Raw genomic sequence first — 117,455 nt, forward strand, 5'->3', positions numbered from 1 at the left:
AGACATAATCCCAAACGGTGTTCCAGTGCCCTGTTCTCCAGCATGCCTCTGCCTTCGTGACATTTTCAGATTCAACACCAGCTGTGACTGGCCTCACATTCAGAATGTATCCTTGGCTTAAAGGTACCCTGTGGAGTTTTCTTATAAACTATAAAAGTCATGTTTAAATTCAGTGTTTTTCACCACCTTTGCAAAGATGTTCTTTAACATTTAAAGGACTGCAATATTTACATTTTTTCTACCTTGCAGTCTTTATCCTTGCCTTTGTTGGCGCATTATACATTTCTTGGCCTATTAGCGGCATCAACTGTCAGTCTAAGGAATGAGAATAAGAACATATAATCACTGACAAAAATGTATGTGCTTGCACGAAAAGAAAGCAGGCACCCACTGGTAAAAATATTTCTCCATAGCGCTACTAGTGGTCAAAAACTCTACAGGGCACCTTTAACTTTGTCCTGTAATTAGCTAGGAAATGCACCACACACCTTTCTGTCTTCTTGAAGGTTTTTGACGAGTGCTTTTAACACTCAAACAGGGCGAAACCTGTTCAAATCTGTGTGCGCCTTCCTGAATGTTCAACCCACTTAGTGAGCACACTGGAACATCCCCTCGTTATACAAGCCACACAAATGCATCTGAATGCCGAAGCTCAAGAAGACCAAACATTTCCTTCCCGTTTGTGCCTTTTTTCCTCCGACCTGCCTGCTCCTCCTCCTCATCGAAGCCCTGACATGGAAACACTCAAGACCATTGTGTCAAAGTCACGCACAACCCCTTTACCGTCTATCTACCTGAAACCTTTCTCAAAATTACAGCTTTGGTTGTTTCTAAATTATTCATAAGATTACGTGAGCCCTGTTACGTGTTTGTGCTTTTTTGGGCACGCCATTGCTTTCAGTTACAGTTACATCAGCTACCTTTAGCGTCATATGGTTTGGTGACTGTGCATGACACAAGTTTATCAAACAACCGTGAAGAACTTACTCTTTTCACATACCATACATAATTGTGACGTTTTTGTCAGTGTTATCCCTCACTTGTTCCTTCGTCTCTTCAAATACATGTTGTCTGTATAGTACTATATATATATTTATATTACTGCTTTCCTATATAAGTAGCATGAAGATGAGAATGCTGTCAAAACAACAAAAACACATTTCTCTTCACTTTCATGAATCATCAATGAATCATCAATCTGATGCAGTCATGTTTGGTGTAATGAATGTCCTGTAGATATGAACGCCTTTCACATCATTGTCTATTTATTTACACATAGTCTTGGATGCTGCTGCTATATGTGCTGTATATTGCCAGGATGTTAATGTATTAATATGAGCGCATGGACACCAAAACTGTTTGGCAATCATCCTTCTGCCCATTTACTAATATGCATCCTAATGATAAAGGGTTATGCTTTATTAACGCCCATAAACGTGTAGAGGAACAAGAGACCTCTTTTTCAAGTGTATTCAGGTTTTTTTTAAAAACAAAGCAAAAACCGAATGAAAAAGTCATAGTAAAATAATTCTCTACATTAAGTATCAAGCTTCAAACACTCATGTAGATTATTCCAAGAGGATGAAACATCAGATTTGGTAGCTATGTACACACAATGAAAGCAATCAAAGGAAAAGATCCTATTACAGGAAAGAGGAAACTGTAACAGCATCTACCTTATGATTTGTTCCTGTTTCCTGGTATTGCTCTTATTTGATTTGTAGATGGTGTAGGTGTATACTCTTCCTGTGTCATGGATGTCATTTTATTTTAAAACCCCCTTTTTTTTATTTCTTTTTGCGTTCCACCTTTGGCCGTCTTGTCATATCTCTCCTGAACCCTCTTCTTCCTGGCCCCCGTTGTTGTGCCACCCGTTCTGTTTGATGCATGCATCTCTAATGGATGCACCAAGTGATCTTGACTGTGTCACAGGAGACGAGAAGACAGATGAAATGGATGAAGACGAGAAGCTGCAAGCACACTCACAGGAGGACAACCAGAACCAGAACCACACCTCTGACGTTCCTATAGCCAATGGCCACTACTTGGCATTGGTTCCAGGCAACAGGAGGCCAATTGATCCTGTTCTTGCTGCACATTTTGCCAAGTTTGCACCCCCTCCACCTTTGATAGAGAACAGCACTGAGAGTCGTACCGGTGGAGAACAGTTGAGGAGGCTGGAACAACACCAGGAAAAGCTGAGAGAGATGCAGCACCGTCAGGAACAGGAGAGGCAGAAGAGGCAGTGGCTGGAGGAGGAGCGGCTCAGGCTGGAGCAGCAGAAGCAGCTGGAGAAGCAGCGGAGGGAGCTCCTTCAACTGCAACTGCAGCAGCAGCAGCATGAGCACCGGCAGCGCAGGCAGGTTCTACAGTGGCAGCTTGAGTTGGAGCAGCAGTACCGGATGCAGCAGAAACAGATCCAACAACAACAGCAGCAGTTGAGGAGGAGCCCCACCGGAGTCATGCTCTCTCCATCCACAGGCCTCTGCACCATCTACGAAGCCATGGAAACCAGTGACGAGGAGGAAGAGGCCAGAGGAGAGCAGAACAGGAACACACAGGTTCTAGGGAGGAGGGTGCCATCCTCCCCGACTCTGACACAGGATTTCCAGAGGCAGCTACGTCCAGTTCCTCCTCAGGACCTGGAGTGGAACAAGAAGGTGGACATGGTGCAGCAGCTCATCAACCAGACCCTGATGTTGTCTGGAGATGGAGGGTGCCCTCCTCTCCTCCTCCTCCCTGTGGGGACAGGGGGAACCTTAAGCCCCTTGGAGAGCAGCATGTGGCCCAACATGCTGCCCCAGTTCAGCCCTCCTGCCGCTACAGTCACCTCCGTCAGCAGCTACTCCCCGGACAGCAGGGGAAGCTCCCCTCCTGGAGACTGGACTGTGGTGGAGGTGGAGACCCAGCACTGAACACAACTAATCAATAGGTCCACCAGTCAGGTCGATCAACCAGTAAACAAATAGAGAGTTTGATTAAAAGGAATAGTTCGACATTTTGAGAAACATACTTATTGGCTTTCTGGTGGACAATTAAATGAGAAGATTGATATCAGGTGCATAATGCTAGATTGGGTCAGCTGGAGGGACAAACTCGTGAGAGCGGTTAAGGTCAAAGTTAAGGTTTCATATTTGTCAGCTGGTTAGCTTGGCTTATAGCAAAAAGGCTTACATCTACAGTGCAAATAAGATGCACAACTAATTCAACAGTAGCCTTGCTGTCTAGAACAACATCTAAACATTACACTGTCTAATAGCTTCTAACATGCATGTTTTTTCTCTGATATGCCTTCTTTGATAACATATTTTACAAAAGTAATTTAGGCATGCTACTGATTTATGACCGTGCATCTTCAAAGCTGGGCTTTATGGCACATCCATGAACATAGCATGTGTTTCAGCCAGCACAGGCAGCAGCAGACCATGTTGTTTTCTGAAACTTCACATTTATGCCTATTTGTTCTCTTAGGTATGACTCATGTACAATAATTTGCCTCAAAATATGATAATTGTAACCTTTCAGTGCGATACGTCAACATTTCCCATCCGGCAATGCTGTAATGACTGAAAATGAAGAGAAAGCTCTGTAAAAGGTCTCTAATTAATACTTTATATTCCCTTCATCTGTTAAATCGGTACAGAATCCATTTGCTGTTTTACTGAGGTTCATGTGGTCAACTATCTCATGGCTGTCAGGCAAATGACAGATACCACAGAAAGTTCCTGCTTCCAAACAAATGAGATATAACCGGTTAGTTTGTGAGCTTTAGAGACGCTGATAGGCAGATTTTTAACCTTTGGGCAGACCCAGGACCAGCTTGTTGCAGTCTTTACACTAAGCTAAGCTAAGCTAACCATTTGCTGGCAGTCGTTTCATATTTAGCAGACAAACACAAGAATGATATCAATCTTATCATCTTATTCTCAGAAAACAAAGAGTGATTTCCAAAATGTTGAACTATTCCTTTAATCATAGATATGCAACATACTATATTTACTACATTTAGTGGCAGATTTGTGTTTATATTTAAGAAGTTACACTATTATAAAACATATCACACAATGAAGCCATATCTGAAGCCATACGGGGATTTTCAAGGACTTAGATCATCATATGACCACACAAACTCAACTTGTAATTGATTTCAGGTCAACTTCCTAATTTATTCTTTGAACAAATACTCTGTAGATGCACTGTGTCATTATTATTATCCAGACATGCATATCTGTAGCCTCACATTAGAGCATGTTTCCTTACCAGAAGCACTTAATACTGTAGCGCTCTCACTCTGAAAATGCACTGTGACTGCTTTAGAAACACTGTTGTCATGTGTTGTGTGTGGGGTGGGGTGGGGTTGGATGGGGTGTTGGTTGGGGGTGGGGGTGGGGACGGGGAGGGGGAGGGGGCAGCACTCCTCTGTATAGTCTCTTTTGTATGTGTCACAACCGAGACCAAATATTGGTCACCTCTCAATCGAGGGACTGAGCTATGACAAATTGCACTTGATTTCAAAGTATTTATAGAGGTAAGTGGTTATACTGTTAATAGTTTTATATGTTTGTGAATCCAAAATCCCAAAATAGTGGAGTGTTCAACAACAAAAAGAAGAAGAAGAAAAGAAACAACCTATTGTGTGTGTCAAACAGGATTATTTGTGTGGAAAAAGCTTTCACCACATCCACTGCTCTCTGGTCAGTAAATGTTACTGTGACTTCACTGGACAACCGGGATTTCATGGACTTAATAGAGCTGTCAGTCATGGAGGAAGAATAGGGGAGGGGGGGGGCATGAGAGAGAAGAAGGCCCTCCTTGTTCTGCTGCGAGAGGAGGGAGGGAAGGGCTGGGAGGGTGCCTGACTGGTGAGGGTGAGGGTGCCGGTGGTGGTCGAGGTTGGGGGGCGAGATGGCGGGGGTGGCGGGGTGGGGTGCGAGGGACAGGGGTGTAGTTGTTGTCTTCCCTCCGGCATTCCAAAGTTGTAACCTCATTTCCTGGGTCGCCTAGTATTCAGGGAGTCTCCGAGGTTACCGATGATGTCATGGTGGGAGAGAGAAGAGGATGTCTGAGATGAGACAATGCACCACTCTGGGGGTGATGGAGGGATGGGAACATGGAGGAGGTGGGGGACGGGTACTCAAGTACCAACATTCAGTCCATGCTTTATACTTAATATGTGTTCATTTTAATATAATCCAGTTATGAGTTTTATACACATTGTCCATATATATTTTTGCTCTGTTCTTTAGCTTTGTGATCTGTGCAATATATTAGAAACATATTTGCTACTTATGACAAATCAGGTAATCATAACTTATCAACATATCCTATAAACTGTGATTTTAAAGGTGTAGAGAAAAAGCACCTGTGTGTCTCTCTTTGTGTCTGTACAAGGTAGGTGAGGTCAGTCTGGGACCACAGACTCTAAAAATATACAACACTGCCACCTGTTGGCTGCATGAAGGAGACACTAACCCAGTATTCAGTGAACATGTTACAATAAATCTTAAGATCTGTTTTATATCCAGATCTATCATCTAATATACATCACTTTTATCTATCGTTACTATGACTATATTACTACTATGCTACTATTGGTAAGATGCACAATTTTATATGATTCTGAAGAGTGACATGAATTTATGACATTTGAAAGCAGCATGTACAGAATATAGTTTTCTAAATCCTTTAATGAACTATTTATACTGCAGCCAAACTATGCATGTTCTATTAAATGATGTTTGTGTATGTGTGTGTGTGTAAACTGCTGCTATATATTGGTACATATCATATTTAAGAGTTTTTATTAAAAGTTCTAATCTGCTATAAGAGCAAGCACAGCTAATATTAATAATGCATGCAGTTATGAGAGTAGACCTCTATGTGCTCCCGTATTGCTTTGATAATAGAGTCTACAGTGCCTCAGGTTCCTTTTTATTGATATTTTTTGTGCAACTTTGCGGTTCATTTTCATATTATACATTTCACATCAAATATATATATATGTTTACATTCTTAATATTTTAATATTTGTTTGGTGAATGTTTGTCATCATCTTCTTTTGTGTTGCAGAGACTTTCTGTGGTGATGTTGTGCCATTGGCTGATTTTCAGTAAAAAAAAAAATTGTGATAAAATCGCTGCTCTCAATATTAAATAAAGTTGCTTGAAGGCTGGAGTTCATATGTGTGCAGCAGTGTTTAATCATCACTTTACATGTAAAAATATGACAAGAGGAAATGAAAGGCAGCAGCCCAGAAACACTGAGCAGTCTTTTTGTTAGCATGTAAACAATATTTATGAAGAATTGTACAATGATAATAATTGTAATAATAGTTATCCTACTGCCAGAACTATTGCATACATACAGACAATAATACTGCAATAATAAAAATAATAATAAAGTAAGAAAACACCAGGTAGCAACAATAACCATCTGCATGCATTTTCTTTCACAGGACTTCCACTAAAGAAAGGAGAAAAACACTTTAACACTAATATAACATCTATGCTCTGTCTGTATTAACCAGTAGAGGAAAGTAACTAAGTACATTTACTCAAATGTGGATGTAAGTAAAATCTTAACATACTATTTCACATTTTATGCTACTTTACTTCCACTCCATTACTTTTCAGAAGGAAATATACCACAGTTAAATGCTGCTTGTGAATAAATACAACAGTAACAATCTATTTAATTATAAATGAAGCATCATGGTTAACTTATTATAAAAAAAATGTCAATGTTTGTTGTGCTGAGGAGGTGATAGGTGTAGTATTTAGCTCATGGGGTCAGAGGTCAGTAAAGCCATGATAACATTTGTCTCAGCTGAATTCAGTTTGATGCTTTATTGTCTGATAAGTTCATCATTAGTTATAGTTTAGTTAATCATACAACAGTAAAGCTTTAATCCTCACATACTGTTCATATTCAGATGTATCCATATTATCTCTTCATAATTAGTCTCTGAATGCCTCATTGGTTACAGGTACATGTGTGATTAAAAGATATTTTTATTTTCAGTTTTTATGCTTTTTTGTTTATGGATAATCAAACATTTACAATCACACCTATGTTACATACAACAGGGGAACATGAGAAATTCAATGAATTATGTTAAATGTAAAGAATGCAACAGTAATTTATGGATGTTTTGATTAAATATTCAATTAAATATGGATCAAACACTTGTCAAAAATTATATTATATATATATAAAGTTGAAATATTTCCATTTTTGTATATTCTAGGTCACATTAGGAGAATATGTCACATTAAAGGCTAAAAGAAGTATTTAGGGTGTTTTTACTGCTCTCAAATGTCAAAATGGGTCAGATTTGACCGTGAACAGTATGTAAGGGTTAAAGGGGTAAAAGATGCTGCTTGTCCAAATGTACAGGAGAGATAAACTCCCACATGTGATATATACAAATTCAGGAGCCCTGAAGCACCTTTACCAGGGGGTTCATTTGCATGTCAAATTTCTGTAGTGGCAGGTCATTCATTTATCTGTTGTAGTAATGTGCAGTGCAGGCTGGTTACACTGTACAAAAGAACAAAGATACAGTAAATGTTATGATGGCAGTAGTGAAAGGGAGGGATTCTCTGCCATATATTTCCTGATTGAGAAAGTGTTCACCCTGCTGAAGTGCCCTTAAATGCAACACCTCACTCTATAATAACTTTAATCTTTGCAAGCCTCACAGTGATGAAATTCAAAGGAGAATCCAAGTTCATCAGGTCATCTTTAGTATCTTCATATTGACATAAATTGTATCCCTTAGAAAGACTTTGATCTCACATCCTAAGATTCAAGATCCTAAATTCTTAAAAAACCTTCATGAATAAACAGTTCAGTATGAGTAGCCTCTGTATGAGTCGGCTGTACACCGGTAAAAGTGAAGCTAACACATCTGCTAGCTTTGTAAGCTTTCCCAACAGGCCAATAATACACTGTAATGCCCTATCATGATCAACAGGTCTCAGGTGGAAGCAGGAGGGCGCTCAGCTGCTGCAGAGGTCTGCGTCAAGCTGCCTGCAGACACACACATCCACAGCACAGGAACAAGCAGGCTGCTTCCAATATAATAGCACATAAATCCCTCCTGCCATGTAGAAGAAGAGGATCTATCAGTGTGCAAATGATGGACAGATTCCTTTAACGGTGTTCAAAGAAGTACTGTTTGAAAAATGTTGATTACTAGAGTGACAATATAATCTGCGCTAATCTGCACATTTCATTTAAGAGCATGCCTGCACTTCAGATACAAGATATAACTGATTAAAGCCGACTTTAATAAGACATGCTTTAAGATTGCATGTAGTAAAGTTTACCCAGTGATCCCACTCACCATTAAAGCCATCAAAGCTTTTTTCAATGTGTAATTGCTTTTTTAAAAATTATATTAATATCTCCAGTGGGACTGCTGCTATATGTGGACCCTGCAGACTGGAGGGTCGGCCCCCACACTGTGTTTTTATATAATCCTGTCCCTATGGTCCACTGACACATTAATACGCTCTGTCAAAATACATTTATATGATTTCTTTTGTAGGTAAAACTGTTAAATGTTGTAGATTGTATATTAAAATGGACTTTCATTTACCACATGCTTTTGTCATTGTTAGCCATAACTAATGTTGTAAAGTTGTAATGTTAATTACTTACACAGCAAATCATAGATATCGGCTACTTTGCAAGCTTGAATGTTTTCATCACTTATGCATCCTCTCAGTTGATGTATCCAAAAGGGTTGCTGGAGGCTTTCTGGAGTTTTTTTGGTGCCAAAACTGTAGTTAATGCCTCCTTAAACAATAGTGAGTAACTTGTTCAATAGCTATCCTAAAGACCTTTATGTGCCAGTAAGCTGCTACTGGTATATAAGCCCATGCTTCACTTATGGCACAATCATTTTACATGTAAAACTCACTTTGTATTCTATATATAGATAGATAGATAGATAGATAGATAGATAGATAGATAGATAGATAGATAGATAGATAGTCAAGAAGGTAGATATAAGGAACATATACAGTTAAAAGCTTAATTATATACAATAACTAAATAGATTAACTCAATATAAAACAAACATGCACTGACACATAGTACAGTGACATGCCAGTATTATTTTGAAGTGTAGCCGGAAGTGGTGTTTTGTATTCTTGACCAGTCTTCACATTTGTTCCCGCCTCTCCAGCAGCATCACTCACCGGCTCTGAGCTGCCCGCAGAGCCGATCAGGAGCGCAGCTCTGCGGGGAGGATGGCTTCAGTTTCCTCTGAGAAGCGGAGTAAAGAGTACCGGTGGATCCTCTCAGTGTTTCTTCACTGAGGAAGACTGATGAAGAAACCCTCTGACACTACAGCACACACTGCACTGCGTGATGCAGATCAGAGTCCAACAGGAGGTGATGGTCTCCCCTCCTCTCTGCTCACCTGGTCCTCTGTCGCGTCTCCAAACGTCATTTTCTTCATCTTCTCTTCGTGCGTGTTGCGTCTACATCAAACCGCGCCTTCATCTGGACTATTAGGAGCTTTTCATTAGATTTTTTTCAGGACATCAAACGCTGGGTTGATCTTCTTTTTTTTAACAATTTAACCAACTTCAGCTATCATGTCTACAATGATCTGAGGGCTGCAAAGTGAGACAGACATTCACACAAGTCACCTGGCGTCGCCATCTGATTGACAGCAAATGATGGCCAATAACAACGAGCTACAGGTGAGTTTCTCAACTTTAGTTTTTTTTTATCACCTGTTGTCTTAATGCTGATGTGTTAATGTGCATATTAGACCTAAAAACACATAAACACGTACATGTAAACAAGGACAACATCTGGATTTTTTTTTAAAGAAGAAGAACTGGTTTATATCTGTATGAGTGGAGGAGGTCTGTAATAGTAATCCTCTCTCCTGGTGAGTGATAGTGTTTTTTAAGGTGGCACTCCAGACATTTATTACTTGTTCCAACAACACTATTTGTTTTTGAAAGACTTGTTAAAATAGAAACAGCAGAGGTCAAAGTAATCTTAACTTTTCATTCCTTTATGGCTCAAACTCCTAAAATGATAAATGATAAAGACAGTTCTTATAATGCTACTCAATGACTTCTGTCATTTGACACTTCATGCTCACAATTGCACCCCTGCATCATTACTTTAACAGCTGAATAAAATCAATCATTTCAATCATAATTTCATCTTTGATGCTAATGTCAACGTAGACTGACAGTTGAGGAAAATCCCATGTGACATGAATGTAGCAAAAGCTGAAGCAACCCTCGTGACATCATTACAACATTTTCTCAGAAGCTCATTACAAAGTCACAGAATCCATTATACAAGTGTTTTCAGAGTAAGTACTCACCATCACAGCTGCAACTAACAACTTTATTCATCAGTGACTAAATCCTGACACTGCAGGAACTTCAGAGAACAGTTGGCACTTTATTAAGAGTTTGCTGTGCAGTGAGTTTTAATAGACATGGCTGAAGGCCCAGGCCATTTCCTATAGACCCAAACTAAATGTTAAAATACATTAAATAAGGTATAACTAACAATAAATATATCAATTGGATATAAGTCAATAAAACTGTCTAGCAGCCTGCAGTTTCTTTTTTAAATTTAATATCAATTAGAAAGTATGAAATAGAATAATAGTAGAATAATGTGAAATGAAGCAGACTGCTCTTCTAAATGTCCGTGCCCCGGTTGTGACCTCGAGTCAGTGACGAATAAAAACCCGCCAACACAAGATCAGCGATATTTTTAGGACAGAAGAGCACATTTTCATTATTTGCGTGACCTTTACAACATTTTCGCTTCACAGGCACAAAAGTGGATCAAACTCAATTTAATAGATAACATGTTCGATAAACTCAATTCACTTTGGTTTACCTTCCATTACAGCTGTGCCGCACATTAGATTTCCTCAATTAAATGAAGTGATTTCCCCATTTGTGACACCCTGCCGCCGAGGGACAGTTCAGTCGTGTGGTGTCAGAGTCCAAAGGTGTAATTTAGACGGGTTGGGTTGCAGATACCTTTAGTGTCAGTCCAGCCCAGGACACAGTGGAGGGAAACGTTAAAAAATTAAAGACAGGAGTGCGGTTCACCTCAGCTCAGCAGGCAGGCTGCACATCACTGTTTGCTTAGTAATCCCTCTCAGCAGGTTCAACTGTGCACATGTGCTTGATGTTACATGTTTATTCTGAAGATATTTAAATACTTAATCTTGGATCCACACAGATAAAATATATTCACTGTGTTGTGAGTGATTGATGTGTGACAGCATGTAATTATAATACAACCGCAGACCATTATCTATCTGCACATGCTGACACACTGTGGGAAGCTGTGTGGCTTCAGTTTCCTGCAGCCAGTAAGTAAAAAAAAGTGAAAAAAAGTGACAATCACGGATCCAACGTACTGCATCTTTTCGCAATCTGCCTGACGCTCTGTCACTGCTGAATCATTTGTTGTGAGTGAAAACTGGCTTCTTGCCTGACTTTGCTGTTCCCTGAACTGCCCTCAGTTGTTTCTTGGAAGGCTGCATTCCATGAGGGTCAACAGAAACAGTTAATATGGGCCATAGTGCACCGTCGAGTCCTGCATTGCACCAACCGGTCTGTCACAGATACCCAAGCTGTGTCCCAAATCTATAAACACTGATTCTCAAGAGGGTTTAATAACACAATGAAGTGCAAAACAGTTGGTATGCAAACTAAAAGCTGTTGACTTTTAAAGTGTGCTGTTGATGGACACTTCTCTAACATAACGCTACTCATAAAAGAAATGTACTCACAGCTGGACAAAAATGAAAGTAATAGTGGAAAGCTCAACATTTGCTGTCCTTATGTTAGGTTTAACTGGTGATAGCATATTAAAGTCACAGTTTGATTGGCTGACTATACAGTACTGTGTGGTATTGGATGGAAACACAGAGATCCATGAAGTGGTTTAGTTAAGAGCCAGCCAAAGATTGACTATGACTGATGATGATATGAGGACACATCACTCTGTAACACCACCGTGAACCTGAGAGAGTGGACTTTGTGTTTTTGTAGTTCAACACAGTGGCAGTTCTTCTCTAGAGAAACAATGTAGCTGATCATCTCACATCAATCTAAAATCTTTCAGGTAAACTTAGATTCATATCATGTCCACGTTTGAACCTGATCAGTAGTTCTGAATCACGCCCCCTTTAGTATTTGGAGTAAGTAGTTTGTGGAACACAGTGGGCCACAGCTGTTAAATTAATGTGTCAGATACATTTAATGAACATTTCAAATATGGAGCTGCTTATCTCATTATCAGGTTATAGGTACAGGTTATAATTAAGCTGCCACCATGTGAGCATTTCTCACCAGAGGAGTCGACCGATTATTATATTGCAGGTGTAATGCATGGAGCAGATGGCTAAATAAATGTGCTCACTGGTCGTCCTTATTGATTACTAAACAGTTTTTTTACTTGTCATGTTTCAAAATCTCTGTTCTTGCATCTTTTCTACAGTAAATTGAACCCTAAAACAAGTGATATGTAATTTTAAACACCCAATAATTACCCAATATAGTCAATTCCTATACTTTTCAATCTCAATACATATATTTTACCCACCCTGCTGTGCTGCTATGAAGAAGATGCACATTTAAACATGTTTGTGGCCTCGCGGCTGAATCCCTCACACCTCGACAACAGCCTGAGCTGCAGCTGAGCAGTTTGTGCCTGCTCTCATCTATTCAGCCTCCTTTCTCTGAAGATGAAAAGGATTCAGTCGTCGTTACTCCAGGCTGGCGAGCGATGGCTGATTGAGATCAAGGGGGCACACTGGTAATGATGATGGGCTGAACCTGTCAGGGTGGACTGAGGCACAGTGCTGTGGGTGATTGAGCTCGCTTGATCGCTCGCTTCCCTCTATTTCTCCTGAATGCCTCATCAAGGCTGCACCGTTGCCCGGCACTCATCCTATTTGAGGTCACGACTGCTCGGCTCAAAGAGGAAAACAGCTGAAATGACGGTGTTGTCTCTGTCTTCCCCCTACTAAAAACACATCCTTCATATATGTACAGAATGATGTCATCAGCGTAAAGAATATTGTAACTACTCACGGTTTTCTGCCATCTCCATCTTTTTCGTTGCTCCTGCATTCATCGATTTGCAGCTTTTTTATTTTTTGGCCCTCCTTCTCCTTCAGATGTGCTTTAAGGAATATAAATCACACCCCCTGCTGAGGATGCAAGCTCTGCACCCAGCCGATAACATAACATACACTTTAAGGAAGCTATACACTCTGCAGCCACCTTCTCATGAATTGTTTATTTCTTTTGGTCTCCTGCAGTTATTATCTGTAAGAGTTCTGCAAGTCAGAGGAGCTGCTGCTTCTTCCCTCAGCGGTGAGGAGCAAAGGCAAGGCATCTTTTTTAAGATCCTGACCTGATTACCTTTTTATTGATTATCGAAGAAAATGTGAGGAACTTGGTCCATTTTTTTAATGGCATCTGAAGATTTCATAGCACACTCACACTGTAGCGCTCCATTGATGGTCTCACACATGTTATAAGACACAGTCATGTCTTGCATCACGCTGGCGATAATGTGTCTCCAGCTGCCACTGCTATGATTAATAGGATTAGGAGGCTGTGGACCTTGCTGTGTCTCTGACCTCCTAGGAGGGTAGCAGTCACTCACACAGGATCACACTTACAAACACACATACACATAAACACCCCCCACCCCCTGACCCCCTCAACATCCAGTCACTCCAGGATTCATCCAGGATTACACCATGTCTGCAGAAATCTGTCTCTCCCTCAGACGCACCAGCAGACAAGCAAATAACTGCTGCATTACAGTTTCAGTGCACTGATCTTAACAGCATTCGTCAATGAAACCAACGGGTGCTTCTGGCCACATACTCACTCATTAGGGTGCAGCCAAGCAGTCGCCAATTAGGGAGGAATGTAGATTTAACAAAATCCAAAATATTCAAAGTATCCCTTCAAGCTATTATACAGGTTTTCATGTCGGTCTAATGGCTGCTCGTCTTGACCCATCTACAAACCCCATTCCATTCAGCTGACCAGTCTGAACACCAGCTGTTGTTGCTGCATGGCACTCACCCATTAGGCTTTCAGGGGATTAGTTATCATACCAAGCCAAGAGAAGAAAGAAAATAAAGAGTATATGGGGGGACTGGTGAAGGATAGACTAACTGCTGGTTGTATTATACTGGTTGCTTGTGTTTAAGTTGGTTTTGTGAGTGTATTATATGGCTTGTGGTATTGTAAGATGGAAGAATATGTTGCCAAGAAGGTCAAGTTCAAGAAATGGCATTACACCAAGGGAAACAACAATGTCAATTCCAAATGGAAATGACAGTTCTCTCAGTGTGACTGGGCGGTAGAAAGGTCACAAAGGAAGGGAGGCATTTACGAGCCATGTGTTGGTCTGAAAGGCAAGCATTGATTGGTTATTAAAGTAGTTTTGTAATGTCAGTGGATACTGAGGCTCAGCAGTGCTTATGAAACAGCTCAGACTGTGATGTTTGGTCCAATCATTTGGTGATATTTTGGGGCAAGAGCATCTGTGCTTTCAAACATTTGATATAAAACTTTAAAATGTATATTAAACACAAGATCATTTAAAACACTGTGGAGAAAATAATCTCAGGGTGAATGTAGTAGCTGTTTTGGAGTCTTCCTTCATCCGCAAATGAAGTTCAATCTTCCATTTTCCTCCTGGGAACTTTTAAGGACTCCATCATCCATGAACTTCCAACCTCAGATATTAAAATGTATTAGTGTACTTATGATGGCCAATGGAAGCAATTAATTATCATGTAGAATGGTTAAGTTGTGGTGGTGTTTAGCTCAGTGGGTAGAGCACCCGCCCCATGTGTTGAGGCTACAGTTCTCACTGGAGGCCCTGGTTCAAATCCCATGCCAAGCAGTCCTATCCTGCATGTCATGCCTCCCATTTCCTCTCTCTCTCTTTACTATCTACATTAAAGGCAAAAAAATATACTTAAAAAAAAAGAATGGTTAAGTCATACAATTATGGGAATTATATTCATTTATTGTAATGTAGCCTAAACTTGGTCCCTCCTCCCCCACTCAACCAGAAGTGCTATGTCGCCACGTTTTTAGAGTCCTGAGCTCACACTGTACATGATGTTATTGGCTGGGAGCTACACACCCACTGCCTGTCTGACACCCAGAAACGTCCCAAGCACAGCAAAAAAAAATACAGGCAGAAGGCAGCATCTCTGTAGATACATACACCTAGTAAGTGATGACTGAGAGGAATTATTTTGTATGAGTATGTGCATTGTTTTTTAGGAAAATACTACTCATTCTGCCTTTAGGGAGAATACTACAATACAGCAATATTACAATGAAGCACCTAAGGAGGTACAAAATCCAGAGTCGGCTATTAAAGTAAACAACTCAATAAATTAATGAATGAAGACAAGCAATAAAAAAAGCCTCATACAATATACAATATGTTGATATCGAGCTGTAAATGGAATAATACTTCAATATTTCTTATACTGTAACATCAATGTGAAAGGTTTGATCTTGAAAGTTGCAATTTTGTTACAGCATAAAGGTCCAGTTTTTAAAAAGGCGACATTTTGCAGACTTTGCAGCTTTTTCATTCTCCAATAAAACCCTTTATTGAATGAAATGATGTAGAATAGTGCAGCTCGGGGAGCTATTGTGACTGTTCAGCACTACAATGTTCCCAGCTGGCCAAAGTGTCAGCAGTTCGTTCACCTGCAGTTGTCATGTGATTAGTCACTACGTCACTATTGGCTTACAGAACCACAATCTGCGATGATTCATTTCACTGTGCTGTTTTTCTGCTGTGTCCAGACCTTAACTCAAGGAGGAAGCTCCTCAGAGATGGGGACACTTGGCAACTTAATGAGGTACAAAGTAGAAACCAGTGAGGCTGTTTGAGTAGAAATTGAAGTAGAGACCAGGAGAGGAACCTGGGCTGTGTGACCTGATTGTGGTTACACCTGAGGCATTTGAGACGAGTTATCCCGTCACCGTGCTGAGGTCATGTAACAGCCTCTGTGTTGTGCTGCAGGAGTGGTGTTGGGTTTAAAGGGAGCACAGACCTGAGGCTTCATGGGAGCAAAAGCGCGCTCAACCGAGATGCCACCTCAACAGTGGCCTGTCTGTTCTGTCAGCCCAGAGGCCGTAAAAATGAGACAGACGGGAAAGAAAAAAGACAGGTATTACCTGTTTGAGAGGTACGGAGGTGGTTGTAGACTGGTAGCTCAAAAACAAGCCTACCCTTCAAAATGTAACCCAAAACTGCAGCAATTGTTGTTATTTAAGTTTCTGAGGCTGAATTGCTGGAACAGTGGGATACTGAGGCACAAATAGCAACTAGGTGCCATTGTGAGTTTGGCTTTTTATACCCACCACCAACAATGCTCGGGAGAAAATGAGATTTGTAACTGGAGGAGTATAAATAACCTTTTATGAATAGGATGCAGCGTCTACAGAGGGAAAGTCCAGAGACGAGACAGAAAAGAGAACCTTCTATAGAAATGTGTGGCTGGTAGGTTTTGTCTTGAAACACTTGGCCGGTTGACTTCACAGCCCATAATCTTTGAAGCTGTTGCCTTGTGATTTGTCATGGGCAGTGTAGCAGTTTTATGCACACTGTCTTGATCCTTTTCTTCCTGTTGTTGGTGACTCACAAAACTAGAATACATAGAAGAGCCACTTTCACATGGCTCTGATGTTGGGCTCCTGTACTGTAGCTTCTTATTTTAATCTTTCTAAACTCCTTTCTCATCAATGGGTTAGTTTGTTTCTTTATGGCAATAAATCCCATGAAAAATCAACAATGAAATGGTTCTGGACCAACAGACTGACATTTTCATCAATAAAGTAATGGCTAAAAACTATTTCAAACACATCAGTGTGTTGCATTGTTACACTGGGTGACATTGGTTCCTTCATTACCATGCACACACACTATAGTCTATTTAGTTTAGTCTTGTACTAGCCATCCATAGATGTAAATAAACCTCAAGAAACACACAGATGACTCATTCTTGAGGAACCTTTGCTAAAAATGAAACTCTATATTCATGATCTGTTTGTAGAGATTGTCTTAAAAAGGAGTGACTGAGCTCAGGGCCGAGCGGGAAAGTTGGTAAGTATTGTGAGACAAGTGGTGGTGGTTTTAGTGTCTTTATGGTATTTGTTAACAAGAAATGTCCTTTGCACGCTCTCTTCCACCCAGCCTTGGCAGCAGCCCTTTGTATTAAATTAGTTATGGTCCAGTTCTTTCTCTTTATTAGTTTTCTGTTTGTTTGATGAGTCCAGTAGTCTTGCTTGTGCAGCTTCATTTCTGTTAGGTTTAGTTGTTATGTGAATTTTAGGTTAAAGGGAAGAGCCCAGATCCCACGGCCCTTTGTGGGCTGGCCTGGGTGTATTTCCTTCTTTTTGTTCAGTTTGGCCGACCCATCGGGTTTCAGTTGGAAATTGTTGGTTTATTTTGTTAATGTGTTTGCGATCCTGACTTTCGTTATTGTGTTTGGCCTTCCTTTTCACAAGCTGTTTCAGAGAGTCGTAACATAATTTGGGACACACCTAAATGCACACACTTTAATGAGTAACTTAATTTTAAAAAACTACACGTATATGCAGATGAGGCACAGCTGTCTGTAGACTACTGTAACCTTAAATCTCATTGTCTTTATTAAAGGGTTCTAGCTTTCATTAGCCATTATGCTACAATTTAAATAACATATCTGTAAACATTTTGCCGCTTATGTGTTTTTCCTCCTCTTCTTTGGTGTTTATGAGTTACATGCCACCGTAATCAACGGCATCGGTAAAGAGGGATAATCATCTGCATTATAGAATGGACCTCTTATCCCCCTCAGCCCTTCTGCCATAATCATTTTTAATCTGCTTTTCATGTCCATTACCATCGTGCCTGCTCAACCATTCCATTACATAGCGGGGCTCTTTCCGCTCCCTCTGTCCCCTGCTGACCGCTGTAGGTGACTTGGGAGCATATTGCATGTAGAATAAAGTAAAGCGTGAGATGTAAAGCATGTCAGATGATCTGTTATCTGCCAGATTAGAATATATTAATTATTTCCTCCGTTTTTCTTCCTATTTTACTCAGATGCATGCCTGATGTTTAAAATATTCATAATCTTGCACTCCCTCTTCTTAGAGGATGCCTGGCTTATTTCAGCAGTGGCAGTGCCGGTGGGACTAGAGCATCTATGATGTGTGACTGAGTACCGCAGTTAAGAAAGACCCACAATCATTAGACATTCAGTAAAGCTTTGCAGTGTTTGTGAGCTGTCTCTGCAAAACACACAATATAAAAAAGAGGAGTAAGAGACAGATAGCCACAGCAGGGGGGTTGGGGGGGGGGGGGGGGGGGGGGGGGGCTCTAATAACTACAGATTTAGACTCATGTGTTTGGGTTTCTGGTAAAATCTCTCATGGACATCCGTGCATCATTTACGCAACATCTGAGTTTGGATTGGTGCCAGGGAGTCAGGGAGTCAGGGAGATGGTAGTGGATCAAATCCTGTGGCAGTTGTAACTCATTCATGTTTTAGGGCTGTAAGATGCTGAGTTATGGAACATCCATGTAGAAACACAACACAGGAAAATCTGTATTTAGTGCATTTTGAAACACCTCTTTTTTGGCTTTTCTAACCCCAATGCTGGAACATTGCTCATCTCCACCAGTGAATCAGATGACTCAATCAGTCAAATTAAGCCAACCAATCAATCAAGTTTATTAGTCACATAATCATAAAAAGTACAATCACATTGAGAGTGTGTGTGTGTGTGTGTGTGTGTGTGTGTGTATTTGCCTATAGAGCTGCATGGCTCTCGGTCATCTCATGCCATCTCAACCCCCACCAGCTTTATGTTACTATAAGGAGGAAGTGTAGGATATTCTGTTAACATGGAGTCTGAAGTGGCTGCAAAAAACAACAAATATGTAATGAATTGCCATCTTGATCAGAGGCTGTATCCCACTGGCTTTGGTGACCCCATGACTTTTCCTCCAGCACCATGACATGTGTTGTTTTTAGTTAAAAGTCTCAGTGCTTATTGGATGGATTGCTGTGAAATTTGGGACAGAAATCCATTTCCCTCCCTGGATAAATTGTAATAACTTTGTTGATCCTCTGACTTTTTTGTTCTCTTCTGACTAAAAACCTGCAACTAATGCACTTCTCATCATCCTCTACTGCTCTTTGTGTTCAGTGCTTGTTAGTAAATGTCATCATGTTAATATGCTAAATTAAAATGGCGAACACGGTTATTATCACTGACTCGCTTCATTGAGTGCTCGAGAAGATTCCAAAAACATTTAGTTTCTGCTCTATAAAATAGTATTTTTTGGATTGTTTCAGTTTCCTTCATCTGCCACATATTTCTCAAGCTTCTGTTACATGCATGACAGAAGCAGATTAAGTATGTGGACTGTAGAGCTTTTCTCATTGGGGGTTTATTGCTCAGGAGCCTGAACAGAGCGACTGTTTGTTGCAGCCGAGTTCACAATGGACAAAGCCGGGAACACAAACACATAAGTGTTTACCGAAGTCTCTTGAGAAGATCAACCCTTTCACAAAGATGCCATTCATGCTGATCTGCTCCTCCCCAGCTGTGGAGCGGACACTGCTGGAACTCACACAAACACACACACACACACACACACACAGGCTCAGACACAGACTCAGACAGATGTGCACTCAAACACACAAGATGCACTTTCTCACCTAACCATCAGCACAGTCTTTCTCCTGTTTACCCAGACTGTGAGAATCATCTCCCCTTATGCACGTGATGTCTTCATCAAGCCGTAGTAGTACAGCAGATATATACAGTACATACAACCGTGTTGCTGTGTAAAATGGCAAAAGGAGATTTGGCAGCAGAATTTCCCCTGGAATATGAGGGATTTTGGGGATTAACAGGCAACACATACAGTCCAAGGTACACTCAGTAAGCTGGTAACACATTCACACAGGGCCAGAGTTGGAATAATACAAGACTAGATATCAGCCAGGAGTGTTGCTATGGTATGTTTGATTCGTGCTTTCCTGATCTTAAAGGTGGACTGCAGCCTATTAATATTGCAGGTGCTTAAAGTTGGGGATGACTTGTGAGTCGCAGATCTAAAAAAGGAAACTGATGTAACTGTGAAACTTGATGCAGTAGGGGGCGAGGATATCCTGATTTCTACTATCCTGACTTACAATAATGCAACACAATAGCTTTTTTTTTTGCCTGGTAGAATCCCACATCTTTCAACCTCCACACAAAATAAACCTTAATGACATCATCAGAGTTATTGTCTCAAAGCTCATTCAGAGCCACAGGAGACATTAAACTACTGTCACAGTTTTAGTCTTCATTACAAGTAAAATCAGTGAAGTGCCTCTTTAAAGCAGTACTTAGACATACACTTATTCACTTTCTTGCCAAGAGTTAGGTGATAAAACCAAAACCACTCTTATATTTGTCTGCAAAATATAAGTAGCCTGGAAACAAGTAATAAAACCCACCTAACCAACACCGTTAACGCTCACTAATGAACAAGTTATATCTTGTTTGTTACTGTGTCTGGCCAAGGAAATTGTCTTAGCTTGTCTTTAGCTCCCATTAAAACCACAACCTAACACATTTACACCTCCAAATAAAAGAAATTAGATTAAAAGTGTTAATTTGTGAGTTATTATCATGGGATCCGGTCAAAAATTCAACATACTTCCATTCTGCTGCTCTCCAGTCAAATTGCCCCACTTACCCACATAGAAGTCTACTCTGTAGTAATAAGTGTCCTGAAGTTAACTCTGCAGACTTCCCTCTGATCTGCTGTGTTGACATAATGAGGAGCAACATTTCCTCCTGTTAGTACTCTCAACATGCAGCTGACATCGCCTTACAGTGCTGTTTTATTCATTACAGGCCAGTTACAGTACATTAGCCCTGCGTGTGTGTGTGTGTGTGTGTGAGTGTGTGTATGCACGTTCTGCATGTGTGTTTGTGTGTCTTCGTGCCTTTTCCTGTGTCAGAGTGTATTTATTCACGCTTTTAATTTGATATCCATCTCTATATTTTATCTGCAGCACGCAGAGCATACAAACAGGAGTGTGCGTGTGTTTGTGTTTAGAGAGATTAATTGGAATTCGCTGTACACCCCTCCACCCCCCCACCCCCCCCACCCCCCAACCTCCAGACACCCCATGCAGCCACCCACCCACCCCCCTCTCTTAACCCAAATCCCATCCACCGCCAGCTGAAAGAGGCTGTGTGCAGACATCAGGATGTGAGGAGAATTTAAACTCGTGTTTCCTCTCCCGTGTTCCGTCTGCCTCACTCTCTCTTTTTACATGAGGCAGCTTCAGTGTGTGACATGCCTGCCACACACACACACACACACACACACACACAGACATTGTATTAAAATGATGAATGGTACTATTAAGCAAAATCTGACCTCTTAACTGCGCACTCTCTCTTCTCCTGTCTCCCTCTCTGCTTTTGCTCATCTTTTCAAATCTTAACCAGCTGACCAGCAGTCAGCTCCGGCCACTCAGAAGTCATGTTTTCTTTTTTCGCCTGCCCCTTCCTTATAAAACCACAGCTGCCCCCTGCTCACCTACAGTACGTTTGTCACTTCCTTGAACGACCGCAGTTCCCACGTCACATTCATCTCTGAGACACTTCCTGCAGCTTCGAGGCCACGCATGCAGAAAAGACCCACATCCACACGCCACTAAAGCTCATACAATGACCTTGCATTACGCTGTATAATCCACATCTCCTCTAATAAACATATTTTCATCACCAGTCACTTCCTGGAAATCCCAATCCCTATTTTCCCCCCTTACAAAAACATCTCTCCATGCAATATGAGGCTTAGGGTACATTTAATAAATGATTTTTTTTTTTTTTTTGGGGCAACACTTATAACAATTAGGTTGAAAGTCTCCTCCATCATTAAACATGCATATTGAGGCTATTTGCAAGTAAGTGAACGAATGAATGAGTAATACAGAGTCAGGGCTGACAAATGGAGCATTTCACTCGCTGCCTCTACCCCAAAAAAAATGGACTTAATCTCTGTTTATAGACACAGCCGAGCCAAGATGAGCTGACAGGCCATTAAAATTTAATCAAAAGGATGGCTTTCTGTTATCCACCGACAGAGGTCTGCTAACCAAACTGTGTGACGGAGGCGACGCATGATGGATCGGCAATATGATGAAGAAAAAAAGAGGAAAGAGGGGAGCAGCATGTGAAAAGGTTTATGGTGTAGATAAAGGAACAAACAGAAAGGGGAAGAATGGTTGCAGAGAGAAAAGCAATAAAAACAATATGACAGACAGAAAAAAAATGGTTTTATTTTGTTTGAGGTTCTTTTTTTTCATTCTCCAGCAGCTTGCACACTACCTACAAACAAAATATAAGTTGATTGTGATCTGACGACCTGGAACAGAAAGCAATCCTGTGAAAGATGGTATGGCTGCATGGATTCACACAAACATACTGTGACAGATATGAGAAAAGGTTTTGGGGCTATGGCTGAATGTTCCTTAGAGTACAGGCCAACACTTCAGATTGTTCATGCACTTTGTAATCACTTGTTTCTCTGGTGTATGTGAGGTATGTGGCTCAGGAGGTAATTGGAAGATTGGCAGGTTCGATTCCTGGCTCCTACTGTCCACATGTTGATGTGTCCTTGGGCAAGACGCTTAACGGTGTATGAATGAGATTGACTGGTTAACCTCCTCCTGATGTGCAGGTTGACACCCTGCCGTCAGTGTATGAATGTGTGTGAATGGGTGAATGAGATGTAATGTAAAGCACTTTGAGTGGTCGTAAAGACTAGAAAGGTGCTATGTAAGTACAGTCCATTTAGTCCATTTACCAGCTGCAGCTGACTCGTCCTGAAGTAATTACAGTCCTTTTAAAAGCTCAAATAAATCTTTTAATTGCACGATATACAGCTTCATTTAATTAATTAATGAGCAACATTAAAAAATATATAAATGTTTTAAAAGCAGCATCAGGTTTATTAATATGTACATTTAGTATTGTTGGTTTTATGTCATTTGAAATGATATTTGCAACATTTTTTAGCAGAAGTAAAGAGTGAATGCTCCTGAAAATGTCAATTGGTGTAACCACAATTAAATGATAAATATTAAATATTTTATTTACCTACAGTGTATTTGAGTGTACAAATAATTACTTCATTTAATATAAAAAGTTATAATGTAAGATCATGTCAAACTAGTTGATCTGGTGTTTTATTGAGAATTTAGCGTTTTTAAGCAAGTTGAATTATTTTTGGAACAAAGTTTTTATGGTTACACCACTTAGACATTTTTACCATAATCCTCTAATATATTCTCTCTAAATGGATTAAAAGCATAAATGTTATGCTGAGTCCATAAAAAAGAATGTGTGCAAGTTATTCATACGTTTATTTTCACATTTTAACCCCTTTAAATTTAACTAAACCACATAGACACAATAAAAACCTCATTGACCCATATACAAAACAGCAGTTACAAGCAATTTCAAATAACATATATGCATGTACTGAGTTTCATATAAACTGTACACTATGTAGCAAAAGAAAAAAGGCTCAAGCTGTTCTTTAAGTATCATGACCCTTCATATAAAGGGCAGAAGATACTTGTTTGGCACTGGAAAACTTTAAAAGGAATGTTGTGGAAGCATGTTGTCAGTATGAGCAAAATAGGTGAGATGTAACAAAAATCCTTTAAGCTGAAAAAAATAAAACATAAACATAAAACCTAAAGAAACTGCCATCTACGTACTATCTACATCAGCTCAATTATACAGAATGTATACTACAGAGGAGCTTTATCCCTCCTGCATCAGCTTGACAGAGCCGAATGACTCACTGCTTAGGACACCCAGTGATGTACACCTGTTGTCGCTAATTAAGCAGACGAGATGCCTTAAAACGCTTTCAAAAAAAGGGACACATCACAGCAGGACCGAAGCCTTTCAACGAATAATGAGATTGTAAAATGCAACGTGCTCAGCTGAAACCTGTATGCTGTTATTTGTGTAACACGGCTGATAAATGAACACATTACTAAACAAAGCAGCTGATATGTAGTCTAAACATGACGAGATCTCAGCTGAGCACGTACAGATCTTTGTTTACAATATAAATGATTCACATAAATAAATAAATAAATATCTTTCCAATCTGCTTCCAGCCTGCTTTCTTCCATATTTTCAAATATTCCATCATAACCCATAACTGAGTGACACATATTTTCCAAAGTATTTCCCAGGGTTCCCACCTCCCATCCTCAACTTTGGTGCACTTTTTGTTCAAACACACACAAAAAAAAAAAAAAAAAACATCTGTCCATACCTTGGTGACTGTAACTTTAAGAGCTGTTTGTGATCTTAGTTCCTGATACTGTGGTCAATACCGTTTTAGCAGCTGTATCTTTTTCACAGCAAGTGTGATCAGGACAGTTTGGTGCTAAAGCCATGGCAGCAGCTCGTGCTTTGATTTGAAGTTGTCAGTTTCATCACGGTGGAGTCATTAATGACACCTCAGCCATATTTCTAAAGGTGAGGAGACAGTATGGATGCATGGGGGCTGCTATCCGTGCAGCCACCAGTCCCCATCACACAGGAAGCACTGAGAGTCAGAAATGCTCGGTAAGGACATTTTTTTAACTATCTAATCGCCAAATATGGGACACGGAATCTTTTGATCAAAAATATGTTTAGCAAGAGCGATGGCCTGTGTTTTTTTGCATAACTTGCCATTTCACTTCCTATTCCCCTATGTATGTCAGTGTGGGAGAAGAAGAAGAACTAGATGTGCTTTGGTGCCTCTTCGAATGCCACGCTGCATGTTTCCCTCGCCCCCTCTCTGTCTATAATTGTGCATCCCGTTTTTTGCGTAAGTGTGTGTGTGGATGCGACACATAGACATAGGGAGTCAGAAAGAGGCCCATCTGCCACCCAGTGAGGGCTCAGAAGGTCAGTGACCCCACACTGCTGAGTGTCTGAGTCTGATAATCCCATGACCCTAAGTGTCTCTCATCCAGGGTCATGGGACTGTCCGGAAGAGGGCAGAAGTCAGCGATGAAGACGAGGGTCCGCCCGCCGGTTGGGCCCTCTCCTCAGTCATCTCAATTAGATGACGAGTCAGCGCTTTGTCCCGATTTAAATGTGAATTTAGAAGTGTGTGCGAGCTTCCAGGAACTCAAGTAAAGGGAAGTTACGTCTCTTCCTCTCTGTGTGCAATCCATCTCCATATGGCGTGATGTTATATGAACACAAGTCAATGCATGACTACTTCATGTTTGGGTTTTTTTGATGTGGTGTTCATGGTTGAGTGACTTCTAAAAATAAAAAAACACTCATTCATTTAAATGTCAAATCTAATTTAGTAGTATTTTTTGCCCTTTGACCCCATTGTCCAGTGCAGTTAATTTAACACACTGTGCATTTCTACATACACACCTGCATGTAACTAAGAGGCATGCACGTGTATGCAGAAAGGTCTGACTCTATGCACTTCCTACATGCACACAAAGATATTAACCGTCTGATAGTCCATTTAGTATGACCACAATCTATCACAACAGCCTGTCTCTCAGCTTTGGAGACTCAGTAGCAGGAAGCAGAGTCGCTGTGAGCGCTCTCACTTACAAAACCAACCAAATGTGTGTGTGTGTGTGTGTGTGCCTGTGTGTGTGTGTGTGTGTGTGTGTGCCTGTGTGTGTGTGTGTGTGTGGTCTGTACAAAGTGCATGACGCCTCAGTTTCTATCTGGCAAAGAGCAGAACAGGAAGCAGCGAGGTGGGGCTCGGTCTGCGCTGTACTCTCTTCCTTTCTGCCTCGTTCACTCGCTCCGGATTTAGGCTGGCTTTTGATTCCTGGCGGGAAGGACATCCTGGATTTTGAGGAGGCAGGAATAGCACTCGGTGTTGCCTGAGTGGCGCTGCTGTCAGTGCTGAGTGAGTGAGTGAGTGAGTGAGTGAGTGTGTGTGTGTGTGTGTGTGTTGGGGTGATAGTGTAAGGCAGGGGGCAGAAGGGGAGGGTGGGGGCCTGGAGCAAAGCCAGAGGCCAAACATGGCCAGCGAGGACCCACTGGAGGACTGGCCAGGGGATCAACCTCCTGATTCGCCGGTGCACACCGAGCAAAATGACACGGAGTCTTCGGTAGGCTACTCCTGCCAAGTGCAGGCCTCAACATGGCCGCCTTCTCATCGCTTTCCTTCCAACTCAATATCATGTCCCTTCTCTTTTCTGTCAGCTTCCTCGTTCACTTCCTGTAAAAACATCTATCTGACAGTGAATCACTTTGAGTTTTCATTCCTTTCTGCTGTTGTGATTTCGCCCCGCTGTGTGAGCAGTCTTACACCTCGCTCCAGAGGTTCTTTGTTGTAAAACACCAGGGATTAAGATGTATTGTGTTGAACAGGAGTGCGTCACAGCACAAACTCTCCCTTCCTGTGGTTCGTGGTGTGTTACTGCCTTTTCTTTCTCTTCTGCTGTGGTTCTGACCCTTGCTACTGCTTGAACTGACAACTTCTCCTCATCAAGGAGGATGTACATGTATATGAGTGTTTTTGCTTATGTCCATGTCAGTGATGTTGGTGACTGTTCACATCTTTCAAAAGTGAAGATGTTGTTTTTCTTATAGACCAAACTGACATACAACACACAACTGCAGTATTATTTGTCCTCATTAAGTTGTTGCACTACTAGTTTGTGAAACTCTTTCAATTAGATTGCTTCAGAGTTGTGCAATGACCCAAACATTGCATTAACCTAGCAGTTAATATCCTGCAAGAACTTAGCCATGTGGTTTGGCTGGCTGCTCAGACTGTGGCTGACTGTTGTACAGTATTGTGTTGCACATGGATTATGGTTTTAATGATGCAGGGCTGCAGCTCCAGCCTGCATGTAGCTGGATGGACACAGAGACCTAAGAAGTTGTAATCAGATCTGCTAAGCTGGACGACTGGCTGCATGATGCAGTGAAAGGCACTGAGCAACTCGTCATTATACTCTGGCACAGGGGAGGGGATAGTCCTCAGTGGCTAAGTGTTTATAAGTGTGTGTGTATGTTTTGGTGAGATTGGTTTATTGGTTTATTTGCACATTTGTAAAATGAAAGTCAGAGAAAAATAGCAAAATAAAAATAAAACACATGTGCAGGAGGTAGAAACCCACTATGGGCTTATCTTAAAACATCAACTATAAGATATACAACACAATAACAATGCAAAGTAAAATATCAAAATAAACAAAAATATCATTAACCTCATTAATATACCATACAGACATTGCAAAATTTAATTAAGCAAAACAGCAAAAATTATAAGTTAAACAAAAAACAAAAAAAAAACTTGCGAATGTACAAACATACAAAATCTGGATTATGTTAGAATCTTTTGTCATCAGAGCATTTTAGAGTTTTATTTTGTATCTGGGTAAAGACAGAGAACCAGTTAGTAAGTGCACATTTCTATTCCATAATTGGGCTCCACGGTATTATTGTACTCGAGATATATGCAACATTGGTACGTACAGGTTATTGATTTGTCTAGTTGAATAATAGTTTACCTGAGAATTACAAATAAAGAATGTTTTGAAACTTTCTGGTAAATCTGTACTCCTGTGTTTCAACTTCAAAATAAAAGTAGAAGAATATTAATATCAAAAATAGAATTACACTTTTCTGCAGCAATAGTTTTCTTTTGAAGATATGTGGGGAAAGTGCCGGCCCATACAATATTACAGTAAGTGAATAATGTAATATAATGTTAGGATACGAGAAGAAAAAAAACACAAATAATCCCTAGAGATTTTGTAACCTTTCAAAGTAAGTTTCTAATCAAATAAAATCCCTAGAATAGATTTAATGTCATATCTTTAAATGAATGCATCTCCAAACTTGCATTTATAGAAGTTTGTGAAAAGTATTTGAGATTGTGTAACATGGACATGAACAACCATTAAATGCAATATACGTTATATCATTTTGGTAAAACTCAGTTTATTCAGATTGTTGACTTACCTTCAGTATTTTTAGGCCTTAAGTGTGTTGATGTTGTTGGGATTGAAAAGTCACTCATATAATCTTGTATGGAGTTTATGTTTTGAAAATGTTATCTGAATATTTGGGATACATTTTTTGGAGTTTTTGTCATTGTTTAACCCTTTCACGCATGGTGGTCACTATAGTAGACAGCTATTCAAAAGCAGTTTTATTATATATGCATAGATTTTGACGGCATAGTTGCACTTCAGCCACCACAGTGGACACTAGTGCCTCATCCCATCATCTGCAGTAACTTTTTTGGTTGTAAATTAGTTGATTTATGTTATTATAATGTGATTTAATGTAATTTGATGAAAAAAAAAGAAGTTCGGGTTGTTTGTTTCATGCCCAAAGACACATTTACAGAAAGGAATAAAATACACATTTAATACACATTAAAATTGGATTTTATTAACTAAACTTGAATTGCCCTCAATTTTTGAAAGGTTAAGAAACTGTAACAAGACTGTGGTTACTGTGCACAAAAAGAGGATGATATGGTTTTGGTCATATTTGTGGAAACTATGTCTAAGCCTCAAGCTTCCCTTTGCAAACGGTTGACTGACATTTCAGGGCCAGCATTTATAGAAGATGGGCTGTCAGTTTCCGTGGTGAGCTCATCATAGCCCTGTATAGGCTATGAACACTCATACAAGTCATGTCTCCTTACTTTTCAGCCAGCCCACATAGGCTTGGTCATGTATCGTTCTGTAGTTTTACAGCATTTAACATCTGGCAGGAACCATTGTGCTGTCAAGTTTGTCAAGCAAGCTAGCCGGCTGAAATTCGCACTGATTCCTACTATAGAGGTTTGTTTTCAGTCATGTTACAACACCCGCTGAGTCAGCAGCAGCTCCCGCACACTCTGTACTGTGCATGGCCCACATTATATAAAGCTGGCATTGGGTGTCTCTGTCTCATGATGACTGTCTAAAACTGGCAGCAACAGGAAATCCTGTAAACTCAGTAATATGTCATTGTAATGTAACTCAAACAAAATGCAGACTAACATAAATCTGCAGCACTGAAATCAAAGATGGGGTTAATGTCCAAGTTCAATTTTATTACTATTTCTTGTCATTACTGAGGACACAAATATAAGGAACACTACAGAAAAATTAATAAATGTACACTTTACACTCTACACTGTAGTTGCACCATGCATTTTTACATATTCCATGATCAGTACTTTATTTGTACTTTCACTCCACTTTCTATTAGGTCAGTTATTTTCTGAGTTGTATTTGTTAGTTACTTTAAACTGTAGATGATCTTCTTACAGCAGAAATCACAACTCTTGAAGAAGCAGAGACATAAAATCTAGATGAAGTTAGTTTAAGAGAGAGAGAGAGAGAGAGAGAGAGAGAGAGAGAGCTGTTTTGGTATAAATGCATGTCCTTTGCATGTCTATGCTCCATTTTTTTATGCATATACACAGTTTGTGTGTATGTTCCAGGCATCCAGAAGCGGACGAGACCCTGATTGATTTTGGTCTGTATTAATGCTGTTCTAATCTGCTGTAATCTAGTTAGTGTTGATCGGTAGGAGAGCTGATGCGAGCACTCAGCTGTTCGCACACTTAAGAGGTGCCTCTGCTTTGATGCTGGTCTCAGTCTCAGCATGGCAGGTTTCACAATGTGAGGGTTCACTCAGAGTTGCTGTTTTTTTCCCCTTTCCTCCCACAACTGTGCATGGTGACTATTACCAGCTTTGTCTGTTGTAACCTCAGCTCAACAGGTCTCAGCTAGAGAAGTCAACTGAATCTGTGTCTCTTTCAACTAAAATGGAATAATTTTCATATACAATATGCTCAGTGTGTGAACTTTTCCCTTTTTAATGTATATTACATTCTGCATAAGCCAACATATCTCCTCCAACTCTCTCATATTCTGCCAACACCTCATTCTCATACATCCTTTTGTGCCTTCTCTTTAATAATCTCTCCCTCCTCCTTTTCTCCTCCCTCAGACTGATCCAGGTGGGCTGTCGGTGCTCCAGCAGCTCGGTCTGGACCAGAATTCCGACTTCTCAGACACCAGTGTGCAGCAGCGTCTGGATGAGCATCGTGAGAGGATCCGCAGGGAGATCCGCAAGGAGCTAAAGATCAAGGAGGGTGCGGAGAATCTGCGCAGGGCCACCACTGACAAGAGGAATGCACAGCAGGTGGAGTCACAGATTCGTAGCTCCAAGCGTAAGCTGGAGTCCCTCCACTCTCAGCTGCAGGAGCTGGATGCACACATAGTGGTCAAAGGCCATGATGACAACAAAGGTACAGTGTCTGCCATAGAGATGTGATTAATGAGCAGTTTTACACTTTTGTCATTAAACACATGTTTCCAGTATTAGGTTTTCTATTTATAGTTCACATTATAAACATATTAGCCTGTTTAATGCCATCACATGCAATACATTAGTGGTGATGACTGTTATCCAAAGTGGTGTGTGTAAATAAAATATAAATAACAGGTTTTTAGTTGGTTGTCTACCTTGTGGGCAGACATTGGTTTCACTTCATTGGAAAATATGCAGGCTGAATTCCGCTTCAGATAAGTCATCCGTTCCAGTGAACCTATAGACACAGTAATTTATTTATGACTTGCTTTTATGAGCAGGGACTGTCCTGAAACTCTTAGCAGGTGTGTTCATTCTTATGAGCAAATTTTGAACTCCTTCAAGAGTAACAGTGCCACACTAACAGCTGTGTGAGACTGTACTAACACACACTGGTGTTTCAAGATGAAACAGCATTCTAACATGCGCATAATGATGATGCTATCATACTGATATGTAGCAGATATAATGTTTACCATGTTCACCATCTCAGTTAGCTAGCATTCTAAAATGTGTCTGTTAGCCCGAAACACAAAGTAGAGCTGAGGCTGGTGGGAATGTCATTAGTTTTGCAGGTATTTGGACATAAACCAATGTATTGGACTAGCTCATTTTGACCTGATGATGATGATGCTAGATGAAAAGTCAGGGGATCACCAAAGTTGTTATAATTCATACTCCGGTGGACATGAAAATCTGCACCAAAATTTTATGTAAATCCATCTTGTCGTTGAGACATGTCATGCCAAACCACAAATACCAAATTAATTTGATTACAACGTTTTGTTCCAATTCAGGATTAGTTTATGTTGAGATGTTTCACAGGATAACTTCTTATTTATTTCAAAGAGACAACAAAATGACTGGTGGTGCTAGAGGAAAATCAAAGGGGTCACCAAAGTCAGTAGGATACATCCTCTTGGGACCAGAATGTAATGTCTGAACTAAATTTCTTGGCAATCCATCCAGTAGTTATTGAGATATTTCAGTTTCACTACCAAAGTAGTGGACCAACCACCAAACAGGTGGCTAGCTTGGCTAAAAAAATGATGTTCACTGTGGTGGGTTACATATCTCAACCAAGTGGCATAAAGTGGAACCATTATCTTCCTCAAAGGCAGGAAATCATTCTACAAACCTATTGTATGCTTTGGCAGTTGACAAGAATAGAACAGAAAATATGTAAAATCTCTGGTCTGATAACTTCATGCTGCCAGATGACAACGATGACGATGATTGAAACATTATTTTGTTATGATTAGATCATTGTACTTAGTAACCTGACCATCCTATCACTTCTCTTGCCTAGATGACCCCACGTCTCCAGGGTCGCTCAATCGGCCATCTGCCAGTGAGCACCGCATTGCAGCTTTGGAGCGACAACTAAACATTGAACTGAAGGTCAAACAGGGGGCAGAGAACATGATTCCCATCTACGCCAATGGATCCGCCAAGGTATTTAACTGGCACAACTGTTATCCAAAACTCTTATTAACTGCATTTACTGTGCATGGAAGATTGTGTAATACTAAATGTATTTAACTTTGTTTTGTTGAAAAGAGAGGCAATATTCTAAACAGGTTTTCCTCAGTCTGTGTTCCTTTAAACTCTCTTCCTGATCTCGTCTTGTTTTTATGTCCCTCCACAGGACAAGAAGCTTCTCCAGACGGCTCAGCAGATGCTGCAGGACAGCAAGACCAAGATTGACATCATCCGCATGCAGATCCGAAAGGCCATGCAGGCCACAGAGCAGTCTGAGGACAACCAATGTACTGTTCATCATGCTTTTATATTTATATCTTCACTCATCTTTCAATTCCTCTTTCATCCCACCTATTGCTCTTTCAACTTATATGCACTGCATATTTTATGATGTGGAGGGTAATGGATCAATTCTTGCTTCAGAACTTCACAGTGTACAGTCTTCCAGTCAAAAACACACACACACACACACACTCACACACATTGTCCATTACAGCCCTCTCACTCTCTCAGGTTAGAGTCTTATTGATGTTCCTGCATCCCCTTGATGTTGCCCAACAACTAAAAGCCATGCCTCATTTAGCAGAGGTTAGAGAAGAGGCAGGCCAGTTCCAGGGAGCCAGGAAGGGAGTGAGACTGAAAGGACTGACTCAGAGATGACGACAGAGCGAAGTGGACGGAAGGAAGGAGTCAGAGATTAAAGACAGAATAAGTCAGGGAGAAAAAACAAAGCTCAGAGCGTCAGAAAGAATAACAGTGATCCTGAAAAGGACAGAAAACTGACTAATCAAGGCACATACTGTACATGCCTCTAATAGAAGTCTGTTTTCTCTCTGTTCACTTTGATTTTCTTCCACATACTCCTTGAACCATGTGCTTTGAAGCCTATAATCACATTTTGTATTTTTAGAAATAGATTATATGACTAAGTATGTTTAGAGGGCTAGTAGTAGTCATGAAGCCACAGAGAGTTATCACCTGACTCTGCAGTTCCAATCAATTCCACTAAGCATTTTGGTGTTTTTTAGTGCGTTGTTTTGTTTTTACTGTTTTACAGTTTTGGTTGACTCTCACTGCTCTCATCCATGTCATTTGGACCTGTTTGAGTTGCTTTAAGTTAACTATGGTACAATATGTTATAAATGCTATCCTTTATTGACAATATTGTACATGGTCCCTTACAAATGAACAAAAAAGAGAGTGAATATTGAACTTGGATTCAGGTGGCTATAAAACATGACTCCAAATAGATGCTGATGTTGCTCCGTAACTGCCAGATGTGTAAATAGGCATCTTATAATGTGTTAATATGTCAGTATTGTGTTCACAGCTTGTTTCTGCTGCCCCCAAGTGGCCGAAAATCAGTTATTGCAGGTTTAAGAGTAAATATTTGAACTAGGTATTCCCTTGTACAGGACACACAGACAAAGTCATGCAAAAAATAAAAACAGATGAACTTGTAGTTGTTGACTGAACCTGACACTGTGTTCTAGGTAAGCCGGACATGTGTGGAGTGGAGCTACGTGTGGAGGAGCTGTGGCATCACTACCGTGTGGAGCACGCCATGGCTGAGGGAGCCAAGAACATGTTACGACTGCTGGGTGCAGGAAAGGTCCAGGACAAAAAGGCCATGGCTGAGGTGAGAGATTGGAGGAGAGATGACTTAGATTAAAACATTGTTAGTACAATCACCTGTCCCAGCATGGTATCAGCTGTGCTCTGATAAAAGCTTGTAAAATGTTATGCATGGATTGAAGTACATAAATGACATACTTTCTTTCATAAATTTTTAAATGTTGTTATATTATTTACATTCATTCTTCTAGTGAGTCCATAAGCTGCTGGTTGTAGTTTCACATTTATCTTGCAGACTAGGACTGTAGGAGTGGTAAATCTCCTCTTCTAACTCGCAAAAATGTAGACCTAGTCCTTTAAGTAAGCAATTCAGAATATGTTTGTAAAAAAAACAGATTCTTTTCATTTTTTCCTCCATTGTTCCCACTTTAAAGTTTATATGTGTGGTGATGTGTATATATTCACATACCACACTCATATTTTCATTGTCGTTATTAGTATTGGTGCTGCAACAGCATACCACCAAGACAAATATATTTTATATAGAAGAATAAATAAAAGGCTTCCAGGAGAAATACTATCTATAATGATCTTCTGTCTCCACTCAGCAGTTTGGGGATGAGACTTTTCTGTGAACTCTGACAGTCCTGTGAAATGTTGCACTCTGTGATCGGCAGGCACAGTGTGGTCTGGGCGAAGCAACCCAGCGTCTGGACCTGCTCAAGTGTTCTCTGGAGCAGAGGCTGGTGGAGCTCCCCGAGGATCATCCCAAGGCCTGCCTCATCAAGGAGGAGCTGGTGCTGGCATCCTCCTCAGCTTTCAGCTCCCGCCACAGCACCCCCTATGTCCATAACCAGTACAGCACTCTGAGCAAACCATCGCCACTCACAGGTAGAAACAGATTAGATATTTGGTTTTAATTCCTAGTATCTTTTCAAAGGAGGTGATTTTTGAGCACTGATCCTTAAGTCAATTTTAATTAATTTTTCTCTCTCCAGGTACTCTTGAGGTGCGTCTTCTAGGCTGTGTGGGGTTGCTGGAGGTCGTCCCAGGGCGGAACAGAGCAAACCCGATGGTTCTTCCCTCTTACTCTTCAGGAGATGGACGTCCCTCCTTCAAACTGAGCGGCCTCTACAGCCGCAGCACCAGCAGCATGAGCCTCAAGATCCCCGGCAAGAATGATGAGCTCTCCTGTAAGCGCTTCCTTTATTATTTTGAACAAAAATCTTACTTACCCAACATGAGCTGAAGTGTCAATGATAAAGAAACACATCCCTGCTATATACTGGAAAAAGCAGTGCCTTTACATTTGTGCGTATTACAGCGGAAGTGAGCGCAGTGCTGAAGCTGGAGAACACGGTGGTGGGTCAGACAGTTTGGAGAACGGTTGGAGAGCAGGCCTGGGACCAAAGCTTCACTGTGGAGCTGGAGAGAGTAAGACACAGCACACTCAGAATGTTATGTTGATGAAACAGAGATTTATAGGTGGTACATGCCAAGTGTTGCAAATGAGCTGCTGATTGTGCACCAGAGTACCTGCAAAGGCGTAAAAATACGAGAAATGGCAGTGGTTGTGACCTCAATGTTTCTTGGCAATACCTGTGGTTACTGTTGGTACCAGCAAGTACAGCTCCCACAGTCCTAGGGGCAGCAAACATTCTGAGACGCTACTTTGTCAGAAAAGGAGGAGCAACTAGTGTCTGTTTGCAGAGCAGCATAAGAGACTCATGTTGTTTTAATTAAGAAATCAGTCAAAAATTGGCCTTTTATATTGTAGATGTCTCCTTTTTGTTCCTTTACTCACTCACTGATCAACTGTCAAAAAATTTAGAAAATAACTTGTGTCTTGTTTTATAGGTTTTTTGTTTTTTTTTTACTCAAACAGTCACTATCAGCGCTGACCAGTAACAAATGCACTGTTTCCTGTGACTCACAATAAAATCCAGCCAGTGTTTGCTTTGCATTAGCAGTAACTGAAAACAGGGCCGATGCTGCTGTGTGAAAGTCAACAGTAAGGCTGATATCCATTAAATAAAATACACACAGTAACACAGATGTAGGCAATTTGAATCACACACAGAAGTGGTGGCCTATACCCCTCTATAGCTACAGTATATACAGAGAAAATGACAGGATGTAATTAGAATGACTATTGCTAAAAAAAAAACTACAGGACAAATTGTATAAAAATAGAGATTGATTTTATGAAGATTGTAACTCATCACTCTGTACTGCTTGAGTTGCAAATTCTATTGACTAAAGGTGTAAGGTAAAATCTGACAATGATACACCCTTGACATACAATATAACAAGAAGAGTTTCTAGCTTAGAGTCTGTTTCTGGAACTCCTGAGACTAAATTGCAAACTAGAAAAATGGTGACCAGATGACCAGAAATCACATCTTCATATTTACATCCTTGTGTGTTGTTTTGTTTTTAGTCCAGGGAGATGGAGATCGCGGTGTACTGGAGAGATTACCGCTCCGTGTGCGCTCTGAAGTACCTGAAGCTGGAAGAGTTCCTGGACAACCAAAAACACAGAGTCCAGCTGGAACTGGAGCCACAGGGGCTGCTGCTGGCCGAGGTACAGGACACACACGCACACACACACGTCATGTAATACAAGCTGCATTTATCATTCGTATAAAAATGGCAAGTGAGATTTTTATTGTATTAGTGGTGGTGCTGTTTGATAAAGCCCCTCTAATTTAACCTCCATAGTCTGCTGCATGTAAAATCTAATAAGTATCAGCCTACACAGCTCCTTAGAGTCTGTATTTACCTGCAGACTACAAAGAGCCAGTAGTTCTTTGTTTGAATCTTAGACATACACTGACTGTAGTTGCAGTTTTTTGTTCTAACACACTCCTTTTGTTTCAGGTGATGTTCTTCAACCCAATAATAGAGAGAGGCCGAAGACTCCAGAGACAGAAGAAAGTCTTCTCTAAACAGCATGGTATGTTCATGTGTACACTCACAGCCACTGAACAGAAATATATAGTGTACCTTTACTTTTAAGTAATAAAAACTTCACAGTGTAAAATATGACTTCAATAAAAGCCAGTTGTCCTCAGAGCCCTGAGTGTCAGACAGTCTTCCTGTTGTTCTCATTCAGTTGAGTTGTGTTGGTGGATTTGAGGAAAAAAAAAAAACTTAAAAACTGATCACTTGGCTTTTACATCAGTGCTCTGCTACGCCATCTACTTGTTGGAAATAGATGGCAAGAAACACTCGAGTCAATCAGTCGAAGGAAATTCATTAACATGTGGCTGTAATGATAGAGCAGGTTCTTTGCCACCTCCTGTCCTCATGTCACCGTGTCCTTTAATGGGGCGCTGCAACCCAATTTACTCCTGAAATGCTAAATGAATGTTCTGTAAAAAAACAAACAAAAAAAACACTGGTATTATATAGATCAGTCTGTTCCTACCTTGTGACGCACAGGCAAAAATTTTCTTTTTTTTTCTCCCTCTAATCTTGATTCAAAAGTTCATTTGAAGCCTGTGAGCCTCAACATTTTTTTTTGCAGAGTGGTTTTACCCATTCTGCTCACTCGTCGCCTGTTTGGAGAGATGAATCACTTTTGTTTTTAAAGGATAAAGATAATTCCGGATATTACATTAGCAGCAGCCATTTATTTATTTATTACCTTTATTTGTTTTTTTCCCTTCAGTACAGACAGAAAAGAGACTTAGCAGCAGTTCACAGTGCATTACTGTTTTTCTCTTTCATCCATCCTGTTGTATTCTACCGTGCTCGTTTCAGGTAAAGCCTTCCTGCGCGCTCGTCAGATGAACGTGGACATCGCCACCTGGGTCCGGCTGCTGAGGAACGCCATCCCCAGTGGAAGCAACACACCTGCTTACACACCCAATTTCTCGAGCAACACGCTCACACACACACACAGCTCTGGGTATGTGACCAGTGTGCCTGCAGCAAAATTACTTTGGTTGGTCCTGAAAAGTCTATGTAATGTAATGTTTCTTATATTATCCATTTAATTTCCAAATAATACATCATAGTAACATATTTGTACTAATGATGTGTGCAATTTGGCTTAAAACTTTCCTTTTTCTATCTGTAGAGACATTTTAGTTTCAGGTTCACATTTATTCATTTTTCTCATTGAATAAATGGAGCCAGAAGAGAATGGATGACCCACTTACAACAAAGTGACTTTATTCGTGCCTCTGTATCTGATTTGTCTTTCTTTGTTCTGTGTGTCTATGTGTGTGTGTGTGTATGTGTGTGTATGTGTGTGTGCATTGCAGAGAAATCTCAGTGGAGAAGTTGAGTCTGGACAGCGACGCTCCCGCCAAACCTGAGATCAGGAGAGACGTGGTGGATGCTCCGGCTCCGGTGAGTAAGGCAGGGCCAAGAGGAAGACAACCAGACAGGGGAAGGTGGGGGGACGATGGGCATCTTTCACTATCATGTTACTATTTTGCTCACTTCTACCTGCAGCCTTTGGCTCGAAAACAGTACACCAGTCATAGGCCACAGTGCTGTGTGTGCTGCAGTGAAATCTAATATGGGCATAGCAGGGGCCGGAGAAAGGAGAGGGTGAATAATTAGAGAAATGGAGAGCTGAAAACTCTGGGAGACAGCTTTAATGAGACTAAATTAGATGGAGGGGAGCTTTAATTTGGTCATGACCAAATCCGTGTTAGTTTCCCAGTGTGAACGCAAGCTGCAGAGGGTGATAATGTGTGAGGCAGGGGAGCACTGAGAAAACTATGAAGTGACAAAGTACTGTAGAGTCAGAGGAGATGGAAGAAGAAATATGTATTTATTTATATACTTTTTATTCTTTTATTTATTTAATATTAGTTCTTACTCTCTCAATGAATTACTCTAACATTGTAGACTTTCTGCACCTTGCTTTGGTAATACTGTGCTATCTTATTGTCATACCAATAAAGCAAATCTGAATTTTAAAGAGCAGAGCGGCAGACAGACACAGAATTAGACGAGCACAGAGAGAGTTAGAGGGGGAGAGGCCTGTAACAGATGGTGTGTTCAACAGGGTTGAAGTATTATGGGATTAATTACTCTGATGTTTTTTGGAGAACTAATTAGCAGTGAGGAAGGAGTGGAGAGGACAGGAAGAGGGTAGGGCTGAGGCTTTCAGCCAGCAGGGGATCTGGCAACCGGGTGATGACTGTCAGTCTGTTTGTCCGCCTTGACTGAAGGTCGTTACAGATGTTAGAAATCGTTTTGTCCTCATTTCTCCCTGTTTTTCCTGCTTCTCCCTACTGATATGTTACATGGCATCATTTTACTTATGTTCACACCCCCTCCTCCTCTTCTTTTTCTTCTTCTTCTTCTTCTTCTTCATCTTCTTCTTCTCCTCCTGCTTCGTCTCTCTGTGGTGTTTCACAGGAACAGACGCCGGTCATTGAACCCCCGTCCACGCCGGATGTCACTGTTCACCCACAGCCAACCAGAACGCAGTCACAAAATTCTATACGCAGGTGCAGGAACAGATTCTCTCTTTCTCTCTTTCTCTCTTTCACACATACACACACACACACACACACACACACATACAAGACCTACCTGACCATATCTTTTTGCAATATGGCCAACACAGCTTGACACCAAAAACACGCCCCCACACACAATATGGCGCTGTGTTGTAACCTCTTTTTTTTTAACACCCGGCAGTAAAGCCAAGTCATCATTAATGTGGATTACAACATATGTCGCCCTTGAATGAGAAATAGGAAGAGTCACACACTGAACAGTATTAGTCCTTTTTCATGGATGCATGCATACTATATGGATGCTATAAGTTGGGTGTGTGTTTTACCAGTGCTGTTAAGCATGTCAGGCTCAAGTATGAAGATGAGATGGCATAATATTGTGTTGCGTGCTCTGTCTGTAATCTGCCTATAATCTCTTTGTCAGACCCAGCAGCGGCCCTCTGTGTCTGCAGGACTTCAAGCTGATAGCAGTGCTCGGCAGGGGGCACTTTGGGAAGGTAGGCATACTTTGTCTATATTCATAAGATGAACGAAAACCCCTATGTTCTAATATTTTATATCTTCCTCTTTTCATAACTGACCTCTTTATTATTTCCTATTTGATGCACCAATCAATGAATGTATATTAACACTAGTACAAATGACAAAGTGTGATGTGTTGCTTGTAGTGATAAACTCACAGAGAATCATCACCTGAATACACTTCCCCTCATCCCTGTGGAGCGTTTTAGTGTCTTTTAGCTCTTTGTTTTCTGTTTGGTTTTATCACCCACACATTTTCTGTTACCAGGCAGAACACATGGTCTCTAGTTTTTTTCAGGGAAAAGACTCCCATATACTCCCTAGACAGCACAGAGTGGCAAACAGACAAAGTTAGTGACTTCCTGGTGAACATAGTGGAGAATTTAGCAGCTAAAGAGAATGTTATTTCCCTTAGGAGTTGGTGGAGACCAAAACAGAGCTCAAGGAGAGTAAATATTGGACATTCACTACATAACATTCACTTGGTGGCCAGAAATACAAGTGAAATATTAATGTCTGTGTCTGCTGGATGTTCGCTGCCCTCAAGTGGCCATAAAAACAGTTAACGCAGGGTTCAACTTTATTTCCTGTCAATTATTTAATGACATTACGCAGTGCCATATTGCTGAACACTGCTGAACGCTGCTGCCTCTATAATATAATAACTGCTGACTGATTCAGTGGAAATGAACCGTGATTAAAATTCACATTCGGCCCAAATAATCTGTGTGTATGAGTTATATGTGTATATAACCCATTTATTGGACACCAGACCAGACAGAAATGAGCCACACTGTTTTACTGGGTCACATGTTCCTTTATTGCCAGGAACACATGCACAGTACTTAATTTCTACTCAATCCCACATCATTGTACTGCTGTAAATACATACTAGTGCATGAAATGTCTATTAATCCGCCCCAAATGGTCCCCAACAAATTCTCAATCTACTTCAGTTTGAGTTTGCTAAAAGCTACAGTGCCCAGCTGTTTTAGTGAAATACTAAGCCTTTAATGAAATAATGTGAGCTATTTTTGCATCTCAGAGCTGTGTTTAAGTCTAGGACCTAATGGGTTTTAGTAGGAACAAATGGGGTTGTGGCTGAGTGTCACGGACAAGCTGGGGAAGTGGAAAACTATTGAGAGATGGAAAACACATGTTGGTTTTGGTCTTCTCATGAGATTTGTTCATCATTAAAAGAGAGACTTTTGTCTGCCTTATTGATAATTATTAATGAAGGTTTTGTTGTACTCTTTAGGTATTGCTATCTGAGTACAAAAAGACTGGCAGCCTGTATGCCATCAAAGCCCTGAAGAAGGGAGACATAGTCGCACGGGATGAAGTGGAAAGGTAACTTTAATTCATGACACAGCACTCAGTGACCTTAACCAAAGTTTCTACTGCACAACAGAGGCTCGTTCACCTCATAATTACACCTCGCATTGTAATTACTGTCTCATACACACCCTGGCTATGTCTGTCTGTCTGTCTGTCTGTCTCCAGTCTGATGTGTGAGAAGCGGATCTTTGAGACCGTCAACGACTCCCACCACCCTTTCCTGGTCAACCTGTTTGCATGTTTCCAGACGCCAGAACATGTGTGTTTTGTCATGGAGTACACGGCAGGAGGAGACCTCATGATGCACATACATGCCGACGTCTTTTCTGAGCCACGCGCTGTGTGAGTTCTGCTGTGTGTGTGCATTAAAAAGAAATAACATGACGTTGGTCCATGCTGTGCGCGTCTGTCCACAATTTTTCACGTGCATTCATGTATGAAGCATGAATATGTAGCGCTGTGTGTGTTCAAATCTCTGTCTCTCTGTCGTTTGTACCACAGGTTCTACTCAGCTTGTGTGGTTTTGGGTCTGCAGTTCCTTCATGACCATAAGATTGTGTATCGGTGAGTCTTCGTCTTTCCCTCCATTAACAGCACATACAAGAGGATACATAGTTGAATGCCTTTCCTTTTGTTTCTCAGGGATCTGAAATTGGACAACCTGCTGCTTGATACTGATGGTTTTGTGAAGATAGCAGACTTTGGGCTCTGTAAAGAAGGTGAGTGTCATATTGGTACTCTTCAACTCCAAATGAAAAAAAGCTTCATACATTAAGGAAAATTTACTTTGTTTCTCCTCACTCCCACAGTCAATAATTCAAAAAGTCTTTATGCCTCAAATCAAGTTTTTCTCTATTTTCTTCTTCTACTTAGGGATGGGTTTTGGGGACCGGACCAGTACGTTCTGCGGGACCCCTGAGTTTCTGGCCCCAGAGGTGCTGACGGACACATCATACACCAGAGCAGTCGACTGGTGGGGGCTTGGAGTGCTCGTCTATGAGATGTTGGTTGGAGAGGTGAGAATAAACACTTTTTTGAATTACAATATCTAACAAAGATGCTAAGATACATGTTAATCTGCATCTTGAGACATGAGTTTTATTACTGCAAGATAATCACTACAATGTTTGGCAGCCTCTGCATGCTCGTATTTTAGACACTCCCCAGGCTAATTTAAGGCACTGAAGGAAGTTGCTTTCTGGCTTTAGACAGGAACTATTGACCTTTAGTAAGAGACTTAAGAACATGGAGCCCAATGTTTTTAGAGTGAAAAGTTGAGTCAAGGGCTGATGGGAAAAAAATCCACTCAACATGTTTATGTTTTTCTGAAAAGAGAAAAATAAAACCAGGAAATGGAAAATTAAAGGGCGGATGGGCAGCATTATCTTTAGAAGTGGAAACAATTAGCTTTATGGGAAATATTACAGAAATTCCAATAATTACAGAAACACTGGCACCAATAACACAGAATAATAGTCATCTTCCAGTAATTCTATCAGGATCTCTCAGTTAATTGCATTAATCGGCTATAATCAATATTTTAGCATTAACAGTGGGTCACATGACTATTTGTATGTACCAGTGGACAGTGATGAGTACTAGAAGGTTTTGAGGTAGTCGAACCAAACATTGTGAAAAACAAATGCAACATACACTTACCTACATACACTTATATACACTTTTGCCCAAAATGGATTACAATAATTGCAAGCAAACTCAATAGATTCCACGACATCTAGCACAGTCTGAAAAGGTTGATTATCTGCCGGTATCGGATGATGGTAATTCATATTTTAAAGAGTTGTATTACATGAGGTCTAACATGTAATACAATGAAAAATAATGTGCATCTGTTTCTTTCAGTCTCCATTCCCAGGTGATGATGAGGAGGAGGTTTTCGACAGCATTGTGAACGATGAAGTACGCTACCCTCGATTCCTCTCCACCGAGGCTATTGGCATCATGCGACGGGTGAGACTGACGCTCAGGATAATTCTCCTGTGGCACTTCCTGACTAACTCAGATGCTCAAAAACTTGGGAATATGCAAATGTCAGTGCTATAAATGACTGCACAATTTGAGTCATTTATCACATTTTGACTTTTCGCTGTTTTCTGGTTGGTCCCTAGTTGTTGAGAAGGAATCCTGAAAGACGTCTTGGTTCTGGAGAAAAGGATGCTGAAGAGGTCAAAAAACAACCTTTCTTCAGAGTGAGTTTCTTTTCTTATTATTCCTATCAAACAAAGAGGCTGTTTGTCATGTTGCTGATAGGAGAATTTCATTCTGCTTCTAAACTGAATGTAAATGTTGTTTAGAATACGGACTGGGAGGCCCTCCTCCAGAGGAAGAGCCCTCCGCCATTCGTCCCGTGCATCGGAGGAAAAGAAGATGTCAGCAACTTTGACGTGGAGTTCACAGCCGAGCGTCCTGCCCTCACTCCACCCCGTGAGCGCCGCACCCTCTCCCGCAGGGAACAGGACTACTTCAAGGATTTTGACTACGTCTCCGACCTCTGCTAGGGTCTGGGGTCAGGGGTCAAAGGATTATTAGCTGCCCACTGCCAGCCACAAACTCTGAACGGAGGCCGGGAAGTTAAAACTTACTTCGGGATCTCTGCGTGTCTGCAATGGGATGAAGGCCTGGCTGGGCATGTGTGATCAAGGATCAGTAGAATCTGATCGTGTGTCGCACACATACACAGTGTCATGGATCTGCTGACCTTTAGACTATCTGGAGTGGCTTTTAGAAGAGGGGAAAGTGGTGATGATAATGGAAGATAATCCAGATTATGTTACAAATGTAAAATGAGATGATGGATCCTCCTGTGTGTTCTGCCTGGTAACAGAGTGAAGCATATTAAGACTCAGCAATTGCACTGAGATGCTCAGAGAGCCTAAAAATCGCAGAGTCAAAGGGTGAAAACTGATTATTCTGACAGTCTCTTTTGTTCCTATTCTTGCTCCAGTCTCTTGTTCCTTTTATCTCTGCTGTTTGTTGCTGCTAAATGTGTGTTTCGCTGTGTACAGTGTCCCTGCCTCAGTCATGAATGTATCCACGTCAGCTACAATCATGCATCGCCTCTACTTTAACACTTGGGGGAGCCAGAGGTAAGAGAAAAATCTGCTCATGTTTGTATAGAGCTGCTGCCTGTTGATCGTTTCACAGGCAAAGCACGAATGGGGGGTTAACAGGGAGGGAGGGAGGGAGGGAGTCAGGTGCTGTCTGTGCTCGATGTTGCACATCACACCTCTTCATCTATGAATAAAGCTGCCTTGCCTGGACTTCATCGTCTTCTCTTTCCCCTGTCTTTAGGTACCACTCAGATTTTTAACTACAATCATTTTTCAAAGACATTTTCAGATTTTCTTCCCTTTTTTTTTTTTTTTTTTTTTTGTGATTTATAGTTTTATTTCCCATCTGTGTTTCCTTCTCTGTCATTTGCTGGTGAAATGTGTTGGAACTGTGACTAAGTAAAGATGTGAACCCAACACAGAAGCGTCAATCATTCATTGTCATTAGTTTTTCTATTGATGTGATCAGTTGTTTCTGAGGAAAAACAAAAGTCAAGTCATTTTTTATTTGTAGGGCCCAATATCACAAATCAAAAATGTGACTCAGGGGGGCTTTACAATCTATTAAGTAATATAATTTCCTATATCCAATACAAATAAGGAAAAACTCCCTAAAACTTTAACAGGGAACAAATGGAAGAAACCTCAGGAAGAGCAACAGAGAAGGGATCCTACTCCCTGGACGGACAGACATGCAATTGATGTGTGTACAGAATAGGCCAAGAAAGTGTAAGAAATACAGCGTGGGCAGACAGGATGACAGAATTATAGATGAATTGGTAACATGATAAAAGTCATCATCCAACTTGCTGTAACTCCAAATCCTTTGTACAGTTTCTCATTGTATTTATTAGACATGCTAGCGTCATCATCAAGTCAAAATTTAGCCAATACTTTGATTTATGCTGATATTTGTGTTTAGCACAAAGCACTGCTGTGTAAGTCTCAAGAGTCACAAGATCTTGTTCTTATTAATCTGGCAACACAACTAGCATATGGATTCATGAGCCAGTTTTCTCCATTTTAAAATGTTTTTCGATTTGTTTCAGACAATTGGATAATAGTATGGTCTAGTATAGTATAGTATTGTATTGTATTGTACAGTATCGTATAGTATCCTACAGTATAGTATCATATTGTACAGTTTAGTATAGTATCATATAGTATTGTACAGTATAGTAGGGTATAGTATAGTATCATATCGTATAGTATAGTATAGTATATATAGTATAGTATAGTATCATACAGTATCGTATTGTATCGTATCATATAGTATTGTACAGTATAGTAGAGTATAATATAGTGTCATATCATATTGTATAGCATAGTATAGTATTGTACAGTATCGTATAGTATCATATCGTATTGTATTGTATCATATTGCATCATATATTAGATTTATATGCAAGTACTATATGTGTATACTGAGTTCCCAACTTTATATTACAGAGTGATAAGATTTTTCTCTGATCTTGTGCTCTTGCAGCCATTAGCAGCTTGTTGAGGCAATGTCTAGGTCGGAGCTCAGCACAAAATGTCAGGGACTCATTGAAATAAATGATAGATAAGCAATGAGGAAGATGATTGTGTCAGGGGAAAAAAGAACAGCATCATATCACAGAGCAGCTCAGAGAAATATAATGATTGAATTAATGATTTTTCTCCCAACATGAGGCTAATGTAATGTGTTATTAGATATCTTATTGATGTCCAGGGAGGAAGATGTGAAGAAATATATAGGTTTGCATTAAATGTTGTGGTGACAGGTGTTTGCAGCAGATGTACTGTGGGCCTGAAAGTTCAAAACCTGGGAACGAAATGTTCTTTAGATGCTATTTGAGTACAAAGTTTTGACTAAAGACATAAATGTTTCTAAAGTTTCCTCATTAATCGAGAGAGAAGCAGACAGCTGTTCATGTAATGTTGTCTAAGGGTCAGACTGTGAACACAAGTCTGCTTTGATTCTCAGAACACAAAAATGCTCAGATGGATTGCACGGACAAAATGTTTCAATGCAATACGAGTCCTGCTAGTTTTGCAGCAGTTTTGTCAAATATTTTTCATTTCAGACTGACAGCAGGTAGATAATTAGATGGTACTTGTGATGACCATGAAGCTGGAACACAGCTGTTGCCCTGAAATGGTCATCATTAAAAACATTCCTGGAATTATTGGTGGGAATGAGATTGGATACGGAACAAAGGCATAGAGCCCAACACACACACACCCACACATACAGGGGTGACATTACTGAAAATCCTCCCAAAGCACAGACAGAACTTAAGTGAACATATAAGGAGTCCGCCCATGCACCCATGTACAGCCACCAAAACTAAACTTTATATATATATTTGTGAGCAACAAACAAATATTAAAAGAGCACTCCATTGATTTAGTAGTTTAGTTTTAGAATTTAGGAGAGACAGGTCATCACAAATTAAGCAAAAAAGGTCACTATATTGTTATCTTTACTGTTTAGAATGGGTAAAGCTCTGATCCTACACATCCCACAATGCAACTTGATAGTATGCAACCCTCCCTGCTTGGTAAATGCTGTTGTTTTTCAAAGTCAACACTTGACACTTTTAACCCCATTACCTCAGAAATGAGGTATAATTTCATTTTAATGAGGCCTATTGAGTATAATTTCCCAAAATATGTGTAAAACATGTGGTGGTAAGTTGGAATAAAGTTGGTTAAAAAAGGTCTGACACAGAATTGGGTGATAATTTATACCTTATGCTTCATGAACAGTCAAATCACACCAGCTCAATGTTGACCAGGGAGGACAAAAGTTGCACAGTTGACAGGAAGACAACAGGAGGGTTAAAAATGGAGTTGTCTCCGTGTTCAAATCCAGACATCATCATCATCAGGATTGCTTAGTCAACTTTTAGAAAGTTTCAGGGGAAAAAAAGAGCATGATTTTAAAAACTGCCACCCCATCCAGACAAATGTGTCTTAAATAGATTTTCGTACATGGTTGATAGAAAAAAACAAGCACTGTGTTCTCTGAAGGTATTTCTCATAGTGCTGTTTTGTTTTGGAAAATACCTTGTTGACCAGAAAGGAGAATGTCTGCTACATTTTGAACAATAATGGAAAGAGTGCAACATCTAAACTCAAAGGCAGGGATATGGAAAATATGACCCCTGTCATGAAAGCCTCAGACAGTGAGAGAAGACATAATAAGTGCATGTGTTTGTGTGTGTGCTGCCCGTTTTCTCACCTCCTTGCATCTCCCAAACATTTCACCTGCCAGTCAAACTCCTGAGGTCCACCCTCCTCCTCCTCTTCCCTCCTTCTCTCCCTCCAACCCTCCTTCCCGTTGCCTTCTACGATTGGAGACGTTTTCGGAGCCTTTTATTCTTCTCCTCGCCATCTCTCTCTCCACTCTGTCACACCATCCCGCAGTCCCTCCCATTGCCCCTTTAATTGTGTCTTTACAACAACTTCTCCCCTCCAGGCCCACGCGGTTGTAAAAATGAATTTCCCATGAGAAATATTTCTCACAAGTCGCACCTCAGCTGGATAAAAGATGCGACACGCAGCTGAGAGTTGAGTCTTTTTTGCCTACTTCAAGATGTGGAGGGTGTGTGTGACTGCCTGGTTGTGTGTTTAGGAAATGAGGGGGGCGTGTGTTGAGTTGTGAATCCAGCCCTTCCAGTGAAGCCTGAAGCAACAGCTGGATCAGCAGACCGCCTGTCCCTCCGTGTAGCGCCGCAGGTGAGTTCAACTTACTCTTAGTCGTGTTGAGTTCAGCAATGAAGGGAACGAGTTTAAAGTAACCTGAAATCAACTTTAGACATGGTAAATAGAACAAAAACTGGCTGCTCAATCCTTCAGGGAATAATAGAGATATCTTATATTAACATGATCTAAGCATGATAAACTTTTTAGATTTTCTTATAGTTGGAAAATTACCTATTGTTATCTCATGCAGCATCAAAATAGATTTCAGATTGTTTAAGTAGGTGTAATCTACTCGTGTTGTTCTGAATATTTAACAGGATTTTCCTTTGTCTTAAATGAAACCAGCTCTCAGATTTAATATAGGCCTAATGCTATGTGATTTATTGCTTATTACTCATATGAGCTTTCCACGCTTCTCAGAAGGCGCCCAACACAATGGGTACTTTTTCTTTTTTCTCTTCTTTCTGACACACTTAAGGCTGATTCTAATGGAAATAGAAACTACATGCAAAACAATTGCTAATCTGAATTAGTCAAAACAATGATTGACATACTAACTGAACTTTCACACATATTATCAGATTTTTTAAACTCCAATTTTGACTCAATAATTAACTTTGACTGTGTGTCATGATGTACTATCTCATTTTTATTTGGTTAAAATTTTCACATTTGCTTTTATCATGACTATCTTAACATGTGATTTTTCTTTTCCTGAGAGAAATGGGCAGACATTTTATGATCCCTTATAATTTCTAACCACTCTAGTTAATGTGTAGAACTTTTATACATTTAACTTTTATCTGACCATCGATCCAAAAACCAAAATATATTCAGTTTGCATTTGTGATAAATGATTATTCTATAATCCTCACATTTGAGAGGCTGGAACCAGTAAAGGCAAGAGAAAAGTCTGCATACTGCAGCTCCCAATGCATACCACAAGTGACATTTCGAGCAATGCTCTTGTTCATACAGAGGCTGGAACCAGACAATATTTTCAGTTTTTGCTTGAAAAATAACTTAAAACAATACTTTGTCACATGTTTATTTTTTGTCGATTGACTAAATAATATACTAATCACTGCAGCTCTATTGATGAGGTGAATGACTAGATAATTGACTAGAACATTTACTGATCTTGTTTTATGCTGAAAAGCTCCCACAGACATACAGCATCAACTCAGTTGTATCGGTATGTCTATAACATTGACTGAATATGATTAGACTGATTTTGAAAACACTGAAGACTTGCTAAAGTATGATGTATGATACGTGATGTGGTCATGTTTCTGTTCGCTAGGATGTTGCAAGAGGAGCCAACACAATAAGTCACTGTAGTGTTGAACCTTTCATGATGCCTTCACTGTCAGGGATTGGATGGACTGTTTTCTGTCTCCTAATGCTCTGGAGGACATTGGCAGGTAACAACGTCAGGATTCAGCTGGACTTGCACACTTTTTTCCCCTTTTTTTAAATGATGACTTTGTTGTTGAAGAATCAAATGTTACATGCTTCTTGTTCTTGCAGCCATGAGTGAAAGGTCTTAAACTGAACTGTCAGAATGAAAGTGAAAATTGTTAGTCTACATAGTTTTGTGGGAGAAATCTGATTTCTTCTGGGAAGTTTTCCAGTTGCCTCAGGCAGAGATTGAAGTATTGACCTCTCTCATAACTCATTCTATTGTTTCTTTGACATCAAGGAACGCTGATTTCTTCATACCTCCCTGTGCCAATATTTTAGGTTTAATTTGTTTCACACTTTATAATCATGTATCCACTCTTACTTCCCAGCTCAAAGTGGAGAGTTGCAATGCTCTGTGGCACCAGTGGGGGCGCTACACCCTGTTCAGGGTTTGCTGGAGAGGTTTGAGGTTGGTTTGGGCTGCGCTGCAAGAGAAAGTGGCAACAAGGAGACTCATGTCATTGCTGTGGGAAGAGTTACTAACAGCCCCGATAACAAGGTGACGTTTCAAAAAGTTTCAAGTTTCAAACATGATTGATACAGAAAGGAAAACCACAGAACGATGAGTGTCTCAAAGTTCACAGTTCATGATCATCTAAATATTAAATGTTCTAAGCGTTTGTTTTAAACTTTCAAACTCAAACGATGTAAAAGTATGGAGCCTTGAAACTGACAAATGTAGTAAAAAGTTCAGACAAATTAAAAAATACAATTTAATACTAAATACTGAATAAATAATTCAAATGGAGAGTAAAAAGAATAATAAAGTGTTATGCTTTTACTCTCACCTTCAATCAGTTGGTATAAAAAGCAACATGTATTTATCTTTCAGCTTAGCTTATTATTATTCAACTCATTAGTTTTCATATTTTCGGGGGCTCTTCACACACATTTAATCACGTAATGAGATGTATGTCCATGTATGTCCTGAGTTTGTTTGTGGAGCAATGTTGTTTGAGCAATGTGCGGACTGTGTGGTTAGCTAGCTTAAGTCTATTCAAACAGCTTAAAAAAAGAAAACTAGACCAGGGGGTTATAAAGAAATTTAGAAGAGCTTGTAAACGATAAAAAGAAAGATAAAATAAATGTACACTACGTTTAAATGATTTGACTAACAATATCATCTATTTAATAGATTTTGTCACTTTCGGGACTCCATATAAGGGAATATAGCTGTCTGAAATACATCCCCTCTTTTGTTATACTGAGCTGGTTTTACAGCTATACTACATGACACCCCTTTCCTCTCCTGTCTACAGGTGACGGTCATGCTGAGGCCCTTGTCTCTCTCCCCTTCACCTCTCAGAGCCCTCCACCTGCTGCTCAGCTCTAAGCTTCCAGTTAACTGGTGGCTGGAGGCTGAGAGACTGTCCCCTGACCTGCCGGTGTTGGTGCAGGTCAGTCAGAGTGTGCAGTTCGGTGTAAAATGCTGTACTGAGGAGTTAATTTATTACTTTTGGACAAACTGACAAGTAGCAGAGACATAGTAGTTTTATCTGTATGATATAATTACCTTTTTCTTCTTTGCCGTCATCCTTAAGGTGTCCAGCAATTCCAGCGTAGAGTCCCACACCCTGCGTCTGCAAGTCCAACCGGTGCATTCCCTACCTTTCCGCCCACGCGCACTGCACCGCTGGGCTCTAAAACACCATGGCAACATGTCCTCTCTAACACACACAACGCATGGCAATCGAGCCTATGTCCGACTGGGAGAGGGTTAGCCATATCTTCAATTATAGTTTTAAAATAAGCTTTACAAAAGTACAACAGCTTAATTGTGTATCATTTTAAGAGACATTTGTTTACAGTTCTCATCTTATAAACATATTAATAGAAGAATAACTAAAATAGTATCACTACATGTGGATAACATGTGGCACTCTCTGTACTAGAAATTCAGGTCATGCCACCTTATCTATCATCTCCCCTCTTTGTTCTCACCAAAACTTAAAGCTGAGATCTTACTGACTTCCTTTTCAAATGAAACTCTGCTCTCCATATCTCAGATCCAACCCTGCCCGCTGTGTGCCAGCTGCAGTCTATGTTCCTCTCTAACAACTACATGACCTCTGACCTGCAGCCACAGGAAGTGCAGGGCTGCACCCACGCGGCTGCAGGTGGGAACAGCCCCGAAGTCCACGTGATCAAGCTCCATTCTGCGGGCTCAGGACTCTGTGGGTGAGAACATGTAGTTTCAGCTATAGCAACAAACTGATTCATACTTTCAGACACTAAGATGAGGGCTGATCCTGCCTGATGTAAGATTCACTGAGATATGCAAAGCTCTCTCTCTGCCTCATCCAGCTCTCTGCAGGTGGAGGTGATAGTCTCTCTTGTGCCCCCGATGGCCAGTTGGAAGACACAGAAGGTTGTGTTGATTCTCAGCAGCTCGATGCCAGTCAACTGGGCCATTATTGCTCATGGTGTCCGGGGTCACGTCTCTGTTTATGTGAGGATTTGTATCTTTATATGTCATGTGACTTATATGTCTGGAGAGTTGTTTGCACAGAAAGGATCAAGCTGGTGTTATTCTACATAAATCCCACAAAAGGACCAAAACCAACAATGATTTGATGCTACTAACAAGTATTGAATTATATATCTAAAAATATTTTATTCCTCTCCGTTGTTGCGCTGTATAACATGTTCCTTCATTACAAAAACATAGCTTCAGAAGTTTATTTGGACTAAAACCCACACACACACTGTCCTGCTACTGTATTTCCTAACTAGAGCACTAAATGTGGATTAATCCGCAGCTGAAAATAATCCCCTATAAAAGCACCCCTGTTTTAATTAAAGTTGCTGAAAACCACAGTTTCCAACTGTTTTACTAAACCTTTTCTTAAAATGGAAATATATATGTGACCTATTTTTAAAAATGTATGTCTTTTGTTTATGGAAGTTACAAAGCGATGACAGAATGGCTAACACATTGTTGGTTTTTGTTGGCAATGAGAAAAATGTACATAATGCCAGCTTTATTCTTAAAAAACTGCTCGCCCACTTCTGAACTCTGAACTCCTGGTAGCTAATTTTTACATGTTTTAATTTTGGATTGATCAATTTAGATGGACTTTTGAATTAACGCCAATATGATTTTGGGTGCATGCTCAACTGTAGTGGTAGCCACATGTTCATACCTCCAGAGCTCCACTTTGTTGCTCTTGTTAGCTGAAGTAAGTTGTAACTGACAAAGATGGAGAAGCGACTTTACAACATCTCTTCAAAACCTTCATTATTTTAGCTGATACTCTGCTTGCATGGTGCATATGCCAAAATTAATTTGAGCTAAGAAGATTATCACAGCGAAAACTTGGGCTTATGTAATGTTTTATATATTGTTTATCATGCTGTGCTCATGATTATTCAGTTTATGTCTCTTAATTGCTTGTATTGTATTATGTGGTTATGTCTATGTACAATATGTCTTCTTCCTCTCTTCATAGTCCTCCAACAGTGTATCCCCACCCTACCCACCTGAGCCTGACCTGACCCTTTCCAGTGTACTGAACTCCGACCTGTCCACTTTACCTGACCTTCTTGTCTGGGCCAGTGAGAGCGGCTACACCAAGGTGACCTCATACACTGAGGCTGACCTGGCCAATCGCTTTGTGATCCAGCTGGCTGGGGGCAGGACAGGTCAGGACCCCTGTGTGTCTCTTGTTTCCATCACTGTGTGAGTGAACTAAACATTTCCATTTGATTTTTTAAACTACCCTTGTTATTTTGTTAAATCCTTTAGGAGAATATGTTGTTTGGTGGTCTGGAGAATGAGAAATGAAAGCAGAGTACTTCCATCAATGCATGTATGTGTTGGGTAAGGGAGTGTTTAATGTCTCTTCAGACGTGGTTGCAGTGCATCCTGTGGTTGGGCGGCCTAACTGGGCTGAGGAACGCAGGCTGAGAGAATGGCTGAATGGTGGCGGCAGAGTGGGAGGAGGCCGAGAGAGTTTCACAGTGCAGTGTGACGACGGACGCCTCAGTATGACCGTGGACCAACAAATCCTGCAGGTTTTACACCTCAGTATTTAATGCAGTCTTGTATATAAGAAATTTATAAAGACAGAAGCAGGAAAGAAATACAACTCATACTGTATGTTCAGCACATATTACTAGTTACTGCAATTTAAAGGTGCAGTGTGTATAATTTAGTGGCATCTAGTTCAATGGATTTGGCAGAAATGGAATAAAACATTCACAAGTATGTTTTAAATAGTGCATAATCACCTGAAATTAGAATCATTGTGTTTTCGTAACTTTAGAATGAGCCCTTTATATCTATACAAGGAGCTGAACTTCTTCCACCATGTTGTACTGCCATGTTTCTACAGTAACCCAGAACAGGCAAACCAAACATTGGCTCTAGAGAGTGTTTGTGGCCACTGTAGGTTCTACTTCAGAAGAGGTGGTGGGAGGAGAGGGGGTGGCGACTTTACCGCTAGATGCCACTAAATCCTACACATTGCACCTATAATGAATTAGATGGTTTCTCAAAGACTCTAGTAGCTCAAAAAGAAAGAAAGAAAGAAAGAAAGAAAGAAAGTGTTTAAATGAAAAATACAAATCTTTTAAAAAAGTATTCTACATATCTTGTAAATGTATACATGAATCATATTTAAAGCTGCCTTTAAAAAAAAATTCTGTTAACAATCAATCACATGACTATGTGTAATATGAAAGGGTTTCAGTCATAGTGACAAATCCATACTGAATTTTCTTTTTTACTAACTTTCAGGTCATTGTGTTGATTTTAAGGCCCACAACTCTACTTTTTTGGTTGACTTTCACCGTTCTCATCAACCTCAATGTACGCTACCTGTCCAGCACTAAACAACAGACAATGTTAGCAACTAGCTTGTAGCTGGTGAACATAAAGAAGCATTTAGTAGCTAAAGAACCAGCGATTTCTCTCCTGGTAGAGAGCTGTTGCCAGCAGAGCTACAAAGGAGAGTGAATATTGGATTTACATTCATCAGTTGGCCACAAATACGACTCCAAATTAATACTAATGTTGCTCCATGTCTGCTAGATGTGTTAATAGGCAACTGGTTGCTAGCATAACAACTTTTTATGCTCATACCACACCATTGTTGTGTTCAGCCATCAAGTGATCAGAAAATAAGTAAGATAATGTGGGTTTATGAAAATAACAGTGTAAGTGGAGGTGAGTTTTATTAGCTGACAGAAATAAAATATCCTCTTTGTTCAAGGTGTCTGTGATTTTATGTGCTGAAATAGCTTTATTTGATATGCAGCCCGCTGTATCTGCCCATTTTCAGTTATTTTTAGCAATAGTAGTTATTATTTTGTGTTAATTCAGAGAGAAATTCAGTTTGGAAGTCACACTGTCTCACACCACTTCTCTCCGTCAGAGCTTATCTGTCCCAGTGGCTGCCGTGACTCTGAGAGACCCAACATGCCAGGCTCAGTCCAATGGGAGCCATTTCCTGTTGGTGTTCCCAGTCATTTCCTGTGGGACTGAGGGACTGCTCCTGGGACATCCCAAAGGGGTGCAGTACAAAAACAAGGTGAGATAAGAAATTTGGACAGAAAGATAATACAAATGTGTTCTGTCTTTAACGAAATCAATTAGTACATTAATTAATTAAATAATTAGTGATGAATAACTAACTTTTTTATTTATTGAACGCTATGTTAATTACAATTTACCAAATTCTCTTGTTTTGTTCATATAACTCTGTATACACCATATTATCTGTATGTTTTTGTCCATTAAGAGTTTGGGGAGATTTTAGATGTGTGTGCCATTATTGACAGAAACAGAGGCACAGTCAACAAGTTAATTAGGTAATTAGTTTGTTTGAGCGGGAGAGAACGAATGACGCTTGTAGAGCAAAGAGGGTATAACATAGGTCAGGGTCTCTCAGAGAGTGCTGAAACAAAAACATGCTGTGCATAATGGACTCTTGAAAACATGGTTAGTGGAAATTGTCTTGGTGAGACTCTTGACCTAGGTCATTGTGACCAGAACAACGCCTAAAATTGGGAAGCTGCACAGAGGCGAATTAAGAGAGAATGAAAGTCTCACTTCAGAGGCAGGAAATTGGAAAGACGGAAGATGCAAACTGACCTCAGAAAAGTGAAAAAAAGAAACAAACAACAGAGACAGAAAGTAAATGTGTTGAAACACAATGAAAAATGTAAAAAACATATCTATCTATCTTGTTGACTGTAACAACTGTGTCTCCCTCTTCTCCTTCCTGTCCAACCAGGTGTTATTATGGAGAGACAAGCCTCGTACCATCCCGGCACTCAATGGCACAGGGAAAAAGTCCAAAAGTCCACTCAGCATACATGAGATATCTGTGTGTTTATCTTCGTTTTGGTTCAAATGTTCTCCATTATTTATTCAGTACTCTTAATGTGTCATTTCCTCTTCCTCATTTTAGTTCAGCTGTCTGGCTACAGTCTCCAGCCCCAGCAGCCCTGTTTCTGAAGATGATAACAGTGTAAACACTCCTCCGACAGGGTTGGTCCCCTGGGCACCCCGGGGTCCGGGGCCGGATCCAGGACTGAGCCAGCCCCTGACACCCAGACACAGATCTGGGCCGGTTCTCATTTTGAAGCTTTTTGTTTCTGAGCGCTACGATCAGAAGCGGGTTGGCCCCTGTGTCATCACTGCCAACCACCGTGTCTACTTTGAGGTCTGAGTGTGTCTCATCTCTCTCATATTATTTTCTGTGCTTACTTGAAAACTGAAAAAAAGCGTCATGGTACATAATTTAAATCCTGTTAATTTCCAGTGTCTTAGCCAAAAATGTAAGTACAATTTGTCTTCTTCATTTGTTCTCAATCCTACTGCAGATTTCCGCCAAAGGCCCCTTTACAGATGTTGTGGAGGTGATGTCATGTGTGGTCTCTCCTCTGTCAGACCCAAAAAAGTCTCCTTTCTGGACTGTCATCAGCAACGGCTGTTCATCAGACCCCTCACTGACCCTTGGTGTACAAACAAAAGGAGAAGAGGAGGAAGAAGCTGAAGGGAATGGCGAACTGGAAGTGGAAAAGGATGAAAGAGAAGACCGAGATTATAAGGATGTTGATGATAATGATGAAAGTGTCTCCCTTCGCCGCAAAATGAGAATAGGGAGCAAAGCATCAGGAAGGATGGAAAAGAGTAGCACAAGTATGGAAGCAGAGGAGGAGAATCTGTCCTTGAGATTTAGTTTCCTCCTGCGGCCGGTATATAATGACTCCATGCAGTTCCTCCACTGCAGCCTTCGCCTGTGTGTCTCTGACTCCACAAGAGGGGGACCCATGAAAGAAGAGTCAGAGAATGACTGTGAGGGTGGGCTACGTATCCCCCCACTTGTATCAAGGTCACCCAGGCATCAGGTAAATTTCATAACACAAGATAATTGCAGTTAAAGCATCCCTCAACAACAACAGCTTTAGAAATGGGTCTCTGTTTCTGAGCACAAACTGCTAGCATGCTAACATGGTTGGGGCTAACCTTTTCTTGCAAAAATCAGCCCTGCAAATGTTTCATGAGGTAGAAAATGTACTTAACAGGTTTATTTGGCCTCCAGCATACACACAATATGTTCTGGTGAGAAACTGTGAAAAACTCCACAGGGTACCTGTAATGCAACTTTAATTAATACAGCAAAATGTTCACTGTGTTGGCTTATAGACCTCAAGAAAGTTTAAAACCTCTGTTGCTTAATGTTCATACTGTTATGGCATGAACTCATAGGTAGGAAATATATTGAAAACCAAAAACGTTTCTAAACTCAACAATAAACCCTGTCCTCTGTCTTGAAATCATAATGTGTGCTTTGTAACACTCTCATGTTGGTATTACAGTACTGCAGTACTGTAATAACTAATTTGCCTGTGTTCCCATCTCAGTGTGAGGTCAGAAACTTGTCCAGGCCTATGGTGGTCACCCAGCGTATTAGTTCACTGTCACCCAAAATGTTGAGGCCTCCCACAGGCGCAAGAACCAAGAGACTTAGCGTCTCCCCACTGGCCAGCCCACATCCAGAGCACAGCAGTGAGTACCATTTATTTGATCATTTTTCACTGTTTAACTCTACGTCACACTCTCTCATAAACGCTCTGTCTCTAGGCTCTGTGGTGCAGACAGGACCAGTGATGGGAATCGTCTTTGCAGCCTTTGTGATGGGCGTCAGCTTGGTCGGGGGGCTGTGGTGCATTTACAATTATACAGGTAATGAGACCAGCTTCCTTTAAAGCACAGTAAAGTTATGGTGTCAAATAAATAATCATCTTAAAAATATACTAACTTGAATAATTAAAAGTAATGATATAAAAGTAATTATCATGACCATATCTCTAAATGTGTTTCTCTACTGTTAATCACTAATTAATGCACCGCAATAGGGAGTCAACACTCTTTGCTATTCATAGTATTATAGTACGCTAATAACTTTAGTCATCCCTTACGTTATCTATATCTACAGACCTGACGTCAACATTAACATTCGTCAGATATTTCGCTTTATGACTAAGCTCAACTTTCATTACCATCAACATGTAGTTTCTGTACAGGGCTTGTTAGCAAATGTTAGCAAGCAAAATGGAAAAACTAAGACGGGGGAAATTTGAGCTGCTAATTTTCAGCATATTAGCATTGTCACTGGGAACATGTTAGCGTTGTGATGTTAGCATTTAGCTCAAAGCACTGCTGTTCCAAATTACAACCTCACTGAGCCGCTAATGTGGCTGTACACTTTTTAAATTGGACTATTTACTATTTTGAAGACAGAACTAAAGCCAGATATCTATAAAGTAAAATAATTTTACCAGTCATGTAATGTTGTAGTTCCAAAAGGTAATGTAGTTTTGGGTGTAATTGTGAAAACATTTCTGGTTTTTGGCTAGGATACAAAGCACCTCATTTGGAAAGGTTGACATTAAAGTGGAGTTTCATACTTCTCCCATAAACATCCTGTCCTAAAAGGATTAGGACACTTTTAGTTTGCTAGCATATATATTAATGAAATTGACTCAGTCTGGGAGTGAACACCAGCCCAGTGGGCAGTTACAAATTCCCAGAAGTATATTCCGTGCCAGGATCATTCCCTTTCATCAGAAAGTGTTTCAAAGACAAATAATACATCAAATACAGAATATATGACAGTACTGCTACAATGTTTTGACTGAAGCCAGGCAGAATGAAAATGTCACAGAAACCACCAGTTATTATCATATATGATAGATGACGATGGCCCTGTGGAAGCACTAAAACAGGATTATAAATATAAATGTATATATATATATATTATTTGAAGGGCGACGCCCAGCACCACTGGAACGAGAAGGTCATTTAACAGACCACACTCATGGAGGCCACGTCATCTGGAATCCACCTTCACCGTCGGATCAGTCCACCAGCTCAGTGTAGAGGTAAGACCTGATGAGGAAGGTTATTTAAAAAGCATCACTAACGATGCATTGTAGCTATTATTCACCTCTTTCTACTTTGGGTGCACTCATCTTGATGTGAACTTTAGGATTTCCATTATGTGACTGTTGATGCCAAGATAAGCATTATGACTGGTGTTTTGAAATTGCTCTTGAATTTGTGCGCTTGTGTCAGGAGGAATATATCATCAAAAACTTCTAACTGGATTTCAGATTACGTGTTTTCCTATACACGTCATAAAATTTCCAGTGACAAATTAAATATTTGAACACCAGCTTTGTAACACTCACATTTCACTCTACATTGAAGCTGTAATTCTACTATACTATATATTTCTTTTTAAGCCCTTTCTGTGTTAGAGATGCTTTGTTCATGTTTGGGTGTGAGAAAATGAAAGGGTTTTTTTGCCGGTTGTGTCTAATCAGTCAATTTCATCAAAATGACTTATTTTGAACTCTGACATTTCCCTTATGTTGCAACAAACTCTCATGAGAAATGTTATCACAGATCATTTATCATCATTTATATCACATAACTATATATATATATATGCCATAACTGTGTATTTGTTGTTGTAATGTTAAAAGATAAATAGATATAGATAAATAGATAGATAAATATGTTGTTTTAAGTATTATGTAGTAATTTTCCTCCTCTGCAGGTTTAGTATTTAATTGTAAATGCTGAAAGTTTTTCCAGCAAATGATTTAACTTAATACTTAAAAATACATTGTGGTATACTTCACAGACAAATAACTGTAAAGCTGCCATCAATTTATCATTGTCACTCAGTCATAAGTCTGTGTAATAAGTATCTGCGTCTATCCCTGTTGTTCAATTTAAACACGTTATTAGGCTTACAGATTAGAAGTGAACAGTTTACTGCAGCTGTTGCTTAATCACGATTCAATCTATAATGTCAAAGCTGTGTATTTAAAATAAACTGTAGTGGCTAAAAGTACCAGAAAATATGTCAACATTAGGCGAGCACCTGCAGATTGACACTGTGATAGGTCTGAACAGTCTTATTCTTTTATCTCTTCCTCAGGATTTCCTCCTGCAAAATCTGAGAAAAAGGAGAACTGGGACAGAAGTTCAAAAAAAAAAGTTTGTGTGTGAGAGAGCACAGCTGCCTGTGTGTGTGTACAGAGCCATGTTTGTGCATTTCAGTGGTAAGTGTCGTTCGTCGTTGCTGCAGCAGAGAGGACTGAAACTATACAGTAGCACTTACTCATTGCGGCATTGTGAAACAGATGTTCGATTCAAAATGAAACGTTTGATCGATGCTTCAAGCCATTCCTCATCGAGTCATTTCGAAACTGGCAGAAAATCATCACACGCAGAGGTCTTTATCTGGACAGCATCTAAACCTGATTGCAGTGACTCACCACATCCTCTTCGGCTTCAGAAATGGAACACAAGGTCGAAGATAAATTTAACTATTGTAACTGTGAATATCAGCTGGATATCAAAACTACATCATGTACTGTATGTGAATTCTTTTGTGTTCATGTGGCAAATTATTAAGATTAAATGAGCTCGAATCCATTTTGAAATGCGCTTTTTCACTCTCCAATCACGTGCAACCTAAATAACAAAAGGGTATGTTGTGAGTAAGTCAAACATACAGGACTGTATAATGTACTTATTTGTATGTTTATTTATGTTTAACCCTGTAATAATAGATTCTTTGGGCCACTTGGGGGAAGTGGAGAGATGTAGACTCAACAAAGTGGTGAACATGATGTATCCAGTAGATACAGAGCAAAATGATTGTGTTGTTGTGTCTCTCTGCCATCTGATGAATGTAATTCCTGCCCTATTTTGGGTCCTATTGACTCCTGAGGGAAATAATTGCTCCACAGTGTTTTGTCTCTCTGCTGTCTGCACATTGCGTACTTTGGGTTTACAAGGGTTACAACTTTTTTTTTTTTTTTTTTCTTTTTTTTTGCGAGTGGTTGCTGCTGCTGAAGGTGGCTGGTTGGTGAGAGCTGCGAACCAAAACTAAAATTGTGGTGTACATACAATCAAAGCAATCAGTTACAAGATGCCAAGATGCTGCATAGATAATCAGTACCTGCATAGTTAGCCGATAATTATCTAGGTTTTTACTGTAAGCAACCCTTTTTAAATTACATGCAGTAATTTGACCTATTGTTGATTTTTTTTTAAAGATCTTGATTAGTACAGCTTTAAATCTGTGTATTTTTAATTCTTGTAGAAATAGTTCTGAACATTCACATCTTTTTATTATTAAACTTTATATTGTTAGAAACTCATTTCAAGATAAGCCTTCTATTACTTGCAGAAGTTGAAGTGCACCATAGAAATTGGATTATCATTAGTCATCTCTGTAGGGAGCCCTGCTGCAGATGCACGAAAAAATCAGTAGTCTCAAAGAAATGACACAACGTGATTGGATGATGTTACACCAAGAGCACTGTGTCCCACACGCACATCTTAGAAAAATAATCCCATTATTATTTGTAAATAGGTTTTGGTGGTACCTGCATGATCATCACCATGTTTTACAAGTCATAGGCAGTAGTGTGTTTGGATGCTGCATAGGTTCCTGCTTAACACATTAAACTCACAAACACAACACAAAAATTTAAAAAAGCACAAACCAAGAGGCTGAAATAATGTTTTTTCTACACAAATCAAACCACTTTTATTAACATAAACATCTACTTTTAATCAAGCATGTGAATGAGTAATTGAGAATTATTTACAAGTGCCTTTTCACCTAGTTTTGCTATGATGTCATCACTTCCTGGATTCAGTTTTTAACATACATGTTTCTGTAGACGCACTGAGTCTCTTGGTGGCGCTGCAGGTCAACCCTGTGCTGGAAGCTGTGCTGACAGCGAGGACAGCTGAACGGCCGGTAACTGCTATGCTTTCGACTGTGGGTGATGAGGTTGGAACTCTGGCTGAATCCTTTACCGCACACCTTGCACACGTGTGGTTTCTCACCTGAGGGAAGATCAGAAGAGTAAAGAGTATGAATTGGGGTATTTAACAGTGTGGTTAATTTCCTGTTTGTCCTGCCCACTCACCTGTGTGTATGAAGGTGTGTTTCTTCATATCTGACTTCTGGTGGAACCGTTTGCCACAGTACTGGCACGGGTAAGGCCGCGTGTCTGAGTGGATCAGGAGGTGAGTGGATAGAGTGGATGAGCGCTTGAACACCTTTCCACACACCTTGCAGGCAAAGCTTCGCTCCTGGATGTGCAAGAACACATACACACACACCGTCAAACAAGAGACAAAGTCATATGTTCACGCTGAAAAATGATTAAACTATTTTTAAACTCAATTAAATCTTTTCTCACTGTGCACGCTACCTTAGCTCTTGCTCTGAAGCCAAAGTTCATATGGGGCATGTCAGCGGCTGTGGGTGATCTTGTCAATGGGACAGAAGGCTGCAGACCACGTTCTGATAGTAAGACTTCTGGAAGAGACTGAGGGAGGAATAAGAAAAAAAGACTTAACAATAGAGATGGACTGATATAAATAAGCTGATATTAAGATATATTCGGTATGTCAGCCAATACGTAAGAAGGAAATACCAAACATATGTACATTTGAGGTCTTTTATGAACAGCGATACCATTACAAAGCTTGTCCACAAGTTTAGTTTTCAACTGTTTTTATTTTTATGTAACTACTATATAAGTTAATATTACTATTTTTAACCACATTGTAGTCACAGTATTTAATAACCACATTAAAGGGATTTTAAAAAATGCGTATTGGCTGATATGTAGTTATAGGGTTAGGGTTACAGTTACGGTTTTTAAAACAATTCAAATATCAATATCAGTATCAGCCTCATAAATTCAGTGTGAATTGGGTTCAATAAAGCGATAGGAGGCAATTTAATCCATTTGATCTATATTAATTGTATAATTCAAGTGTTTGAGTGGAAACACTTTTGACTAAAGGTTTTAGGCAGAAAAGTGTCAATGGAAAGAGATTTGCTTGAATCATATTAATTAATTTTGTTCTAATCTGTGAATTTACATCACAAATATATATTTTTTTACAAACCAGGTTATCTCAGGTTTTTGGAAATGCACACAAATGAATGTAATGACTTGCAAAATGTTCTATCCATAATGTAATTTAGATTTCTTTTTTTGTTCAAAATATCTCCCACATAACAGCAAGAAACATTGCAACATACTCCTGAACAGCCCAGACTGATCTCAGAGTGTATTTCACACACGAAACCACAGCTGCTGTGTGTCAATTATCTTTTATTCACACTGATTTCTTCTTTTGTTACAAATACTAATAAGAACACAGGGGGAGTGAAGGACATGTGACAATTCTGAAAATCCAGGAGCTTCCTACCTTTTCACATAGCGGACACTGGCTGACGGGGGATTTGAGGTCGGTGTGCGAAGTGTGGTTGAGTAACATGAAGACCAGTCTCTCTAGTTCCCGCTCTCTTTCAGATGCCTGGTGTCTGTCCGTTGACCGAGGCGAGGCCAGCAGAGGAGTATCTCTGCTCTCAACAGTGGCTTTTATTAGAAAAGAAAAGGATGACAAGGGTGAGAATTGAGTCATTTCTATTATGCAAAACTGAATCCTGATCACTGCGTCAAATAACTCCGAGCCTCCACTTGTCATCGCCGCTTTATGACAAAATTAAATCAGTGAGATCAACAATATTTACATGGATTAACTGTATTCTGTAAACTCTAAAAACAATCTCAGTGACACAAAAAACATTTAAAAGTCAATGCCAAAGAAAATGTTGGGTACCTGAACTTTCACTGTTAGACCAAACTGCCATCCTATTCCACAGTGAGTGACCTGAAGCCAGAACATCTTTGACTCCTAACGTAGAGGTCAAAGGCTGCACAGAGTCTTCAGGTTCCCTCCTGTCCTGTCCAAAAGGCTGCTCGGCATCAGCTTGGGACTGGGAGTGCTGTCTAAAAGAATCCTTAGATTGGCTGAGCAGATGGGTCCTTTTACTCTTGACGAGGAACGATCGCGGCATGGCAGAAGGGTGACTGAGGGAGGTATAAATACTGCAGAATTAGAAGCGTTTGAAAAGTCACATCTTGTATGTCACGTTTAGAGCTGCACACACTCAGATGCCACACACCTGTTGGTGCATGTTCAGTTACAATGCCAAAGCTTGAGGTTTCCTTAACAAGTACAGCCCGCCACCTGCAAACACTGCCAGGGCTTTCACTGAGGATAACCCTGCTGTGATGTTGTCTTCTAAACTGACACTTTACTAACACTTTTTATACTTCCATTTTAATTCCATACTCTCTATTTACATATTTAGAACAACAGCAGAATGGTTTTAAATGTAAGAATGTGATGTTCTGATGATCGGAATTTAACAAAAGTATTTACAGTAAGTGTTGAAAGTAACAGGTTAACCAGATATTTTGCCACTAAAAGCTTGAAACTGCTTTGATAATGGAGCATGTTCACATTAGGTCTTAAGAAGATGAAAGCCTGACAGAAAAAGTAAGCGACAACTCGAAAGAATTACTGCTGACTAATTTTGCTCAGTTTGTTTCATATTTTTTCCATTAACCTTCATGTCGATTTTCTATCTGCACTGCCATGAAGATGATTTATTTAGTAACCTTCTTATTATGTTATCATGTAAAATAATATCGACTCCTTCAATATATTCACACCCTGACTGTTGCATAGAAGAAGCTGTAAAGTGCCACTAGGTTAAATTTGTCATGTTTTAAGTACATAAGCTTTTGAAACATAAATTATAACATACATTAAATATAACTCTGACACCATAACAATGAAATTCCAGCTGAATTGCTGATCTTACCTTTGTATTGCGCAGTTGAAGGTTGAGGGAGTTTCTTGTGTCTCCGCTGTTGGTAACGTCCTCTTTTCTCTTTCTGACACCCATCAACTGATGACACAAAGAGATTTGATTTGATTTTGAAAGGCTGCAGAGGATTGTGGGGCAGGAGGTACAAGAGGAAGAAAAAAAATATCCAAAAAATTGATTGAAGTGATCTGTAAAATGACAAAATAATCAAAAAGTATTACTTTTAAAAGGAGTAACTTTAAAAAAAATTCCCCCCCATTTCTATTACGTGTTTGATAGTTGACAACTAAAGTTGACATGCGTGTCTGTAAAAACATGACAACACCCCTAAGTGTGAAAAGTTTGGTCGACTATTCGTTTAAGATGTTGTTTACTGACTATGCCATTGGATGGATTTACCACTGTACTGACTCTTAATGTGGGCGGACTCATAAATACACTGAGCATCATTTGGAAAGTTTGAATATCTCATCATTCTCATGTGAACATGAGAACCTTTACTATTGTAGTGCCCTTACGTCTGCTCGTGTGTGTATGTGCTCTCTTGTAGTACCCAGCCATCCCACACAGTTCCATCTGAGAGCAAAGGGAGATTTTCTTTTTGTTTTTTTTGTTTTTTTTTCATTATAGCTTAACTTACTAACCTTTCACTCAGGAAGGAAGATCATGAATTCAATGTACTTCAATGTAATTCATTGTACTTTTCAGGTAACACAATGGTAATCAGTATAGTGTAATGATAGGTATGTTAACTCATGTTAACAAGTTATTAGCATACATTTGTTAATTTGTTAATTAATGTTATCCTGTTAGAAATTGTTAGAAATAATCCATAGAAAATATGAAAACATAATCATATGTCCCTGAAAACCTTTGTTTACTACACATTAACTTGGTAATGGGTCATAAATATATCTGCAAATCATTAGCAGGGTGTAGTATGGCATGATCTGTTACAAACAGAAAGTGTAAACTTTTACACCTAAGCCAAAAGAAAAAAGTGTTAGTCAAACGTGATAAAAACTTACCCAGTCATCTTACTCATATGACTTGTGAAACTTGCAAAGTTCCTGCTTCTTCTTCCTAATAAGATGTGAAGCACACCCCCCAACCACATTTACTAGAACACAGCATTGGCAGCATGAGCTGTGGCAAGAACTGCAGCATCTATCTATCCAACAGAAAACAGGCCAACTCAAAGTTCAATTTAATCATCTCTACGAGCAGGGATATTACAGTGCTCCCACCTTAATCAACCAACGCTGATTACTAAAGTACAGTAAATAAATAAAACATTGTGTCTTTTTGCCTTATACAGTTATTTTCAAGTAGTAGATAGTTTTAAACTATCCAAAGTTGGAATTTCTCACTCCAGTGTGCTTTAAAATCTTTACAAATGAACAGGACTTATTAGATTTTGTCAACATTATTTGTAAATGATTTGTTAAATGTTCATTACAAATACAATTTATATCAGTAATAAATATTTTGCAGCAGATAACTATTTAAAAATAAGTAATGTACCATTTTCATCGTTCGTGCCAGTTACAAATGATCTATATATGTGTTATAAAAGTATTCCTAATATTTTGCCCTCCTCATATATGTTAATGTGGTGTTATACACCGCCACAACCACCCACTACAACCTCAATAATAGATAGAAATATCACCTTTTTTCCGCTACAAAACCTGAAAATGTATAGGCTTTATAAAAGTAGAATTAATGGCAGACCTGTTGTATTGGATTGCATTAAACTGCTCCGGTGTTTGTAATTAAGTGAGTGTATCTATAGTATGAATCAGACTCAAATCTACAGTTTAACTAAATGAACCAAACCATTTCAAGCCAAATTTGTGACTAGAGCCAAATAAGATGATATTGTATCCAACACCAGAAGAATTATTAACATTTCTTCGTAAAATGGAAAAAGGGAAATATAGACATCTAAATACCAGATGAAGAGATAGAATCCTGTTGCATGTACTTACAGATCCTTCAGAAAACAAGACAATCACATCCAGTTAATCACTTGTTTGAACTCCTGCCCTCAGGAAGAAGATAAAGATCTATCAAGCAAATTGATGTCAAAATGATGACTAGTTTTTCCCCTAAAGCAGTCAGGCTGTTAAACAAAACCCCCCAGCCCACACTCTTCCCGCACTGTCCTGTCCCAATCTACCTCCCCACCATCACCCTTAATAACCCCACACAAGAACTCTGAATGTTTGCACTACATATGCTAATTTGCAACTACTACTGGTAAGCGTGTGTGTAAATATATGCTAACTATTTTATATGTATTTTACTCCTGGTAACAATTCAGGACAATTTCATTCTATTTTACTGTGAAAATAAGTGTTTTTAATATCTGTTGTATTCTTAGTGACTATTTTATTCTATTCTGTTATCACTTTTATCTTATATTTTGCACTACATGGATCATGGAGATGCTTTGCTGTTTCAGTGTTTTATACCATGACAATAAAGACACTTGGACTTGGAAAACAACCATAACAAGCTATTCATACATCAAGACAGTAAGCAAAAACAATAGAATGAACCAAAGCAGCATGGGGAGAGTACAATAATCACTCAAATTGAAGACAGATGGAAAAAATAAAAATAAAAAACGATAAGAAATTAACAAACTTTACAGCTCACTAAATCATACGCACATGTTGATAATTTTCTTCACAACATATAAGGGTAACACCCTGGACAAACAATGGAAGAACTCAAAATAAAGGGGCAAGACTGTTATTCATACAATATGATTTGACACTAAGATGATTACACTATGATTACACTAAGACCAGATAGTCCAGGATTATATATTATTTTGTAATTTTTCTTTGTTGTTTGTTGTGAAAAAATTATTGTATCATCTTCCCAATCTCCACTTCATATTCCATAGCAATTGAAGGCTCCATTCATCAAGGATATAGCATAAAGCATATCTGATTTAAACAAAATAACACTAAATCAGTCTATATGCAGATGACATACTTCTCTAGTTAACAGTTGGGGCTAAGTCAGGGCTGTGATCTGTTGCAGTATATAACTTAGGCTGTATCTTTGGTTAATTCCAGTAATGTAGATACACTTTCTTCCAATTTCACAGCATTGCTTAAAATCACACAAGACAACTTCTCTAGCTGGAATAAACTGGCACCTTCCCTGACTGGGATGATCACAGCCATACAAGTAAATACCCTACATAAATAATGTCTGGTTACACTACCCTAATGGAAATCTTGAAATGACAAAAGGGTATTTCTATTAAAAATATTTTATCTACCCAGTTACAGACATTGTACAGTAGTAGCATAACACCATCAAACCCAGTTTTGACTGATGTAGCTACCATTTCTTGATTATTTCTTGCAATAACACCGTTACTTCAGGAAACATGAGTGGGGGTTAAACTATTGAAACACTTGCCTGAATAATCTGACCTCAGATTGAAATCAAATCATCGAGGGCCGCATATGAACCGAAACCAAAGCACGTCTCAATGTGGCTGTATTTCTGCATGCATCTCATTTGACTCCTGGTGTTAACACCAAACGATGGAGCTGAGTTTTGCCTTGATGTGCATGAAGAGAGGCATGTCAGAGCACTGTGGTTGATGTGGTGGGGGGCTTGTAACCTTCTCCCAGGGGCTGCCAGGGAGAGTAGACGAGAGGAGTTCAGGGTGCTGAGACGGGCTGTTGGGTTCAGTGGGTTTGGGTCTCGTGTTTTGGGGGGTTCATTGGCTTCTTGTTCCCCTGCTGGTGGTATAAAACTGCCTTTCTAGGAACCTGCACCTTGGTGAGGAGGGAGGGAAGAAGAGAGTGCAAATCCAGTCAAAATTTCAGTTTCCTATTGCTTTGTTTTTGATGTTCATTTACTATGTTATGTATTTTAGTATGTAGGAGGATTGTGACGCATGTGTGATATAAGATACCGGATATATTCCTGAAATGTTCATAAAATAATTCACGTTAATTCTATCATAGAATATTTCCCTTCCAAAATATTTCCTCCAAATTTATTTTTGTGAGCTTAGAGGAAATCCATTACAAAAAGGTACCTACTCAACGTGGGCGTGGTCGTCATCGCACGGTTCCACGAAACTGCTGTGACTTCGTTTTATACATGACACAAACACATGAACGATGGAGGGCATGGAGGCGATGGTGTACTTGCTGCTGTATGTGGCTTTCTGTCACACACAAAGCAACAAAATTGAGCCGTATGACTGTTACGCTGTTGCCAGTATTTAAAAATGCCGGGTTTGATTCTTGCGAGTCGAGTCGTGCTGGAACTGTGTAGTGGAAAAGCGCCAATAGTCTAATGAATAGTTGCTATTTAGAACACTTCTAAAACAAATAGTAGCTTGTGAATTCTATTAACTTTTAGTTTTATATCAGTAAGTCAATCAACTGGCACCTTTCAAATAATCTCAGAGTATTATGCTGGCAGTAAACTACACAGGTGTTTAATAGCCTTATCTCTTTAAAATTATATCTTGATATAGTTACTCTTTGAGGCCATATTGAGCTGAATATTAATGCAAGAGAATATTGCCAGGTAAAGTCGAAAAGCAAAAGCATGATTCACCATCCAAAGAGTCCTCAAAATACTTTAACAAATATTAGATGTCATATATGTAGCATCTAGGTGACTGGTGTTTGCATGAGAATCTCATAAAGTATCAATCAACATACTTTTTCAATGTGACTGCGAGGAATGTTGGAGTACATTAAGTGACATCATTACATCAAATGAGTTGTCTTTGAAAACTATCTCATTCTCATTCTCAGGGTCAGGCTGCAGTCATAGCTTTTTTTTATTTATCTGTATAGCTGCTGTGGCTGGAGGCCTACTGTGGTTTCAGTCAGGGGATTTGACAAATGAAGCGCTCTGCCACTTTCTCACGGCCAACAGCTTCTCTATCTTTCTGTCACTTCTTCACCCCCACCCGCCCACTTAACACTCATTTCCTCAAACCTTTTCAACTTTCTCTCACTTTGGTTGGCAAAAGAATGAAGGTTATGGACAGTGCAGGGCTTTCTTTTCCTTTGTAGATAAGTGAATGGAAATGAAAAACGCGATCAGAGAGCACACTATCCTGTATAGAAATGTGTAGATATGCTAAATGTGTGCTTAATTTAGTTGTAATTAGATTTAAGAAAAGTAAACAATGTATATAATAAAAAAGAGGCAGTGGTGATGGTAAACAAAATAACTTTGCAATATAGGATGTATAAAAAATGTATATTTACTACATTTGCTGTGGATTGTACAGCTCCTACTCTCAATATCACACTATATCACATAGTTAAGTATAAAAGTAAACCTCTGAAACTCCCTCAACTAGACCTGAGCCTCCCACTCAACAGGAAACAAATATTTTGCTGAGGTATTTTTTTCTTTGTATATTAAGGCTTATCACATCCTCCCACTTCTTTCAATCAATTGCTGTCAGATTTAAAACATCACAGATTCAATTTAAAAGAACATTGTGGCATTTTCCATCAAAGAAAACAAACACATTTCTTAGATATGGTGAAGCACTTTCCCCTTGGTGTCTATGACAATACATTTGATGCATAGATATGTTCCACTACAACTTTCATGTTACCATGTAAAGAGAATGATGAAACTGATGGTGATGGTGGTGATGGTGGTAATATTGATGACGACAACTTCTCAAATTTAGTCTGCATATGGGCATTCCCACTCCCACACATGTAGCCAACTCTCCGCTGAACTTTGTATCACTCTGACAGTGCAGGGTTACAGTGAGGTAAGCGGGTGTGAGAACTCAGAGATGACATGGTACCCAAGGCAGCCACTGCCTACATCGTCTAATTTGCCTGAACCACACTGAACATAACCACAAATATGATTGTGGAGTACATACATAAATGCTGGTATATATAATTCAATTATATACGGTAATCGTTGGAGGCTTTAACATTCATCTTGATGCCAACACAGATGCCATTATTTAGAATAACAGTACTTTAACATTTTACCGCCAGGCTCTGTGAGGCTCTATCAGGCACAGCAGTGTTTTGATCTAAATGCTGATCACAGTGATAATGCTAACATGCTTGCTTAGTATGTATATTTAGTATGTTTAGCATGTTCATCATCTTAGTTTAGCATATTAACTAACATTTACCAATCAGCACAAAACACAAAGTACAGTACAGCTGAAGCTGAATGTCATTAGTTTTTTTTTTTTTTGGGAAATGAACATTTTCAAGTCATTGCCAAAGTTATTACAATAATCTTGTGGGCAACATGAATGTATGTACAAAATGTAATGGCAATCCATTCAATATTTGTCGAGACATTTCACCAAAAACCAAGCACACTGTCAACGTCATGGTAGTGCCAGTGGAGTCAGGGGCTCCAACAAAGTCAGCATCCTATGGCAACAGCATGTTTGTACAAAATATCCATCCAAGTAGTTGAGATATTTCAGTCTGGATCAAAGTGTCGGGTGGTGGACAGGTCGACCAACAGGTTGACATTGCCATCCATAAAGCGATGCTGTTAGCATGGCAAAGAATGTTTCCCCATCACTAATTTCATGAGACCACATGTTGTTGTTGCAGTCGAGGTCCAGAAAAGGTGGCTACAGACAAAAAATCCAGAAACACTGTGTTGGACAATCAAACACATCAAAACACATAGTCAAGATAGATTCCTTTGTACCATAGACAACTAATTCATCATTCAACATCTTTTTGGTGGGGTGTTAGGGGCCAAGCAGTGAGGCAATGAGGAAATATGAGTTGTAGATGAAAACTTGGATTTTTATTTAGGCCTAGGCCAAGAATTTTATAACTAGGCCTATAAAAGACATCAAGAAAATATAACTGTACTCAATATAACTACTAAACAAGGTGTTAACTGAACAAACAACACATGAGGGATATGTTCCCTCATGTGTTGTTGTATGTGGTAAGTTTACTTTATAGTAGCTAGGCTAAACCAAATAACATGAGGTAATGAAGACAAATAATAGACACCAACTACAACTAAATTCAAAGCTAAACTAGAAAGGCCTCTCCAACAACCACAGTAGCTCAAAAACAAAGAAACATGATTAATACAACAGAAAATTGCCTATGTAACCCTACAGTGTTAGAATGTGTGCACTTCACATAAAACAATGTAAGAATCAAAGCAAATAAACAAATTCCACATTAAAGAAATATGTGATGTGAATTGTTTGAGTGTAGTCGACTGCTCATGAAATGCACTAATGTAGGTAGCAATCTAATGAGGTGAGAGAGTTTGAACTGGGATAGCATTCCCATGTGTGGCTGTGGCCATCACACAGGGAATTAGAATTTGTGGACTGATAGCTCTCCAGAGATATTAAAACTTATCTCATGGTTGAACCACTGTGCAGTGCTTTTGCACCTGACAAGGAAGACTGATACAATTGTTAGCTTAGCTTAGCACAAAGACTGTGAAAAAACAGCTAGCCTGGCTCTGTGTGAAGGCAGGCGAAATGTTTCCACCAAGCTGCGCTCTAATTAGTGTAATGTCAGAGGCATCACTCATAGTGATGAACCTACATGGAATTATCATCTGACTCTGCAGCTACTCTTGGCTTGATGGAGCTTTATGATGAGTTACAGCTCATTGTGTAGAGGCCTAGCTGACCAGCTGCAACTTTACTGCTTTTTTTCATGCTCTCTGCTCCCATATCAGACAAACACTGTTCGCGACTAGCTGGTGAACACAGTTGAGCATTTGTCAGCAACAGAGACAGATATGTCCTTCAGATGTTGGTAGAGACCAAAAACACAGTGAATTTTGGACTGACATTTGCCAGGTGGTCAGAGACATGACTCCAAATAAATGATAATGTTGCTCTTAAAGTGCTAGATGTGCACCATAAACGCTACATGCTGTTTTCACAACTTCTTTACGCTACCCCCAAGTGGCCAAAAGAATCAGTTTTTTGCAGGTTTAAAGATTGTAACCATTTGTTGTACTGAGGTCTGTAGCAAGCTTGTGATGTTTTTTCAAGGCATGGACGTGTGACTCCTGTCACATAACACAACCCCACCCATAACATCACTGCTGAAGGACACGATTGTGAGAACATGAGCATTTCTCCGTGTGTGTGTGTGTGTGTAAAGTACATGAGGTGTGAAGCCACAGGCCTTCTTGCAGCAGAACTCTGAAAAGGTGTTGATATGATATCTGCCCCTTGTGATGTTTAGATTGCCACACCACAGCCTCGCTGTCTAATTTTAAAGTCATTTCCCAGAAAGAGACACAAAACCCTACTTAGGTTCCCACAAGAACATGGACATTAATGCACTAAATAAAAAAATTAACTGGACTAAATGTTATTTTCTCATTTGCTCTTTCCAAAGGTCGAACTTAATTTTGAATATTATCATGTTTCCCTTTCCTGTATCATGGGCTTCTTGTCCTGGAATGTAGTCCTCCCTATCAGCACCACTTGACCTCCACACATACCTGCATACCTGTTCACAATTACTTCCCAAATACATAACTCTGTCCCATTCCATTCCCTACCAGATTGTCAGTTAATAGTCTTGCATAATAGTTTTTGTATTTTCATGGCCATAGCTGCAGCATAGCTTAATTTTCAACATACATATTAGCATGTAAGTAATGTAATAACATTTTTCAACAACCAATTCGTCCCCTGTCTCTAAGGAAACATTTACATTACATGCTAAAGTGGCACAAATTAATTTTTTTCTGGATTAAGAAGAAACCAAATCTGATTTTTTCATATCAGGTTCATACCACGATATACTTTTTGCATATGTGGTCCAAGACCTGATTCTTATCTGACTGCTGTTAGAATGGCCAGACCAGAATAAAATACATGTGGTTTTTATAACATCTCACTTCTCTGCACATATTGCCTGCCGTCATCACCCAGTGTCAGCACCCCATAACCCTGTTAAAATACTCATGGAGGAGAGAAACAACAATGACAGGTATCAATGGAGAGACGAAGAAGCTTCAAATTTGCTGGACATCAATGGAGGAACTTCTCTACAATAAATATTCTTGGACATGAAGGTACTTGGACAAACAGTACACAGGGATTACGTAAACCAGTCTTTAGTTAGTACACAAGATTTGCAATGCATGAGGCCTGAAAGATTTGTACAAACATTTTAGCACTATATCACCAAATCAGTTATCAAATTAGGAATAATGTCAAGATTAGATCATTTTATTCATTCAGTGATGCACAAATTGTCATTCATGCTGTTCTCTCCAGCCATCTAGATTACTGTAACTCATTATTTGCTGGACTGCCTGGGAAATCCATCAACCCCCTCCAACTTGTACAAAATACCATAGCTAAGATGCTAATGAGAATGTTTTCCCAATTCTCATCTCACTGCACTGGTTACCAGTTGTGTTCAGAATTGATTTTTAAATGTTGTTGTTTTTAAATCACTGAGCAGTCTTGGCCCATCTTACTTTATTGACCTTCTCACCCCTTACGCCCCTACACGCACTCTCAGATCTGCAGACCAGCTGTTGCTCTCGGTCCCCAGGGCACAGTTTGAGATAGAGGCTAGTATGGCATTTGCCATCAGGGCTCCACAACTATGGTATAACCTTCCATTGAGAATCAGACAAGCTATCTCAGTGTCCTCTTTTAAAACTCTGGCTTTTTATTGGTCTAATCTCTATACCTGGAAGCCATGTGAAGATTCAGATTCAGAGGCACAAGTCAACTGCCTCTGTTGTGAGGTTGTTTCAATTGCTTCACAACAGAACTGAATACAGTCACCCTGTCACTGCGACACTGCACTGTTTCTTACGCTGTTTATCAGGTGTTGAACATGGCTCTGTAGGCGTCCATCAATTACACCTTCACACTTTAAATGGAGATTTTTCTCTGTGGCATCAGTAAATGAGAATCTCACTCACATGTACCGTTTGTCACTCCCCAACCCACTCAATCGCAACACATACAGAGAAGCTCATTTTCACACTTATACATACAGTATAGTACACACAGTGAACCAGCTGTGCAGAGTAGATCACATTGTGGTTCAGTGTCAGTTGCATCTTTGCTCCAGATTCTTCTTGGCACAAATACAAAGAAACAACACGTTGAGTTATATATGACCGTCCCCTGTGCACACACAGACACAGACACACACACTCACACAGGAACTTTCCTCAGCCATCAGAGTCAGTACAGTAGTAGGAAACAAACCTAGAAGTGAACATCAATCTATAACAAACATTCTATAACAATCTATAACAGTGTAGGCCTGCAATGAGAGCTGCTGTGTAAGTCACAGTACAGTAACTTCAGCAGCCCCTGCTGGATATTGTTGTTGTTGTAATTTTTCAGCAGGGTCTGTTAATGTTGGTTTAAAATTAAAATTGATTTTAAACTCCTTTTTTAAAAAAGATTTATTTTAGCTTTTTTTGCCTTTATTTATATAGTAACTGGCAAAGAGGCCGACAGGAAACAGAGAGAGAGTGAGTGGAATGACCTACAGCATAGGTCCCTGGCCGGATTCGAACCAGAGACGCTGTGATTAACCTATGATCATCTTGTAAAAAAGCATGCCATGTTACAGATTAAACTACCCCACAAAGATGGTCAAATCATCTTCATTTAAAGCAGCTGCAACATTGAAATTCTGAAAAGGATCATTCTTGATGAATAAGTACTCTACTTTTGACAATACCTTTTTATTGTGATTCCCTCTGATACTGTGCTCAGAGTAAATCAGTTCTGAAGGAGTTAAAGGGTACAGGCATGCCCCCTGTGGGTCATGAACGGGTTTCCAATGCTGAATTAGATTTTTCAACCACACATCCTCTGCTGCCATGGCAACCGTTGAAAAGCTGTGTGTTGGCCAGCCGAGGAGGAGTTTGTTGTAAGTTTCAAGAGTTTTTCACGGCAGAACCGGACAGCACCGGAATTAAGTTTCTTTAAGGCGGCTGTGAGCTGATCAGAAAAGAAAGAGAGAAAGGCAAGAAAACAACTTATTTACTCAGGTAGGTGAAAGTAAATTGTTGGCTGTAAAAAGTACATTAATTGTTAAGTTCTGAACATATTCTATTCCCAAGAAATAGACTAAATACATGCTAGTGGATGTTTTGCCAGGTGGTGTTTGTACTATTCTGAATTGGTTTACTCGTAACATGTAACCATTGATGAAAAGATCTTTAAAGGCCAAAAATGACTTTGACATTAAAACCAAATTTCATCTTGTAATGTTAAGATTTTAAATTATATTCTTTGATGTATTTCCATTAAAACCGACAGAGTACCTCTTATTCTGTGACCTGATCAGGATATTATTAAATGTCTTTTTAAAATGAGTAACTCCATAGGTCACATATTTTGACATATGTTAGTAAAGGTATATTTTGACATATGTTAGTAAAGGGGAGACCTCATAATATTTAAATTGTAATTGTGATACTACATCTACCAAACTTTTGTTATACTGTCACAACATGAGTTTATGTGCCTAGCCTAAACCTTCCTTCGCTATCTCACAATTACTTTTACAGCCATCCTTGTAGGACCCAGAGGTCGCCATGTTTTCCTTGTCGGAGCTGGCGCCTCTGAACCAGCATCAGAGCAGGTCTAAAGTGTTGAAGCCATGGTGGGAGGTCTTCATGGACTACTTGGTGGTCCTGATGCTGATGGCATCTGTTCTGGCCTGTACTGAGCAACTGTCCAGGGACCGAGTGGTGTGCATTCCCTCAGATCCTCTTGTCACTGTAAATACTAGTCATCACAGGTCTTCAACTAGCAGCGATGTGGCACTGACTCCGTCTCCAAAGCCACCAACGCACATTCCACGCAACAGCAGCCCAAATCTTCATTCTACAGCTCGGGGTCGACGCACTCACCTGGTTTACCAGCAGTATGTTTACATTAGCCAGGTACTGTAATAGCTTAACTTTCCTGAAAATAATACAACAAAACAGGTGAAATCAATAAAGAATATTGTCTGTCAAGTCTCTTAAATCACCTTGTGTTAACCCACCCGATTCTGTAGTGTCCCTCATCTCTATGGGGCTTTATATAGACTTTCAGTTTATTGTTTTGGTTTTACAGCCTGCAACTTTTCTGTTTTGTTTCACTACCATGGCTCTCATAGTTAGCTTTGGTTTTGGAAGACAGTAAGAAACTAACTATTGAACATAGTGAAGCATTTAACATCTAAAAAGCCAGATATTTTTCTCAGGAGTTGGTGAAGACCAATATTGGGCTTACATTTGTCAGGTAGCCAGGAACATGACATTAAGTTTAGCCTACAACTTACTCCAAAGCCTCCAAGTGGGCAAAAAATATGTGATTGCAGGTTTAAGTGTCTGTCCCTCTGTCTCTATCTAGGTGTGCTACCATGAGGCTTTGCCTTTGTGCTCCCGCTTCTTTCCCTACATAGCCTTGCTGCAGTCTCTAGTGCTGTTAGCCAGTGGCTCCTTCTGGCTCCACTTCCCCCACACCTCTGCCCGCATAGAGCACTTCCTAGCCATCTTGGCAAAGTGCAGCGAGTCACCCTGGACATCTCAGGCCCTGTCCCATGCTGCCCAGCAAGAGAACATCCAAGAGAAGGAAGTGATTGAGGAGAGGCAACTACCTCAACCTCCTCAGTCTTCAAATTCATCTTCACCACCAGTGACCCGCACAAGACGTTCAAGCGTAGACTCAGGCACGGACAGCCCACTTTTGAAGAGGTCAAATAGTGCATCTACTGCCGCCCCTCCCTCCCCATGCCCTTCCACAAACTCCTGTAACTCCACCGTGTCATCTATATCCCTCGGCTCCAGGGTACACTTCCCTTCTCCTTCCAAGCCCTCGCTCATGGTTGACAGTCCCAGGCAGGGAATCAGTCTGGATAAAAGTGATGGGGAACAGGCCAGGGCACTTTTCGAAAGGGTCAGGAAATTTCGATCCCACTGTGAAAGCTCAGATGTCATCTATAAGGTTAGAGATCCTCTTGCCTAAAATATATACTGTATACAAACCAATACAGCAGTGTGGTTCAATCTTACATTACAATTTAATGTTTGATGAGGCTTGATCAACTGTTGTCATTATATTCGTCATACCTTCTGTCATGCATTTCATCTTCATGCAGGTCTACTTGGCTCAGACGATATTCAAACTGCTGATGCTTACACTGATCGTGAGTTACACCATCCCTCTTCTCAGCTCCTTCTCCTTCACCCACACCTGTTACCCTGAGGAGCAGGCCCTGGTGGGCTACACTACCTTTGAGTGCATCCATGTGCTCTCCTCCCTTCTACACAAACTGCTGGTGACCTACTTGGCCTTACTGGGGCTGTATGGCCTGCTGAACTTTTACACCCTCAGTTGGATTTTACACAGGTCAGGACTCATTTTTAGTGGACTTAGTGGAGAGCTAAATAGAGAGTGAATACTGGCCTTATATTGTACACCTTATATTACAGTTATAATTTGTTTTCCTTTGTTTGGTTTCCAGTCCATACTACATACTTCTCCATATCCATAACATAACAAAAACATTATGTTCTATGGATTATTTCTATCAAATAAGTTTCAACTCCCTGACATTGAGTTTCACACTTGAAACTTGTGACGTTAAGCATTAGCAAGACAAGCAAAATGTACAGTAAGAGAAGGGGAATGCGCATATGCAAGTGTTACAAGGTTCAACAGGCTTATGGGTGTGTAATTTTTCACATTGTTTTAACCAAGATAAACTAGTCTAAATATAAAAAGGTTGATTACTAATTAGTTAAGAACTTGACTACACAGACTGTTATTGTTTTAAGGGCCGTAATACCATGAGGTTGAGCATGCCAGAGGTCTTGTAATAGGATTAGAGTGTAATGCTGTGTTTTGGGCAGCAGTATATTCTGTGTCATATATTTCTCATTCTATTCTTTTTTTTCCTGCACCCTCTTTAGCTCTCTGCGGCAGTATTCCTTCCACTCCCTGAAGGAGTTGTGCTCCCTGAGAGATGTGCCTGACCTGAGAAATGACCTGGCTTTTCTTTTACATATGTTAGACCAGTATGACCCTTTGTTGGCCCAGCGCCTGTCCGTTTTTTTGTCCCCTGTCAGTGAGAGCAGGCTGCTGGAGGAAAGTTTAGAGAGGCGCTGGGGGGAGGAGAGGCTGCGTGCTATGACTAGTGTGGATGCAAAAGGCTGCTCTAGACTGCAGCTGGTGGCCCTGCCGCACCTTCCTCCAGCCCTCTTCACCCTCAGCCAGCTACAGGTCCTCAAACTTGAGCTCATCACAGATGCCAGCTTTACGGGGCAGGTATCCAACATGACCTCACTCAGGTGAGTCGTACAGTGGTGAAGCCAGGCCTTTATACATTTTAAACAATGACCATTCATTTATTAATTATGTCGTTTAATTGGTTATTTCTACAACAGGGAGCTCCATCTGTACCACTGTACAGCAGCTGTGGATCCCAGTGCACTTGGAGTCCTCCAAGAACGTCTGGAAGTCCTCCACCTCACTTTTACGCAGGCGTCAGAGATCCCTAGCTGGGTCCTCTCCCTTCGCAACCTGCATGAGCTCCATCTCTCTGGTCGTCTGAGCAGTGAAGGCGGGGTGGGCCGCAGCTGGACACTGGGGAGCCTCCGCCAATTACGTCACCTCCGTGTGCTGGTGATTCGAGGCATGTTACAGCGGATCCCTGGGGAGCTGTGTGAGGTGGCCGGCAGCTTGGTGAGGCTGGAGATCTACAATGAAGGCACCAGGCTGCTTGTAATGACCGGCCTGAAGCGGATGTTTGACCTGACAGAGCTGCAGCTGCAAGACTGCCAGCTAGAGCGATTGCCCTCTGCCCTCCTGGCTCTGACCAACCTGCGGACACTCGACCTGCAGCATAATAACTTGAGAACTCTGGAGGAACTTCTCAGTTTGGCTCATCTGCGACGTCTCTCTTGCCTCAGACTTGCTTATAATCGTGTTCTGGCACTGCCAGCCAGTGTGGGTGTGCTTCGAGGCCTAGAGCTGCTAGACCTGTCCAACAACCAGATCCAGAACCTAACCCCAGCGCTCTTCACCCTTCGCCGCCTTCGTAGGCTCCTGCTGGCTGGCAACCTGCTAGAGGAGCTGCCTGCAGAGGTAAGGGCACTGCAGCTGCTTACAGAGCTGGACCTCAGTGGAAACAGGCTAGAGAGGCTGCCCCCTGAACTCTTCAGTAGCTGTTCAGAGCTGCGCATACTAAATGTGGCTCGCAACTCTCTAAGTTCATTACCAAGGGGGATTGCAGCTTTAAGTGAGCTGTGCAAGTTGGACCTGCGCAGTAACAGTCTGGAGGAACTGCCTGCTGAATTGGGCTGCTGCTCAGGCCTGAACGGAGATGGTCTTCTGGTGGAAGACTGGCTGTTACTGTCTTTGCCTCCCCATGTTAGGGACTTTCTGAGCCATACTTGCCCCCCTTCCCACTCAGAGGGGCATTCCCGGCCAGACTCAGACAGTTTCCCGTACTTCTCCCCCACACAATGGAGCTTCTCCTCTGCTCTGGAATCACAGATATAAGACTAATGACTATCTAGCTGCTAATGGCATCCTAACACTAATAGTATTCTTTTAGTAAGGCCTCTTTGCATACTGATATATTTTTCTATTTTTTTAATGGGAATTATGCTTTTGGCCATTCTTTAAGAATGTACTTTTATTTTGTGGCTGTTTAATGTGACTCTTTAACAACAATTTATATTTTAGAGCACATAAGAAACATACTGCACATATTTTTTCTAACAATATATAAATTAATGTTGACCAATGACATGTCTATAAGTATGAATGTACAAAACCATGTGCTGCATAAACTTTGCAATGACATTGAGTATAAATGATTTGTAATACACGTTAAATGATAAGTATGGGGCTACAATTCTGTTTACTGCAATGTTTGTATTGTAAATATACATAAAGGTGATATTTCATGCAGGGCTGAAGAAGAAAATTAATCGATTTATTAAATCGAGGAAGAAACAATGCATAAAATAAAAACAACACTAATAAAATAATTACTTAAAGCAAGAGAAGTAAGTAGCTTTTTGTCATTCTTGTTGTCACAGTTGTCTCTAAACACATGAATAGTTAGGTACCCTTGCCAGTAACATACACATTGTTTTCTTCATGTCCAAGCTCTTTTCACAGGTTACATTCCTTAGCCTGGAAATCAGTCTTTGCCCATGTAGTCACAGGATGGGTCCCAGATTTAATAAGTAAAGTTATGGAATGTAGAACAATTTTTTTTTAATGAAGAAGAAGAAAGAAAGGCCTGTCCATCTCAACTTTCAATTCAAAGGGACAGTGTCTCCAAGTATTTTATTTTTTTCTTGGCAAAAAAAATCACTCATCTGGTCATTATTTCATATGCGCCTTTATTTACATCCGTTTATTTTTATCTTGGCCTTCATGAGCTTCCATACAAAGAATCTTGGGCCGATGTATCCCGCTTCAACTGCGGTGGACTGCGGCATCGCTCTTGTCCAATCACTGGCTTTCTTCTACCGGTAGTTCTCCAAATCCACCAATGACGTGAGCGCATTTCAACGGAGGCGGGATTTCCAGCTCCTCGTAAACCAACTGAGGCCTCTCCATGCGGTGTTGATCTGTTGGACTCGTAGCTAACACCGAAACGGTAAGAATGCAATATCAATTTTAGTTTTAGGATTGAGAGGGCTTTTCAAACTTGAACTTACGTCTAGGAAGCTGTAATTGATATTTATTGTGCCAGAGGTATAAAGTAGCTGATATTGAATGAGCTAGCATCCTTCATTGTTTGCTTAAGAGGGGGCTATTGAGTTAGCTAGCATTTTATAGCCTAGCATAAACGTCGATAGCAACAAACAAACTCAACAAATCCCTCATAATACTCTTAAGTGAGTATCTTTGTGATTTCCTGCATTCTTAAACTATTCTCTTTAACTGTGAATTTGTAATCTGCTTGTAGCATTCGTATAATTTGGCTGCTTAGTTAGTGGAATAGCGTGTTAGCTTGCCACGTTAGCAATGGTTATGCAACACAATGGCTTTCCAATGTAGTAAACGGCTCTGAAGCTAACCTGATTAGTATATACGACAGTGCCGGCTAAGCTCCGAGCACAAGTACCATATGTTTATTGTGATGTGATATTTATTGTTTACAGTGCTCTGACTTCTAGTTTGAATTAAATTAAAATGTCCGCCATCTCCTTAGGCTAAATTCGCCGGTCTTTTTTCCCCATTGGCCTCACAGTTTATAATGGGGTTGTGTGATTGCACGAACTTTGCTTTACGTTAGCACTAGTAACACCACTTCTATGAAGGCGAATTCATATTGAGATAACACGTACACCTTCCCGCTTTTGCACTAAAATTATATTTAAATATATCCAAGACGTGTGGTGAGATCTGGCACAAAGAGTGGCGACAAAAGGTGGGCTTGGTTCAAGGCCTCCAATGCATGTACATATAGACTAAAGTCACTAAACCGATAGATATCATTAGGAAATTAAAACGATACAACCAACGCATTTAATATACATTGATGCCTGAATAAACCAGGGCCCAGCCGATACTACCTTTTTAGGAGGCCGATAGTGATGTTGGGGAGCAAAAATATTCTGATATTAATGTATTGCTGTTAATGAATATATACAGAAACGTATACGTATATGTAATGTAGGCCTTGATATTTTACAGGGCACTGAAACGGTAAACTTCATTGGGAACACTTTAGTTAGTATAATTAGTTATGAATTTGAAAAAAACACATGGAACAAAAATATATTAAACTTGAATTAAGAAAAATGACTAAGTATACATAAAATGTTGATTATACAACTTTAAATTTTTTTGGCACATATTGGTCAGCGTATTCACAGATACAATTTATTTATTTTTTTTTATGATGTGACAGGTCAAGATCAGCCGATAATATCAACCAGGCTCTAGTATGTACATATGATAGCAGCACTGTATACTCAAAATGTGAATCTGAAATACAACAGATGTGATGGACAAGTTAATAAACAATAAAATAAAAGTCCAAATGAGCAGTTTGAACTCTGTAAGGAGGGAATTCCTGCCACAGAACCCAATGAATAACCCAACTTTTGTGTCTCCTCTCTTCTAGACAGACACAATGGCAGAGAATGATGTTGACAACGAGCTGCTCGACTACGAGGAAGACGAGGAGCCTCAGGTAGCTCCTGAGAGCGCCGCCCCCGCCGGCAAGAAGGAGGTGAAGGGTTCCTACGTTTCCATCCACAGCTCCGGCTTCAGAGACTTTCTGCTCAAACCAGAGCTGCTCCGTGCCATCATTGACTGTGGTTTTGAGCATCCGTCTGAAGGTGAGAGCCGTTTGGTTTTACTCACTGGGTAGCCGTATGTGTGTTGTGTATTGATAGAGCAATTTCTGGATAAATTGGGTTGATTGTAAATAAATACTGTGTCCGTCTTTTACACAACTTACCAGCCAACTTGGGCACTTTGTATCACTTGTAGCAGTTTGAAGGTCTTAATATGCATAGTCTTTAACTGGATACAGAACTTTCTACTTGTTCCATCTGTTTTTTAATTTTTTTTTTAAGCATGCATTGATTGAGTTAAGGAAACGGTTATAAATATATATTTTGACTTACTTTGGAAAACGCAAGCACTGCAGTGAGACACATTAATAGTGTTGCTGTTGCTGCTAGCCTCATTGCCACATACTCTGCCCAATAGCTCTAAATAATTGCCCTACTGCCAATAGCATGAATGCAATTGCTTGAATTTTTGTGTTGTTTTTGTTCTTATTTGTTATGCAGTCCAGCACGAGTGCATCCCACAAGCTATCCTGGGCATGGACATCCTTTGCCAAGCCAAGTCTGGTATGGGCAAGACAGCTGTGTTTGTGCTGGCCACGCTGCAACAGATTGAACCTGTTGATGGACAGGTTAGTACATAAACGCAACACACAAAGGTCTAGACACTGAACTGAGTAAGCACTGTAAGAAAATAAACAACAGATTTGAGCTGTCTGGTCTTTGGCTTACATTCGAGGACAGGTTAAGGCTAAGTTAAGGGAAGTAAATCTCTCTTTTTTTTTTCATTCTAGTTGCTAATGCTAATGCTAGTGTTTGAAAGCATTGAAAAAAGTTTGAAACTGTTTTAGTAAAAGCATCTCATAAACTGATGAAATGTGAGTGGGCATCACAAATAGTACTCATGTCGTAATTGCTGTAAATTCAAATAATTAAAACTAATTATAAACTACTCAACACTATTTATGTAGAGGTACACAAACTTTTTGAGGTTTAAATAAGTGCAGGCTACAGTTTAATAGCCTCTGTAATTATAATAATCATCAGAGAATAGATGTTTACATTTCAGTGAATTGTTTAAAACCTGCAGCATGAGACAGTTTGATCAACATGTAGTGTTCTAGCTCTTTCAAACTATGCATTCAGTTGTTCTAAATGTAAAGTGTCTGACTCTACACTGCCTCCGTCTGTTCTGCAGGTGTCTGTACTAGTCATGTGCCACACGCGAGAGCTGGCCTTCCAGATCAGCAAAGAGTACGAGCGTTTCTCCAAGTACATGCCCACAGTAAAAGCGGCGGTGTTCTTCGGTGGCCTGGCCATCAAGAAGGATGAAGAGGTCCTGAAGAAGAACTGCCCTCACATCGTCGTCGGGACGCCAGGCCGCATCCTGGCCCTCATCCGGAACAAGACCCTTACTCTGAAGAACGTCAAGCATTTTGTCCTGGATGAGTGTGACAAGATGTTGGAGCAGTTAGGTGTGTTATTTTGTCTACTTTGATGTATTTGATGACAGTTCCCATCCTCCAAACAACATATAAAATGAATCTATCAATAATTTCTATTTGCACATCTGCAACAAAATAGGACTGATTAATTGACTCATGTTTGTAGTTCTTTAAAAAATGTGGTGTTTTCAATTCTTTAAAGATAATAGGAAGATTATTTTGTGCTGATCTCTTCTGTCTCTGACCTCTTCTCATATGTTCAGACATGAGACGTGACGTACAGGACATCTTCAGGATCACACCCCACGAGAAGCAGGTCATGATGTTCAGCGCAACGTTGAGTAAAGAGATCCGACCAGTCTGCCGCAAATTCATGCAGGACGTAAGTGACCAATTAAATGTTGTTTCATTACTTGTAGAAGTTCTTAGAAACCGCCCCACTAACCCTCTGTCCTCCTCTGTGCAGCCCATGGAAGTATTTGTGGACGACGAGACCAAACTTACACTGCACGGCCTGCAACAGTACTACTGCAAGCTGAAGGACAGCGAGAAGAACCGCAAGCTGTTTGACCTGCTTGACGTGTTGGAGTTCAACCAGGTATGCTGACGGTGCACTTTCATGAAGCGCTAAAGCTGTAATTTGAAATTTGCAATCCTTTCAGAAGAGCTTTTAGGTTGATGGCCCACGTAGCCTCTGCAGCTGTGTTTTAATGCCTTTGCTTCGCCTCTAGGTGGTGATCTTTGTCAAGTCAGTCCAGCGCTGCATCGCTCTGTCCCAGCTCCTGGTGGAACAAAATTTCCCTGCCATCGCCATCCACAGGGGAATGGCTCAGGAGGAGAGGTAAGCCCCAGGCAGACATACACACACACGCCCTTCTCTCGCATACCTACTCTCATAAGATATGCTGTATGGAGCTCCAAAGTATGTTTATGGAGCTGGAGGCCTCATCTGTTAACTCAACACATCATTGCCTTCAAAGGGGGATGCAGTTCAGTAATGCCTACAGCAGCTGTGTTGATAATCTGCTCCCTCCTGCCCCTTCTTACTCTTTCCCCCCCACTCTCTCCCCCAGACTGTCTCGCTATCAGCAATTCAAGGACTTCCAAAGGCGGATCTTGGTGGCAACCAACCTCTTTGGCCGAGGGATGGACATCGAGCGAGTCAACATCGTCTTCAACTACGACATGCCAGAAGATTCTGACACCTATTTGCACAGGGTGAGAAACTTCAGAGGAGGCGGTATAGATGACCGACCGCTCCCGTTTTTTCCTATTTTATGATACGGTCGTTCTTGGAAACATGCCTTTTACGCAGAAGACATTTTGACATGTCACATTAGAAAAACACGGCACAGGTGTTAATGATGGCTGCATTCCATTTAGCAGCTTCGTGTGTGTGTGCTGGCTCACGGTCAAACTGTCCTGACTTATTGAGACACTTGGAATACAGCAGAGTGCATCATTAATGTTATTACCTGTTCTTTTCCTGCAGTTACAATGTTAAGATATGGAAAAGGCATATTAGTTTAAAGAAGGTTGTGTAGCACTGTATCAATTGTCAGTACATGTGTTTAGAGATTTCACTCACTCATCTCTTCTCCACACTTGTTAGGTTGCCCGTGCTGGTAGGTTTGGGACCAAAGGCCTGGCTATAACCTTTGTGTCTGACGAGACCGACGCCAAGATTCTGAACGACGTGCAGGACCGCTTTGAGGTCAACGTGGCCGAGCTGCCAGATGAGATTGACATCTCCTCTTACAGTAAGTCTTTCCATTTCCACACGCCCGCTGACATCCAACGATGCTTGACGATCTTATTAAAGTGAGCCTGATGGGGCTGACCCATCGGTATGATTGTAATTTGTGGATTAAACGGATTTAAAAGGCACTTTATTATCCAAACAACATACTATCACCTTAATTGTTGTTGTGTGTTTTGCTGGGCCGTTTTTAAGCCAGTGAGATCTCACCAGCGTTGGATTACCCCACAAGATAATCAGCTGGTGTAATAAACCCATAAAGTCAGTTTGGCAACTTGAGACAACAGTTGGTGCCGCTATGTAACTGCGTGGCTATCGTCAAATGGAAACTGCCCTTACATGTTTAACCTGCTGGTGATAAGTTGGTATGCTCAGCTGTTGCTCATCGTGATCTTCTACATGGACTCATGTCTCTTTCTCCTCCTCTGTCCCCCTTTAGTCGAGCAGTCCAGATGAGTCCTCCAGCCAAGCAGAAGTCTCCTTTCCATGGATCTTGTGTCTTGTAGTTGGAAATAGACGTACTTCACTGTTAATTTGAAAGCTCTGCTCGTTCCCTTTTGTTCACCAAACATTTATTTTTATTGTCTTTTTTTGGGGACGGGGGGTTATGATTGATTTTTAATTTGTCTTTTACTGTGTTTTGTTTTTGTTTGTTTTTTTGCTCAATGAAATTAAAACTTTTTATAAAATGCCATTTCACTATTGTGATCTCTTGTGAGGCTAATTGTCTTGACCCCATTTTCATTGATTTCAGTCTCCAGCAGAGCTTCAGGGAAACATTCAGAGAAGTAGTTCTGAGGAACACGTAAAAGCGATTTTAGCCTTTTTTTAAATGTTCGAACTAGTTTTTTGTATAGGACGTTTTTGTGTTTCTTGTCCCCCACCCCCTCCACTGCAGAAGAGTTGATCTTTTAAAAAAGTAATCAAGTAGTCATGTAGTGATATTTACATAAAGAAACAATTTTAGATCACATGGCAGCTCTTTGTTTGAATATCCAATTGAATGCCTCCAATAAACATCATCACCAAGTGGAGTCCTAGTAGTGAATTTGCAAGTTTTGATACATGTCATCAGCACACTGTATAAAATAATTGCTTAATATGTATCTGTTATCTTGTTTTTTGGAAGTAAAATAACTACACAAAAACATGATATTAATTGTATGTTTGTCTGTTACATACACAAAAACCTTGTATGGATGTGCCAAAGGTCACTTATATTACACTTCAAGTTGCCAGCCATTGGATGAACTGCAATGAAATGTTATATGTACAGTGAGACGTGTGTGTGTGTTCGATCCCCTGACTTTAATCTAACAGGTGTCAAACTCATAGTTCAGGGGCCTCATACAGCTCAATTTGTTATTGAGTAGGCTGGACCAGTAAGTCCATTGCATAGTAGCCCATAAACAATATCTATAATATGTCATAATTGTACTCTAATAAACCATCTGAGGGTACATTAATAAAAATATCTAAGCCCAATTGTCCTTAAGATCTGATTCACTGCAAGTCAGTTAATTCAAGCTTGATGTCCATGGGACATTCAGAAACCTCGACTGGATGTTGAGTAAAACAAGTGAGAATAGCAGTGTGTTTTATTGATAAACTGGAACTATTTTAATGCAATCTTCACTCTTTGCCAAGTTCTTCAGTTGGCCAAATTAGAGTCCTTGGTGGGCCGGTTCTGGTCCGTGGGCTGTATGTTTGACACGCCTGATTTAACACCATAATTGTTATATTTTAATTTGTCCAATACTTTATATTTTATATATATATATATATATATATATATATAATACTTAATACCCAAATACCGGCAGAACTGTGACCTCAACCTCAGCTGTATTTTGTTTAGTACTTATCAGCAAATATTAGCATGTTAACACACTGAGCTAACATGTTGACAATGGGAAACCTTACACCTGATAATCAGCATGTTAGCATGCTGACTAAATTTAGTTCAAAGCATTGCTGCGCACAAGCACAGTTCCAGAGTTGCTAACATGGCTGTGGACCCAACTGTTGAGTGTAACAATTGAAACTAAACATTGAGTCATTTCTCAACATGATAGGAAAATAATCACTTCGGTAAGCGCTCAACACAAAGCGTAGGAGTGAAAATGTCTTTATTAAAAAAAAAAAAAGTAAGATGACAAACTCATCCAAAATCAAATGTGTCAGCCAACCAGTTTTAAGAGAAGTAGTTGAGAAAAACATGTTAAATTGGTTTTAATGTCTTTGTGAATTACTCTTTTTTTTTTTTTTAATATACTGTTTAAAAAGCATGACTTAATTATTACAGATGATGTTAATGTACACTTTTAAACATACAATCATCATGCTTTCGAATTGGCACTCACTGCTCACAAAAGGATCTGAACCCTGCCTCGTTCAGTGCTAAACTATACATGGACTACTTCAGTATAACTCAGTAAAAGGATTGGCCCTTATACAGCAGATACAACTACAAAAGAAGTTAACGATGCATCTGTACATAGCTGCTCTATAGTGTCCTTTTAACAAAAACTAGACATACAGTACCAAAACCACAGCATCTACATAGCCAAAGAGCAATGGCAACATGGCAGACATTTTATCAAACACAATTTTCACCTGTATAGTCTATAACATGGTTGTAAGGTTTTCGAGGCAGCAGAGTCTCTTAACTAAGGAAGCCTATTGTAGCCAAGGATGGTAGAAAAATGCAAATATTTTTACAGTTTCACAGAAAACTGAAAAAGCATTTAAGCCACTATTTTATGGCACAACAGATAAAAAAATCTGAAATAATAAAAATGGTGTTTCAATAATTCAGTATCACCAGTGTAAAATATGTATTTGGTTAAGATGAGAGTTTGAAATGACTTCTCCATTCCTCTGTATTACACTGGCATGAGATAAAAGATTAAGTCATGATTGACAGCTGTTGTAAGGTGCATGAACCCGCGTCCCAGTTAAGTACAATGCTTGAGTTCTTGAGGGTCTTCCCCTCTTTCAAACCTGTCCTTGGAAACAGGTTACTGTTGACCTTTGGCAGCCTTGGCCCCGTCCTCCGCAGGGCCATAAAGCTCTTCTCTGTCCCTGACAGTGACATCAACAGGCAACACTGCTTTCAACAGCATTTCTCAGAAATAGACACTACTTTAACACGGAGAAGCATGAGTTATTGTTTTGTTTCAGCGAGCTGGCCGCATCGGTTCGCTGCTCGATTACAGGCTGGATTGGGCAGCAGAGCGGTTCCACCCGCTAGTCACAAATTACATGTTTGCCTCAGTACACGCAGTTTTCAGATTTTATTTTTATAGCGGAGCAATGAGTGGCTGATTTTCTCTCACTGCCCCTCAGAGTCAGGATTGTAATTTGCACGGAATTAGGCGGTCGACTTCTTGACGCCAGAATCCCAGGCTTGTTCTTCTGGTGCTTGCTAAATGTCTCAGTTTCTTGTGGAGGCAACGCAGGGGATGAGTCCAGCTGTGTAAACAACCTTTGACATATTCCCCACTAATGCGTACAAAGCCTCAACCCATTAGGTCTAACTCTGACTTTTTCCAGTACATACCTCCTCTTCTGTAGCCTTCATCATCCATCATTAGATATGGCTTTCTGACCACGGTGACCTCTGATGCGACCCTGAGGTCAAGCCCTGGATCTGTAGGAGTTCTCCTCTCCCTCCCATGGCTGACAGCTCTCAGCTGTTTTGTCCCTTTCAGATCCCTGTTCAGCCATGCTGATGCTCCAAACATAGCAGCCCTGCCTTCCCTGGTGGCAGGCCACTGTGTCATCATGTCTGTCTCAACAATAAATACCAATGAATAAATACCATAAAAAGACACAAGCTCAGAGCATCTGAGATGCTCCTCCATCTTCTGCTGACACCATCCAAGTCTTTTCTGTCAAGTCCTCTCCATGAGTCTTCATTTGGTTTATTAATACTCAGATATCAGAGTGCACAGACAGGTTTGATATCTGGCTCCAAAGAAACATCAGACCAGCTGTCTATTAGCTGGTCAGACATGTTGCTCAGTAAAAGAAAAATCACAGACAGTTTGGCTTATCTGTGGCTGCTTTTCCTCCATCATCCCCAACAAAATTCTCAGAGTTCAGAGGACATCTGGTACATGGCAGCAACATGGTGGCTGATTAAATCCACATTTTTTTGTCGCAGTCTGAAGAAGTCTGGCCAGGCCAGAATCAACTTTTTATCTACTCTAAAGCAGGGGCTGGTCACTTTGCTCTTTCCAAGTTGGATATGCGCCCAACTGATTCATTCTTCTTCTCCCCATTCCTCCCCAAATCATTTTCCACAAAAGATGTTTTGACGTGTGCACCTCGCTTGCGTCTACTCATAGATACACTACGGACAGCTATTCTATAATGGGGACTGCTAGGGGGGGGAGTAAAAGTCTTTTTTGTGTATGAAGGAATGTAGGTTGGGGGGATAATACCACTAGTCGATGAACTTGTGTGTGTCTCCATAGAGCCATCGCTGCGGAGGCATGGCGGCCTCATTGAGGTGGTTGCACTCGTCACTGCACTTGCAGGACTGGATGAACATCACGGACCTGTTGAAGCGTTCTCCATCAGGGCAGGCGAAGTTCACGTTGGCGGTGCGCGTGCGACGGGGTGAGCAGCAGCGGCCATCCCGACACACACCGCAGTAGTTGGGCCTGTACAGGCGAGTGCTCCTGCAGCCAGCGTAGGACAGACGGTGTGGCTCAGGGGCCTTATGGGTACGAGAGCACTTCCTTCCTTTCTGTGGAGTGAGAAAGGCGAGAGAAAGTAAAAATCTTTTCTTTGGCTGCCTTGATGCTACACATTAAAACAGAAATACAGAGCAATACTTTCCAATGAAAGCTTTTCAGGATCACAGCAATGTGAAATAACTCATTATTCAGGCACTGAGACATGAAAAACAGAGTTAATGCAGTTAAGTACATAGATAGGGGAAAAACAAAATAGAGGTCAGAGCAACAGTTGAGAGGAGCATGCCAACAATAGCTGAGGATTGACACTGATGGCACATTAACACCCACAACAGCTCTGCAAACACTGGATGAGCACAGTGGAACAGGTGCATAACAACCCATCAGACTCATGAGTGGCTGATGGCGGCGGGCAGAATGTTTCTGAGGGTGTTGTGTACTGAAATGCAAGAGAGAAACAGAGTGGGTGAATCGAGTGCTCTTTAAAATCACGGGGCAAAGAGCCACTGAGTGCTGCTGACAGCCACAGTGTCGCAGGTTCAGTGCGGGAGAGAGAAACCCACAACGCCCACAGACAGACCGAGGGGGAGTTTTTGATTCGCTGTCACATCACTGCAAAGTTTTGGGATTTAAGCCTGTGTTAATTTATTTCTGTTGCGTTATGTTTAAGGGACAACTGACAGGATTTTCAACTATTTCATTTAGATATTAATTAAGCCAGTCAAGTCAAAGCCAGACATTAAAAAGGATTCTTTTGAATGTTTCTTGTTTTATTTTAGGAGTATAAAAGATTTAATAGATGCCATATATATTTTGAGTGAAGGTCTGGATGCGTAGAATACATTTTTACCAAGCTAATAATAAATTGATTTGAACATTTACAAAAATCAGATAAAATGATGCAGCCACTTCTTGTTATTAGTTGAGGTTCCCTGGAAGTCAGAGAACACTCACAACTAGATTAGATTTGCAGTACAGCTATTTTAAATAACTTATTCTTGCTCAAATTTGATCACAACACTGAAAAGTGGCGTTATATTGCTTTGAGATCAGCCCACAAACTACACACTACGTGTATGTTTTTATGTGAACTCTGCCCAGGTTACTAACCACAGCTTTGTCGTCATCCTGCTGAGGATGCTGCCCACACAGCAACAGAACCGTGAATAGACAGGATGGGTCCCAGCCACACAGAGAGACAGATTCTGGGGAAGGGCGCTGTATACATGCCATGATATTAATACCAATCTGACCCCTTGAGAGCAATCCTTTCCTGAATGCATTTAGCACGGCAGCCGGACTGCATGGTTGTGGGCCATTAGAGGAAGCACTGCTTTTATCCCCTCTTTATGAGAATCTTAAAAGCCCCCCCCCCCACCAACACATTCCTCACCTTGACAGGGATAGACATGGAGCTGCAGGGCCGAATGTTGCACAGGCGTGTCTCCTTGATCAGCTTACACCTGGCATTGTCATTGGTAACACGAGAGGAAACGCCCATCCCGCAGCTCCGAGAACACTGGGACCAGGAAGTAGTCTGAACCACGCACTGATCTCCCACCTGCCTCCACGCTAGGAGAGAGGACGAAAAAAGAGATTAGAGTCTGAGGAAGAGCAAACAACGGGGTCGTGCAAAAAAACATGGCGAGTCGGAGAAAGAGTTTAGCAATAGTAAAAAATCTGGGGGGGAAAGGGCCAGTGGGAGAGAGAGGGAAAAGGAGAGGCACAGAGAGATGCAAAGCACACTAGCCTCATTCACTGAACAGGCAACACTGACGCATAGAGAGGGTGATTACAGAGAGGGGAAAGCTGGGTGACAGAGGTATGTGCTGTGTGAGAGCTGTGTGTAAGAAGGAGAGCACCTCTGGTGTGCAAGGAGCCAGTGGAAAACAAGCCTCACATAAATGCTGACACGCACACACACGGGCGCAGATGCAGAGGGAAAGGCTCACAGTGGGGCCGTTTGTGTGTCGGGGGGGCTAAAATGGCTAAAACATAAACATGATGCTTTACTGCGTAGAGGAAAACAGACGGCACTCTGAGGCGACGCCATGGCACCCTCTCTTACCTGCCAGGTGCTTGTTGTGTCCACGTGGCTTGTCCCACTTGCGCCCCACTTCCACCAGCTCGTTGCCCATGGTGTCCTTCTCCTTTTTGGGTTTGTAAGGGTACAGCTTCCGATAAGGTTTCGGATAAGGTTTTGGGTAAGGGTAGGCCGGATACGGAATGAAGGGGTAAGGCGGGTAAACTGGAGGTTGGGGTCGCCGGTGTGCCGGGGGGACGACGGTTGTTCCCTTGTGGCAGTCGATGCTGAGGCAGCACTGGCCTGGCACCTTGACCAGCTGAGGGGCGGGACAGGAAGGGGAAGCCAGGGGCACATGGCTGGGGCAAAGGGGCACGCAGCCCACCGCTCCATCGATGCAGGTGCACTGGTGCTTGCAACCAGCCCGGAAATTCTCACCGTTTTGATAAATTCGCCCGTTGTATTCACAGGAGCGGCCCTCTGCCTTCGCTGAGAGGAAAGAAGAACACAAGTTGGTTAAAGTACTCCAAAAAGAAAGTACTTGAGGTAAGAAATATCCATCCAGAGGAAAATCAAAGCATCAGGAAGGCATCTTTAATATGCATAAGAAGAGAGAGAGACAGACACACTATCTTCAGATTCATGAAGCAAGGCTCTATTCTTAGACCAGCAGGGACTTGTTTACAATGTCCTTCCCCTTTCCTCAGTGGGACTCCCCCATACAAACACCCCGGATACCCCCCTTTATATAGAAACACCCCCAAATAAACACACATATAAAAATACCACTGTGTGTGTGCGTGCATGTTTGTGTGTTTCATGGGGCTGTTTGTGTACACACTGGACTACTTATATAAATCCTGGACTTGGCCAGGTTTCAGTCGCAGCTCCTGAAGGTGCTCTGTTTTTGAAACGTGGCACAGGCTTCAAACCTCAATCCCCTCTATCAAAGAGAAACTCCGGCCTTTTGGCTCGGAAGCCCGATTCCCCACCCTGAAGTTACACATTCCCTCACTCAACCCCTGAGCTAAACCCCTAAAACTCTGTGCCCAGTCTGCCCCCCACCCCCTCACCCTCTGTCGTTCCGGTCTCCTCACCCACCGCTCCTCCGCTACAGTATACGTACCCCTGCAGATGCCATGGGTACGGCCGACATCATTGCCGTAGTTGCACTCCAGACCCTTATGGTGGTCGCAGGGGTGTCCTTCGTGGCAGTCCTGGTTGAGCTGGGCGGCGCACACTTTGCAGCAGCCGCAGCCATCCGGGACTGAGCTGACCCCCGGGGGACATGATGGGGGACCCGCCGGACACTCGCACACCACTGGACAGCCCGCAGTCACCTACAGTAGAGGGGGACATACAATACAGTCATGACTCAGAGTGCTTAAAGTGCACTGTGGTTAACCTGAATATGAAAAAAAAACAAAAAACAGCTTCACACAGTACAGTTTCCGTGTGAGGAGGAGTCACATTGGAACCAAGGAGGACAATAGTTTGACTCATGTTACACAGATCACAGAAATTCCTCAAAGTGTGTGTGGCTTTAACATTCGCTGAATACCCAGCACTGTCCCAAGCCCCACAGGGATATCTGTAACCCTCTGTCGCCTTCCGCTTGGCATTCGCCGGGCCGAGTAGGGATGAAAGAGACATTCTCTGACCCCCTCCACCCCCCTCCCCAAAAAAACCCTACCTCTCTGCTTCTACATCTTTTGTTTCTCAACCCCTCCACCCACACACACACACACGGACACAGACACACACATATGCAGACACACACACTCATATCAGAACCACTCCAACAATTCCCAGCAGGTATTGAGATCAGAGGGAACTGCCAGTCTAACTGTCCGCAGTCAGATCACCCAAAGGGATCCCTTCCTGACTCTGCCACTCTCTTAACCCGGGCCAGGTCCCTGTGTGCCAGTACAGATTAAAAACAACCACAGAGCAATTCCCCGTCTCCGGTTTCACTCGCCGTTGGGGGTCTCAGGTGGGAATGAAGGCTGGATGTGACATTACACAATACGGTGACAATAACTTTCCATTTTTAGCATTATATTTTGGCATAGTGTGGTACTTAAAACATCCCCTGACCAAAAGTCACATAATATTCCTGGAGATATTTATAGTGAGCAGTCAGTCCATATTGACCTGATGAGTATTTTTATCTCCATTGGTTTAACTGTTGGGTAATATTACTTTAGTGCCATGGTAAAAAATCTGATAAACACAAGTTTGGTCCAAGTGGGCACCTGGGTATCTGGGTATATTATCGTAGTTTCATCTTTTTTTATCTAGTTGTAATGAATATCTAAGCTGTGGATAAGGAGGTAGAAATAGGCAGAGGTGTATTTAAGTACTTAAGCACAGATTTGAGCTACTTCACCTGAGTATTTCCATTTCATGCTACTCCACTGCATTTTAAATGGAAATATTGTCCATTTTATTCCACTTTATTTACTTGACAGCTTTAATTACTTTACAGATTTAGATTTTACATACACAACATATGATGGGATGCTAAAATAAGATGCCCTGTTACAGATTAAACCACCCAACAGTGATCAAAATATCTTACCTTTGCTCCACTTTGATAAACTACAACAGTAAAATGTTGTTAATGCATCCAATGAGAAAAAATATTGTATGACATTGACTTTTTACTTTTGTTGCTTATTTCTAACAATACTAAGTGACATTTGAGTGTTTTATATTGCTGTATTGCCACTTTTACTGAAGCAAAGAACTACAATACTTCTTCCATCTCAAGAAATAGGGAGTGTGAAAGTTTAGATCACTCTTACGCTTAATTTTCCTCATTTTCATTTTAGTTCAGACCCTTTAAAACACTCTTCAAGGTCCGCTTGTGGTCCCCAAACCCGACTTTGAGAACGAGGGCAGATTCTCCGCACATATAACACAGTGTAACATTGAGTGATGAAGGCAGAAGGTAAGTGTACAGTGGCTACTCTGTTACAAACTGGCGTTGATTTCATCAGACAGCAGTTAGATGGATGGCAGATTGAGCTACATTGGTCATGTAAATAGACGAGAGCAGCTCCAACCCGCTGGAGCCGCACATGAGTTTTTATTCCTCAGTGTTTACATGAAGTCAAATGAGACACAAAAGAAACTTCATACACTCACCAAACCGACTGTCACCACATTCAAGACAGCAAATAATAGCAGTATCCCCATGCTGCCAGCTGGTTCACATAGAGGGTGAGAAATTGTTTTAAAAAATATATAAATTATATCTCAGAAAAATAAAATAAAAAATAAATCCTCCAACAATGAGTTTTATCCACAAAGATTAAATCCGACTCGCACAATGATCCTCAAATGTCCTCCATCACTTGTAAATTTTCATCGATCAAAGTTTGAGGCTTGTTTTTATATCAGCCCCCTGCTTTTTATGGCAGCCACGCCCACCCCGGACCTCCTTTAACCAATTAGGACACAGGCGCGCTTCCAAGGTATCCCAACATGGGCGCGCTGAGGGGCGGGGCTTAGAACTCCAACACCAAGAGCTGAGGGGTTCAGGTGGGGGTGGGCGTGGCCAAGCATGAATGCAGTCATTCATAAAAATTCAGAATTACTACATTCCAAAGAGGACCTGGCTTTTGGGTGTTTATTTATTTATGTTTGAGCGAAAATAATATTTTTGATGCTTTAAAGTCCTTTTCACACGCATACCTCTGTCCGGCTGCTGCTTTGTGAAAAGTAAAATAAATATACTCAGCTGCTAGTCTGAGCTACATTAATACTGGGGGCAGCCATGGAAAACAGCAAGGAATTTCCTTCCCGCACTTTATAAAAACACTTTCGGACAAGAGCAGCAGAGATAAAGTACATACACAAGGAGAGCAGAGTGGAGCTGCGTACAGCTACATGATTGAGTGATAGTGATGTTGAAAATGATTATGATAATCTCCTGTGCAATTCATCATTCTCCTTTCCTTCCTCCATATCCTGTCTTTAGTCCTCACATCCCTTTACCTACTCAAAGGTTCCCAGGCCACCTCCCACACACACGCACACACACACACACACACACGGACAGACATACAGTCACACACACACACACACACACACACTACCCATGTAAACAGACAAGAATTTAGTACATTTAGTTTAGGGTTTTTATTGAAGAGTGCAGAGCGGAGGTGGGGACTGCCCAGATAATCTTCCTGTCATCCCCACAGACATGCACACAGGAAACCAGCCACATACAGTACCCGAGCTGGCAGTCAGCGATACACACTGATACTCTATGTGAGAGGGTTAAATGCGTATTCCACATCTATGCACTCTCAGGCGCACCAGCACATTAAACTGTTCGCCAGTGACGCTGTGGGCTGCTTGTTGAAATTCACTGAGAGGGATTGTGGGTGGCTAAATTGTTGTTTTCCCTTGCAGTTTCCTTAAAATGTATCATTAAGCTGAGGGATGCTTGCAGTCATTTGTGCCAACAGGGAAGATATCATCCCCCCCTTCATCCTTTTTAAATCAACCCCTGCACTTACCCAGCGGTCACATGTAGAGTGGTGTGTTCAGCAGGGTTGTACTGCACAAACATGCAGATGGTTGCATATTGCAAGGCCTGCAAGCACACTCATTCTTGCATATCAGCAACTCATTCCACAAGCACATAACACATGAAGTTCCTGTTTGTGCTTATCATGTATTTACTTTTATATTCAAACCACCTAAAAATACATACCTAGTAATCACTGAAAAAAAAACCACTCTGTAAAATAAAAATCATAGTTTACAATTCCAATTTGGTGGAGTTCAAGATAATACTAACAACAATACTAACTATGATGTACAATGTTCATTTCAGTCCTTTCCCACACCTCCAATAAACACCATCACTAGAAGCAGTGTAACAAGTTGTCTCTGTACTGACTGGTACTAAATGTATCTCCAATAACTTTGTGTCAATTGAAAAGTGACAAATCTGATTGAGAATGTAAATTTAAAAGGAAAATCGGACTGTTATGTGTCAGTGGGATTTGTTGATTGAATTTAATATTTATTCCATTTTGTTATCTCAATTTCAATAAATGTAATTCAGTTGTTTTTACATGTTCACAACCTTTGAAAGGACTTTAAACAAATTATTCAAGTTGAGCTTATTCTCACTCACACTTTTAGGAAGAAAACATACATTTTCAAATTAAACCAACTTAAAATGAAAAACCTTTACAGTGCAGAGAGTCATTTAACATTTCACATCCATTTTGGATGAAAAAATATTTAGTCTGCACAGTAAAGAAAGTTTTTTGACCTGTTCCCTAGTTGCTATTCTGTTTCCTAATGCAATCAAAGTCAGAAATTACACATGTTCCTGCTCAAACTTAAGTACTATCACTATATTGATGTGTTTATCATATTGTGTGTTTGCACAAAATTAACCATTAATACTTTTCTTGTGTTGTACAAAAAGAGTAATTTTCCAGGTACTTCAGAAAATACTGAAAATACCTTCAGGATAGCATTAAGTGGTTTTAAATGACCTTTACGGTTTGTCAAAAATCATCTTATATTTATTACTCAGTAAAATGGATGCTGTGACATAATGATAATAAATAAGATGGGGTTAAAGGACCGGTGTTTATGATTTAGTGACATCTAGTGGTGGGGTTGCAGATTGCAAACAAATGAATACACTCCCCTCCTCTCCCAAGCGTGTAAGAGAACCTACGATGACCGAAAACTTCCGAAAAACATTAAAGGCCCTCTCCAGAGCCACTGTCTGATCTGTTTGTTCTTGGCTATGGTAGAAACATGGAGGCGTAATATGGCAGCATCTGTTGAAGTGGACCCGCTCCCTATGTAGCTATAAAGGACCTATTCCAAGACAATGAAAACACAATGATTCTTTTTTTTTCATAATTAAAACATACTTAAAAATATTATATTCCCAGTCCATTCCCGCTAGATTAAATTCTAGACTAAATTCTACACACTGGTCCTTTAATACACACCATCATGTATATACAGTACGTGCTCACACGCCCACAGATACAAACACACAGAGCCCTACACAGAGAACAAAATTATGTATTCACCAAACCTCCATCCTCTTCCCACACAATCCATCTCTCTCTGTCAGTGAGCAGAGGTGATGTAACAGGCCTGCGTAAACAATCCCAACACATATGGAGAAAATGAAGGAAGAAAAACCACTGGATTCTCTGAAGCTGTGTGTGTGTGAATGTATGTGTGTGTACCCACCTTGTCACAACACACACATACAGAGGGTGAAAAATGTTTTTGTTGTATTCATATTCAAGTTCCATTTCCTCATCAAAGAGTTATACCCTTTCCACTTTGGTCTGAGCGGCTTCCATCCTAGACATAATAAACAAACATGCAGAATTTCCAACACACCAAAGTACAGGCATTCATTTGCTCTTGGGGATACAAGACACGGCCACTGGGAAGTTGCCCTGTGTGCTGACCTTTACATTCTAAGCTGACAGTGAACGTCAAGTCGTAATGGTTAAAGTGACACAAGTCTGCTTTGAGAGTTCACTGGAAAACCTCTCCTGTCACAACTATTAAAAAGTCAAAGGAGTGGTAACGGTCAGAGGTGGAGAGGAGGAGGGAGAGGGGGGGGAGGGGGGGGAAGGCGAGCAATGGCAGGTGAGAAACAGATTGAAAAGCTCAAAAACAAGTCGATGGAAATACAAAAGAAGTCAGATAGACTGGGAGTTAAAAAGCAACCAGGGAGTCGCTGTATTAGGCAATGAGACAACAAGAAGAACAGGATCGCGGTGTGAGGTCAGTGGAAAACAAAAGCCGCTCACTTTTCACATCCAATTCTTTTCGCCACGAGGAGCATAACATCATGAGTCAAGCAGAAAAATGGTGCTCTTACCGTAAGGAAAGCTTTGAGAAAGAGTGTGTTTATACATGAGGGAGAGGAAGCGGGGGGGGGGGGGGGGGTGGAAGACAGGTGTGGGGTGTTTGTTCAGGAGAGCTCCTGCCACACCTGCTGCAATGCTCCTCTCAGATGGGGACACAGCTCTTACTCTTTATATGATACAGCCTTCAAACAAATATAAATATCAATATGAACCCAACACACATACAGTCTCTTTATTGCTTCCCGTACATGTAAGCACCTTTGATTTACAGTTGATCCAGTCATCTTAGGACATGAAAGCTGCATATGAGGAATATACTAACGACATTTTTTAACATATCTTCAGTTGCAAAGCTTTATTATGTCAACGTAACATAAGTAAGCCTGAAGTTTCCCGTAAGAAAACATCACTCTGGACTCCTTAAACACAAGGGGACAGGTGTATTTATATGTAAACAATAGTGGCAGTGTATTGTAGTTTTTTGTAAGTTTGGGACTTTTCTGAGAGAGTAGGGTCCTTTATTGTCTTCTTGTCCTGAATTTACAATTTATGTTAGCCTTTCCCTAAAGTTACACATCAAAAAGACAACTTTCACTTGTGCCACACTTCAACAGTTCTCTCTCTGTATTTCTCTACATAAGTGGCACACAGTTTATGTTCCATTAAAATACAATAATAAGGTACATTTAAACCAGGAACAGGATTATATAAATTGTACCAATTTGTGGGGATGGTATTGCAGCTTATTTCTATGTCAAGAGGAGGCTTAAAAGAAAACTTGACTGTAATAAACCTAAGCAGGGCCTTACTTTTTACAAATTGAAACACAAGGTTAAGCTCCTTTCATCACCCCAATATTTTTTGAATAGTCCCTACAGGTATCCAAGAGTCCTCAGACAACATCCTGCAGAATCAGAGAAATGATTTGCAGAAGAACCTATAACAGAGGAAGAATGGTAAGAGGCCTGTTGTTAGTACCTATTTGATATTATCACAGTTTAACTGGATAAGCAGTATACAGCAGTATTACTCTAACCAGGATGCATTATTTTAACCTTAAGGTTTCCAACATTATAGATACACTGGGTCACATTTGGGAGTGTCCAAAGACAATTTGCTTTTGGGACAAGATTGGTTAGTAGATTGGTTTCTCTTAAATCCAAACACTCCTTTGAATGTTTATTCTGAGGGCCTGGTAACTGAGCAGAGGAAGATCTCCGGCACTACTCTTTTTTTATTATTACTATAATAGAATTGGATGACCTTCTGACTGTAGGTCAGGTTGTGCTGTTGTGCTTATGCTTTATCAAGTCAAACTTTCAATGTGTCTAATATTTTGCTTCATGATCAAATATCTGCAAAACTGATTACATTTCCATTGCCCTCAGCTGTTTCTATTTTTTTTGTTGCTACTTTGTTATTAATCAATGCTAGATAGCAGATGTTAGCATGCTAACATGCTTGCTAAGATGATGAGCATGCTAAATATTATATCTACTTAATATCAGCATGTTAGCATTGTCACATGTGAGCATGCAGGCATGCTGACTTGAGGTACAGTATTGCTATGTGCTAAATACTGTACCAGCCTCATTAGCATGGCTATTTATTTTTTTACCTCACTTTTTCTGATGTATCTGTTGTTGTTTTTTTCTTTTTTGTCTATCATGTTCATCTCGAGGATCAAGTGTGAGTGAGTGAGTTCACTGACATTGCAATATTATACTATACTGTATGATTGTTGTCTGGGCTTGTGCCTCAACAACTCACCTGCAATAAACATGTGTGTGTGTGTGTGTGTGTGTGTGTGTGTGTGTCTGTGTGTGTGTGTCTGTGTGGGTAAGGGTGCAGCATGGACAGCTATAGGGTGACTGAGAAAAAAAGCGAGACGCAGAGTGCAGCCTGTTCCAAAACAGAGAAGAAAGGGGAAAGAAAAACAAGCAAAAAGAGAGAGAGAGGTTAGGAGAGTGCCGGTAAGGAAGGATGAGAAGAGGGGGGCAAGGAATTTAAGTCCAAAAGTTATTTTTAAACCAAGAACAGGAACTCTACTGTTGACTTCCCAAACACTGAGACATAGATCGGCATAAGAGTGGTGCTGGGAAAAGGAGACAGGGAGGGTATACACATATATACGCACACACATATACACACACACACACATGCACAAAAACTCATACAGCTGTCAGGTGTGTCATCCTAGGCACATGTCCACATCTATACACATGCATCCCCCCAAACACATACATGCTGATGCATATGTGCTAGGCTATATTTCATGCACTCAAATTTGCACTCTCTTATTACATATTCATGTTCATGTAAATACAGCCCATAGCTCTGTGTTTTAAGACATTGAAACCCTTAATGAAAGAAGAGAGAGGCTTTCATTTGAACTTCTATTCTTTGTTTTTCCATATATATATGTATATATATATATATATATATACATATATATATATATGTATATTGCATTTAGTCTAATTGACTATAATCAAAACATGGTCTTCATAAGGGACAGACAGTCAGAATATGTCAATTACAGGCCAGTGGTAAGCGCAGACAGAAAGAGACGAGTCACAACATTTTAAAAAAAGATGACAGACCAGCAAAAGGAGACTGAAAAATCACTGAGTATACAGTTTCACACTAATTGAAATAAATACAAGGTCATCAGCTGTAATCATCTGCTTGGCACAATCTGCTCAACAACAGGCTTTATGCTGTGTGCTTTTCCATCGGGTATGCTGTTATTATCAAATAAAAGACGTAGGGGTTTATAGGGAGTGAGCTGGGACAAAACTCACACACAAAGGCGGGTAGGGAGCGTTCTGTGTACGCAAAGAAAACACACCCTCCCATTCAGGCGTGCTTTGTCAGGGGCTGTTATGAAACCTCAGCTTCATCAATGGCTGTTGTATTCCCAACTGCAGCCTTGTGCAGCCAGGAAAACAAGTGAGGATGCAGAGAAGGGAGGAATTAACAGCCACAAGAGGAGAGCGATCAGGTGCGGTAGTTAGAGCAATCCTAAGAAGTCGTTATCTGTTAGGAGACACGCAGTACAGCTTGCTCTGCGTCACTGAGTATCACTCCCTCATGACCTTTAGCCCAGGTCAGCTCCATCAGTGACGAGCGAGGTCAGGCTTAGCACGCACTCCAGGCCCCAGCAGTCCTGATGGGGTTAAAGGAAACTGGGTCACCTGTACCTGTTCGTCAGTGGATATGTATCTTACTGATGGTGCCCACCCTGCCAACCACCCAAGGCAAGGTCACGCCCTCCCCCCTGAACCCCCTTGCCCCTCCCCTCAGCGCCTTTGCCCTCCCCTCACCTCCAAGGTGTCACAGAGAGCACCCTTGTTCTAGCCCTCTCCTCCTTTCCACCGGGACCCCTCAAAAATCCCAGATATCCCTGCAATTTCCGGTGCAATGTTTATTTGGCGGAAAGAGGGCTGGGGGGTGAGCTGCCTTAAAAAAAGAGCCCCACTCACAAACAGTTTGGGCTGCGTTCGAGGGTAAACATGTGCAGGAGGGGTGAGCGGTAAGAGGGACTGAGGCTTGTGTGTTCTGGTCCTGACACACAGATCCTACCTCAGCCAGGACACAGAGCACTGCTCTGTTCAGGCCCCAACTGCCGCAGTCTAATAAACACCCCCCCCCCCATACACACACACCTCCTGTCTGCTCATTGGACAGCGCCCTCTGCTGCAGAAATGAGGACACAACATGTACAAACAGCTCAGGAAAATAACAACGAAGTGATTCAAATAAATGTCTGGAAATGCTGAAATAACAACAAGAGGGTCTTGTTAAATAATTTCATGCAACATCATCATAATACAAAGTGTACAAGGTGTCATTCAGCTCACTGTATTCATGAACAATTGATATAATAATACAGATTAAACAACTTCACCAACTAGAGATACTGCACCTGATTGCATTAAACTGTACATCCCTTGTTTGATCTAATAATTAAAATTAGATTAAATACATGTACAAGGTAACAATAAAGATGGGATGAATTAATGTATTTGATAACAGATGTTTTATTATAGCTTTGAAATGTGGACTAGCGAGAACAGAACATAACATGAATCTGAAACACAGCCAGAACCTCTAGACCTGAGGAAGTCAGCGGTCTCCCTTCTTTGGCTGGCCGACAGCATCTCACTTCCTCCTTGATGTGAGCGGCTGCAGCGGCGGTACAGGTAGGGAGTGGATGGGGGCGTTTGGGTATGTACAAGGTGAGGGTGGGGGAGAGTTTTCAGGAAGCAGGAGGGGCACATGTAGGAGGGTATCTGACAGACAGATGGGAGGGAGGAAATGGGGGCGTCTGTCTCTCCTGTGGCTTGCCGCTGTGTCTGGCTCTCTGTGGCCCATCATCCCCCTCCTGCAACTGGACACAAATAGCCGCTTCTGGTTGTTTGTGGTGCTGTTGTCCTTCTCCTTGTTATCCGCAATACCCAGACTTTGCAACCACTCGCAAAGCTTCACGTCCTGTTCCTTCTCAGAGAGTGATGGCACTAAATATTTCTGTTTGCCTGCACATTCCACCTTATATCTCCTCCTTCTTCTCTTCTGCTGCTGCCGTTCTTTGATCACAGCATCCTCTGATGTCTGGAGTGGAGTCACCAACCTGCCCTGCCTGCCTCTGTTTCTGCCAGTGCCTCTCTCAGATGGACAGATGTGAGAAAACAGCTGTCTGTCCTGCTGCTTGCTTTGTGCCTGACGGCTTGCTGAGAGTAGAGACCGTGGGTCTGCAAAAACACCCGACTTAAACTCAGCTCTCCTGTGTAGAAATGAGTCCGCTTCAGGTTGCAGAGCATTTACCACCATGCTGGACTGAATACTTTCTGAGAGTGCGTCACTGCAACCCAACGGACACATAATCACACGAGCATGGTCGCTTTTCTGTATGTCCGTAAAGGTGTGTGTATCCGAGGCTTCAATAGTGTGTGTGTTTGCAGGAAGCACAGCTCTGGACCTGCAGAATATGGAGCGGAGTCGTCTGTGTGGGGGCAGACTGGCAGAAAGCCCAGGTGGTCCGATGCTACGAAAAAGTGGTGGAGGTCGAAGACTGGAAGAAGGTCTCAAAACTCCAAATTTCCCCTGAGCTCTTTTATCCATCCTTTTATTCGAAATGTGCTTCACAACTGCCACTCAGATTCCCTCCTGTAAAGGAATAAATGGCTCATTCTCCTCATTCAAAGTGATTTTTGTGCCCAGATTTACAAGAGTCCAAAGTGAGGGTGATGAAAAAGACCTTTCGCTGAAGCAATCTTCTTTATAACTGCACTTCTCCTAGAAATGAAAAATATGTCCAAATGGAGGTCGTTTTTGCAGTGACTACACACTAGAAACAAGTCAATATAAGTAAAACAGTTTGTGAATAGAGGTAGAGTTAGAAACTAGAGTCTTTGTGTATGTATCAACCATACAACACAAATTGAGACTGACTCTAACCTCACAAAAGGATGCCCGGTGGTGGTCATGCCAAATGTCCATGCTTCTCTTTAGAAATGTCCAGGTAGCTCAAAGAACCAAAATGTCTAATCTGTCCTCCTTTGTTCATCATCTGGTCCTGGAAATGGTTCACCTCAACAACTTGGAACATGGAACATCCGTGATCCTCCCCGTCCAGCATGTCTTTCAGTATATCTGACTTTGAGCCTCGGGTGACACCCATTTCTATTACAAACAACCCACCCACCCACCGTCTCTCTCTTTCATCCTGATGCCCTCTTGGACATGAAAGGCACACTGCATCGACCATCCTATTTCATCTCAATAAATCATGAACTAGTAGTGAGCAGAGAGCATAGGGTTTTTCATTTACTAAAGAAGATTGGATCCACACTCAATTTATTTATAGCACATATGAATAATGGCACCAACAAAACCCATCTTAGTTTAGCATAAAGAGTGGAAAAGGAGGTAAAAGATCAGTCTGGCTTGGTCCAAAGGTTACAAAATCTGCCTACCAGCACCTCTAAAGCTCTCTGATTAACATGTTATACCTTTTTGTTTAATGTATACAAAAACTGAAGTATGAAAACAGCAAGTTGTGGTTATATAAGCAATTATATGCCAGATTATTTCTTGGCTTATACAGTATCTCCTTTCTACAATCTGTAAATAGAGTACTGTTGTTATATACATTATAGTTTGTATACAGATCAGCGAGATATAGTGTTAATAAGTGAGCTTTAGAGAGGTGTTGGTAGGCAGATTTTGCTATGTTCAGACATAGCCAGATTAGGCTTTTCTTCCTTTTTCAAGTCCTTATGCTAAACTAAGCTAACTGCTAACTGCAGGTAGCTTCATATGTACCATACAGACATGAGAGAGGTATAAATCTTCGCATGTAACTCTCAGCGAGAAAGCAAAATAAGCTTTATTTACCAAAATGTCAAACTATTGCTTTAACTGAATGAACTATTAAATGTACTCATAAAATATCTTATTTATCTAACGTTTATTTTCATAGAAAGCATGGACCAATGCCACATATGCCTGAGTCAAATAAATAACAAAGATCACAGTCTGCATATACACAAGCTTCACTTTATAGTCACTCTGTAACTTATATTTGTCAGCATCTCCTTCATTATTCAATCAACACCCCATTATGAGTTACACTGAAATTACTGGTGGGTCTTTGGCAAAGAGAACCCATGTAAAAGCCAACTGATTTAACATTTAACTGAAGGTCTTATATCATAACTAAAGAATATTGTGTTTTAAGATTACATGGGTCATCATTATTAGAAGACACATCAAAATATGCCTTAAATGAAAAAAAAAATAAATTTTGGTACGAAGAATGTTGTATCTAAAAACATAATGCTTAGTGCTGTTGCACTAAGCTGGAAATCACTAACTGAAACTCAAATTGATGAAGTCAATTCAAACTGTAGAATACTCAGTAGTGCAACAAGTACCCAGATCCTCTAATTAATAGTGCCAATACCAAAGTATAGAATAGTTCATTGCTGTATTAAAAGTCCTACTCAAGTAAAAGTGAAGACATAATAGAAGCAAGGGTAAAAATACTCATTCTGCAAAAAACTGACCCTCAGCCCATGGTGTACAAATAGCAGGCAAAATCTGGCTTTGGCTTACACATTGTATGTTATTAGAAAGTGTAGAACCCTGTTATTTGTGCACAGTTAATTCAGTTATTGTATGTTACAGTTTAGATTGTTAAGTTTATTGATGCATCAACACACAAGTATTATTTACTGTTGTAGCTGCTTGAAGTGTAGATAGTTTTTCTACCTCACTGGAACACATCTCCTTATTAAAAACATTACACCTACTCCTTCTCTCCCATTAAAAATTCAAAACTCTATAAATACTCAGTGTTTGTGCACTGGAGCCTTCCAGTTTCAACATCACACTAGCTAGTCGAATATTGAGCAGCCTTGGCTTCAAAACTAGTTGTGATATCACAAATCATGCATGAGAAGGCCCACCCCTTTAAAATTAAAAAGTTTCCACTTTCAGCAGAAACAACCTTCTGTTCAGAAAATGGTCTTGAGTGTAATACAGTGTGGAGTAGCCAATGCGTAGGAATACAGAAGTTCGGTGTTTTTTTAGGTGGGCCTTTATTTGGATCACTAAATTATGTTTTACTGATGCCCCCGTTCACAGCAATAACGTTAGCTTCCATGCCAAACTGGGGGTTACCGACTCAAACTGCAGGTGATAAACACTGAAGTCCCTCATACAACAAATACGAACTATCCCTTTAACAAACGGCCCTGCACTTCTCGGTTCTGCCAGGTGATGGCGCTCCTCACAGCAGTGTGCTGGATAAAAAACGGCTTATAGTCTGCGGCACTACGGCGGAAGCACTTCATTGGTCCGCGAGGCCAAGCGCAACCAGAGCTACACGGCAAGGTAAACACTGAAAATGTCTCTTATTGTGTGAATTTATCTGTACCGTACGTGTCATTTATGAATGTATGGCGGGACTGCGAGCTCCGGTTTCAGTGTTTGTGTGTTTCACGGCGTGACGAGGCGGTGGTAATGTTATGAGGAAGAAGAGGAGGAGGAGTAGGACGAAGAGGGCAAAGTCATACGTAACATAGGTTAATGGAGGAAACGAGCTAACTTAAAACACCTCCGACCAAGCCGGAGGGGAAAGGATTAGATATTATCTAGAGTCATTATGTTACATGTTTGAAGCAGTTTGTTGTGTCTTCGTCTTTGTTGAGTGAGTGTGTTGTAACAGCAGAGCAACATGGCTGAGTAAACCATCTGTTAGTGAAGCTGACCTCATTTAACTAACTCCTCTTAACACTGTGACAGTGGACAAACCTGAAAAACTACTTAAATATTAACGTTAGCTAATATTGGCTTTTCTTAAGAAGTGTTTGTGTACTAATTCACAGGAAACAAATGTCCTGTACCAGTTACACATGATTAATACCTGAGAGATGGTGTTGTTTAATGATAACAGAAATATGTAATGATCATGTTAAGTGTTTCCTTTATCAGTCAGTTCAGGGTAATGAGCTACTGATCCCATATAATCATCAGTGGGATGCTTAATGTCTTTATTGTCAATCTGTGATTATAATATCTTAGTTTGGACTGCAATTAAGTTATATTCATAAATTACTAATATGCATATTATTGTACAGATCAATTGTTATTCAGTCAAAATGATTTAAATTAATGATCAGTTATGCTTTTGATAATTGTTTAATCATTCGTGTCATTTTTAAAACAAAAAATAAGATGAACATTCATATGTGCCAGCTTCTGAAATGTATGTATTTGCTCCTTTTTTGTCATCCATCATTGTAAATTGAATATCTAAAGGTTTGACATTTGAAGACGTTTGAAGAAGTCAACTTGCCTTCCTTTTTAAAAATATTTTATTCATTTAATTGGAAAAAACAAAGATCAGCAGATTATTCAATAATAATAATTTGTTGCAGCAGCCCTTATTGTTTTGTCTCTAACTTGGTGAAAAAGTCCAAGTTGACTTATTCAAATGTTTTCCAAAGAATTTCAGATTCAAAGACCAAGAACCAGCAAATAAATTATTTTAATCATTGATGGATTATTAAAAGTAATCCTGATTGATGTTCTAAACAAGTATCATTACCTGACTAATTAGGAGCTCTAATCCTAGTCCTAGCAAACTGGTGCCAACTTTAAACCCTGCATGTTAAATAGATGCAGAGTTTAAAGTGGGTTCCTGACAACCTTCTTTTTTATTTAAAATCAGATAAATCGTGTAACAGTGTCTTTATAGATTTGTGAGGGATTTCTGACCTTGCATAACTAAGTCATTACAGTCATGGGAGAATCTAGTTAAACCTTGTTTGTGCTTGAGCTAAAAACACATAAATCATAGAGGAAACACATTCCCACCCCTGCATGTAGACTCACTGGCCTTACATAACTGTCCCCTTGTGATACAGTATCAACATTGTGCAGTGCCTTTGCTTTTGACTCAACCAGTGTCAAACTGGCTCGAAATCAACATGAATTATATTAATCAACATTCATCTTCTGTTCTTTTCTTTTCTGTTTTTGGCTCAGATGGCTCACAGGCTGCTAGTGCGTAGAATTTGGACACTTCCGGCAAAAGAGATCCGCTGCCTCCCAGCATCCACGGCCACCATCACCTCCTCTTCCTTTTCCACCTCCCTGCAGTCCGCCACGACCCGGGTGTCTTTCCTCTCCCCCTCACGCACTCTGCCTCGCGTCCTTCCTCACACTTCCCGCCGTGAAGTTTCCTTCAATGTTCAGGACCACGAAGATTTCACAGAGAGGGTCATCAACAGTGAACTGCCCGTTCTAATCGACTTCCATGCACAGTGAGTACTTCAGGGAGAGATGGCTGTAGATCACTATCTGACCTAATTTACTGTGGCCCTGAGAGCTCAATCCACTGCAGCTTAAGAAAATACATGGAAATAATAGGCCCCAATCAATACTGGACTTTTGGGGCCGATATCAATACTGATATTGGGGAGCAAAATGATTCTAGTATCGATTCATTGGCCGATAATATTAAATGTACAGAATATAAACATAAACACCCTTCTTTTTTTTTGCAATGATCCCTTAAATGTGGTCAAACCCTAGTGACCAAGATATGTAATGATGGCATTATATTTTACAGTTTAACAATGAACTTTATTGTATGAAATAACATCAGTGCACTGAAACAGTACACTAAGCTGAGAATTTAATTTAAGTATAATTAGCTATGAATAAAAAATGAAAAGTATTGGCACATATTCACCAATACGATATATCTGTGATAGGCCAATAATATTGACTGACTGATATATCAGTCTGGCTGCAGCAAATAGACAAAACACAAGCAAATGAATGAAATGTCTTCATCAATATGACTACACATAAGCAGCATTTAGAGAATAGGCTGCAAATTTCAACAACTCATTTCAGACAACACAATGGATAGGTTTCCAAAGGACGCTTCAAATTGTCACGAACACGCCTGGACAAGCTTGTTTTGGTTTTGGTTGGTGACTCATGGCATTATTGAAGTCAACTATCTGTCAATAGTGATGGATAATGAGTTAACATGGAAGTATTTTTGGTTTATTTTAGCATCATGATTGTATGTTCAGACGTGTTCATCACATTTTTCTGTAATGTGTTGTCAAACTGATGATATTGTCTTAATTTGCAGTGTTTTGAGGCAGCATACTTATAAGCCAATGTAATGTCACAAACCATGTGGATGTGGTAAAACTGTGTATAAGTGGGTTAGACCAGGACAATAGCATTAGGAGCAGTGTTGAACATATGGTTTCTAATTACAAATGGTGAAGGCTATATTTTGAAATAGACCTCCTAAATTCTCCTAAATTATTTATTCAGTTATTGTATGAACACTTATTTGTAATTTAGAAATTCAGGAATTTAAGCAGTGACCTTGGGTAAGACTTTGTTTTACAGCTACACTGTTTCTTTAAATGTCTAAAGGTGTTACATACATACAGCATGTGTCTGACTGTTAAAAATAAATACACATGTATACAACTGACTGTGGGGATTCCACTTTCAAGGTATGTGTCATGTGAGGTTACACAGCAGCTGTCGCAACATGCCACTGGATGCATCTTGTCCTATAGAGAGGTCCTCATATAGGATTATTTGACACAAGATGTACCCGAGATGTATTCTGATGTGGAGACTAAACTGTAACATATGGCATCTGAATTTAAACAGAGTTTGGAGTTAAAATGTTAATTTAGACTGAATAGAGACGACCATGGAGATTCAGTGTACATTCATGTATGACACAGAAAAAAAATCAATTCCGCACATTTTACAACCAGCAAATGTTGGTGTTTTCTCTATTGATCGGCTGATTGATTGTTGCAGCTCTGATGCCATTACTATCTATATAATCATGTTTTCTGCTTTATTGTAGTTCATTGATATTTGAAAGTCAAAAGCATCAGGGATATGTCAAGTATGGCTTGAGGCTTTAACATTTTTAATAGAAAGCCTGTATTAGAAACTGGACATGATGTTTGTCAGTGAGGAAAATCCTAATCAAAGACTATTGAATTGCCTTTTGGGAAATATAGGATCCAGTGTTTCTGGAGTTTGACCCATACTAGACTAAAAGTCAGGCTATATCAGCCTATGTGGCTTTGATTTCGACCATTCTCCTTTTTAATTTCTCTCTTAGATACCTCCCAACTTTATCGAGGTGCAATACTAAATTGATGGCATACCCCTTTAAAATCTGTATTAGACTTCATCATACACTCCTCTTCCTGGTCATACTCAATGCTGTTCTCTTTTAGGGAATAAACACTTAAACATTTGTTCTGATGTGTGTTTTTAGGTGGTGTGGTCCCTGCAAGATCCTTGGGCCAAGGTTGGAGAAGGCTGTAGCCAAACAGAAAGGCCGTGTTGCCATGGCAAAAGTTGACATAGACGATCACACAGACCTGGCTATCGAATATGGGGTGAGATTCACAGTTTTTATCGAATACATGGTCTTTAAACTGAACTGCCAAAACATCTCAAAAGGCTGCATCTCATTGAGAAAGCAGCATTTCAAGTCCTAACAAGTCCTGGCTCACTGACCACAGTCCAAGCAGACCCCTGAGGTCATCTGGCAGTTAGCGTCAAACTGTACCCAGAGTAAGATCCAGGTCCTCAGGCTTTTAGTTATTGTCCTGGAACAAACTACTAGATAATCTGAGAAAAGTCATAACCATTTCCACATTTAAGCTTTTATATAATAATGATAATAAATATAACTTTTTCACCAAGTGCTTCACATGGAAACATGTAAATGTGCATAAGATGGAACATAAAACCCGCTTGATAATACTACTAAACATAAGATAAAGTGAATAAACAATACATAGAATGCATACTTTAGTTGTGGTAATTTGAGAATTCATAAGCGTAAACTCAAAGTACCTCACCCTGTGTACACAATCTGTAAATTGGTGCTCTTTGAAGCCATAAGCAAACAGAACCTCCCTTTTCCCAGTGGACGCAGACCACCGGTCTTGATTAACCGAAATAAGCCTCTTTCAGTTTACTCCAGAACATCTTCCCATGAATTTGACCTCTCTGTGGATCTTATCTGTGTTGGGGGCAACCTGAAGCTGCCCCGTTGAATGAAAAGTGCTCTACCAATAAACTTGACATTGTTATTTGCTGTGTAAAGAGATATAATTTGACAGTGAAAGGAGGGTAATGAACTGAATATTACTTAATGTATTGGATGTTAAGTCATGTTATTATTTGTGTCATATAACGCGTAACTCGTTCTGTCCCCAGGTATCAGCTGTTCCCACAGTAATCGCCATGCGAGGAGGCGACGTCGTTGACCATTTTGTGGGCATCAAAGACGATGATGAGCTGGACTCATTTGTCAGCAAGATCATTGGACAATAAACCAACTGTCCCATCCCCGCCGTTCACCACTATTATGGTGCCGTGTTTTTTAATGATTCCGGCATGGTCGGCCGCAGTCAGCTGCCATTATGAGCCTGTTAAACAACAACCAACGCATAAAGAAATCCATGCCACAATCCCAGCTGGCAAACTCTCAGTTGCTCACACCCATCCCTAGACACACTGCTTCTGCTGTGCATTATTGCTTCTGTCTCTCTGTGTCTCTCTGTTTTCTTTTGTCTAGTAATGGGTGTGTGCCTACATTAACCTTTTAAGCTCATGCCGTGCAGGTCCACTTCTCTCGAAATAATATGACAGTTCCACGGCTTATATTTCATACCTCTAGAGTGGGTAACAGTTTGCTGTAAAAGTCTATAGAATGGGAAAATATACCGCTGTACTGCACTTATACTGTGTAACATGAGGGATGAGCATATGTAGTTTTAGCGGTAAGGAGGATTTAACTTAAAACCTGACGATACTGAATGAGGTTTGTGACAGTGTTAACTGTAGTTCCTGCTTTTGTCCACATGAGGGTGGTGTTTCTCTAACATCAAAAAGCCACACACGGTCATTTTACACCATTATGCCTAATACTGTGAGAAAGAAATACGTGTGTGTATGTGTTTATGTTTCTTTGTGCATTTCTGGGTCCTGACTGTGAAATTTACGTAAAGCAGGAATTGCAGAATATGAGTTTGATTTAGTTTATTACTGAAATGAACTCTTAAGTATCAGAAACATGACCACGTGAAGTAATAAAAGGAGTCAAAAGATGTTCTGTATTTGAATTGTGTTTTTTTTTTGTTGTGAAACAGTCAACATCTGAGCTTTATTGTCCCCAATGACGCTGATGCAAGATTAGAGTTATGTCCTTTTTAACTATTTTGACAACACTGGGTGGGTGGAGAAATGGGCTGCTGTTGTGATGTTTGTATCTGCAGGATTTAAGGGGATTTTCTCACCAAGGAACTCAAGTATAAGAAGGTGCATAAAATGATGTGTCAAAGCAGCTCTCAATAATTCCCGCTCCCACTTTATGTCTGTTCAATGCCCCCCCCCCCCCCATCTCACTGACTACTGTCTGAACATGTAGATGTTACTCATGCCATCACAACCCTTTCATCAAGCCTACACAACACCCTCCACTTATTGCTTCTCTCCAAACTATCTCCTTCTGTCATCCCCTCAGTCATTTCTCTGATCTCACTTTTATATTGTTTTCAGTTGATTCTCACACCTTTTTTGGTGACCTAATCCAAGGCTGAACTACTAAACAGGCAACGAGGGCAACTGTCCATGGGCCCCAAAAGGTCAGGTTTACTCTATATCACTTGGGTTTAAATAAGGGCTGCCAGGAATTGGTATTAATAAGTAAATGTTTTAACTATGAAATGATGAAATTAATCAATAATGTAAATAATCAGAGTTCAGGTCTGCATTGTTCTCTTGGTAGACACCACACATGTCCTCGCCCACTTGTCAAGAATAAGGTGAGGAATGATTCATCAGATCACTTTAGACCAGTGCCTGTGGTTTTTGCACCACTGAATTCTCAAATGTGCATTCATCTTTGTAATGAGGGGTTCATGCATTGCAACCCTATCATAATACCCTTGTCTATGTAATTGTCGACGGAGTTTTCTTTCTGACAGTGTGATCATGTCCTGTGTTTAGGAAGAGTTGCTTTTCCGTTCTAAACATTGTACTAATGCACAACCATCACGGTAATTAAATGTGTGCTATTGACCACAATTTCCCATAGATCTAAATGCAGATATTACTTTAGTTCCTATTGAAACAGCAGCCTTTGTGACTGAAGCTCTTGCCAACCGTGTCCGAACAATCAACCCTCTTTCAAAGTCTTTTTATTTTTCCATCTTGACACAAAATCAGAATCAACTGGGCCTGCTCAGCATTTTTACACATGCCACAGAGCATGACCGGATGTTAATTGCTTGATTGTACCGTGCAAATAGAAGCATCTGCATTTGTTTTGTTTCACCACTCATCTGCAATCATCTGGCCCTGGTCTATGTCAAAATAAGGCTTTAAGACCTGAGATGTTTTAGTTTATATAAGAGAGTACTGTAAGACTGCAATCAACAATTACAATTACTGTTGCCAATGAATTTCTGTTAATCGATAATCATATTATCACTTCAGCTCTGGAGTCTGGGTCAATATATGGACTCTGGCCCTTCATCGCACAGTTAACAATTCAGTTCAGTCTTTTATTTTCAGTTTGACCTGCTTGGTAAAATACCATAAGACTTTTCTGTCTCCAATCATGTGATTGAACCCAACCTTTGAACAGTCTGAACATCACAACAACATAGTAGATCTCTCCTTACTGTAAGTAACCATGGTTACAATTACTGTAAAAAACAAAAGCAACACTGTAAATCATTGATTGAAATTGTGAGGCCGGTATTACAGCAGGTATTACGAACAAGGCTAAAAAAAAAAACTATAATTGGAGGAGGTGTGTGTGTGTGTGTGTGTGTGTGTGTGTGTGTGTGTGTGTGTGTGTGTGTGTGTGTGTGTGTGTGTGTGTGTGTGTGTGTGTGTGTGTGTGTGTGTGTGTGTGTGTGTGTGTGTGTGTGTGTGTGTGTGTGTGTGTGTGTGTGTGTGTGTGTGTGGTTTTTTTGTAGGGTAGGGTTAAAGCATTTGTGTCGGTTCCTTCTAGACACACAGTGGAGTAAACAGGGTCAAAGGAGGTTGAGATGTGAAGGAGACAGGAGAGCACCTGCAGTCAAGTCTCCTTCCACTCATCATGTCGTCACCCCCTTCTTCTCTCATGACTTGCTAACCGACAAACATCCTCACATGTCATTACAGAGGCCGCAGCTGAGGAGGGCCTCCAGACTGCTTATTAAACGCACATCATTTGACATGATCTGCACTTCTAGTGGTCCTGGATGGGATTAGATCATCGAATGGAGCCCGGGGACATGCAGAGCTGTTCAGTAGCAATCAGAGACAGAGGCCTGGTGGTTTTCTGAATAGGGGGAATTCCACTGGCATTACATAAGCAGGTGTGAGTGAAGCAAGCGGGTTGGACCAGCCAAGCGCTCCAGATGTACAAACGCAATTATTGTGCTCCAGATAAAAGACATTCCTACATAGTTTTGAGATGTCTAAATGACAACACCTTTGTTAATGATCTGACATTTTGAACTACTTTCTGCTTCCTCTGTGTGTTTCTCTGCCTCTATATAATCATTGACTTGGGTCTCAAGGCTTCAGGATTGACCCCCCCACACATACACACACACTCCCCCACCACTCTACACTGACTAGACGCACACCCGGCTCATCCTCTTTGTCTGAGAAAGAAATGACGACAGGCTCCAAAGGTTCAAGAGCAGCACGTAACCCTACACCTCTTCCGCCTAAAACAATAGACCACACCTCCATCCTCGCTCCCGCTGTCTCTCTCTCTTACTCAACCACTCTTGTGACCATATAAGGCAAAAAAAGACAGGGGAAGCCAGCGGCTGCTGAGCAAACGGGCTGAGAGGCAGAGTTGCAGAATTCTTCTAGTGACTCTTTCCCAGTGTGCCTGCCTTCCTCAGAGCCTCAAACTGTTCATGTTTGCTGTGTGTTTGTTTGAAAAGAACTCACTTTTTTCTCTGCCAAATGCCTTTGCTGTGTGTGTGTGTGTGTGTGTGTGTTTGAGAGAGAGAGAGAGAGAGAGAGAGTTACATGAGTGTGGACTTGCATTGCATGGTGAAGTGTGTGTGTGTGTGTGTGTGTGTGTGTGTGTGTGGCAGAGGGAGAGAGAGAGAGAGAGAGAGAGAGAGGGACACTCCGTAACAACACCCATATCTGGCACAGCTGCAGAGAATTCTTTGTTTATAGTAAATACATATCCATATTTATATTTTAAACACATGCTGCCCTCCACCTTGTTAGGTCTCCGTTCTGTTCCAGACAAACACCAAGCAGATACCAGACAAAGCTGCCACTGTTGCTATTTCTATCACTCCATCTTTTTCCCATGCAACACAACACAAGGCTTAACAATACCACATCGACTTAGGGCACATTAGAGATGTTGTCGAAGCAGAGACACATCTCAACAAAAGAGGGAAAAAACTTTGTGTACTTTTCCTTTACTCTGCATTCCGGCCTTTTGTGAGTCAACATGTGTCTTATCACTTCTTCCTGTGTACTGATTACGAAAGGAAAGGAGGAGGATAGAGGCGTTAGAAACAGGGAGCAGACTAAAGGATAGAAGACTGAAAAAAACAGCCAGTTACTGACATCACTGTCATTATTGCATATCTTGAAAAGCTGGAGTTGCTCTCGATTATTCTTTATGGCCTTTTGGATTCAAACAAACAAACACTCAGCTTCGCTTGTTTTATTGAAGCAAGTTGAGTAAATATTGTATACTTGGCAGAGGTTTGTACCTGACTGCAGTGTGTTTACACTCACATTCAAGCATGTGTGTGTTGAATTTCCTCACAGTGTATGTTAGGTAAGAGGTCATAGTATGAGAATCTGGGTCAGACATGAGCATTAAATAACCAACAACATACATCAGATCTGGCACAAATGTGTACATACAGATATATGTGCATGTATGTATGTGTGTGTGTGAATGAAAGCATATATTCTCACAAAGACACTCAAGCATGAAAACCCACACACATGAATACACACAAGTAATTACCCAGCGAGAGTGGTCAGTGAGTTAACATGCCACTCTTTTAACATGCTGACATTGAATGGGTCCCTTTCTTTCTGACTGGATGATATAATGGCTTTACACACCCTGAATTACAGACACACCCTGCTGCTATTACAACTCTACTGAAGGAAAAAGAGAAAGAGAGAGAGACTAGGTCACAGTGAAAAGGAGAGCGGGAGGCAGTGCGAAGAGGGAGAGAGGGAGGGAGGGAGATAGTGAGGTCAGAAGTGTCCATATTTGGTAATTCATGCCTGCATTTTAATCCTACATTTCTTCCTTTCCCCCTCTTCTGTTTATTTGGAGTCTTGTGCTGTCATTGCATAATAGTTTAATATGTGTAAACCCAGATGGAAGTACTTTTTTGACACATGCTTTTTATTATGTGAT

General features: G+C 40.5%; 7 protein-coding genes across 8 annotated transcripts; 5 read left to right on the forward strand and 2 right to left on the reverse strand.

Moving 5' to 3' along the window:
- The first annotated feature begins 24,547 nt into the window (after window positions 1-24,547).
- On the forward strand, window positions 24,548-44,047 carry pkn1b (protein kinase N1b). Of its 2 annotated transcripts, none has more exons than XM_053337791.1 (22): window positions 24,548-24,725; window positions 30,096-30,396; window positions 31,768-31,913; window positions 32,107-32,227; window positions 33,434-33,579; window positions 34,193-34,406; window positions 34,514-34,708; window positions 34,840-34,949; window positions 35,956-36,099; window positions 36,396-36,471; window positions 37,281-37,428; window positions 37,787-37,874; window positions 38,898-38,989; window positions 39,426-39,498; window positions 40,782-40,873; window positions 41,027-41,203; window positions 41,363-41,425; window positions 41,504-41,580; window positions 41,735-41,877; window positions 42,725-42,832; window positions 42,991-43,071; window positions 43,177-44,047. In XM_053337791.1, exons 1-22 carry the CDS (start codon window positions 24,657-24,659, stop codon window positions 43,378-43,380), a joined length of 2,868 nt encoding a protein of 955 aa, XP_053193766.1. In that variant the 5' UTR covers window positions 24,548-24,656; the 3' UTR covers window positions 43,381-44,047. The 2 variants fall into 2 exon arrangements, with proteins under 2 accessions (XP_053193766.1, XP_053193765.1); XM_053337790.1 differs by lacking the exon at window positions 24,548-24,725 and adding an exon at window positions 26,138-26,239.
- A 3,030-nt stretch (window positions 44,048-47,077) lies between these two features.
- Window positions 47,078-57,306, forward strand: engl (endoglin, like). Its single transcript, XM_053338835.1, has 15 exons — window positions 47,078-47,105; window positions 49,419-49,588; window positions 50,349-50,486; window positions 50,631-50,805; window positions 51,096-51,267; window positions 51,394-51,538; window positions 52,539-52,743; window positions 52,949-53,103; window positions 54,465-54,620; window positions 55,326-55,418; window positions 55,503-55,757; window positions 55,918-56,179; window positions 56,249-56,445; window positions 56,962-57,106; window positions 57,182-57,306. The coding sequence occupies exons 1-15, from the start codon at window positions 47,078-47,080 to the stop codon at window positions 57,304-57,306; spliced, it is 2,421 nt and encodes an 806-aa protein (XP_053194810.1).
- Window positions 57,307-61,280: 3,974 nt separating this feature from the next.
- On the reverse strand, window positions 61,281-61,901 carry LOC128379193 (zinc finger protein Gfi-1b-like). Its single transcript, XM_053338836.1, has 3 exons — window positions 61,849-61,901; window positions 61,561-61,726; window positions 61,281-61,477 (listed from the first exon to the last, which is right to left on the reverse strand). Exons 1-3 carry the CDS (start codon window positions 61,885-61,887, stop codon window positions 61,281-61,283), a joined length of 402 nt encoding a protein of 133 aa, XP_053194811.1. The 5' UTR covers window positions 61,888-61,901.
- Window positions 61,902-75,917: 14,016 nt separating this feature from the next.
- Window positions 75,918-79,875, forward strand: si:ch211-106h11.1 (volume-regulated anion channel subunit LRRC8D). Its single transcript, XM_053337792.1, has 5 exons — window positions 75,918-76,268; window positions 76,723-77,316; window positions 77,471-77,721; window positions 78,285-78,662; window positions 78,759-79,875. The coding sequence occupies exons 1-5, from the start codon at window positions 75,918-75,920 to the stop codon at window positions 79,873-79,875; spliced, it is 2,691 nt and encodes an 896-aa protein (XP_053193767.1).
- Window positions 79,876-80,895: 1,020 nt separating this feature from the next.
- Window positions 80,896-86,396, forward strand: ddx39ab (DEAD (Asp-Glu-Ala-Asp) box polypeptide 39Ab). Its single transcript, XM_053337797.1, has 10 exons — window positions 80,896-80,989; window positions 82,466-82,682; window positions 83,142-83,269; window positions 83,836-84,112; window positions 84,346-84,464; window positions 84,549-84,680; window positions 84,814-84,923; window positions 85,156-85,300; window positions 85,695-85,842; window positions 86,281-86,396. The coding sequence occupies exons 2-10, from the start codon at window positions 82,475-82,477 to the stop codon at window positions 86,295-86,297; spliced, it is 1,284 nt and encodes a 427-aa protein (XP_053193772.1). The 5' UTR covers window positions 80,896-80,989; window positions 82,466-82,474; the 3' UTR covers window positions 86,298-86,396.
- A 3,868-nt stretch (window positions 86,397-90,264) lies between these two features.
- On the reverse strand, window positions 90,265-95,771 carry si:ch211-106h11.3 (CCN family member 1). The gene is made up of 5 exons (XM_053337798.1): window positions 95,721-95,771; window positions 93,697-93,910; window positions 92,616-93,059; window positions 91,941-92,119; window positions 90,265-90,597 (listed from the first exon to the last, which is right to left on the reverse strand). The coding sequence occupies exons 1-5, from the start codon at window positions 95,769-95,771 to the stop codon at window positions 90,292-90,294; spliced, it is 1,194 nt and encodes a 397-aa protein (XP_053193773.1). The 3' UTR covers window positions 90,265-90,291.
- Window positions 95,772-107,296: 11,525 nt separating this feature from the next.
- txn2 (thioredoxin 2) lies at window positions 107,297-112,502 on the forward strand. The gene is made up of 4 exons (XM_053337803.1): window positions 107,297-107,350; window positions 109,007-109,284; window positions 111,300-111,423; window positions 112,253-112,502. Exons 2-4 carry the CDS (start codon window positions 109,007-109,009, stop codon window positions 112,367-112,369), a joined length of 519 nt encoding a protein of 172 aa, XP_053193778.1. The 5' UTR covers window positions 107,297-107,350; the 3' UTR covers window positions 112,370-112,502.
- The last annotated feature ends 4,953 nt before the right edge of the window (window positions 112,503-117,455 follow it).

The sequence above is a fragment of the Scomber japonicus genome, chromosome 18, assembly GCF_027409825.1.
Source record: "Scomber japonicus isolate fScoJap1 chromosome 18, fScoJap1.pri, whole genome shotgun sequence".
Taxonomy (NCBI): Eukaryota; Metazoa; Chordata; class Actinopteri; order Scombriformes; family Scombridae; genus Scomber; species Scomber japonicus.

What these genes read in the sequence shown, in the direction of transcription:
- pkn1b (XM_053337790.1), top strand. Translation starts at nt 26,150, where the DNA reads ATGGCCAGCGAGGACCCACTGGAGGACTGGCCAGGGGATCAACCTCCT. An exon ending in GCAGTCTGAGGACAACCAAT is followed by an intron (nt 32,228 to 33,433) that starts GTACTGTTCATC and finishes ACTGTGTTCTAG; the next exon opens with GTAAGCCGGACATGTGTGGA. An exon ending in TCACAAAATTCTATACGCAG is followed by an intron (nt 38,990 to 39,425) that starts GTGCAGGAACAG and finishes TCTCTTTGTCAG; the next exon opens with ACCCAGCAGCGGCCCTCTGT.
- engl (XM_053338835.1), top strand. Translation starts at nt 47,078, where the DNA reads ATGACCCCTGTCATGAAAGCCTCAGACA. An exon ending in TGTCATGAAAGCCTCAGACA is followed by an intron (nt 47,106 to 49,418) that starts GTGAGAGAAGAC and finishes CTTACTTCCCAG; the next exon opens with CTCAAAGTGGAGAGTTGCAA. An exon ending in GGGGTCACGTCTCTGTTTAT is followed by an intron (nt 51,539 to 52,538) that starts GTGAGGATTTGT and finishes CTCTCTTCATAG; the next exon opens with TCCTCCAACAGTGTATCCCC.
- LOC128379193 (XM_053338836.1), bottom strand. Translation starts at nt 61,887, where the DNA reads ATGCCCCATATGAACTTTGGCTTCAGAGCAAGAGCTAAG. An exon ending in GCTTCAGAGCAAGAGCTAAG is followed by an intron (nt 61,727 to 61,848) that starts GTAGCGTGCACA and finishes TTGCACATCCAG; the next exon opens with GAGCGAAGCTTTGCCTGCAA. An exon ending in ACACACCTTCATACACACAG is followed by an intron (nt 61,478 to 61,560) that starts GTGAGTGGGCAG and finishes ATCTTCCCTCAG; the next exon opens with GTGAGAAACCACACGTGTGC.
- si:ch211-106h11.1 (XM_053337792.1), top strand. Translation starts at nt 75,918, where the DNA reads ATGTTTTCCTTGTCGGAGCTGGCGCCTCTGAACCAGCATCAGAGCAGG. An exon ending in AGTATGTTTACATTAGCCAG is followed by an intron (nt 76,269 to 76,722) that starts GTACTGTAATAG and finishes GTCTCTATCTAG; the next exon opens with GTGTGCTACCATGAGGCTTT. An exon ending in TCCAACATGACCTCACTCAG is followed by an intron (nt 78,663 to 78,758) that starts GTGAGTCGTACA and finishes TTTCTACAACAG; the next exon opens with GGAGCTCCATCTGTACCACT.
- ddx39ab (XM_053337797.1), top strand. Translation starts at nt 82,475, where the DNA reads ATGGCAGAGAATGATGTTGACAACGAGCTGCTCGACTACGAGGAAGAC. An exon ending in TTGAACCTGTTGATGGACAG is followed by an intron (nt 83,270 to 83,835) that starts GTTAGTACATAA and finishes TCTGTTCTGCAG; the next exon opens with GTGTCTGTACTAGTCATGTG. An exon ending in GGAATGGCTCAGGAGGAGAG is followed by an intron (nt 84,924 to 85,155) that starts GTAAGCCCCAGG and finishes TCTCTCCCCCAG; the next exon opens with ACTGTCTCGCTATCAGCAAT.
- si:ch211-106h11.3 (XM_053337798.1), bottom strand. Translation starts at nt 95,771, where the DNA reads ATGGGGATACTGCTATTATTTGCTGTCTTGAATGTGGTGACAGTCGGT. An exon ending in ATGTGGTGACAGTCGGTTTG is followed by an intron (nt 93,911 to 95,720) that starts GTGAGTGTATGA and finishes CCTCTACTGTAG; the next exon opens with GTGACTGCGGGCTGTCCAGT. An exon ending in TACCCATGGCATCTGCAGGG is followed by an intron (nt 93,060 to 93,696) that starts GTACGTATACTG and finishes CTTTCCTCTCAG; the next exon opens with CGAAGGCAGAGGGCCGCTCC.
- txn2 (XM_053337803.1), top strand. Translation starts at nt 109,007, where the DNA reads ATGGCTCACAGGCTGCTAGTGCGTAGAATTTGGACACTTCCGGCAAAA. An exon ending in CTAATCGACTTCCATGCACA is followed by an intron (nt 109,285 to 111,299) that starts GTGAGTACTTCA and finishes GTGTGTTTTTAG; the next exon opens with GTGGTGTGGTCCCTGCAAGA. An exon ending in ACCTGGCTATCGAATATGGG is followed by an intron (nt 111,424 to 112,252) that starts GTGAGATTCACA and finishes TTCTGTCCCCAG; the next exon opens with GTATCAGCTGTTCCCACAGT.